We start from the raw sequence: 144,179 nt of genomic DNA, 5'->3' as shown, positions 1-144,179 counted from the left end.
AAAAGGCTGCCTTGTTTCTTTATTCGTTTGTTTGTGTGTATTTAAGGCCACCTTTTTACCCTTTCCTTAGCAAGCAGATTCCCAGGGAACACTACAGAGTCAAAATACTATGAATTTAATGCTTACTTAAGTAGTCAGGTAAGAGAGTATTATTGATACAATTGGTTTGTAATCCAAGGATAGTCTTGAAGAGTTTGCAGGTGGAATTTGTTTAACCATTTCAAGGGTTTGGGCCTTGGACAAAGAGCACTAAAAGCATGAACTGCTATCATTTTAATTTTAAATAATTCATTTCACTAGCTAGCAGCTGCAGCAGATTCTTAATCTCTCAGAGGACTTGGGATCTGACTAATCTGACACTGTTGGCACTTAGCACTTGAATGGCCTGCAAAAAAGCATGTCATATGAAGGTATAATTCAATTTGGATTGACCGGACTGACAGATAAACAGGAAATGTTTTCTGACATGTAGAACTCTGTGCTATGATTAGCTGAACAATGAAACACTGCATAGGCTGTGCAGAGAGACAGCTTCTTCCAAGACAATTCATCCTGTGCCAGTGGGGCCTTACTTCTCAAATTGTGACCTGTAAGAGGAAGGAGGTTTGGGTTCTTAAGCTAGGAACTTGCCAGAAGCAAGGAAAGCCCTTTTGTGTGTGTATATAACCACATGCAAGTGCAATTCATAGGAGGTCTCAGTAACCTTTGATGGATCACTGAGAATTGCTGTGGTTGAGAGAATGGCAATTGTGTCTCCTCCAAAGTCTGCTGCAAAACTTGCCTTCATTCTACTTAATCCACATAAGGATACTTGAAAAGGCTGGTTAGGGAAATGGAGTGGGAAGGGGGCCAGATCCAGAATGCCCGGAATATAAGTGTTTCAATGTGTTCAATATTTAGGACTAAATGGCTACATGCAGTGTGCTCACACAGGCACAGGAAGAGGGACCACCCCAGCCTCTTGAGTAGGACACTCTTTTGGGGTGTAGGAGGCCCAAGTTCAGTTCTGTGCTCTGGCTTGGTCAGAGACCTACACCTGCCTCCCTCAAGCTTGGTGAGAGACTGGGCTTCTTGGGAGCTGCACAAATGTTAGGCTGGAACAGACCACTGAAGTCATCCTGTCTAGTGCTCTGCTTTCAGTCAGACATAAGACAAAAGGCAGAGAAAACAGATCTGTTTGTACAATTGACACATTATTTACACAGGTCCAAAGAACATCTGCTCCAAATACCACACAGTGTATCCACAGGTGTTATGAAGGCACTTTTTTCATGTTGAAACTATCTCACTTTGCTCAACTTTCATTATGAGAGCTGTGAGTGAAGACAGTGAACATACATAGTGGTCACGGCTATCAGGGACATGAGAGATTCAGGTGTAACCCCTGCTCTGAATCAAAACAGAAGATGGACTTGAGTGTGGGTCTTCCAAATTCAGAGTGAAAACCTTTCTCCATCTGATTATACTAGGCTCTGGCTCCCATTCTTATTAATTTTTGTGGTTGCTAGACATTTTCCTAATAAATTGCTATTTCCCTGCCAGCTCCCATTCTCCTACCACTCTGCATCTGAAAATTTCCAAGCAGCTCTACTTAGCTGTAAGCTGGTAAAAGGGTCTGTAAGGCTGTTGCTCTCCAGCTCCCCAGAGGCTTGAGAGAAGTTTGTGCTAGATTTCTTTCATCAGCCACTGCTGATTTATGAGGAAGTTAAGAAGCTGAGCCAGAAACCCTCTGCTAGGTATACCCTGGCATACCAATTGTAAGCAACGAAGGGAACGAGACTGGAACAGGGAGTGAAGTAAACATGAAGAGGTACATGATTTTGCCAGGACTAGTGGTAGGGTGCGGGCAGTAAAAACAACCCACGGCCAGCAGGTTCTCCAGTTACCAGCCCAGCCCATGAAACTGCTGAAGTTGTTCATTTTCTCACGGGAAGCCTTGTTTACAGCCCTTTCTTCTCATGAGAGCAGAAAGATGTGAGACAAGGAATGCTCTAATGCCTTGTCTTTAGCAAAGAAAGATTTCGCAGTCCGTCCTCCTTGTGTCTCTCTGTTCAGCACAGCTAGCTTGGAGGTTGGAGCAGAGCTCGTCACAGCTCACAAATCTCATGTTCGCAGGGAACCCAAACACCATGAAACTTTGTATTTTGACAAAGAGTGAGCATTTCCATGCTTTCCAGCACAAAGAGCCACACGTCTTGGAATCACAGCACAGGGAGGCCGAATAACAGCAGACAAGGCAGGTTTCTATCGGAGGTGTTGCCTGTGGTGAATTTTCATCGAAATGAAGACATTTCAGCAAAACATTTCAGTTTCATCGAATCAGCACTTTCCGACAAAGGTTCTCACATAGGCTTATAAGGCATTCTAAGCAAGGAGTGAGGTTTGCATTCCACCCCTTTAGACAAAGTGTTTGATCATATTTTTCTTGGCCAGAAAACTGATCTTTGGCCCAGGTGGGAATGTGCAAGACCCCAGCGGAGTTGTTCTGCTTTTAGCATAGCAGAATTCTGCACACCTCACTTGAGACACTCATTCTGATTTTCACCCCAGTAGTGCCCACCACTACAACCCTGACTGTCACAGGAACCAAATACACCTTCAGAAGGGATTTTTCTGTTTCAGAGCTTACAACCAAAACAGGCATCCTGGAAGAGGCGCTTGCAGAAGCACTACACCTCCGAAAAAATGCTTGCCTGTTTTTCACTGCAAGTGCTTACCAACAGCTGTTTTTCAGTGCAAGTACTTACAGAAAAACAGGTGGATGTTTATTGCTTAGCCTGAGCAGATTTTCTCTATGTCCGGAGGAAAGACAAAGAACACCGAAAATCTCATCACTGGGGGACCACCTTCAAGTGCTGTTTACACTCTTCTGCAGAGCCCAGTGACCTCCCCCCACCTTTTGCTGCTGTGAGCTAGTCTGGATTCCTGATGTACAGTAGGACATAGCTTCATGCCTCGAGCTCCACTATTTCATTACAGCTTTGAACTATTTCTGTCCCTACCATGATATTTTGCTAATTGTCAACTGGACATTTTTGATGCAGCCAATGAAGAAAATAATTTCCTTCAACTTATTTCTTGGACTTTTGGCCCAGTCTTGCCTTGCAGGCTGGGTGTTGATAACCCAGCCTCATGCTGCTGATGTTGAGGTGGCTGACCAGTTGCAAAAAGCTTACTTGTGGAGCATTAAATGAAGACTGTGCCTAAGTGATTTGTTTACGCCAAGCTTAAACTGAATCTGCTTTCAGAAAGTGGCTCTGCTATGTCAAATCTGAACTGGTTGAGGGAGGTCTTTTGTTTTTCATTTATGGGAACTAATGAGCACCACATGAATTGGTTGGGCTGCAATGCCAGCAGGGCTGGGGCAGGGCAGGCTTACCCCACAGGCAAGTTAGACAGGCCCTGCTGGCATCCTGCTCCTCCAGGCTCGCGTTTTTTTCAAATCGAAGAGCATCAGTCATGCCAAAATGTGTTCTGATTTTGCAGTGAAGAGAAAGTAAGGCAAAACATCCCTTTTTTCATTTCTGTTCTGAATAGGATTTGAGTATATTCTTTGTAGGATCTGGACCAGTCTGAGCAAATGAGCTGAAGTTGCTTTTGCCTTCACAAAGGAAGTTCTTCTCATGTCTCTTTGGGTTTGTTAAAATGGTGAAACTCCGAAACATCTCATATGTGTTTCCAATAGCATATGTTTTCCCCTAAATAGGTTCACGATTGCTATTTCCAGAGCTGTGTTCAGTCATGCTGCATAGTAATAAATATCTGTGTCTTGGCCTTAGCCAGAAAATGTCAGTTACAAAAAATCTTTGTCTACAGTTTCAAAAATCAGTAAGGTCTAGAAAAGTAAAATCATTTAAATCAGAGCGCGCATGCTGCGGGCTTTCTCGGGATCATAGGTTGTATAAGCAACAGTGCACTGTTGAGCTTTTTTGTATGTTGTCATGCTTGACATATCTTATAATCACACGTGAGGGTTTTTTTGTATCATGACAAAATGTTGGCCATCCATACCTGTAATACACAGACTCCCTCATCATGGACCCCGGTGCAGGCAAAACTTCACTGAAGTTTCTTTCTTTCTTTCTTTCTTTCTTTCTTTCTTTCTTTCTTTCTTTCTTTCTTTCTTTCTTTCTTTCTTTCTTTCTTTCTTTCTTTCTTTCTTTCTTTCTTTCTTTCTTTCTTTCTTTCTTTCTTTCTTTCTTTCTTTCTTTCTTTCTTTCTTTCTTTCTTTCTTTCTTTCCCAAGAAAGTGAAATAAAGATGACAGAGTATGGAAACTAACTATTTTGATTTTTTTTTCCAGAAGTTTCCATGAATCATTATCAACTATTGGAAAAAAACATTCTGCTAAAAATATTTTCTGCTCTCCTTTCTTTCCCATGCCAATTGATTCCAGGGAGCTATTTGCCAGGCATGGAGTCTGGGATAAGTTGGGATTTCTATAGGCACAGTAAAGAAGCGTCCCACTGGATTCTGCCAGGAACTTGCTTTATCCACAAATGGAAAGATACACAGCTATGTTACACACCAAGCTATCCCATTTTTTTGCTGCTGCTGTTTCGTTGTTCAATTACCTTTTTACTCTGCTTCCCCAGGTACAAGAGTCTTTATCTGATACTTTGGTTCTAGGTGACCCAGCAGTGGGTGTAGCGTGCAGCTGGAGGGATCTGCCCCTTCTAACCGTGATAAACTTGGGGTTTGCTAAACTTTCCTCCTTTTGTGCGAATACTGCAGGAAGCCCAGTGCTGCACAAAGCACAGGTAATTCCTGCTGTAACCAAGCCCAGTTGGAGCACAGGGTTTCTTCTTGTCCATTTGTGATTTTTTTTTAAACCAGCATTTGTTGATGTCATCCTAATCACAGCTAACCACCTTGTACTTCTTCTGCATTCTGGTAACCTCGGTGGGTTCGAGGTTAACTTTTACACCCTGAGTCTGTTTTTAACACCAGCCAGAATGTGAGGCAAATACTGAAAAGATGAGGTCGTTTGTGGTCCACTGCAGTGGAAACCCACATACATTACTTTATTTCATAAAACACACAGGTAGCCAACGTGCTCTGCCTGCCTCTCTGGCAGACTGCAGCAACATAATTATTTAGTCAACAGAGAGGGGGTGATGGGGATGGGGAGGGACGAGCTGTGTAAACATTGGTGTTACTGCAAAAGGGGAATGAGCAATCTGATCGTTCACGTCTCTTCCCAGCTTTAGAGTTCCACCATTCAAACTCAACTTGCTGCACTCCCTGGCAGTCTAACAGAAGCAGAATGGGACAAATTTGTTTGTCTTCACTAGAACAAAGTATCTGAGGCCTATAATACATTTTGTGGCTCGAGGAAGTCCTGCAGGGTCTTGACCTGCCTTAGTGTTTTCCATGCAGTAAGGATCATTAATCTCAGGATCAAAATGAAAAGAAGAGGTAGACAAGAGACATGGAATAAAGCTGAGAGCCCTGAGAAGCAAGCTAATTTGTGTACTTCTCTTTAAGCAGTTGTACAGTCTCAGTGAAGCTGTTGGAGAAATTCAAGCTCTCAATGTAAAGCAAGTGTGCAGATGTCTAGAGAATCACGGCATAACCCCAGTGTCTGATAACCACACACTTTATTTTGTTGCAATTTAAAAGAGTTGCATAAAAGTTGTTCACACCTTATGGAAATGTTTTTAAAACTGTTAACCCATTGCTGCTACTTATCCCCTTCTGGAATTAAAGCCTTCTCTGACAACCCAGTGGCCGTCTGTGGAAATAATTATGACATTGCAAGCACAGAAGGATAAACATGGTAGAAGGACAAGGAAGGCAAAGACTATCATCTCTCAAAGACATACCATTGCTTCATGCAAATCACAATGCCTTCACTGAGGAAAAGCGTTGCAGAAAAATAACACAAGTTAGGAAAAATGTGATCAATTGTATCTCTTGCATTAGGAAAAGCAACTCTTTAAACTTCTATATGTGAAAGTTTTTGTACTGGAAGTCAGATTTTTGTTCTTACCTGTAAATTCTCCATCAAATACAAAGCGCTGATATTTGGAGAAGAAGCAAATAACAACAGTTCACAGACCAGTGACTTGAAAAATTGTCTGTCTCAAGATTATCCTTACAGAAACCATCATCCCTCGCCTTGCTTTGCATTTTGATGTATCCCTTGAAAAGACGTTAACTCTGAACATACTGCTTAAGTGAGAGACAACACCCAGACAAAACACCCTCAGCCACAACAACTGAAGATTCAGAAAGATTCACCAAGACTCCAGGCTCCTAAATCACAAATAGACATTTGTGTTGTTGCAGGTATTTCCAGAAAGAAGCTGGATATCTCGTTAGTACAATAAACTACTAAACAGTGCAAAACTCAGAAACCCAGCAATTCCCACGCTCCCACCTTTGAGCTCCGTAAGCCGCTCTGCTGTTGTTCCTTTTGTGTGTTAGCTCTGGGGGGATGCAGGTGGGCACCGAGCTGGGCCACAGAGCTGCACACAGCAGGCTGGCAGGTGGCCGAGAGGCTGCCCCAAGGGGGGCACTGGCACCAGCTCAGCCCAGATCCCCCCAGCAGAGGCTAAAAAGCCACGAAACACTTGTGTGAGCAAAATCTGTACAGGCTGGGGGAAGGTGAAATAACCCCCTGTAAATACACATGCAGTTTCCAAATGCATCTCAAGAGATGGCGGATCAAAAAGAAAGCTCTTGGGTCCTGGAGGGATACTTGTGCAAGAAGAAAAATCAGGCTCTTTTAGAGCAAGCTGATCCATATGCAGTCCTAGCAGCATGTTCTGTCTCCCCCTGTACATCCAAACAGACCAATTTCTGCAAAATTGACTCAGAGCCGTGCTAGACCTTCTCCCCCCTCCAATGGTGCAAAAGTTGAAAACTGGCGGAAAGGGTCGGCACCCTGCTTTTGTTACCTGTTACATCGGCAGCGGGGATGAAGCAGAGCACCACGAGGATCCCCAGGAGCATGGTGCTGATGGTGGGCCCGCGGCCTTGTCCCCACCCCCTGCAGGCACTCCAGGTCTCCCCGGGCCCCGCGCCACCAGCCGTCCCGTCCCCGTGGGGCCAGGCTGCACCCTCGCTTGCTCACACAGCTTCTCTCCTCCTCCCTCTGCGGCACATGATGCACAGCCAAGTGAAACCACTGCAATGGAAGTGTTCGAACAGGAAGTTCACTCGTTTGGTGGCTTTACCCTTAGGAAGTTTCCCCTGTGCCTCTGCAAGACCTAGTAGCGCCTGCCAGCAGCGCAGCCCACCCTGCGCAGTGCAGTCGCTGTGCTGCAGGATGTGTGCTACTGCCTGGGGCTTTGCAGGGTTGCCCCTACTGGGGGAGATGTGGATCCCCCAGAGGTGCAGTGCTCTTCCTTTACCAAGAGCATATACATACCACTCCATTCCCATTGCCACGGTAGAAGGGAACAGCAGTTTCCAAGTTCCTGGTGGCCAAACCTGGCCCCTCAGGAAGCTGTGTGCTCAGGAAGCCCAGCTCTCCTCGCTCCCAGGAGCAGAAACCTTCCTCCCTTGGCCTGCTGCCTTGCTCCTACCTGCCTTCCCAGCCACCGGGAATGCCAATATATTTTAAGAGCAGTGATCTAGGTTTGTCCATTTGCATTGTGCTACATCAGCTTACCATCTAAATGCAGTCCAAACAGTGCAAGGAGCTGATCTGTTATACCTTCCCTTCTGGAAAAACATCCTGAGTTATAAATGAGTATCACTGTAGTCCAAAAGACATCTAAATAGAGGCAGCATGCAGCAAAGCACACTTCTCAACCAATGCTTTTACTAAAGTCTTACTATTTAAAGCTTTTCTCTTGGCCTCACCTGATAAATGCTCACTCTTCTTTGCCCTGCAGACCTGATGTCACCTCTCCCTTTGAAACAGCCGGATCGTGAGAGTGCATTAATGGCTTTTGTAACTGGAGAGCTCTGGCTAATAACTATTTACTTCTGTCCACCAAAGTAGAAATATTCAACTATCAATGCCTGTAGCTATCTGTGATTTAGAGAGAAAATGGGAGGTGCTTAGCAGGAAGACTTTAAAGGAAACTGGGCTGTTGTAAAAAGGATGAACTGTTCTTCCTTTTCCCTTAGCCTCTGAGGTTTTTAAGCTGTGTTTTATTTAAAATTATCTATGTAATCTAAGAGCAGCCTTACCTGGCATACCCATTTACAGTCTAGGAATTTTAACAAGATTCTTAAGGTTTGTAATTGATGTAAATTTCTTGCAATATTGAAAGTTTTGAAATTCCCTTGTGCTTTGAGAGAGAGAGAGAGAGAGAGAGAGAGAGAGAAGTCAGATTCTCTCTTAGCCCACCTTTGTGGTTTCTCAATAAATATCCTGATGCTTTATTTGAATTCTGTGAGTGTGCCTGCAGTTATCAGTGGAAATGTCCCAGCTTAAACTGAAGGGAGAATCCCCCAACACAATTAGAAAATTCATTATCTTTTTGCTGAGTTGCCCCCTCTTGGAGATGAAAAATGCTGCTGTCATGTCTTCTGGCTCAGGTAACTGCACAATGTTTATAATGCCTGCTGCGTGCTCCTGCACCCTGGCTGTCAGATCCTTTCTGGATTTAGGACACAGACTCAAAATGCACGGAGTACACTGTCCGCTCGTTACAGGGTTAGCAGAATATATATATTGCATTGGGCAATAACAAAAGAGGAGAGCAGCTAGAGCCATTCATTGCACTGGCATATATTGGAAAAGGATAAGCAGAGGAATCCTGACTGTGGAAACATTTTAGTGTCTCTGCAGCTATGTATGAAGAGACTCTGCCCTAGGAATACCGCTAACAAAAACCAAGAGGGGTCAGTGTGGGCTCCCTTCAGCGTGGCCATGAACCTGTTCTACCCCTTATCCTTCCTCATGTGCCTCTCCCACAGTGAGGACAGACCAAAGCACCAATTGTAAACAGAGACTGGACTGGTGGAATAGAGGAGAGGGAAGCAGGACCACTGAGAAATTATCCACTGAAGGTAGCCCTAGAGACCAAGCCATGGTGTATCAGTTCTCCTTGTGCTGATGAACAGCTCTATCAATATTGCCCTCCCCAGAGCCTCCAGTCCTTCAGTCTTGCTTTTAGTTTTGCCTAATGGTTTCCTTTTGATCCTTGGAGTATAGAAGGGCTTTTTTTCTTCTTATTATTATTTTTTCTTCCTTTTTTTTTTCTTCTTTTCAAATAGCTCCCAACTCATCTGCATTTCTTAGTTTTCTAGGGTTTTAAAAGGGCACAAAGCATCATTGTGTTCTCAAGAGTATGGCTTCTTTCCTTATCCAAATTGCAGCTCTTGCTCTAATTTAAACAGTTCATTTCCAATCACTGAGATACTTGACTTTGTCTCTTTATATGTATGATCTTTTCCTATTCCTAAAGTTTTCATGAGGTTAGCTGAAGAAGATATTATAGCTTTCAGCAAGCAGTTGTGCACTTAGAAGAAACCACAGTAAAACTTATCTGGGAAAAGAAACTGAAAATGCCCCCCAGTATACCCTCATACGTATTTTTTCATTATTCTCCTAAGGACTCTGAGCATCTGTCCTTCTATACTGTGAGCGTTACCAGAGGGTGTTCTGCTGCGGTGTTCATTCAGGCACCATTCACTCCTATCCTTACCCCATTTTTCATTCAGACTTCAATCTGTTGAGTCTGTCAGTGCTCTGGCAGACAGGCTCTGCTTGCTGTCACAGCGATGGAAATCCAGGCTAACATGATAACTGAGGTGGAGCTAGAACTCTGAGAGCACTGAACAAGCTAAAAATGTAATTTGCCTGAGTTTGGGAAGCAGGTTTTCATCCCATCACCAAATGGCTGACATCACAGTCCAAAAGAAGTGAATGAGGGGTTTGTAAATGGGTTTCCAAGGTACACAGGAATCTGAACTATGGGCTTGTGGTTTACCCATCACAGGATGTACATATAATAGCAGTCCAGGTATTTGATTGTAGCTTTTCATGCCTACTGTTCGAAAACCAAGCTCTGACAAGAACTATGACCTGAGCATTAGAGAAAGCTGGTGACATCTAGTGTGGTTTCTCAGAGTATTATTTGGGTATATTTAAAGGAGTCTCAAGAAATCCTAAGCAGGCTGCCAGTACCACAGTTGCTCCCAGCAAGTAATCCTGTTCTTAGACAAATAGAAATGTACATGCATGCTAGAAAAGTAATTGCAGCAGCATACTGCCATTCGCTTATTCCTGAGGACTCCAGTCTCATGGGACATCAGTAGGTCACTAAAATTCCCATTTAAATAATGTAGACGATAAACTTTCCCATCACTGGGCTACAGTCCTACGGTTCTGTACAAAGGCTATATTTAACAGCTGCCTCTCTTCCCCACCATGAAGAATAATAGCACAGATATTTATTGAGCAGCCTAGGTAGGCTTATTCTGTGTGCTTGTATGTTGTCAACTGCTAGAGCAAATGCCTTCATTTGCACAACTACGAGTCTTAAAACATGTTTATTCTTCCACTGCTGCTGCAAGTGATGGTTTGTTATGAATATCATATGAGTAAAATGGAAGGTTGATACTTTCAAATATTTATTACAGGGAGAATGTGCTCTTACCTGGCTGCTGTAGAGGTGCAGAAGTGGGTTGACAGCATTTAAAAAACAGTCAATATTATTCCTAACTATAGAGACCATGTCTGATCTATGTTATTCATGCCCGGCGGTGTCCCAGGCTAAGTGTAGGGAGTAAGTAACTCTAGGGAACTGTGCAGCATTTGACATCTGAAGTACTTCATAGTTACCTGTTGTTTTCACTTTACAGATGAGCAATCACAGTAAGGCGAAGAGACTTGGCTGAAGACATACCTCAGGTTAGTGCCAGAGCTAAACATCTCACTGAGGAGCCCCATGCTCTTTAGCTACCAAGGCTGAATTGGCTTTCTAATGGCATCCATTCTGTATCATTCCCTTGTGCACTCATGAATTTTCACTGTGTTGTGAGTCTTTTCTTTTCTTTTCTTTTCTTTCTTTTCTTTTCTTTTCTTTTCTTTTCTTTTCTTTTCTTTTCTTTTCTTTTCTTTTCTTTTCTTTTCTTTTCTTTTCTTTTCTTTTCTTTTCTTTTCTTTTCTTTTCTTTTCTTTTCTTTTCTTTTCTTTTCTTTTTTCTTTTTGTGAATCCAGATGCCTTCATACCATGAGTATGAATCAATATACTCCTTCAAAAGGAATTTTAGGTTGGTTTTCTGTACCTTAAAATGTTTCAAGTAATGTCTGATACATAGCAGCCAGACTTTACTATCACATGTCAAGCAGGAAGGGAGATTTCTTTTTGGAAAGATGTGAAATGTTTGTTTCCAGCCCTAAAGAGAGTAGCCCATAAATGTGTCACTTATCTAGGACTAAGATCTACAATCAAACACATGTAATTTTGAGAGAGCTTGAGGGAAGCCTTCCCTATTTGGGGAAGGAAACATTTCTTTGACAGTGTGATTATTTTTTAATGCCAATAGCTGGAAGCTGTTCATTAGTGTTTGTTGGGGAAAAGATGGAGAGGGGCAGGAGTTCACACGTATACATTCCTGGCTCTTTTTAAGTTAAAAATCTCATCCAAGTTTCAAAGTTGTAACTGTTTCTTCTGGCTGTACCTATTCCTGGCTTGGACTGTTAGGATAAGTATCAAAGGCAGTGGATTTAATGGATAGAAAGGGAATAGCTCAAAGCTGCATGATTAACTGCATCTATCACCTGCCTGTAATACGACATACAGCTGCTGCTTCATTAGAGGTCGCATGTTCAGGTAGGAACACCTGAAACAAGGCATGTGGATGAGTACATACATGCTGAGTGTTCCAGGTAAAAATTTTTAAGATTAAGGTTTGAGGGAAGGTAATTTCTGTTCTGCCAAGTGACAAAGCATTTCTGGTAGCTGCACTGCCTGCTCCTTATTTCTGGGCTTTCTGGGATTGTGCTGAAAGTCTGTCACAGAGAGCAGGCCGAGCCTGGGGGTACACATCCAGTATGATCAGCACTGAGTAGGCTGGCCTGCCAACTGTGCCAGCATCTCCTTTCGGAGAGAAATAAACGACCGAAATCACGTCTGCCAAAAGCAGCACGTGAGCAGTATGGATAATCAGGAAACAAGAGTCCTGGGGTGAAATAAGAAGGAAATCAAGCTGGCTGTGTAGACACTTGAGTCACTTGGCAAATGTTATGCGTAGTAAGGGAATGCTGTAGCCAGGGTTTCAAGGGAATTGTCTGCGCTGCATTTATTTGCAGAGAACAATCTACATAGCCTATATTTATGGGTAAAGCCTCAGCAAGAGAAAACACTCCCACCTCCACTGGGTTCAGCAGAATCAGGACAGCCCAGGCTCAGCTCAGAATATTAGCTTTTAAGGCTCCCATAACCAGATACATTTTTAAAAGCTTTAACTCCTTCACTTCCTCCTGTTGTATTTCTTTTTTTTTTTCACCCAAATGCTACATTTTATAAAGATGCCATTAGTGCTATCAGCATATCACATGTATGGGGAAGCACCATCCAATTACAGTTTTCCCATTTACCCAAACTTGGAAGGAAGCATTACTCATGTTTATGAACAATTGAAACTGGAACAGAGCGCTTCATACAATGAGAGCCCCTTTACGGAAGTGTCGCAGGGGCTGCCCAGCGACCTTGCTCGTACAATGGAATATATTCTTTGGGATTACTTCATTCTGAGTAGCCCTCACAGGAAATAATTATTTTGGTAGACACTAACAAACTCTAACTTGTAGGATAAGCATTTCCAAATTGCTCCTTTCCCTGCAGACAGTGACTTCTTTTCGCCTAGGCAAACCTAGCTTATGTCCAAATTCAACAGCTTTCTGCCTCAAAAATGCCCTATTCTTAGACTGTGGTGTTGCCAACACCAGCCCACAGAGTTGTTTTCTGCCAAAATGCTATGAGAAACAGGCTTTTCATTGTGTTTCTGCCGTGTCAAAAAAAAGTACTGAGTCATAGCACATTGGAAATGTTTGTACTGGACTGCATATGAAAACACCCTAAATATGTTAGAAAGAGTATTAAATATTTCCACATAGGAACTAGGGACCAACATTCTTGATTCTTAAGCATGAAATGTACCTAAAGCAGGAGAAAGCCCTTTTCTAATCATAGCAGAAAGCATCTGTTTACTCATTTGGATACGCATGTGAATTTTGACAAATACTTAATAATTTTATAATGTATTTCTCTTAGAAAAGAAACCCTGGTTTTTTTGATGTTTTGGCATTCTTTTAAACAATTTCTTTGAACAGGGATTTGAAAATAACCATTGTGCTGTTTACAGAGATCTGTGTGGGCTCAGAGTGTAGGAATCCATACTGGTTTAAAGAGAAGGAGAAAGAAAAAATCATATGACAATTTTAAAATCACATCCACACAAGCAAAAGAACGAATTTCCATGCAGCTTTATGCCAGAGATGTCCACCCTGTCTGGTGGTGCAAGTGATAAAGTCCTTTAGGGAGCCACCTGGGTGCTGGCTGTTTAGGTGTCTTCCCTGGCATATGTGGGGACGTGGAGCTACAAGTACTGGTCCCCCAGACATGCTGATGACACGTAATGGCATGAGATTGAGTACATTGTTTTGACAGCCTAAGTTTGGCCCATAAACCAGAGATTTTCCCAAAATTAAATGATAACGAGACACCACGTGCTAGAACTGCCTAGGAAACAATCCTGTAAGCCAGTGGACAGCTCTTAAGATCAGAAAGCCAGCTATCCAGGCTTCCACTTCACGGTGCTGCTGTCTCATGTATGTTTGGATTCCTTTATAAAAAGACCACAATAATCCCATCTTTTTCTATAGACACAGTTGTGACCCTGAGGAGGTCTTGCTACATATTGCTTATTGCAGCTGGCTGAATAATCTTCCAGATGATATTAAAATCAAATCAAATTTTAATATTTCACTAAGCTTTGGATGTTATTAAAAGCAGTGGCAAAACTCTGGTTTTGCTGATTTCAGGACAGTCTGAGAGTTTATAAAAAGTGAAGTACCTTTTCATAGCAGATATCTGTGAAGGTTTTATGATAAAATTGGAATTCATGATTAAATTTCTCAGCTTTTATGCCTTGGATACATAAAGTTTTCTGGTGTTATTTTTCCTTGGCTTCAGCAGATTATTGTTGATGACTCCATTCACCCCATTCCTCCCTCTTAAGATAGTACTTTTTATAAGAAATATCTTTGCAGGTCTCCCAAGTGTCCATATGGCATATCAAAAAGACCATCGTTAATAATCTCCTCTAATAACTGGAAGTAATTTTGTAAATGTTTTTTTACAAAACAACTTATTCTGTATAGCATTTTGGCTATTTAGTCAAATTTTCATGATTAGTTGCGTGTGGGTTTTGTATAGTATGTAATGTCTGGTCACTGGAGGGTTTCACAGAGCAGCCCTGTGGGGTAAAAGACAAATCAGTAAGCAGCAGAGCTGGTGGAATTAGAAGGAAGTGATTTGTGGCCATTCTCATGATTAGATCTCACTCTTGGTTTCCAGGGGTCATGTTTATTTAAACTGTTACTTTAGCAGTTTATTTGTGAGTCCTAAACATTTTATAAACAACTTTAAACAGAGAATAGTATTAATCTGGAAGTTCATCATACAGAGGCATTGTTATCTGTTCAGTAACTGATATGCTTTCAGCATCATTCCCCTGTTTTGAAAGTTTCAGTTTCACTGTCAGAAATGATGACATGTGAATTAGGCAACCAGCCACATACCCTTGAGGAGAAAAAATAAATTGAGTATTTTCAAAGACATTTGTCTGCAAACAACTCATCAATTGCAATGTATTTGTATAATCTGTTTGGTGAATGTTTGCAATTAATTCTACAAACATCGAAGTCAGGCTGATGGTCCGGTTGAGTCACAAGTAGGAAAAATGGACTGAATTAAATGGATCACTTACTACCATAAACAATCCAGCTCTGGGTCTGGGAAAGTTGCATGGTACTAATAAAACGAGTAGAAATAGATTCCTCCTTTCCTGAATGCCTGAGGGGATTGACAGTGTGAGGGAAGCAAACCTGCAGAAAGAAACTAAATATCTTTGGTTATATCAGGAAAACTGTTTGAAAAAAGTCCTGCAGTGATGGGAAGGAGGAGTGTTTAGCTCTTCGTTTGACCTGTATCAGAGGAAAAACACAACCCTCCTTTTCAGTCTTTCCACTCGGCTGTTTTGTACAGAGGTTTAACTGACATCATCGCTTTGATATTTCAACGTCTGCTCTTCCTTTCATCCCTGGGGATAGGTTATGCTACTTCTCATTTGTTTCATTAACCTGAAAAAAAGTGTTGAACCTAAGCTAATACCAGTGCACTGGAGCCGGCAGCAGTTCTGGACAGGCGGAAGCCTGCAGAGATGTCGAGAGCAGGAGGCAGTGCAGGAACGCTCGAGTTCCTGCTGCAGCGTGGCTGTAAACAGCGGCAGGAAGTGAGCACCCGGCAGGCATGAGCAGGCAGTCTGAGGTGGGGTGTGTTATTCAGCTGCCACCAGCTGAAGAGGTCAGGTATTAGTTTAAGGCACTAGCATAGATTTCGAAGCAGAAGGAGCGACTCCACAGTCAAGACCCAAGCTGCAGCCGTGCTGGGAATGCGTTTGTTACCATCCCATCCACTGCAGGGAGCAGTCATGGTGGGCTAAGCAGCTGGGAGAGAGCAAACCACGTGAGGCCCCTGGTGCTATGGCTGGGTATGTGTGAGTCCCAGAAAAGCCAGCTCTCCCTCATGCCTTCCAGACAGAGCCAGCCTCTGCGAATCTGCACAAGGGAGCCTCTTCTCTCCCCGAGTAGTGCCGGAGCTCCTCGCAGCGTGCTGAGATTAGCGTAACTCTCCTGGCTCTTAGAGAATCATGGGCTCTCATACCAAAATCTGTAGCTCCACAGAGCACCCTACTTGGCTGCTTCTGCCTGCTAGTATCTAGCTGATCTTGCTTCTAGTCCTAGGCAGAAAGCAAGGCAATAGATGTATGTGTTTTTCGGTTAATGTAAAGCCGCAACCTTTAACTTCAGGTCTACGTTCCCTAACGCTTGCAGGTGCTCAGGTTTGTGTGAGACATGTAAGCTATAGGCTGTGGTGTGTTTATGTGGTTACATCACATTTTAGGAAGCGATGCTGGAAGGATGTAGATTAACTTGTTGATTTGTTATTTCATTTGTGGTTGCTCCATCAGCATCTCTATTGTTCAAGAAAGATAGAGGCTGCATTTTGATGACTTCAAGCCTTACCATCTCACACATCTTGAGCGTAGGGACCAGCTGCAAGGCGTGAGATCAGTCTCTAATCCAAACATTTTAGAAATGGAAAAATATGCTAGGTTTGGTTCTTAAAATCAGTAAGGCCTAAAGCCTTCCAAGGGTGCACTCCCACCACAGAAGCACACACAGAAGTCTCCTCCAGTTTGTCATCTACATATTCAAAGCCATCTTTGCTATTACGTGTCAGATATGTTCAAGTGGAGTATAATTTCAGAAAGATATGGTTGTGCTGCATAGTGGGCTGTTGGTGTTTGTAATTTATACTTGGGTAAATGCACTTTAATGTGTGTAGCTAAAAACCCATGGAGACAGTTGTATGTTTCCCAGAAAGTCCAAACATATAATCTTCTATGTGCACCCCAGTAGATGTTGATTATGGAGGGGGGGAGTCTACTCAGACTATAAAGTGTTTATTTCACTGATCAGGCTGTGAATCACTGTCAACAGAAGAGATTTTTCTACTCCATTGCAATCTTGCCTTCTTTTTTTTTTTTTTTTTTTTTTTTCCCCTTGGTAATCCTCTATATATGGCAGGTTGTAGGTTTATCATCATGGTTAGAAGTTAGGGGAGAAACGAGAATGTAGGTAGAAGTGGCCATGGAGGTGGACTTGACTGTTGTTAATAAGAAGAGAAGAAAGAACTGCAAAATAGAGAGCATGGATCTTAAGAAGACATTTCAAATCATTAGGAGAATTGGTTGGGAAGATCCAGCTCTGTGTGGATATAAAGAAAATGGCTGCTTATAAAGAGTTATCAATAAACTGGCAGATTACTGAGCATGAATATAAAACCATGGTATGGCATGTAAGATTGAGACACAACAGCAAGGGCACCAAATGAGGTAACATAAGCTAAGTCCCTAAAGGATAACACAGAACCCTTCTGCAGATATGCTCAGAGTGAAAAAAATGCCATGGAAATGTCTTACTACTAAAGAGAAAAGGAAAATGTTACTGAGAAAGCCATATGCCAGTTTTGTCTTGGGAAGGCTTCGGGAGTGAGCTGTAGGTGGGCAACCAACAGAAGTGACACCAGTGAAGCAGAATGGTCTGCACCTAGGAGAAGGAAGGGGAGAGGATGGGTTAGAAAAGGCATAAAAAGGTTACCTATATTAAAATGAATTATAGCCCAGAACACTTGGAGAGTTACCTGATAAAATTCCAGAACCGTCTGTGGTTCTGTCAAGGAGAAGGGTGAGATATCAGAGAAGGGAAGAGGGCAAATATAATGCTCTTCTTTTAAAAAGGGAGGGAGAAAGGAGAGTCAGAGCATTGTAGAGAGATCAGCTGAATTTCAGTTCCTGCAAAAATACTGGAAAAAGTACTCAAGCCATTATTCATACCTAGAAGAAAACAACATGGCTTTGTGAAGAACAGATATATCAAACCATCTCGTTTCATCATTTGATGAGGTAATCCTTACCATGCTGACAGGAAGAAGCACCAAATGCCGGATATCTTGATTTTCATGAGGCTTTTGGCAGAATTTTATGTAAGCAAGGCAGAGAAATATGGCCAGATGAAACTACTACAAAGTGGGTTTCAAACTGATTGGAAACTGTGCTCAGTAGTTACGGACAGTTTGCTGTCAAAATAGAAAGATCATCTGAGCTCCTTGGTTACCAAGCTCCCTGGGAGTCTGGTCTGGCCTGCCACTATTTATTACCTTCATTAGTAACACAGGTCATGAACAGAGCCTGCTTTTTACATCTCCACACAGCTCTGGGTGGGACGAACTGCAGGCACATTGGAGGAGAGGATTAGGACTGTAAAAATTCTGAACAAACTGGAGAACTGGTTTTACACAGAAAACCATGAAGTGTGAGGTTCAGTACCCACACAGGAACAGGCTGCAGCACAGGCGTGCAGCAAGGAACACCTTGTTAGGTGGCAGCTCTGCAGAATTAAAAAAAAAAAAAAAAAAAAAAAGATTGGTGAAGATCCAGTCATGGATCACAGGCTAAACATGAATCGCTAATATCATGAAAAAGGCAAACACCACACTGCACAAACTGGGAGAGTGGACTGCTAGAGTAGCAGTGGTTGGGGACCTCAAAAAAAGCCAAAAAGCTGGGCCCAGCTAGAAGGAGGTGAGACATGAGGAGTAAAATCAGTGAGAAGCCTGCAAAGGATGAGAGGTGTGTGCTCACTCAGAGGAGGAGACCAAGTGTAAAGCAGCAGTTGTTGAATACCGAGAAGGCAGGTGCAGAGGGGAAGGAATCACATGTTCCCCACGTCTGGGGCAGGCAAGGCAAGTACTGATGGGATTGCATGGCAGCAACTGAGACTTTGTCATTAGGGAAAGCTTTCTAAAGGCGAGAGTACCTGAACAGGGCAGCAGACTGACCACAGGCTCCTGTCTCCATCACTGGAGGCTTTTAGGAGCTGGTTAGTCATCCATCTAGAAAAGTTTAGGATCCCTTCATGCCACCTTTTTTATAACCATGGGAAAGTGTGTAACCTGTCATGATGAACAGATACTGTATTGTAAAGCCTTGTGAAGCTTTGGTACGTGAACTCTCTTAGCCTTACTGTAAGATGATAGATGTGGGGTGCGTATTTGCGCACAGCATCCTGCTGCCTGTGGAACAAATGACCTGGTTTTTCTTTGAAATGCCTCACGTAGAAGGAGGTTCCTTCACTGCCTGGTAAAATTGACAAGTTACACATCACATGCAGCTCTCAGCATCGTATCACTGCCTTATCAAACCTGTGAAAGCTTTTACTAAGGACTGCTCCCAGTTCTGGATTTTTGTATTCAAAGACGATCTACCCAGGGAAGGGAACACTGCTAGAATGCATGGAGTCAAGTTGATTACAGCCTCCAATGACATTATGTGCGCTTTTACCACCACATCATGCAGTAATGTTCTCAGGAGTTACTGTGGTATTCAGCGAGTTGTTGCATATTTATTATAAATGAAATGGGAAGGGGGAGACATCAAACAGACCAGCTTACTAGCCAAACATTACATGTTCACAGACACTCAGCCTAACGCATCTGGAAGTTTCTTTTATGAGAAAAAGCTTTATTTGAAGATTTCCAGTACTCCTGGGTTTCGGTTCCATAAAATCCAACAAAACAGCTGTTGTTGTGGTATTTGGGGCTATTCCTGCTTGAAGCCCCAGCTGAGACTGGGATGTTTGCACAACAGCACAAGAACAGGAACATGCAGATGCAAGGCATCTGGCAGCGGCTTGTGTCCTGCCGCATTCGGCCACGTACAGTGGCTTTACCCTGGTGCTGGGCAGCTGAGCTCCAGTAAGGAAGAGGGGAAGTAGAAAGTACACTGGAAAGAAAAAAAAAAAAAACAACAAACAACTCACAGGTTAAGATAAGGATGATTTAAATAAAGAGAAAAGGAAGAGGAAAAAAGAAAAAAAAAAGAAAAAAGAAAAGAGAAAGCAAAGGCCACGCAGAAGCACAGAGAGAAAGAAAAGAAATTAAGTGCTAATTTCCATCAACAAGCAATGTTCAGCCACATCCTGGGAAGCAGGGCCCCAATACACAGAGCGGTTGTTTGGGAGGACAGACATCTTCATAAGGAGAGCCCCCCCCTCCTTCCCCTTCCCCACCTCTTATTGCTGGGTGTGACACCATACGGTACGGAATATCCCTTTGGTTGCTTTAGGTCAGCTGCCCCAGTGAGGTTCCCTCCCCAGCTCTTGCCCACCCCCAACCTGCTGGCTTTGAGGTTTTGGAGGGAGTCCTGGTGCTGTGCCAGCACTGCTCAGCAATAGGCACAGCACCGGTGTGACACCAGGGCTGTTGTAGCTGTGAGTGCAGAGCACAGCACTCTGTGGGCTGCTGCAGGGAAAGGGAACTCCATCCTAACCACATCACCCAGGAGAGGTGGCTGGCGGTCGCCTCACAGTCACTGTGATCACCGGGTGTCCCTTCTGAACAGCACTGCCCCCTGGAAGCAATATATGTCCTCTTTATAGGCAGTGCTTAATCAGAAAAAAATGCCCATCCCAACCCAGGAGTCCTTCAAGAGGTTCCTGTGGGGATGCCCGTGATTAGATGACCACGCATGATACATAAGGCACTGCAGTTGTCACCTGCAGTCTAACGTGCATCCTTCTCTTCTCTGTAGGATTGAGAGTACATCTCTCCCTGATCTCCTCTATTCATCTCTTTGTCTTCTAATCACTTTGGCCTTTCTGCACTGTACAGGACTCCCCCATGGGATGCTTTTCTCAGCCACTCCCCCATCTCTCGCATTTTCTGGGTATAGATCTCACTTGTTTCACACCCTTTCCTCTAAAATCAGCAGAGGCCCTTAGAAGAGGGGTGCGTCTCTACCAATTTCTGTGGTTTCTTTTGCAAAGGACAGCCTGTCCCCAAGGCCAGCCAGATCCCTGCAGATGTTTACTGAAACTGCCAAACTTTCAGAGGTTTGCCCATTTAATTTCTAGCTAGTGTGCTGGAGTCGTTTGCAGAACGCCATGGCAACAGAGCAAAACACTGCTGTGTCATTTCGTGGTAAGGAAAAGGCTGACGAGATGGGCCTAAAGCCTCAGCGTCTCCGTGGTCTTCTCCAGTCCGTCTTCTTCCATTTCTCACGGCCCTTCAGGCAGGGATGTGCCAGCATCAGGAGCAAGCCAGCCCAAAGGAATGCGAGCTGTGCCAGCTCACCTGGGCATGACTGCAACACAAGTGGTAGGGCACAGCAAGATAATCGTAGGCAGCAGAAGTATTTTTGCTCTTCTGCAGCTTCTGGAAGCAGTATGTAAACGATACTGCCGAATGGCAATATCCAGGCAGATTTTTATGGATGACTAATGCAATGAAAATCATGGTTAGATCTGCAAGGCATAAATTTAATATTTTTCACTGCCTTTTACCCCAAAAAAAGTTAATTAATCAAATGTCTTTAAAAAGGATGTGATTGTGTTACTAAAGTGAAAAAAGTCCCACAGGAAAGGATCCCTGCGCTCCCTGTCTCTTTGGTGCAGCACCAAATAACAGCAGTACCTAACTGGAGAATTAATGCTCCTCAGGGCTCTGCTGCGTGCGTTCCATGGACTCACTCAGCCCTCCTCTGCTGAGAGCAGTGGGGATCTTCAAGGTACTATTTTTACCAGTTTTGAATCAGATACAGTGTGACCTTTTCTTGCTACTCAATGTACCTCTGAGTACACTGATGTGTCACACTCCAGTACCATTATTGTCTTGGTGCAAGAGCAGACCTGTGCAACAAGAGAGTCTCACTGGGTTTCCAGCACCTTAGTGATTTGAGTCACAGCCCCACAGCAGCAAAGAACATGTCCTTTAATGCTGTGAACACAGGCCATGCTTTGTGTGTCTTTAGTCTCCTTATTGTCAGTTCAGGTCTGTGAAATTCTAGTCCATTTTGGAACCACAAAACTTTAACTGTAAGACAGAGACGAATACAATCTGTTTAGAAAACCTGTCCTGGCGTGTATTTTCCCTAATTAAAAAGATAACATATGACAAAAAGCTCGTTTCAGGTTTGTAGTGAGTTCTGTACAAAGATTAAACCCCGTGTTTATTTTATCTGGGCAGATTACTTCGCTGTACAAATTACCACTATCAGTTTCCTGTAAGATCTCATTAGTAAACCCAGCAACTCATGTTGCTATCAGACTGCAAGGGATCCTAGCTTACAGGTTCACCTGCTTGCAGAACTATAATGAGCATCAAGCTTGAAGGTATGAATGACTTGGAGCAGCAAAAAAGCACCATTTGCTGTACTTATTCTGTCGCTCTCAGAACAAGCACAGCTCACATCTCATATGCACAGGGTGGTATCATGCTACAGCAGCTTTGGAAAAAGGCCAAAACTTCAGAAGTGATGCCTGAGTCTTAATTTTGTGCTACCTGAATGTTCTGACTGTGCATTTTTCCTTTAATAGAAATTAGACTCAACAGCTAGTCTGCTCGACATAGACAGTTTTGATTTGAAAATGGATCTAACCCAGCCCCCAGCAAATCCTCAGGCACCGTGTTTCTGACCAACTGGAAAATCCCAACGGAGCCATATAAACCCAGCAATACTAACAAGTAATGGCCATGGCTTAATGAAGGGTGGCAATTCTGCTCTGGGGATGTGACTAATGGATGTGGTCATTCTTGTAGCTTTCTCTCATGCTGATTATCTTCCCTTCACATTTTTTGGTCCATATCTTGTCACAAACACGTCTGTCAAAAGCAGGAGCTACTGCAGACTGGGGAAGGAGGCTGGCATCCAGATCATCTGCTCAGACTGGAGGCCCACTCCAGCCCGGACACAGCTCTCCTTTCCTTGGGAATGAGGCCAAAAAGCGGTCTGTCTTTACCCCTGCATGAGGGGCGGTTGTTCCAGGTCCAAGGATCTCTGCAGAAATTAGCTGCTTTCTGCAAGTCGCTGAGCTGGAGCACTGCTTTTAAAGTGTCTTGTTTAATTTGGTGTTTCAATTACTGAGCGCAATAGGCTGCTCACTAAGAGAGATGGGCAATTAAAAGGAATCTATTTTGTGTTTTATAAAGTACCACTGGAAAGCAATGAGAGTAGAAATCAGGACCTAAATACCAGAGCTGGAAAGCAGAAAGGGAAAGGAAGGCAAGGCAAGGCAAGGCAAGGCAAGGGGTCTCCACTTTTTCGTCTCGTTTTAATTTTCTTTTACTAGCCCTCACTAGAGACTGACCACTTAAGGGAGGCAAATGTTTTCTGTCTCTCCTTGGTTTTGAGCGTAATGCCATCTGACCACACTAACAGTACTGGAGATGCATCCATGTACTGATATTCAAAGATATCTCAGGAAAGAGCACATACCAGTCTCTGAAGGGCCTCATTTCAGACCAAAAGTAAACAGCCAGTGTCACACAAACCTGCACAGTGATCAAACACTGAAAAACATGACTGGATTTTTTAAAACCTAGTCAAGAAAGAAAATTAAACTTGTATAAATTGTCTTCTTTGTATGATTCTCTGAATTAGTGAGATGAACCCAGATGACAGATTTTAAGCATTGACCAGTGAAAAGACAACTTTTAATTTTAGAAATCGGTCTTGAGAGCAGCATTTCCTATTTAACACTGAAGAATTGCACTTCAAAAGTAGGTGATCGTTGCAGCCATGCCTCCATTCAAACACAGTAATAAACTTCAGTCTTTCTGGCCTTATTTGTTTTTTTCTTTCTGTTATAATTTAATGTTTTTTGAAACCCTGTAGAAGCTTTTGCTACAGATAAAAATAAATCACCCTTAGCTCCTGCATTCTCACTGTAGCCTCATCATTATCAGACAGCAAAGCAATCCTGCATATATATTTATTTTCTTGTAAATATTGATTGAAGTAAGAAAGGTCCAGGTCAAAAAACATGCACTAACAGCATCCTGAAACCTGCACTCCATGTCCAAAATCCTTTCCCAGCTGGGAACAAGAATGAATTTGCAGCCCTACTCCAGCAGCAGCAAGGAGAAAACAAATTTGCTGTTTATACTACAGTTACTATTACTATGTGTTGCCCCAGGTAATTATCTTTTCCTGTCTATGTATATGCTATTTTAGGTATATACTTACAAAATCTAAGGCAAGCATCGCTCAGATCTTTGACTTGTTGATGCTGCGTGGCTTTCAACTTCTTGAATGTTTAAGGGAAGAAGAATGAGTTTGTGGTTAAAGTACAAGTCTAGGAGTCAAGAGGTCTGGATTCTATTTCTGTGCTGTGCCACAGACTTCCTGTACGCCCTTGAACCACTCACGTGACCTCTTTGCGTTTTTATACACCATCTACTAAATGGGGAATAATAGTTGCTTCATACACGCTGCTGCTGTGAGGCTTAATTCATGCTTCTCTGAAAGTGTTTCAGGTTCCTCAGCAGAAAAGCACTTCAGAAATAAGGCCTCATCTCAGTTTTAATATTGTCTGAGCTGTCTAGCTTAAATGTAACCTCACCCAAAGGGAATGGTATTTGTAAATGTCATCCTTATAATGAAAAATCTGTTCTCCTTTTTCTGTCCCCCATGCCTTCTTCACTTCCTCCTCTTCCAACAAGCTGCCGCACTGTTAAATACCTCCTCATCCCCTGGGATACCCAGCTGGTCACTGACCTGGCTTTGGGGTTTGTTTTATGTGGAGATGTGCATGCACTTTATGTTGCAATGTTCTTTTCTCTGTCTATAAGCAGACAGAAGGATCTGCAGAAAGCCCAGAGCATATCTGTGTTTGATTTAAACAGGCATTCGGAACAAGCTGAGCATTTCAGGGAAAGGATCAGCCCTTACTTTTGTTTAAAACAAAGGGATTTCCAGACTCTGACATTTCTGAGGACTTGGGGCTTTTTAATAATCTCTTGAGGGTTTCTGGAGGTGCAGAGCTGAGATGCTATGCTGTTGTTTGACATGAGTGTTTCAGTTAATGAATGATTACTGAATGAACCACTACGGCATCAGCATTATACAAAACTTACACTGTTTTCATATGTGAATGAGACAAGAATGCTGTGTGGGAGCTGGATGTGTTGTCTGGGCTTGATAACTAACCGAAAGTTTTTATTATTCATATAACTGTTTAATTAGTGCTGTCTTTATGCTAAGGCCAGCTCAGGCAAAGTGTGACCTTGCCCGAAACCAGCAATATCGGCAGTATGAGGGAGGGGAAGGCCTTTGTACCAGGGCACAGGGCACCCCGATTACTCTGGACTACTTGTGCAGCCCAGAGGCCCCCTAACAGTGAAGGAAAAGCTGAAGTAGTCCCTATGTAATTGCGTGCTTGTTCCCCCTGAGCCCCAGTGTACATGGCTTCTGTTTCATCTGCACAGGTCCTGAGGTCAGTGCTTTAAGAAGCCAGCTTGAAACACTCAGAGCCATCAACTCCAAGGATCTGGCTGCAGAAGGGCGAGGACACAAGAAGCCAGGATTAAGGGAGGACACAAGCTTGCTAGGGGGGTGCCGAGGTGTTCCAGGCTCAGGGTCCCATTATCCCCTGTGTGACAAGCATCAGCTGCCACATTGGGGTGGGCCAGTTACCAAGTGGGGAACCTTTACTTGTTGCCCATCTCCTCCGTTTCCCTGTTACTTAACAACCAGAGGGGGTGAGGCACTTGGATGGTGCCTGCTGTGGATATTAGCTGGCAGGGCTGCTGCCCTCCAATCACTCAGTGTTGTCAGGGAGTGCAGGGCTCCTTTATCAGTAACTTCAGGAAGTTGCATTAAGCAATGGGGGGTTTATTGTAAGGCCAAATGGATAAATTCATGGTATTTGGCCTGCCATAAATTTTCTCACACCGAACCTTTTCAGTTCCTGGTTGGTGTTCTCCTTAGGGCTAAAGCATGGAGCTCTCAAAATGACAGAGTCAGGAAACCCTGGGAAAGCACTGATATTGCAAAAACTGTGTGTCCCTCCTACACCTTCAGTGCATTCTCCTCATTACCACAAACTGTCCCCAGGAACACTTGATCTGAATTAACTACTGCAGTATTTTAAAGATCTCTTCAGGCCATTTCCTGCCCTCCCCACGCTCCCTTACTTGGGCATATATCCCAGTGGAGGTTCTTGGGAGTTTTCCTTGAGATATCTGTTCTCATTTCCATTTCTACTTGCTTCTTTTCATCCAGTGTTTTGCTCCTCTCCACCGGCTATTCCTTATTCTTGCACTGCTGCTTAGTGCCAAGTGAGGAGAGGAAATGACTAGATGATACAAAAGGGAGGAGAAAGAAACTGGACAGAAAGGAATAATAGGGACCAGGAGTAATAGGAAAGACTGGAAACCTGATCAAAATTTGTTTCCTAATGCCTCTCAGCAACACTGGACACAGTGAGCTGGGTGACTGTGCTGTAACTAGAGTTCAGCTATCCAATTTTTGTTTCACAAAACACATACCTTTTGCTTGTATATGTAATTACCAGGCCAAAGCTAACTTAATTGAGTGCAATGGAAAAGACAATCTTTTGATTGCCTTTGGCAACTGCCCCTTTTATTACTCCAGATCTGAGAAGGGTATTTAAACAACACTAGTTAGGAATTAGATTTTTGTAGGTCTGAGCTACCTCTTTAATGTCCTCTCCGAAGTCATCTGTGCCTTGGCATGTCAGTACCAGCTGACTGCATCAACTCTGTAAGTTAAGCAGTCACTCAAAAAAAAAATGATAGGCAAAATGAAAATATAATTCTTTCTTCTTGATGGTTTGAACCACCTGGAGAAACCTGCTTTCCTCATCGTAAGGACACATTGTACCATTTCAGCTAGGAAGCAGGTGAAAGTCACAGATGTAGGTATGCTTATTTCTTTTTCTATGATGAATTTACGTGTCCTTGTGTAGACAAGAAAGTGGCTGTGCATATTTTTTTCTTATTTAAACATATCTAGCAGCCACTTGGTTTTATTTCATGAGATGGGCTTTGGTTTATTTTCTTTTTCAATTTCAACATGACAAATTCCAGCCTAGCTTCTCATCACAAATATCATACTAATGTTTGTCCTGCAAAGTAAGTGTTGCTTAAATATTTTTGGGATTTGGTCGCTTCTCTTATGAATTTCTGTCTCCATGACAACCCATCTGTGCTTTGTAATACCTTTGGTGAACACGGTAGAACTGCTATTTGTTTCAAACTATATGACACTTAGCACTAGATATGCAAAGGGAAATGGAATCAAAATCTTTTTTTTAAAAAAAAAAAAAAAAGCTAATTTGCACCATTTTCTTTAAAGATTCAAAATGACCACGTCCTTCACTGTATGGGAAACCTGTTCATCTTGAAAATGCATCATTTTTCTCAAAATCCTCCTCTGATGGACTTGTTCTGTGCCTCACCACCATATCTTGGTACAGGCAGGCTGCAGAGTTTGGCCTTCAGTGTCAAATCCATGACGATTACTGTTCTGTGAAAGAAAGGTAACTTCATGTTGAAAGTGCTTCCCCAAGCATTATGTAATTTTTTCCCTCAGGCATCAAAATCAGCTGCTCCCACACTGCAAAAAACAGAACTCTGTTCTTGCCCAGGATGATGGATGTTCATCTGCCGCATGATGGAAGGTGTGTCAGCACCACACAGTTTTTGTGAATCTTAAAAAAGATCCCATACTTCCATCATTTGGAAATTTCAGTTATGTAAATAATTCTTGTAAACGGAATTTCAGTTCTCTGATATATAGCTGTGTTTGCTTTCTAATCAGAAAATACCACTTAAAATAATTTGGCTAGGTGTTTTGTACTCCATTCTCAGACACACTCCTAGATTTGTGCCTCTCCTTTTCTTCCAAACGCTGTCCTGTGTCTGCCTCAATTTTCTAGTTTTCATGTTCCTCATGTATGGAAGGAGCTAAACTGCATGTCAGTCCGCTGCCATTGTGCTCTTCTAAATGTCAGACTTCTGACAGCTGTGCTTTGCGTGAGCTGTTTGTGTATAAAGCTCCTGGTGTACTTTTGAACAGTGGCTTGATTTCTGTGAGTCCAAGTAGATGCATCAAAACCAGGCCGTACTTTCACAGAGCGTTAACTGCCAGGGCCTTTTTAAATCAGACATACAAAGTGTTTAAAGTTGATCGTGCCAAATCACCAGTCCCTGCTGAGGGCTTCGCTATGTGATATCATAGTGCTTCCATACCTCTGAAGAGCAGCAGTAGCAGGCAGACTCTTTGCTCTGCTCCTGTGCCACACGGGAACTTTCCCAGAGAACCAAGGAACCAGGAACTGCATGTGGCCCTGGCATTTGATAAGATATCCATATAGCAGTGTTGTTTGGTGTTAACAGTATTGTGTATCCTGGAAACTTTTCCCTTTTTCCACCACTCTGTTTTGAAAATTAATGCACAGTTAGAGGCTAAAAATTTTTGCTGAATCTGTTATGCATAAACACAGTCCATGATGCCTTCCATTGTTTAAGCCATCCTTTTGTTCTTAATATAAAATGTTGTTGCATAAAACCCACTGAGATGCAGCCTCAGAAGTCTGCCGTACACTTTTAATTCCTTCTGTCTTGATTTCTAAAGCCTCTCAACTCTGCCTCCTCCCATTCATCAGGCACTGTAGTGCTCTGTCATGACTGAACTCCTATAATTTCTAGTGTTAATGACTCCAGGTGGTGTTACCTTGAATATAAAAGCAATCTAATTAGGCCACCTTCTGGCTGATTCTGATTTAGTCTTTGACTCGGAAGAAGCAGAGAAGATGAATGTAAGAGTGACTGTTGTAAAGAGCAGATGTTGCTGAACAGTTTTTCAAGTTCTGCTGCCTCATTTCTCCTTTGTTGTTTCCTTGTTGTGCTGGGAACTTCTACGGAAAACCTTGGTGTAAGATGATATAGCACTTAGTACAAGCAGGATGATTATAAATGGCTCTTGCCTCACTTCAGGATCCTACAGATGTTGCTACGTGAGATTTGGTTCTTCCTGATTCCATAATTTGATTTTAATGGCTGGATACCACTGGAGAATGCAAGTTCTGCAGACAATAGTGTCCTTTTACATTTAGAAACATCTGTTAGCTAAGGCGCCTGTACAGCTTGAGCTCTAAACGAGCAGATCTGTGAACACCAGCATTTTATACCAACCTGGCAGACACCATTCTCAGGAGAAGCAAATTCTAATGTCTTTTTTCATTTGGTAGAGCTCTTTTCTTTCCCCCGTCTTTCATGTTGCTCTTTATTTCATCTACTACTTTTATGGATATGAAGTTTGAGAGCCTTTTTTAAGGGCTTAATGCAGCCTGGGGACCATATGTGTAATTCAAATAATGGTGCTTTGCTGTTCCCCTGAAGCACAGGGTAGAATTGGCACCACTCAGAGTAATATTTTGGACTGTCACTATTTGATCAAAGAACTTGGACTGGATCTGCTGGTGTTAATGCTTTTAGGATGGATGACTCCTTTGCTTTAGAAGAGGTTTCCAATAACCGAGGGCAACACTTAACATCTCTGAAATTTCTGTATTTACAGAGAAGTGAACTCTCCATGGTAGTGCACTTCAGACACCCTCCAGGAAAAGAAACAGGTTACAAAGCTCATTGGCACATCCCTCATTTTTCTCTTCTAATTTATGCTTCTTCCAGTTTGGTCTTGTTTCCATAGGCCTCTGTAGCTTTCTAGAGCGCTCCGCTTTGGGAACAAGCCTGAACTCAAACCTAGCTAGCAAAGACAGTTTACCCATAGCCATAGGCTGTAAGGAATATGTTTTAAAGATGTCTGAGTTCCTTGGGGGTGGAACCGCAGTACTCTCGTGTCAGCTAAGTACATTGTATACCTTAAATGCTGTACAATAAGCAGTCTTTATGACACAGCATATCACATGTACTGCTAATACCTGCAGATTAAAACAGCTGCCAGGCAGCAAAATCTTTGCATGCAGAAAAATCAGGGAGAAGCTCAAATTTAGAGCATTAATTAATTAATTTGCTATTAGGGAGCTGCAAATCTTAATGCCACTTCAAACAAATAGTCTTATAGAAGTTTGAAAATTAAATTCAAAATGATTGTTCTCAGCCTGTATTTATGTTTGAGGATAACTGCTTATATCCCACACTTGAAAAGAAAGCTTGCCTGTTTTTCCAATTATATCGGTCTAATAAAAGTCATTACCACGCCTTAAAAACACTGCCTTGCATACAGTGCAGTTAGGTCATAACAAAGCCACTGCCATGTGTGCTTGGAGCACAGCCATTTAACACTTCATTCTTTGTATTCAGGGTAGCTGCCTGCAAAACAGAATCAGTGACAGCTTTCAGAGGAAGTTAGTGAGTACTGGGGAAGGATTGTTCTTTCCTGGTAAACTCAACAAGCTGCCCATTTAGTTTTCAAGTAAAACACCACCCTCACTTTCCAGATTTCAGGCTTGTTTAGAATAAACAGCATAATTGGACTTACTAACTTTATTATTTATCTTTTTAACTGTTAGTTATTGTAAACTGACTGAACTGAAACTGAGGTTCCAAACAGAACTGTATGTTCACTGGAGCTAATTCTGTAAGCCATATGTGAAAGATGGTACCAAGATTCAACAAATTTAACTTCCTTGCCAGCAGACTCAGAATCCTTTCTTAATATTGCCTGCTGTCTGTTCTGGGGAAAAAAAGAAAAAAAAGAAAAAAACAACAACAAAAAATCTTAGTGGGCAGTAGCTAGATAAACTCAGCAAGCAAAACACACTATGAGCTCTAGCAACGACAAATTGCAGGAAAAAAGAGATTGAGATTCTCCAGAAGACCTATCCTCTTTGCAACGCTTCATTTCCATTTATGTCACATAAGAACTTTTAAACAGAGCCTTCTGTGTGTTCCCTCTACACATCGTTATGCCTCTGAGTCTCACCGTCATTTACTCCATGGACAGTTCCCAAAGTATCAATATGCAGCGCTTCTTCCTTGCTTCTCAGCAGATGAAATCAATCTGCTCCCACCCGACTTCCTGAGACAAAAGTTATTTCATCCATGGCTGTCATACATTTCCCAGATAATGTTTAAATGTAGTCCCACCAGTCATGACTTTCATAAACTTGATTTATTGCCTGGTTTATTGACCTCACTTTGCAAGGCTTTGCCTCCTTTCATAACAGCTGTGAACACGTTGCCATAACAGGAATTTGCATTCTGTACACCAGCAATTTGCCCTTGCGTGTTCAGCAGTCTCCAGGGAGATCCCGGTGGTGTTAATTTTTAATTCCTGGGAGCCTACCCCATGTTCAAGACACTCTGGGCATCTTAATAAAAAAGTAACTAAGGAATTAATTTAGGGCAACTGAGCAATGTTCACTAAACCAGAAGGAGTACAAAGGATATTTTCCAAACACGTTGTTTATTGAGAGCAATATCCTTGGTCTCTAAATGAGTGGGAATTTAAAATCAACGTGAATTTATTTGGGTGCCTGCAGGGCACGCATGGTGTCACCTTGGGTTAGTTTGCCCGTACCCGTCTAAACCTTCATACTCTCCTGTGCCAAAAGGTGGCTATTCCATGTGGCCATTGGAACAGTGAGAGACTGGGATCTCTGCAGCTGACCAGCCACTCAAGAGCTGATCGGATCAATAAATCTATTTTGTAACCTCCCCCTGTGTATGTGGAAATGGCGATAGGAGCCTCCTGCATATGCACGGCTATAGAGAGCTGGCAGCTGGGCAATGAAGGGAAACAGGATTGCAGCGGGCCAGGGGAAATGACTAAGAAGTGTAGCAGAGGTGAGATCACACCAGTCCACAGGCAGACACACAGAGAGGCAAATACAAAGGTGTAGAGGATGTGGGAAGAGAGGAATTTCACGGGATGCACAGAAGCAGCAGGCAGATGCTTAAGGCTTAAACAGCTTTTTTATTGAAAAGCACTTCTGTTTATTGAAAGTTGCAGGCAAAGCTGAGGCAAAGATGTCAAAGTACATTGTCAAAGAAAAAAATAGACTGGAAGTAGTCAGTTGTGGTGCCAAGAGAGTGCAATTATATTGCTTCTGTGCAAAAAAGGAAGATTAGAACTGGCGGTCAGGGACAAAATCCTACCTCCAGTAGTGTCCCTAGGAAACATCTCCCTTTCGGAAGGAAGGCCTTGATTTCATTCTACCTGACCAAAATTAATCAAAAGAAGGAAGAAGACAGACTTTGGTATTCTATGGGAATCAACAGGAAGAGGCTTGCAAACAGAGAAGGGCTTAGAGCCAGGCACAGTGGAAGAGAGGTTAAATGGCACGGGGCAGAGCAAGGGGCAGACACAACCTAGACAGCAGCTTCACAAACTGCAGTTTCCTGCCTCTTGCTCGCTCCCTTCCCCAGTGCTCTGAAAAGCTTTTCAGCAGAAGTTCCCAAACTTCTTTTCTCTTGCTTCTTTATCAGCATGTGATAAGTTGGCTTGTTGGCACTCCTGAGCTGAGGAGTGTTGGGGTGAAGTGCCTCTTCCTATGTGCTAGAGGTTGTAGCCTTCCTCTACTGTGGGTTTAGCAGATGAGCTTTCACAGGTCAATTATAAGAAATATCTCGGAGCCACTTTTTCTTATCCAGGCTCTTAGCCTTGCCCTGCTGTCCTGTCTCATGTATAATGTAGTGGGACTGCTTGTGCAGAGTGGGACGTCCCCAGGTTTGGTTTGTGGCATAATACATCCCAGGATGATAAGTTTTGACTGGGTCATGGCATGGTCATTTTGTGGTTGAAAAAAAAAAAATCTTAAATTATTCATTCTCTGTCAGGGGGAGGAAAAAAAAAGCCATATAATGTTGGATTAAGCATTTTTTATTATCAGGTTGTATAAGTAAACTATTAAACTGCATACACTTCTTGCAAGTCCTGGTTTTATAGATCAGTTTTACAAAGCATTTTGTGTTCGTGCTGAACATAAACAGCCTCTCATATCTCCACCTACTGCACCAAGCATTCTCCTGATTAATTCATGAAGTCTATAATATTCAAGAGGAACCAGGGAGAAGAAATGCATTTTAAGCCCTCTACTAGCCGTGGCAGAGCAGGCTGTGTTCAAGGCAGGAAAGCAGATTCCTTGACGGTTTCCCTTCAACACAAATCCTGTTGTTCTTGCATTAGCATCACGCCTGTCTGTTGGTAGCCCACAGTAGTTCTGCAGTGACGTGGTGGATGTGGTGCTGGCTCTCAGAGGTTATCAGTGTCAGGGCTAGTACTCGAAATGGAGGAACCATCAGGACAAAATCAGCCTCACTTGAAGCTTCGTCCACAACTAGATGAAATCCCTGACCGTGGCTCTTCCCAGCTGGGGGGTGCTGGCACTGGATGGGATGCGAGATTCCCAAGAGCCAGCCGGGCACTGTGCAGAGGCAAATTCTGCAGAAGCAGAAACTTCCCCCAGGAGACAGGACAGCTGCTTCACAGTCACTTTGCGACCAAAGATAACACCGTCTCAGGCAGGTACTCTCTTAATTCAGGGATGCCTTCCAGGGCCTGGAGCAAGGGGTGCTGGATGTGTAGCACATTGTTTCAGTGGCGCAAAGCAGACTCTTGCAGGCATGCAACAGAGCCAGAACAGTAATCCCAGTACTTCTCACTGACCCACTGAAGGAAAGTACCGGCAGAAATGAGGGGAAAGCCCAGTCTCCCGAGGCTTTGCAGGCTCCAAATTGCTGGCTGGCTCACAAAAGGCTGAGTATTGTGCTCAGCCAAACACTCATTGAAATTTCTCTACTTATTAGATGACAGCTCTCAAAAAACTTCCATCTGAAGAAGAAGGAAAAACTGTCCCCCAAAGAGGTTTTTGTGTGCTCCTCGTTCTGTCTGTTTTTCTGTTAGGCTGTATATGGATTGCTGCAGCAGGACACAAGGGTGAGCAAGCTTGCTTTAGGAGGCATCTGGGGAACAAGGTTTCTGTGTATTTCTGTTATCTGTAGCCTGGCAGGAATGAGGGGGAGGCAAGGAAAGGTTGGTTCAAGGTGCTAGCTGTTGTCCCTGTGCCGACGTGTAGATTTCTGTCATGAATGAGGTCTCTATCCTCTTGTGTTGGTGATGAGATAGGCTTACTGAGCGATTTCAGAGCTCAGCTTAAAGCAGATGTCGTTCTGCTAAATCAAGGAGGCATTTAAAAGGAAATGGCAGGATGGTGTTATTATTGGTATTGTTCTTTCTGTGCAAGAGGCTCCAGGTACTCATAATTCTCCCCGGGGTTCTAAATGCTCAGTTCCTTCAGAAGAAATCTGACAAATAAAGGTTAGGTATGCTCAGCCCATCATTTTTGGCAATGTCTCTTTAACTCAGGTGTCAGCTGCAGGGGTTTTTGCCACTGTGTCTTCTGTTGTTTTCTTAAAATCCCACTAGATACCATAGCAACAGCTGGATCACATGCTCCTCTGGTGTGCTACCTATAAGCAGATGTGAACAATGCTGGCTAATAAAGTCACAGCAAGTGTTGGACAGGAAAAACTCTGACTTCAGCCTCTGTGTTTTTTTGGAATAACTCCCAGCTAAGGTTTTCCATCATTTCTTATGACATAGGTAAATCCAGATCTGCAGGCAAAACAGATTCAGCTTACTTCCTTGCTTAATAAAAAGGCTGTCTAGGTAGTTGACGTTTTACAGTCATTTTCTCCCCATCTCATGTCAGCATTTCTTGGAAGCCTGAGGCTGAAATACGTTTCCGTATTCAAATGTGTTTGCAGCACCTGAACGCATACCCTCTCTGCTTTATTGACGGGTTAGCCCTGCTGTCAAACTGATTACAGCCTTTGGTATTTTTTTTTAAACTTTATCCCAAAGAAGGAAGTCAAAAACACTCCTAGTTGAATTTCATGCACCATATTAAATTATGTTCTAATTGTTTTCCAAGCATGTGGCAAGCATTTAAAGTAAGGCATGTCAGTCTGGCCTAGTAATTACGCCATTGTTTTTTAAATTGGAGAACAAAATTTTTCACAGGCCAAGTGCACGTTTAATAGTGCCATCACCCAGTGGAAGTGTGCATAATCCTTTTCCTTGACTAATGCAGAAAATCTGTGTAGAGCCTTATTTATATTCATATTTAGGCAAGCAAAAAATAGTAATTCTCTCTTTTAATCTGATTTCTGCTTCCAAGTATATCCTGTGAGTTCCTACCATATAAGACTAAACCATATGCGGTCTCAGCTGTGTCATATGCCCTAGCTTCAAAGATGACTTGCAATGCATAGGATCTGCAGCTCTCGTAGACATTATGTAATCAATCTGTACATTAATTCCCACTTCTTAAAAGGGCAAATAAATTATAGCACCTTACAGCATGACGGAAGGACTGGAAAGCAAAAGAGAGAAACAGAATATGATTTTTTTCCTCCTGTGCAACTGGAGAGAGGTTTAGTAAGAAATCAGTGCTAATGCTTCTGATGAAAATCCAGAGCAGATTCTGTGATTTGTGAAATCTGAAGTGGCTCTGAAATTGCAGATACCTGTGGAGTTTTGAGACGAATACCTGTTTATAGCATCTGCATCAATTTAGATGCAATAACTTAAGAGATCTAATTATTTTCCTTGTGTTTACAAAGTCTCTTTTCATTATGCACCATCAAGTTAGAAGTCCAGGGAGGAAATTTTAAGTACTAATGTCTGCTGCTGATTTCAGGTCTCATTTCTTTCTGAAGACTAATGAATGCGTGTGTGTATTCCTCACAAAAGGTCTGCTTCTGCTGCCCTCTCAGTAATGCTACGAGGCATTTTTGGAAATGCTCACTGGTAGGGTCAGGGTAAGGGAACCAGTCTCCAGTCACATAAAAGCCAGCCCTACTCCAAAGCCTGAGATCATCGCCTAGCAAGCTGCCTGTCAGGCACTTCCACGCATGGCTTCCACAGGTCTGAAGCAGGCTCTGATCGGTGTAAAAGGCACTGGTGCTTGAACAGGGGGCATGGAGGGCAGAGGGAATATTAATTGCATCGGAACTGTTTGCTTGGTGGAGCAGACACAGGTGTGGATGGACTGTCTGGCAGCCGTAGGGGTCAGTGCACTCCCTGGCCGAGTGTCTCCTGCAGAAGTCCCTGGGAGAAGGGTTCGCAATCAGAAGGGAGCATCCTGGCAGGCAAGGAGATGCCAAGAGCACAGAGGATGCAGACACTCAGAACAGTTCAGGTGTGCTGCCCGTCTCCTCCTGGGCTGCCTGTCTGCGACCGGCAGCGTGTGATGCCTCAGGAGCAGAGGGGCCGGCTGCCCATGCTGGCGGGCCTCGGGGCTGGGTGGGCCAGGGGTGCTCCTCCTGCTGCTGCCCAGCTGCCAACAGCCTGTGGGGAGATACGGGTCTGCGGGTCACAGGCTGGCAGTTCAGCACTTCTTACAGGAAAAGGAGACGAGGCTGAAACCATGACAGCGGGCTGTGAAAAACTAGAGCCATTTGGGCTAGGGAGAAGAGCTGTTTCGTGCAGGCCGCAGTGGCTCTTTGCCCCTGCCCTGCCACCAGGGACACGTCTTCCACCACCAAACCGCCCAGCTGCAGGAAGGATGCAGGCCTGAAAATTGATATTGCACTTAAATGATTGCAGTCTCATCACCTTCAGCCTGATCGCAGCCGACTTGAGTAAAAGCAAGTCTAGAAATCTAGTGCTGCCTGTCTGAGGGTTGCTGAATGGCCGGGCTGGTGAAACCGGGCTAAATGAGAAATTAGCAGGGGTTGCTCTGGGGAGGGTTTTATAAGCCGTGAGTGAAGGAAATAGGCAAGTAATCAGCAGCAGCTCCTAGGAAGATGATATACATAGATAGACAGATTTAAAGCCATAAATAACAATTGTGCTTGAAAATGGAAACAAATCTCTTTATTGTTTTATTTGTAGTCCTTGTAAACAAGCATTTTTGCTTGTTCAGAGCTTCCAGGCAGACTATATATATTATGTTCATGGAAGGACGAAATTATTCTTAAAGCATAGCCATAATCACAAAGAGATTGTTTCGTCTCAGATTTGTTTACTGACCTCTTACCACCAGAAAATGCTTTTTTATTGGAGTCTGTGGCAAGAGAAGTTCCAGAGAACTGTAACATCTGCAATTAGCAGTGAGTCGGTGTCACAGCTAGTACAAAGCGGGGTTACTGCAACTCGGAAACGTACTTACTGGCATCAGCTGAGTGTCTGGCCCCAGGAATGTAAAATAAGATCTGCTCTGCAGAATGAGGCTACTGTTACCGAGGATCCCATGACTAGCCTTTGTATGGTGAGAAAACGCAGAGTTAATAGGATTTTGTTATTAGTGGATTCAGTCTGATACTGGACTTCATTCCAGAGCAGCCTGGCAGATGCTCAGCGTCCACAAAATCTAAACTGTAGGAGCATTTCTTTCTTATTTCTTGCTAGTGTTTTCCTGGGCGTGCTGCTGTGCCTGGGCACGGAGCTCTGAGCTGCTCCCCCCAGAGGGTGCCCTGGGGTTGAGCCGCCAGCATCTCCTGCACACCGCGCTGCACCCCTGGATTTCTTGACGAGAACTTAAAATAGAAATACTCTGACCTATTTTTTTAAAGCTACTCCTGTCTTGATATTCCCGTACAGAACAAAGCAGTGCCACTCTTCACAGCAGCCCCGTTCTCAAAGATTTAGGGCTGGATTCAGCCCAGCAGCCCTGCTCTAGGGAATACCCACCCAGCCACACTGCCAGCAGGAGTCATTTGAGAATGGCTTGGAGCAACCCTTTTCCAGCCTTGAGCAGCACAACGACTCAAATAATCGTCGCTGCCTGCTTTGCTCTTTTCATGCTCTTCCCCAGCTTGGCACCACCATAATAAAAAGCCTCTTTAGAAGATAATGCACACCCTGTGTCACTCACCCTTCCTGTAATTCACAGGAGCTGAGGACACTGCTAAGGTCCAAGAATAACAGGCATTTCTGCTGCATTCGAAGATACCTTGGCAAAGTCTGCTGATAGATTAGAAGAAAAAGTAAACAGTTTAATGCAATCCCCAGGCAGCATCGCCCACGCCTGGCTTTGAATGCAGATGAGGCCAATCTTGAAGTCGGCTTTCCCTGTGCAGCCGCTGCTGCCTCTGTGCCTTGGGGCAGCGGAGCTGAGTAGGGAAACCCTGCGGGAGGCTGCAGGGCTGAGCCCTGCCCGGGCTGCAGAGAGCTCACTGATCAGCTGGGCAGGAGCCCGTCCCCTCCAGGGAGAGCCCCTTGTGCTGGCTGTGGGGCCCCTGGCTCTCCTGGGGCACCCCACTGCAGGCTGGCTGCAGTGCCCAGCCAGGCAGAGCATCTCCTGCGTTTGACAGAGCCTCTGTTCTCACTGCCACCAGCTGCTGCAGCCCCTCACACACAGTGCTCTCCTTGTGCCTCTGAGGCAAGGACAAGCCTCTCCTGCTGCCTCCTCCTCCTCCTCTCACTAATGGTGGAAAATCCACCGGCCCACACTGCAACATGCGTCGTGACAAGATGGGAGCATTTCTGCTGACTGAACTTCTTTACCTCCATCTGGGGCGTTTTGAGATTCATGGGAGGAAAGCTGCCTTCTCCTGATACTTACTCTGATGATGTGACAACCTGGACTGTCATCACAGGGCAGATGGTTTCTGCAGCAGCTGGGGAAAAATAATTAGTGCAAGAGAGGTGTAAGCAATCCTGCACTGTCTGTTCCTCAGCAACAGAGAGAGGCCTTGGACTTTGGCTGCCTGAGCAGCAATGTGAAAGGGTGGTGTAGTCCCAGGGATCTATTGCATGAACCTGAATTTTCCCCTTCTGGAAGGGGAAGCAGGTTATCAATCTGCTGTGCAGACTGCAGTATCTGAACTCAGAGAGGCAGCTTGCCAGAGTGGATTTTGTTTTGTTGGATTTTGCTCCTCATAGGTTACAGCTGTTCCTGAGCAGACTTTTCCATCCTTTTCTTATTTGTGTAGCTGACTGCAAACCTTTTAGGCTACCTCAAATGGCAGTCTGGTGGAACACAAAATTGTTCCCACCGAGAGGTCTGTCACTTGGCAGATAAATAACATCATTGCTAAAGTATTAAAAGAAATAATAAATCTTCCACCCTCTGTGTCTTACGGCTATCCTGGGCCTGTGGAGCTCACAGCTGTTTTTCAGGAGGCAGACAGATTTATGCAGAGAACTAATGTGCATGTAAATCTTCTCCCCATAGATGTTGCCACCTCCTGTGTTGAATCTTGGCCTTGGTAAGAGCTGTCACAACATCCAAAACTTTTTAGTATTGATTGAAGAGACTATCCACTGTGAAGCCACTACTCTGGTGGGTCTCTGAATTGGGGAAGGAATTAAATCTAAATCAGCGATAGCATTACAGCTGGTAACACATTCACACAGATCAGATTCAGAAACATTCATGCTGAAAATCCGCAGACTGTTCCTCTCTCCATGAAATTCCTGTTAGATATACTGACAGAACACTTCTGTATGTGCGTCGGATCTTCCAAACAAGGGTCCTTATAATTATGCCAGACTCTCATCTCACTCATTTGAATATTGTCCCATCTTGAGAAGAAGCATAAATCTGATGTTGCTGATCTCCAGATGAAGATCATGGAAGTCTAGGACTGCTCACTGACTTTTTTCCTGGGTGCTCAGAAAGGATGATGATAAGTGAGAGAAGTGGTGCAATGTGGCTGTAATTTCTTTGACTGCAGCCATGCAGAAGCTGTCCATCCGTAGACGGGCACCATTCCTCTCTCGACATGCTGACTCAGGGGATGAAGTTTCTTTCAGTTCAGCAGGACCTGTTGCCTAACTATCTATTTTGCCAGAGGGGTTCATTCAGTGATGAAAGAAACCAAGTGTAGCGCTCCTTCAGACTAAGACCTGGAAGGCAAGCTTCATTTCAAGAAAGGGTCAAACACTTGATCTTGTGAGACATCACCATAAGCAGCCTACTTCCCAGTATCAGTACATTGCAAGGATGGCAAAAAAGTGCATCTGGCTCATCAGCCTGTAGCACTGCCAAATTAGAAACCATGCCCAGCCTTAAATCCACCGCAAATTAGTCTGGATCTGAGACCACACAGTATTTATACCCTTTCTCAAACACCAAAACAAGAGAGTGGTTCTGCGCTACTGAAACAATGCAATATGACCTGCATGCTGAAAAGCAGCCATCAGCATTTGTATGCTGATTTAAACATGGCAAGGCAAAGAAGATGGTAACTAAAGTAATAATAATAATAATAATAATAATAATAATAATAATAATAATAATAAAGATGCAAAGTGCGAAAGACACAGAAGAATCCTGTTCAGCTTCCCACTCATATTGCACCAAACAAAGTGAAGGAGGAGAGATGCCTTTTGTCTTTTTTTTTTTTTTTCCTAACATGGTATTACATAGAAGAAACTAATCCTTTTCATTTAGCAAATCCATTTTGTTTCTTGGAGGGTTAAATCCTGCTTGCCTCAAACAAATGAGTAATCCAATTGGCTTCAATGTGACAACTCCCAAAAGGCAAACTAGATTCAACTCCAGAATGTAGTACACAGATTTTGTGAATGAGCTATTTGAAACGCTGGATACTTTGTGTGCTAGCTTTGGTGCTGCCTTATAAACCCGTCATGAGTGTGTCAGCCAGTTTTTCTTGTGCTGAAGGTTTAGAGGGCTTCCTATGGCTCTAAATTTAACCTAGGGCCTCTCACGACTAATCAGAAATTTGGCCACGCTGTTTTTTTAAGATGGAGAAAAAAGGGAGGAGAGGAAAACACTTTCTGAAAATAGTAGTTAGGGCCAATTTACTTTTTACTGGATGCTTTTATTTCTTGAGAACCACGTAATCTCCTAGGGCACTTGCAAAACTGTAAGCTCAGTATCTCTAATGCAAGTGAGTGAGTGCAGTCGAGCCACATTGTATAAACTTTCCCAGTTTCCTGGCACCAAGGAATTTCTCATCTCCTGCTTGACTGAAGCTCTATGTTCTTACTGAGCCTTCTCACAAGAAATCAGACATTTGAGCTTGCAGTTTGTTTCACATTTTACTGACAGTGCAGGCTGTTTTCAGAGTAGCCTGAATTTCTTTTCTTTGACACCTCTGATTACTTCACAGGAGATGCTTAATTAGACACCTCCCAGCACCCACCTACAACACTTACACCACAACAGGAGGGAGCTCCCTTGACAAAAATGTTCACACTGGCAGGAAACCAGATCAAGAAGGTAGTCAAAAGTCCATATGGATGAAACCCATCCAAGGAAAATAGCTTCAGTGATCTAACTTTGAGAGCTGAAAGAATGTGGAAAATCACCCACTGGCTGTTTCAAAACACTCAGATGCGTGGAGTCCAAATGGCAAGAAAGAGAGAAGAGAAAATTGGAACAAAAAATGTGCCAAACACATTGTATGTTGATTTAACTGTGCCCAAAGTCAAACTTAGTGCCATCAGACAGAACCCAGATTTCTTCAGGTTCTCTATGCTTGCCATGATTGCTCAACCTGCAGTCTCCCACTGCCCCATATCCTTTAACAGGTAGCAAAGCATAAGCAACTTGCATTTTTAGGAGAGTATTTGCATCCTCTTTTTTTTTGCAAAAGTAAAGCCTACAGAAGGAGAGGGGGAGTGGAGAAAGTTGTTATGTAAGGAACAAGGATAGGCAGTTCTGATGAAAGCTCCAACCCTGGGCTGCAGAATAAATTATCAAAGAAAATGAAGATGCAGGCACTTACACCAAGACTGAATATGGCACAAGCTTTTGTTTCCTGGGCACTTCTTCCCTAATAATACAGATAATGCCATAGGACTCATCTGTGCTACAGTAATTAAGCTATTTAACACCACCACATGCAGTACATCTCACCGGGAGGGAGTACATTGGAAACTGGCCTAGTAATTTTTAATGTGTGCTGCTCATTACTAAATGCAAGCATCATGTTTTAAAGAAAAGACTTGGTGTTCAGAATGGGCCCCAAAGCAAAATGCTGGCTGTGAACACCTCCTGTATGCCACGCTGGGTTTTATTTAGGGTCACTTTAGAGCAAGGGACTCTACGGCATTGACTCTCCCATGCCGAAAGGGTGAGAGCAACTGCAGCCCTCAGGCAGGAGGGGGGGCTGTAGCTAATCTCGTGCCTACCCTGGGCAGCATAAAATGCTGGAAATTTAGGGCAAATTTAGAGGATAGGGCATTCTTTCCAGAGAAATTTCACAGGCAGGACCATATAATCCATGACTATTTAAAGAGGAAGACTGTGGCATACCTTCTTAAATGTCGTACAAGAACTTTGGTTTCAATAATACTGTAGCTTTTATTTTGATAAACATAAAACAGATTCCCAAGCCTTGAAGGAGCAAATATCACTGCAAAAGGAGACAGAAGTCACCCATGAGGTAATGTGCTTTTTTGCCCAGCTCAGATGAGATAGCTCCCTGGAGTCTATTTTGCTAGGATTTTTTTCTCCTGTCTAGTCAAATGGCCTAACTAATAGATCTCAGTAGGGAAAAAAAAATGCAAAATTAAAATAACCCTAAGTCCATGGTGTGATCTGAAGTGCTTTCCAGCTCCACTGTGTGAAGTGTGCCTCCCAGCAGAGCGTGGGATTGTGCCGGGGCTGCACCGAGCGGCTGCCTCCGGGTGTCTGCCAGTGCTGGGGGCTGGGTCTGCTGCCTGGCACCGCGGGCATTGCCAAGCCACCTTCTGGGAAAGTGCTGCCTCAAATCCTACTGGAAGGTCATTGGAACTGGGTCTTCCAAATCCCCTAGTTTAGCTCTACAAATCTTTTTCCTTAATCTTACAAAAACATTTAAAGTCTTCGTCTTAAAGGTCATAAAAAACAAAACGGTGCTCAGCCTCCCTGAACTGAAATCCTGTTGACGTAAATGGGAGTGAGGAACCATGCTGAAGGTGATTTAAAGGGGCAGGGAGCGAGGAGGGATTTTTACAGTTGTGGCCAAGGCTGTCCTAAGGTTAAAAGCTTCTGCTGTCAGAGCTTGCAGTGCCATGTAGGAGAAGTGGGGCAGGGAGGTAACCATGAACCCAGCTGGCCCGCCAACTGGGTGCACTGACAGAAGTTTCAGTGTTTTGACTAGACAGAAGTTTGACAGAAGTTTTGACTATTGATTTCTTTATTTCTCTATTGAAAAATAGAAGCAAATATTTCAGCAAAAACTTCCCTCTTTTCAACCAACACAAGGCTAGACGTGTGTATTTTTCTAATGTCAGCTGCCAGTAGATGCCATAAACACCTCCCAGAACAAACGCATCTAGAGGAACAAACCCCAGGCTTTTTGTTGGAAGATACCCTGAGTTCAGCTAAGATGTCTGAGCACATTTGGTGGCCAGTGCTGCTGCTGGAGTCATAATCCTTTCCAGATAACTCTTTGAAGAAAAAACGCTTAGCCTCGTTTGACCTGTGTTTACTCAGGGTGGCTCTTCCACTTCAGCAGCCTGAACCACACAGAGGACCTTGTGTTTGCAGAGGGTTTGATGGATTTTCTGGGAAACAAACGTGCCTGATTCTGAGGGAGGGTTGATGTATTTTGCTTCTCTGCAAGTTGACTTGCAGTTCGTTAAACCTAGCTGCAGTTGCTGAAGCCTGTTGTGCTGAAATAACGAAATGCAGCCCTGATTTCCTTTCTTCTGAGTCAAAGCTCAGAAGAGAGCGACGTTCTCAGCCCCGAGAGCAGCTGGGGTCACTGGCTCTCAGAGAATTAGGCTTTCCGTCTCCTGAGGAAAGTCTTTGGTCTGTTGTGACTGTTGCTTTGATTTTCTAGTGATGTGTATTTTTATACATGACTGTAAAAACAAACACGGTTTACCCGACTGCCACACAGATCCATTCCTATCCCTTGTCAACAGCGTAAAGCCAATGTTGCACTCAAGGCCAGGAGTGACTCATTTTTTACAACTGTGGTCTTCTGGGAGCGTAGCGATGGCTCCAGCAGAATGGGCTTGATTCAGAAGTATTTCCTGCATCACCACCAGTGGCTTATTTTTCCTGGGTCTTCATTTCCTTTCCTTCTCCAGTGGTTTGGGTGTTCTATATTTGGCCAGTGCACTGAAGCACGCATGGAAAACTGAAATAAGAACTCATACAAAAGCTTTTCCCCTGAATTTCTGCCTTCATAGTAGAACCCCCTGTAATTTGACTGCCTCGTTACTCCTCCTCATCCCTGATGAATACAGCTGTGTAAGACTTCAGCAGTGCATATTGCATTTTTAATTCCCCGTGTGCCTCTCCCTCAAACAAGAAGCAGATGACATCTGCTGCCGAGGTGACTCAGCATGCGAAGAGCTGCAATCGCAACCCAGCAGCCTCTGCTAACTAACCTGACCCATTTACTTCGAAAGTCAGTCAAATCTAAATGCCAGATACCAGATTAAGGTGTGGGTGGGGATTGGAATGAGCCTAGGAAAGGTGAGGGAAGGGGCCAGTGGTGTCCCCAAGCTAAACAGGCAAGCACCAGAACAGGGAGCAACGCGGTGGTGGGGCTCAAACCCCTGCCCTGCAGCCCTGGGCTGGGTGTGTGATGGTTTGCAGCCAGCCGAACAAAAATACCAGCCTCGGGTCTCACTGCAGGGGAGAGAGGGAAGTGCAGGGGCAGATGGGGGGGAGCCTGTATCAACATGCCTTCTGCTGCAGGAAGTACAGGAAGAGGTGAAACGACTGGTTTCACAGGTGGCTCAGGCAACGGATGCCCTGCAGGCAGGAGAAGCTGTCAGAAAGCAGTCGCTTGCTTTATCTTCAGCAGTATTTTGGGAAGGAGAACAGAGGACACTCTCCTGCACGGGTTTTGGCATATGAACAAAAGACGTTAGGTAGCCAGCAGTTAATCCACTGAAAAGGTGGATTCACGGCCTTCGTAACAGCAGATTTTCACTTCTCAGTGGAAGAGGCCTTTGAAGGGATGAGAGGTTAACAGCCTTGTACTTCTCAGTCTGCCTGATGAAGTGTAATTTTCCAGCAGTGCTCATCAGCGTCCAAACATGTTTTTCATAGGAACGTAAATTTTTCACAAGGTCGTGTTTGGTGGCTGAGCCTCAAAAAGGCCTTCTTGAATGTGTTAAGATGTCACTGATTTTGGTACCTTCACTGGGAGTTGCTGGTTATTTAAAATCCCATATGGGGAGCTGGGCTTAGCTTTCTTCGTGTGTCTGACAGCACTGTAATGTGCTCATCACATTTTCCATCAGAGTGGGAAGAGCTTTCCATGGATCTTTAAACTAATCCCCTCCCTGCAAAAAAAAAAAAAAAAAAAGTTTCCTTATTCAGAGATGAGGAAACAAAAACAAGAAATGATTCAGTGGTTTTCCCAAGTTCACACAATGATTTGGAACCAAGGTCATGTCTCTGATGGAAGATGGCAGGTTTTGTGGGTGAAGCTAGTGGCAGGAGTCCTTAGGTCTGAGTCTTCACCCTGCCTGTGACCTAGAAGGAGTTATGTTACAGTTACGTGCTTGCATGTGCCCATCTTTTTGTTTAAAGTGATGAGGATGAGTTCTAAATTTACAGTGATGGTGTTAGCAGGAATGAAATGTTGAGGGGAAATGCCTGGTTGTTCCTGTAGGGGCGAAAGTATAAAGAGTGCACAGGTTCTGTTCTTCAGTCAAAAGACTCCTTTCTCCTCTGGTAATGTGACTGCAGTTTCAGGGCTCACTTTTTTAAGGAGCAAAAGGTCCTAGATGACTTTTCCCTGAGATCATTTTCGGAGCTGTCTGCGAGTCCCGGTGGCTTTGGCTGTACAGCGTTGCAATGTGCAAGTGAGAAGACGTGAAGGCAGCTGGCATTCATTCCAGAAATACAGGGGCACCGGGCTTTGCCAGGGCCACGCCTGGGAATGTCTCAACTCTTCCTCTGCAGGGATGCAGAAACACAGACTGTTTCTTCCACAGAACAGGTTAGTTCAATCTGGCAGGCTCACCTAACTTTCTTCTTGGAAAACAGTTGTTTTGCACTTTAAAGGTCCTTACCCTCCAAAGGGAACTGAGCCTTTGTACAGGCCCAGTCTGAGAATGCTCTGGAAAAGGTGGGCTGTTGGTCACGATGTACGTGACAAAACATCAGCCCAAAGAGGGTTTTAATTTCAAAATGCCACATCACTCGCATTACGAAATGATATAAAAAACTGCAGCTGCTCTGCTAATAGTTCTCCACATGTCTTAAAATGAAACACTTTATGAACTTGCTATCTTTCTGAGACATCCTTATCATTATCTCGTAGCAGCCTCAAGCAAGTTACATTATCATAACAATAACCCAAGTGTCCATCTTGCTGTCTCATCCACACAGATACCCTTTATGAACACTAGCAGCCTCTCTGAAGTCAACTGAGCCACTTGCATGTGTAAGAATGTTTGTTTGCAGTGAAGTTTCAAGGGTCAGGCCCAGCCTTCATTCTCTGTATTTCATAGAGATATGCGTTCAACCATGTTCCAGTCCAAATCTAGAAAGCATCTGCCCCTCTCGTTACATGGGGAGGAGCGAAGAAAAGGGCAAATGACAACATGCAGGCACTGCAAAGACAAGAAACAATGCTATCTGCAGAGAAACACATACAGCCTGCTGCCCATAAGAAGCTGTATGCAAAGACTCAAGTAGCACAGGGGGAAAAAATAACACAGGGAAGGCCAGCTGTGTCTTGAGGCACAGTTTCAGTCGTCACGTCTGCTGTAGTGTGGAAGATACACCTTATTTTTGTTAGTCATGCTGAGGACAAAGTGAAGCTGAGCTGCCAGCTGGTGCCTTTGGATCCTGAGTGCACTTTCTCTCCTTGTGTAATGTGTAACAAACGCATTAAGCAGCTCTCCTCGAATGGTGCAGCCCTTCAAAGCGTGCAGGGTGAGTACCCTGTCATTTTACTGCCTTCTCCAATGTGGCTCTAATGTCTGAGGCTGTGTCACCAGGGACCGGATGGGATGTTAGCTACTGCCCAGCCTTTCCAAATGGTACATAAGGATGGCTGAGGAAAAGAAGTGTGTCGTAGCTCTAAGCTGCCCCTCAGTTCATTGAAACTTGAGACCTTTAAGGAAGAGTGGAGTGAAACTACAGACCGTGTTAGTTCAGTACTACACCACAAAAACACTTGGAGTGCAAGCTGGGTTGTAACTAATCAATACTTAATGTTACCGTGAGCGCTTCTGGGTTTCAGAATTACCGTCTTAAAGGTATAAAGCACTCAGAGGATTAAAAATAGTCTTCAGATGCCCTGCTAAGATAAACAGGGGATGTTTGAACTGGTTTGATCCTGTTCTGTTACTCTCAGGCTGTAGCACACCAGGCAGTGCCCTATTGTATTATGCTTCAAAGACCCTCTTCTCCCCCATCAGAACAGAAACAATTCTCATTGGAAATGAACAACCCCATCATAAATGTAAGGTGAAAAAAGTGAGTCGGGCCACGGATCCCTTTTTCTTCAAATAGCAGATTCCTGGGTTCACTACTGAAGTTATCACACGTCGTCGGTCTACTGGGGAATAAACTGTACAGCAGCACTAGAGCCCCAGTCATTAGGCACATATGAGCTGATCACATTAACGCGTAATTAGCACATAATTTTCTGGAGATCCCATATGGCTCCAATCATACCATTACTAACAGCAGCCCATCATACCATCCAACAAGAGCAGGTCAAGCCCTGACCTTTTTCTAGCATACATGCTCTGATAATGATAGATACTATTTTTGGCTAGAAATAGATCTGTGGTGTAATTTATGTCCTGGCTTTTTTTTTTTTTTTTTTTTCCCTGCAAGTGAATGTTCTCTTTGATGATCGTGGTGGTGGTGGTGTCTGCTATCTTGCTGCTGTGGCCGACAGTAACATAACAAAGCTGACTAGATCACCATCTCACTCTTAGAACTGAGTAAGAGTCTGGCATTTTACCAGCTCAAATAGTGGTGCACTGGCTGCAGGGCCCGAGAAAAATAATGCAAACATTTCAGCTGTGTAGACGGCTACACAAATAGCAGAGCAGACAAGGCAGCCTCATCTAGGGAGACAAAAGATATGTGTGATGACCTCCTTCCATCAAGTTAAACAAGTAAAACCTTACTCCAGCTCACTGGCCCAAGTTCCCCCTCCTCTGTGAATGTGCACAAAGGGCAAGGCATTATATCTGCAACTTGGCAGCATGACAGGAGCCTCGGAAGGATGTTCTGAGGTCAGGTCTCTCCGCATCCTGCCTGTATGCGTGCTGTGTGTGGTCAGGGTGCCAGGAGCTGGCTGAGCACACAAGGCAGCAAATGCCAACTTAGGCTGCCACGTTTTCTGCTATTCTGTCTCTGCTCCTCTGGCAGCATCTTTGGTGTTGCTGTTCCCTGTGTTGGCTCCATCCCCCTGTGGTCTCCTACTTTTCTTTCACTCCCATTTTTTCTTGAGGGAGAAAAGAAGAAGTTTGGCAGGAAAGACGGGAGCTGCCTCCTCTGTGCCATATGTCCAACATCTTGGTCATTCTCCTTTTAGACACGGTAGGCTTGGATGTTGAAGTGTGACAGAGGTTTCCTTGCCCTTTTCCATCTATCAAGTCTGGCACAACAAGCAGTCTCAACTGAGATATTTTTGGCTGACCGTGTCCCAACATGCCACGCATTGTGCAATTTACTTGGCTTTGTTTCTTACCACAGAAATTAACGAAATCCATACTATTGCTTCTTGCCTGTCAGGAAGCTATACTCCACATTAATCTCTCATTCAGGAGACAGGCTATGTGACAGAGATGATTAATCCTAGCCACAGATAACACTTCCTGTCTTTAAATAGTTTTGGTAGATAAATAACTTCTATAATGAAACACTATCCCACAGAGGGTTTTTGGCCTAAGACAGGAACTTTTGAGTTTTAATTTTGGCTTTCAGACAAAACCCTTTTGTGGCTAAGTAAGTAGAAGCCTGAGTTTTTTCCCAGAGAAGCTACAGCCTTACCTTTTTTTCGAAATCTTCAGGTGTTGCACACATTCAGCACCTGCAAACACAGCCCTGCTTCTCTGTCCACTTCTTTTGCTGTAAGCTAGTTACAGAGTCACAGCTGTGTTGAAAGCCTAAACAATGGCAGAAGGATCTCTGGAGGTGCTTGAGGCATGGCATGAGGCAGGCTGTAGTCAGGCACAGTGCTCAGAGCTGGCTCTGAGGAGCCTGCATTGTCCTCATGGTCCCCACCAGGACTCGGTCTGTATCTGGAGGACATATCCAGCAGTCCTCGTTCTGGAATCCGGGTCACACACCCATTCAGTACTGCTGACGGGTGAGATCTGGTCCAAAGCCCATTAAAGTCACCAAGAGTCTTTCCTAATTTAATTGAGTTGGGGTCAGAGCTTTGGAGGACGCATGAACCCCAGCGTTCCCCTCCTGTGGATAGCACAGTGGTGATCTAACCCACAGCTGCCTTCTGAGAACATGTTTACACAACTGGGGAAGTCTTAGCCTCGAGAAGATAAAGGACTTTCCACCATGGGCACTGTCCAAATGATGTTTAACAAATAACATTCAGGCTCTTGCAGTCTCTCTGCAGTACTTGCCCTTTAAATCCTTTTTCAAACCACACAGAAATAGAGCGTGCATTGTAGTGATTTTCTTCGATTCTCTTCCACCAGATAAACCAGGGAGGGGGGCTGTGACCACCGTGTCTTGTGGCTGGGGGAAATAAATGGAAATGGAAAATGCTGTTCGTAGGAATCCTACGTTTGCCAAGATATTTAGAAATAGGGAGTGGTGATGAGATAACAAATTCTTTGAAAGCACTTGAATTTATTTAAGGAGCTTTTTCTTTTCTGACATGCAAAATAAATGAGCTACATGTCGGAAGTTCGTACTGAAGATAGCTGTGCAGATACAGGAGCATCACTGAGAAACACTGCCACTGCTTTAAATGAGCTACTGGGGATAAACTGCACATGCTACAGCTGCACCGCCGCTGCTGCTGGGCTGAGCTGGCTACACAGCACTGCGGAGCCTTGCCCGTGTCTGTGCCACTACTCACAAAGCCTGAGCACAGGCCAAAGTATCAAGCAGAGAGTGGGACTCTGCATCCATGGTGGCTGGCAGCCCTGGGCAGAGCTGTGTATGATGCTCTAATTAATGTTTGAAGCAATAAACCATGCTACTTCAGCACTGCCTGTGAGAGGTGCTTTCCCCCAGATCCTCAGCCTTCCTGGTCTGGAAGTCCAGGCAACAGGGCAGCAGATCGCCAAAGCTCCAGGCATCCAGCTCTTCTCAGAGGGCAGTGGTACCTCTGCCCTGGACAAAATCTGCATAGCTAGTGCTTGTGCAATAATTTAAAATCGAATAGACCAAGCCACAAAATCCTTATTTTGATAAGCTGCATTCAAACATGATTTTTCTTAGGAAAATGCTGACTGCTGGGGCTCTCATATCCATGAAGAACGTTGCTCCCAGAAGGGTGGGACTCTCAGAACTATACAGGTAATGTTTTCATGGCAGGGTGGGGAGGTCAGCATAACAATTGCTTATATTACTTAACTGTAACCTCAACCACTAGATCAGACTTACTACTTCCAAATAGGCTTTGGATGCTCTAGCCTAATATTTTAACTCTAGGAGATGAACTTTAAGTTCCAAATGTCATATTTAAACTCCTAAATATAAGTGGCCTGATTTTCCAGGGTGTTAAACATATGCAATGCCTGTTGATTTCACTGAAATGTGAGTGCCTGCCAAACATTTTGGAAAAACAAGCCATTTTATTTAGTCATCAACACACAGGCTCACAAGTTTAAGCAGCCAGGTTTGAGACCTTTTCTTGCTTCATGCAGTTCTGCATTAGCAGAAAAACACTTCCATTAAGAAATACCCTTGGCCTGCTCCCTCCCAGCCCTATTCTGCATGTTGTGAGTATTCATTTAAGGCTGCTTTTGTAGCAGCAAACAACAAAACCACATCAATTTGAAATATTCCTTCTATTTTTTAAGCAAAATAAATCATTTCACAAACATTTAAAAAAATGTTCCTCTCAGACAATGACCTCATTTTTGCACAGCAATTACTACTTAGACAGAAGGGAATTTGTGCTGCAGAACTCAACTCCTCTCGTTAGTACAGATGACACATTTCAGTGGGAAAGGCAAAGTTAAATACACAGCAAGTTAAATACACACAGTGGGTTCCAGCCATATTTGGACTGTATCACAAACTAAAGAACCCTAGAAAATTAAAAATGAGCGCTGCCTCTCAACTCTAATCGAGCTTTATGGTGCTCATCCCACGTAATGCTTGCTAAGAGAGGAACAGTAATGCGAGTAGCAGGAAACAATGTGCCAGGTCAATGCTAGACTGAATGTGCCAACTGTTCAAACAGTCCTCCTACTGGAGGGGCAGCTAACAGAGAGAGAGGGAAAAAAAAGATGTAACCCATGTAGTTTATACTAGCTCAGCATTAGTTACAGTGACCAAAATACTTTCTACTTAGGACTCTCTCATGTATGTTAGAGTTATAAATGCTGCCAAATTTTCCTTTCTGTGATTGATGTATTTATATATATAGATACATATATAACAGCACAGGCTTTTAGAGGTCTTAGCTTTAATCCTAGACTTTCAGAGAGAATTAGCAGCATGTGTTGTCTGTATACATCTCCTTGCTATCCATGGAGTCTTTAGTTTCAAAGGAGGCAACAAATATATCAACACCTAGGGAGCGATTTGGATCTTGAAATCTTGAAGCAGGAAGCATTTATGGGAGGTTGCTGGTAGCCTGAACACACATGCAGGACTGGATATTGCAGACAACATAGGATCAACAGCAACAGAAAATTAATTAGAATTACCTTCCAGTTAGCAAAAGTAAGATGGTGAGGCAGCAGACAGGATTAGGGAAGATTTTGGAGGCCTACGGATGTAGCAAAGGGTGAATTTGTCTCTTTGAAACTTATGTATGTCTTTTGGAAAAAGAAGAAAATATCTTTCTGGGGAATGGGAGTAAGCTTCAGTGCATCTTACACCATCTTGCATCAACGTTCTGACCAGCAGTAATTCAGGCTCTGGTTACGTCCTCTTCTGGAGAAGTTACGTGTCTTCCCTCAGAGACCCTGGTGACGTGGCGAGAGGCGGATCTGTGCATAGGGTCAGATGAGCAGGATGTAGGTAACAGAAGTCTTGCTATCAGCTGCTTAACGTGAGGCACTGCTGAGTTACTCACTGAAAGGGAAATCTGGAACCATAGAGATGTGGTCTTGGCATGCTGGGGATCTGGTTGCAGCTTGACATTTAGTGGCAGGATTTCTGTTTAGCTAGTTAAATGTGTTTACAGTGATGTAAGAATAGCTCAGAACAAATCATACGCCCACTTTTCTGACTTTCCAGACACAACCATAATGTTTTAAACACGGGTGCTGGGCTCAGTCTATGTCTTTGACAGTGTATACGACAAACCCATGACACAGTCATAGCTGGATCCTAAATAAACCTGTGTAATAAACATATCCAAGCAAGCAAAAGACTAAGAGCATACGGGGTGCTGCTGGGGATGATTTCTGGTTGGTTGTAAAACAATAAAAATATGAGCACTGCTCATGTAAAGGCAACACAGCTGTAGGCATCACCGCTCCCCCGGCCCAGCCCAGCTGCGCAGTGCCCAGCACCATTTTTCAGCCATGACTTAGGAGAGCTGCAGGAAGTAATAAGAGCTTTGCCACATCCTCCTGCAGCCACCAAGGGCCTGGTGCTCCCCGTCCTGCTCCCCAGTCCTAGCAGAGGAGCAGGCAGTGCAGGACAGATGCCTGCCTGTAGCTGCACACACGCCGCCCAGCCTGGGGAGCCGTAACCCACAGCACCAGCACTGCCCTTTGGGGCAGTGGGTCTGTAGCACAGCTGGTGCAGCCCGGCTGGACACGAGGGCTTTTCTGCCTGCTGCGTGAGTCAGTACTGCCATCCCAGACAGTGGTATGGGTGTGGTGGCCCAGATCCTGCCTTTGCCGTCAGTGCTCTTTAATGCCAGATATTCACACATACGTAACAGGGGACCTACATCTTACTAAAGAGCTGACAGTCGGTTTTGACACAATAGAAAAAGGGGAACAATGTCCCATGGAGGAAGTGGGAAAGGAAGGACGAGAATAGCAAGGATAAAAACAGGCAGTTACATGCATTGATTTTGTGCACCGTAAGCATTGCCAGATTGCTATTTTGAGACATTTGTATTCCTACTGGTTCCAGTGGTGGTGGTTACAGATGTCAAAATGGAGTGAGTGCATATGGAAGAAGTTTCTTGGGGACCATGCTGTGGTTTCATATTTTTGTCCAGGGAGTTTATTTTAGAATATTGAGGAGGAGAGAGGTTGTATTTCTAGGGGAAGGCGACTGTTCAGTTGAAGAGGACTTAAGTGAAGAGGGTCTATTGGGCAATATGAACTGGCTACATGAGCAAATGCACAGGGGTACAGTTAGTGGGAAACTATGGGGACTGTCCTTTGAAGCTGTTTTCACTCTGTGATCTCTAGTTTGCTACTGGTCAGTATATACAATAAATGTTGCATGCTTTTTATAACTGTTTTAGGCCTAGGTGTCAGGTAAGTAATAAAGAAAATCATTAATTTTAAATCTAACATCACAAATAACTTATTGAAGTACATTTGTAGATCTTAGGGCTGAAAAAATGTCAGCTTAGTATATGCTTATGAGCTTTCCAGTACCTATTTAATGCAAGGGAAAACAGTTTTAAGATGCTAATAGGAGACAAAATACCTTTCACCTGGACAGCATCATTTTTCAGGATTTCCCTCATAACTTGAAACTTGCCTGTCGATCCTTTTTCAGAAAGCTTGGGCACACTGACTCAGAAGTAATCCTCTAATAAGCAATATAAGTGCGGCAAAGTAAGATGGAGGGGGATTTTACTTCCAGCTTTCTTAACACCATATGTTCACTTAATCCCACTCTTCATTTAGTTAGAGGTAATCCCTGACTGCTTCAGTATAAATTATAAGCATACTTGTGTGTGTGTACCCATATGTAGCATTACACATGTGTGCACTGTTAGACTTGTAAAGAAATCATACTGATACTTAAGGCAGTTGAGTTTTCCTGAAGCAGACACTCCCAAGCAGTCTACATCAGAAATATACGTTGCGATTGAAGAAGGATTTTAATGAAGATTGCTTGGATTTTTGCCCAGCAAATCTTGAGTAAAAATCTTGAAAGTTATTCTGAAGTGGCATTTAGTTCTTCCTATTTCAACACTGAAATTATTCCTACAATCATGATGGCCCTCTTACAAGTCTAGAAACAATGGATGGGACAAGTTAAATATGCTGAAATGTTTATTGTTCACTTCTCATTTCAAAACTTCAGTTGTTCACTACAAATGAACTGTAGAAGTTTCAAAATATGAGAAAACAACTGAAATTTACTGTTCAAAAATCTACTGTCCATTCATCTCCAGCTGTTCAAAAAGAATCAGAAATGTCCCATGACTATTTTCAGTCACTTGGTAGTTAAAAACAACTGCAGTAGTTTAAACTATTTCTTTAAATAATGTGACAAGTCCAGCCAATGTCACTTCAAGTGGTCAAGGCAGAAATTCCAGTAAATCCTAATATATGATTTACAAGGCATATGTCAAATAATTCACAAATGCACAAAAATGACATGGAAAAAAAAAACAGTACTGCTATATAAACATTTGATAAAGTTAAATAACACAGAACTTCTGTAGAAAGCCGTACTTTCTACCCAGTCTTACAAGTTGGTGCCAGCTGGCTCCAGAAAGGGAAAAGGTCCACTTGAGCACGGCACTGTTCAGAATGGGGTCTGGGTGCAAGGCATGGCTGAAGATCACTGGGAAAGAACATTTAATGGTAACTAGAAAAACAGAAATTGTGCCAGCACTGTAACAGAGTTGTGTAGTTATCTCTGCAGCTCCAGCAGCTGTACTACATCGTTGCAGTGCATACAAACAAAGCATCCCCTTGCGCTTATGGCCAGCGCACAACTGGGTGCACCCAGCGCAGCACTGTGAGCTGCTTGAGGGAAGGGATTGCCCTGCTCTGCTCTGCGCTCGTGCGCCTCACCTCAGGCACTGTGTGTGGCTCCGGGCACCACAGTGTAAAAAGGACATAAAATATCTAGAGAGTGTCCAAAGGAGGGCTACAAAGATAGTGAAGGGTCTAGAAGGGAAGACATATGAGGAGCGGCTGAGGTCCCTTGGTTTGTTCAGCCCCAAGCTGAGGGGAGGCCTGATGGCGGCCTGCAGCTCCCTCAGGAGGGGAGCGGAGGGGCAGGCGCTGAGCTCTGCTCTCTGGGGACAGCGACAGGACCCGAGGGAACGGCATGGAGCTGGGACAGGGGAGGGTCAGGCTGGGGGTTAGGGAAAGGTTCTGCACCCAGAGGGGGGTCGGGCACTGGGACGGGCTCCTCAGGGCAGCAGTCATAGCACCGAGCTGCTGAAGTTCGAGGAGCGTTTGGACAAGGCTCTCAGACCCATGGTCTGGTTTTTGGGTGGTCCTGTGTGGAGCCAGGAGTTGGACTTGACGACCTTTGTGGGTCCCTTCCAACTCAGGATATTCTATGCTTCTGTGATTTTATAAGATAGAAAGTCTCGAAGGAAAGACACTTTCAACACATTGAAATCATTGCTTTCTTTCTAGCCCACTGAACAATAGGCTTCCCTTTTGAGGTGAGATTAAATAGAACCTTTTCAGCATAAAATTCAAAACGTCATCATGCAGGAAACAAAAACAAATGGTTAAAAGTGACAAGGTAAACGACTACTTGTTGCTTCTTTTATGCCTTACTCTGCACTGGTAACATGGCCAATGTGAACTCTCCCTAGCCCTTCTGAGAAGTGCTTTCCAGCCCATCCCAGAGAAATGCCTAATGCAGACCTGCATTATCCTGGGGCTCTTCCAGTTTGAGCCCCTGTGCCTTAGGGGTCAGTGAGGCCATAGCTAAAAAGTCATTGCAGGAAGAGAAGAACTTTTCTTCAAAACTAAAAGACAAACTGAGCTGCAAAAGTAGAAATAGAAAGGAGAAACAAACCCAATTTCTTTTCCCATCCCACCCTGCCATTCACCTCATTAAGTATTTTTTAAACATATTGTGGACTTTTTTTTTTTTTTATGTAAAGTAATAGTTTTTGTGACTGCAGAACTTCTGGCATTTCCCTGTGGTGTAAATGGCCAAACCTTTGCCATTACACCACAGCAGATTGGAGGATTTAATGCTTATGAAGGTACATGTGATGTCTGCTCCTATCCTGAAAGCTCTGGTATTGTTAGAATGCATTTATGGAAAAGAATCACTGTATTTTAAATGGGCCAGATCCTCATAATTATTACGAATAAATAACATCATACTTTTCAGAGGCATTGCTCAAAGAAAGTAAAGATATTCCAAGGTGTATTTACTAGCAGAGTTAGGTGCTGCCATAGCTTTGGCATTTTTTTTTTTAGACTGACCACCCCTACATGTAGTGGCCTTTTTACTGACATTTTTTTTCCTCTTGGTTTTAAAGGTACTGACAGATAGAAAAGTATTGGCTCCTCCCACCTCCAAAAATACTATGAAAAGGCTTGTTTTATGAATAAGTAGCACAACTGCTGTGGTTGGGACCCATAGCCACGTTATTTCCCCTTGCAGTCATACTAAGTCAGATGAAGGAAAAAGAGAGGCAGCTAGAGTATTAATAGAGCTTGGGGGCATGGTAGATCTTAAGTCTTGTAGCTGTGCTGCAGAAAGCTACTCATTGATCTACCTCTCAGTAACAAACTCTAAATATAAAGGTATTTTACACTATTTTTTTCCTAAAGATATAAAAAATATACATTCTAATTGCACTTTAGAGAAGGAAAACTAATAAAGATGATTGTGCTGTTCCTCATTAGTGGAAATGCCCTCCAGTTAACCCGCCTCAAGCACTTTCAGTATCATGGAATCCCTTGGGTGGGATTTTCCAAAGTGCCAGCATTAGCTCAGCCCTGCTCCCATTAAAGTCATTCACTGATTTCAGCATGGGAGCAGACTCCGGAGAGTCCCTGTGGTGCTCTGTGTGTTGGAGGATCCTAACCTTTGTGTGTGCTGTTGCTTCCCTAGATTTACATGCATGGCTGCACAGGTGTTCAAATACATCTGTGAGGGCCAGGATTTTCCTCAGAGGACCTAAAAAGGAACCAGTAAGTCAGCTGTGTGGAATAAAGAGTAGCGGAGGGTAAAAAAAAATCATGGAGGAAAAGGGAACTTCATGTAAGATGAAACTTCATCAGGTGCCTGGTGCAGTCAGTTAATTGCAGCCTTTGTATCCCAAATGACAAAGCAAAACCTTCCAGAATACATTTTCAATATTATTTTGTGCAGTGTATTTTCTATCTATGGAATCCAATTGCCATAGGCAGTCATCAAGACAAAGAGTTAAGTAGAATTAAAAAAAGGATTTAGGAAGCTTTGTGAGCAAAAGCAACATTTGCAGCTGCATGCGCTAGATTAAAACAGTGCAGGGGGCAAACAAGCTTCCTGCTTCAGCAACATAAGCTGATTGCTTTGAGGGTCAAGAAGAAATGTTTTCTTGCCATGTGTTAGCCCTGCTGGTTCATTGAGATTGTGGTGGGATGGTTTGACTTTTCACCAAGGAGCGCTCGCACTGATGAATGCTATGTTGATGCTATGATGAACGCTAGTCTGTGTTACAGCAACCATGGTATTCCCATAAAAAGAATCTCGGCTGATGAGTCCATAATGAATTTGATTGCTGACCTTGGCTCTGAAAGAGGCTTCCTCTCTGGCTGTAGGTAGCTTACTTTCTCTGTGCTCTAAATCATCACCTGGGAAATGGGAAGAGCGTACTTCTCTAGTTATCAGGAACACAATGAGGGGGAAGTACGTAAGAGGTGGTCGTCTTTTCACTCACCCATTCTGTGCTTTGGATTCAGACCTGCCATCCCACTGTAAATCAGGAGTATTTTAGCTAGTATTAGTCAAGATTTTTCCTGATTTATTCTGATGAAATGAGTTCAGAAGATGGTGCTTTCACATTCACATGTGAATGTGAATGTCACATGTTTGTGGAGCTCCTGTTTGAACTTGCTCTCACACAAACAGCAGCAGCCTGTCCTACAAAGGAAAGTAGCCCTGAGAAAGTCTCGTGGCCGTAGTCTAGAACAGGAGCAGTTTCTACAGCAGATTATGTATCACGATGGCTGGCTTGAGGCCCCAGAAGCTCCTGCCCAAGTCTTCACTCCCGTTGTGGACTTCTGTTGCCATTGCACCTGTTGCTTTGGTGTCCAGTTCTCTTCAGGTGTTTAATCTGAACAACAGGTAACAGCTGAGAGAAGACATTTCTCAAGTACTGGCTGAACCACCTGAATTATTTATGTTCATGGCTACAGGAGCTACACCTGTTGCTAATACCACAATACTTCATCATAACTCCTGTTTGGAAACACCACTACAGCTAGCTGAGCAGCAAGAAATACAGCATAGGTCAAGCAAGTTATTGATGCACAAGAAAGGTTTTTAATGACTTTGAACCTTGAACACTTTAGCTGGCAAAAATCTAAGAACAGATGGAAAGAGTCAAACACTTTTTCTCCTCCTTAGAGCGGTCAGGGGTCACAGGCACAAGGCGTTGTGTGATGGGGCAGCAGTGTGTGTGTGTACCCGTGCACGCACACACATGCAGAGCTGTGATGGACAGGGTCAGAATCCCCCGTGCCACCCTGGAGACCTGCCCCAGCATTTCGGGCAGGTCCGTGCTGCTGCCTTCCCCAGCCCTGCCGCACTCAGGGGGCAGCGGCTCCGCTCCGCGCCCAGCCCCGTCCCGCTGCCAGCTGCGGCTCTGCCACAGCCGGGGCACGGCACGCGCTGCCCGCGCCAACCGCCCAACGGTCCCCCGCGCGCCAACCGCCCCCGCGCGCCAACCGCCTCAACGGTCACCCCCGCGCGCCCAACGGTCACTCCCGCGCCCGCCGCCTCAGGGAGGGCCTCGGTCGCCCCCCGGGCGCTGGCGTTGAGGCGGGGCGAGGCGAGGCGCGGCCTCCGCGCGCCGGAAGTCGGGCGGCGAAGGGGGGGAGCGCGGAGCGGCGGCGGGGAGCGGCCAGCCGGGAGCGGCGAGCGGGGCTGGGCAGGGCAGGGCAGGGAGGGAGCGGCGCTGCCCGAGCCCGGCGCGGACGTGCTGCGGCTGCCGGGCGGAGGCGGTGCGGCGGAAACAAGCAGCGGGGAAGGAAGGGAGCGGCGGCGGGAGCCGGGAGTCGCGGCCACCATTAGCGGCGGGAGGAGCAGCAGCAGCAGCAGCAGCAGCAGCAGCCGCGGGGGGCTGCGGGCGGAGCGCGGTGCCGCCGCCTCGCCCCTGCGCCTCACGGACACCGCCGCTGCCCGCCGGGGGCTCCCCGCAGCTGAGGCGAGGTGAGCGGGGAGACGCCTTAAGGGGGGTGTTGGGGGGGGGGGCTGCTTCCTGCCCGGCGGGTGGGGGGCGAAACAAGGCGGCGAAATGCCGGGGGGTGGGTGGGTGTACGTGGGCGCCCCCCCGCGCGGAGCGCCCCTCGGAACGGGCTGGGGAGCGAGCCGGGGCTGCGGCGTGTGGCACCCAGACAATGTCAGCGCGGGGAGTCCCCGCCCTGTGCAGCCGCAGGCAGGCGGCTCCCCGACACCGCCACCGGCACCGGCACCGCCGTGCTGGCAGCCGCCGGCTCGCACCGCGCTCAGCTCGCGTCTGGAGCCGCTCGGGCTGGGCGCTGCAGCCCTGTGGGCGCCGTGGGCGCCGTGGTTTAGGTTTTGTGGTGTTTTTGTTTTTTTTTTTTTTTTTTTTTGGGGGTGCGGGCTGTTGGTTTGCTTAAAACCCGAGCCTTTAAGGCCTTTTAGCTCTGCAGCTTGGTGAGGGCAGGCTGGGTTGTGGAGGGGTTGTGGGGTCTCCAAGGCAAGGCTGTGTCTGCGTGGGTTTTCACGATGAGCAGAGGGGTGTGTGTGTGTGTGTGTGTGTGTATACACGTATGTGCACACATCTAATTGTATCTGGAAAGTCAGTGATGTGGGAGGGGAAGGAGTGTCTGTGTACACGTGTGTCATGTGACCTGTGTAAAATTGCTACAGGTATGCTCGTTTTTCTCTTACATTAACGCTGTTTTAAGAAGTCAATGACTTACCTGTCTATTTTAGAAGATTTGCTTTCTTTGGGGTTTGTTTTCTCATGTGACAGAAAATAGTCCCCTGTGTGTTCAGGAGCTGTCTCTGCATTTTGCCATTTTTACCTGTATTTCGGTTGTTTTATGGTTTTCTATCTAGTCACAGGTGTTCAGAAGGGAAAAAGCAGCAGTATGTGTGGTGTCATTTCTACCGGAGGGTACAGGTGCACTCAATTTGGAACAAGTGCAGTGTCTCATACAGCTGTTACCTCTAGGTTGCCATCCACATGGTGGAGAAATGGGGAACTACTGTTTCCTGGGACTGAAGAATCATACCTATGTGTAGCTCCATTTTAAACATAAATGCCTCTTTTCATCTGTTCCCCCTCACTCCTTTATCCTCCAGACAGGGACATATTAGCTTGTAAAACAACACTGAGCAGAAAAATGAGTTTAGATGCTTACTGATGCACTTACTGCATCTAAAACAGCAAACCTCCATGTTTTACTGTCTGCTTAATCAGCTTTTCCCTGGTAAGAAGTTTCCTATAAAAAGAGGAATAGAAAAATCATTTTCTAAATCATCTTGAAGGAAAAAAAAATTACAAATTCCAGTTCTGGAAGTATTTTAAACAGTAAGAAATATGGATATGTCTACATCTTCGTATAACGTGCTTATATTCTTCTTGAGTGGGTGTGGTGGTTAGTGGAATACAGAGCTGTTTCTCTGTGCCTAAGTTGACGTGTGGTTTTTCATCGCAGTGGGTGAAACTCCAGTTACTTTACAGAGCTCTGCATTAGGGAGGATTTTTCTCTTTTGTAGAACAGAGAGGTAAGTGGCCTAAGGAATTCTTTTATTGCCATACTAGAAATGTTATTCTCAGATAATTCCATAATATGGCTTGAGTTTTAGACTCATATGACATGCAGTGAAGGATCCTACTGCCAATGTTTCTCTGACTCAGCATGGGATGACAGAGAGAAAGGTATTGCTAAGCGAGAAGCAGCAATTCAAGGAAGCAATGCAGTTTACCAGCTGTTAATCCCTCAAAAGGTTATTAAAAATAATGTGAAAAGAGACACTGGCTTTTTTTTATAATTTTGAATCAGCCCTCTTTGCGTGATATCATGAAACCATTGCTTTCAGATTTGAATTTATTTTTTTTTTTTTTCCAGGGGAATAATGCATTGATGTAAATTGTTTTGAACCTCCTGTGTATTATATCCTGCTCTATTCTTAATAAGGTAAACCATGGTACAGAGAAGTCCTGTTGATTTATAGGACTGTATGAGATAGCTTTGTTGACTTTTATAGGTAATGTTCAGTATGATTGATTTTAAGAGGCTTTATTTTTTAAGAGGGAGTCTAATAGTCTTTTGAGTATCAGCATATGCGAGCATCTCCTCATTCCTTCCTCTCCCCAAGCTGCTGATTTTTTTCAGCTGTGAAGCTATTGTGTTGTTTCTCTATTTGATTTTTCATATAATATTAATGTGTTCCTTTGTCTCTTCCTTCAACATCAGGATTTTTAATAAAAATCAGCTAGCTTTTTTTTTTTTCCAGGAAAAATGTAATTTGTGCTCTAAATTTACCATCCTTATGCTGTGTTAGTATTATCTTTACTGCTTGTACAACTTATGTTCCTTCTTAAAATGTCTTTCAGCAACTGGAGGGGAAAAAACAGAATCTATCAAACTGGGACAGAGTTAAATCTGAGTCACGCAGCCAGTTAGCCAAATAGTGTGAAGAATAGCACTGAAGATCCTAGTCCTTAAATAATCTTAATAGTAGGCTGTCTTAATAATAGAAAAATCCAAATCTCTTGTGGTAAAGGAAGCCAAAGGTTGCAAAATAATTGCACTGCCTTTTCTGGTATGTTCCGCAATAATTTTATTACTGAATTTTCAAGTAGAAGAGTTGAAATAATGTGCTTCACAGCTTCCCATTAACATCTGTTCACATTGAGAGATCTGCTGATAAAATCTAGAACTTGTTATGGGCACTTACGGGCAAAAAATGTCCAACATGTATTTCAGCCCACAATAAACCAAGCACTGGGTGCGTGCTTCATGATGTTTCACACCCTTTCTGTGCAGTGTCTAGAAGAGAACATGTTGGGTTTTGGCTGAATCAGGCAATATCAGATAAATGAGTTTTATTAAAAGGGGGGGCAAACAGAGGTATTTTATTGTTGACTAAGGTTTAAGATTACATAGACAAGTCAGCAAACTGGTGAGTAGTCAAATCTATGCTATTTTTATGTGGAGTGTAACTAACTCTCCTGTTAATTTTGTTTAAGAAAATGTAGCTGTTACAAAAAATAACATTGTATTATCGAGCAGTAACTTTAAGTCTTTAAGTATTCAAAATATTTTTCTATCACAACTGGCTATCACAGATGATGAGTATGTACTTTGAATGTTTTCCATCTCTAGGAATGTCTACAAGGTTAGGGAATGCTAGTGGAGAAACTTGCACTGTAATTACCTGTTATAATTGCTAATCTGAGTAACAAGGAATTAAATTTTCTCCTTTTTCCTCTGCAAGCATTATTGTTACTTAAAAACTGTGTTCATTGAAAATGGCATACTAGTCTCAAAAGCTGAGCGCTTGGAAGTAGTAATAAATACTTAGCTCAGCATACCTCCTCTGAGGAAGACGTAAAATTCTTTGACTCAAGTTGCAAGTAATCATTCTCATAGTTGAAAAATCTTATAACGAATAAGACATGTATCCTCAGCATACTTTTTATGCAACTGCACCAAGGTGTATTCACTGATAGTTTTTGAATTTTCAAAGAGGTAGTCACTTCTCAATTTTGTCCTAAGTAATAATTTTATTTATGTGGTAGGACAGTCTTTAGTTAAAATCTTTCCTATCAGGTGTTACATAAATAATATTTTTTCTTGAGTTTGGTTATTTTTTTCTTTAATTTGCTAATGAAGAGTGAGCACTTGAAATGTCTTGTTCTGTGCACTGTCACTCAATTTGTTAGGAACTAAATGGAAGAAGACTATGTGCGTGAGATTGGCCTGAGGTTAAATATCAGGGAAGTTATTTTTTGCCACTTTATTAAATAATGAATTGGCTGAATGCTAGAGGTGGGGAGAGAGAGAGAAAGGAGGGGCAGAGGGAAGGTTGGGAATTCTAGAGCTACTAAAAAGAAATACTTTTGAAAAAATTTTAACCATAGAAGAGATTTTTTTACCTGTTACCGTATTACTAGTCTTACCATGTGCATTTAAACTGCTGTAGTCAGAAAGATGATTGAATCTTTGATTCTGGTGTTTCTTTTTAGGAAAGCAGGCTGTAAAATGTAAGTTTTTATATGAAAATGTTTTTTAGAGTTTGATGGGAATATTACTGTATACAGTAACAAATTGTTATGATACCTATTTTTTTGAGTAAATATTTTAATTTGTTGAAGAGCTCAAGTTGCTGCTAAAAGTGCACTGATGTTGAATAGGGCAAATGGTTAATTGTATAAGGATCATTCTTGTCTTTTAAAAACTCTCTTAAGCATCATCTGTTGTTGAAATGTCAGTATTGTATTGTTCTAACTACCACATATGAACTCTACTGAAATCTTCCAGAGCTGTTACAAGGAGGCCAGTGCTCTGGGAGTGTAGGTGCTGGGAACAGCAAGTTGTGTTCATGTGTTAGATGAGAGCTGTTTTGCTTGAGCTGTGTTAATATAGATCCAAGTCACCTTATTGCTTCCTACAGTTTATTACAGTACAGAAGCTGATTTCTGTTGGATAAGGATTAGAAGGAAACAAAAGTGTGAAGGGTGACAATGCTCTCTAATTTTACAGCTCTGATCAGTTTATTGTGTCAGTACTGCGCTTTTATTTAAGAAGTCATTGAAAGCTTAAACAGAACCTTGTTGTTTCTCTCAAATGCACATACAAAGTGGGAAAATGCATGAAATAAAACAGGTACAGATTTATCTGCCCCCAGCCTCCTGTATCCTTACTACTGTCTGACAACTTCCCCTTTAGACAGCTTTGGGAGCGGTTGCATTGGGACTGACAGAAAGAGCTGTTCCCAGGCTAGCGAGAGCTGAAGGCAGCGGATGGCACAGGGTCCTCTCCCACTGCCAGTGCTTGGTTGTCTCATGTCGTCTCTCCCACTCCCCAAAGACTTAGCAACTTGCTATGCTTTATAGGATCTGTAGTATTCCTGGCATATCTTTCTGTCCTTAGTAGTTGGTTAAAAACCAACAAGTGTATCTGCTCTGTGCTCAGAGGTGAGGTGTGCAATACCTCTGTTTCTGGTGGTGTTTTTTAGTTGTTGCCTTAGTGACTTTGCCAGTGGGAAGGAACAGTGTAATAGTTTGCTCCTTAAGGAAAGGCTCCTAGTGGAGCTTGTTGTTTTCCAATGACACAAGTAGACTTAATCTTGATGCTTTAAGAACAGCTGTTTTTAGCATAGAAGTAGTAGTTAATTCAATGTCATCCCAGTCCTAACGTCTGAACGTGGTTACAGAGTGCTGGTAAGAGTGCTTTCCTTAAGCTGGAAACTGTTGTCAAGCCAAAAATTTGTGTTTCTACTATCCTGCCACTGTTTCTCAGTGATTTGTGAAAAACTTTAGGTTCCTCCAGGAAGTTCTGCAGAACCTTCAATAACTACTGCAGATTTTTTCTTCATTTTCTGAAGGAGTGTCTATTTTCATGATTTAAAAAAAATATATTTTTGGAAATGTCTCAAAGACTTAATTGCTATTCTTTTGAAACTGTAATTGGTAAATTTGCATCATCTGCTTGTGAGACTGAATTGTGAAGGTTGTGTTGCTAAATAGTGGTAGAAGTGCAAATAAAATATGTTAAGGGTTGATAATAAAATAATCCTGTCTCAAACAGTTGAATTCTTACTCTGTTATCATTGACACAGTTAAATCTCTTCAATATGTATTATGAAATTGCTTGCTGAGTGTAAGTGCAACATTAAAAGTTGAGTGAGTTACTCCATACTGTGAAATACGCTACCTTTACAAAAATAGAACTCACTTTTTTTTTTCCCCTTCTTTTTTCTGTTAGGGAATTTTGTTCTTTTGGAACATTCAGATGGTGGTAAGACAGTTTTGCCCCAATCATGTTGTTTTAATCAGCGCTGAAAATGTTCTTTAAGTTTTCTTTAATGTTTCTGTATTTCTTTTCAGTCTTTCCATTGACTGTTACGATAAAATACCCCACTGTTCAAAATGCCTGCTTGATTAGTTTAACTGTTGATAAAACATACTGAAACTGTTTGACAGATTTTCCTCAGAGCTTTTAGACTTGTAGTGTTATTATCCTTAGCTCTGTGAAGTAGCTGAATTGATCTTTGCAATATACCGTTAGTAAAAAGACAAACGTTCAGAAGGAGTGACTTGGGTGCATGCTTGTGGGCTTTCTGTCAGTCCCTCTTTTCATGATGAGATGTCACTGATAGGTTTCATTATAGGGGCTAAAGAAGATAGCGTTAGCAAAACAAATCTACATATTTTTTGGAGAGGAAGGAATGTTGCTTCGTTCAGTATTCAAAAATTTCCAAACGTTAATCTTTATACAGGTGAATTTGTTACACCAGGGATAGCCTCAGCAATGCACTTCTCCCTGTCTGCATCCCTGATGGTGCTGACCCAGTCGTGAGAATTTTATCTTCCGCTCATTGTTTCTTTAGCAGGTCCCATAATGAAATGGTATTAATAGAGCTGAAGAGAAGCAGTTAAAATTAGAGATAATTTTTTTCCTTCTGCTTTTCCTGGCTGAAATGTATTTAGATGTTACCTAGCTTTAGTGTCCGCTAAACTGTTGTGCATTCGAAGTATCCTTATAAAATGAGACTGGGGAGATTAATTCCACAGTTCTGTAACCCGCTTTACAAGGTGATACGCAACATGCCAGACTGGTACAATTGGAGGGGTGATCAGCTGTAGTAAAAGGTAGAAATTGACAGGGAACTGTTGAGAGAGGAAGAGAAGCTGCAACTCTGTATATATCTTTCTAGACAGTGTTTATATACTTCAGCAAACCCAGTGGTTCTCTTAAGCCTGGGATGTAAACACATTTTTAAAAATAGTGACAAACTCCTTTCCAGGCTGCTGTTTGCATCTTAAGAGCATTAAAAGGCATCTGTCTAGAGCTTCAGAATCATTTGTAGAAAATATTAATGCACTATGATTTCATAAATGAGTTCATGTGCACATCCAGGTGACGTGTTACCTACGCTTGTTTTGTGAAAGCTGATTTACAAAACTGAGGTGTATTCTAAATGAATATTGGAAACAATAAATGTTCAGGCTGTTTTCAAACATCTCATGAATTAAGCTAATATTTGCAGTTTAGCAATAACCTTTCAAAGGTGCAGTTGGCATGGGAAGCTTGTTAAGACATCCTACCGGTGGTTAAAGGACAAGATGCTGTATGTGACATAATTGGCGTATCGATTCTAGCTTCCTTCAGAAGCAAGGGCAAGGTTCACTGCTCAGGGCGGTTCCTCCCGGTTGTTCTCTGTAAGGCACATTGCTGATGGGCTGCGCCTCTAAAATAAAGCCTCAGTATTTGGTGTTACGCTGTTGGCTATTCCTAGGCAGTTTCCTGTTCATGTATGGTTGTTTTGGACTTCATACTGACTTGCTTAGCTCATGCCTATATAGCGATGAGGCATCTTGCATGGGATTTTTGATTCTGTGCCAGAAGCCAAGCATTCCAAGCTCTTTATATTTATCGTTTAGCCATTTTGTTTCTTTCTGTCTTGCTTACTAGCAGAAAGATCGCTGCGATCTTGTTGCACCCTCTAAAGTTGAGTTAACAGTTGTTGGAATCTTTTAGTATACTAACGCAGGTTTGGACTTCCCAAGTGCCTACAGTCGTTGTTCACAGGTGACTAAAGACTTATACAAATGTGTTTAATAGAACATTTAAATTTTTTTTTTCTAGTGGTTTGGATTGTAATAGTTGTTTCTGATGGCTTAAGAAAAGCGATTTTAGCCATTATTAAATAGTGGTGTTTTATTTAGGTAACAGCAAAAAAAGGCTAGTAGTTTTCACTCACTAGTAACTTTGCAAAGTACTAATACTGACTTAAACTTGCAGTTGCTTTGGCTGTCTCTGAGCATGTCATAGGTAAGGAAAACAGCTGTCTGTAGCTGGGGAACAGAAGGATCACTTTTTGTTTCACCTTTACTCAGGTTTGTCTATCAATAAGTAACTTAGTGATATCTTATAAGTTCTGTGAAACTGAAAGGCTATTTGCCAGATTCATGTGAGTACCAACGATAAATTCCTGTTTAGGTAGGGAGGAAAGAAATTGTTTTCCTAATGAAATGTGTTGTTGTGGGTTAGAGAGCTCACTAATTCTCTAGAAGGTGCGTAGCAGAAGTGAAGTCTCATTTTCAGCAGTGACAAGGAAGGAGAAAGAGGGCCACAGAGAAAGAAGTATGAATGTTGTCTTTCCTTCTAGCAGCTGGCAGAGCGGAAAATCAAAGCAATGGGGAAATGAATGAAATTCTTAGGAGGAACCACATATTCACATTGCAGTTCTTAAAGTGAAACATGCAGTGTCTTTGTGAAGACTGCTCTATATTACCTAAACTGCTATTGATAGTGCATTGTTTAGCTTAAGCTTTTGTGCTTGCTATCCTAGTTAGTGACAATCAGAGTTTATTGCTAAAATTGAAATAACCAATAAAAATCCATTCAAATGCTTCCGATTGGCTTAAATGAAATCTATTGTGATATTATCCATTTAGTCTTAATCTGTGCAGAAAGTCGGAAAGCTTCTCAAAAACAAACAAAACCCCCTTGGAATGATTTATTACTGCTTTGTAATAAGAGCTCCCTAAATTATCTTTTATCAGCTGAAATGGAATATTCCTGGAATGACTAGTGCTCATTGTAGGGTTGAAAGTCCAGGATAGAGCAAACAATTTTTTTTTTTCAGATGGTGCACTTTCAACTTCAGTGGTGTGTTTCATTTCTGAAATGTGATGACTTGGGCATCTCTTTTTGAAAAGGTGGGTCATTCAGTTTTCGTTCTCCTGAAGTACTGGGCAATATTTACCACTGCCATATAGGAAGTTAGCTTGGATAGACTGTCAGTCTCCGAAGACTGGGGAGTGATTTTATTTGTCTTCTTTTCTTCTGTGCCTAGATCTTTCAAATAAAGATTAGGTTGGTGTGTCCTATGTGTTTGTAGAACCATAGAAAGTGAGCTTTAAAGAGGTGTCTTACCAACAGTGCTTTTTTTTTGTTTTGTTTTTTTCTCTTCAGTTTCTTGATGAAGAGAATAAAATCCCTGCCTTCTAAGCTTGGTCTCCATCTGTTTGATTTTTTCCTTCTTGGAGGTGCACAATCTTGTGGTTTTTTTTTTGTTTGTTTGTTTGTTTTTAAATGTACTTTACTTGATACTAGAAGACCAGAACACACAGACACGCATGCACTTTCTGTATGTTTGCTCATTATTAACTTCTTAAGATCCATTTAGTCTGGAATTCTCTTGGATACAGCTGTTGACAGGCTGTGAGCATTTGACAACAGTATTTCTACATACCCGATCTGATTAAACGTGATACAACGTTAGGAGAACTTGGTATGTCTCGTGCAGACCATCATTCCAGTTGATGCTGCCTAAATCTTTATTTTTGCTGTTTTGAGTGAGTTGGAAGGCAAGATAAATGGCCAGTTGTGCTCTCATGAAAATGTTAAAAATTACAGCTGACCTTATGTTGTCTTCATTCTTTTTGCCTTCCAGTATGGATTTAAATACTTGATTTTACAACTGAACATTCTTTTGCTGTGCTGTGCTGTGCCACAGGAGTTGAGAAGGCATAGCCTGCTAGCAGATTTGGCAGCTGCTTCTTCATTCCTAAAATGACTTTTGCAGGGTTGCTTTCCTTAAAATGTTGGTATTTAAGCAAGGTTCAGGTGGTATGATTGACAGTAACATGGAATTAACACATATTCAAAAAACAAGGCTTCTTGTTTCCTTTTTTGCTTTGTTTTTAAAGTATGATTTTGCACATATAAAATTTGGAATATGTAGGTGGTTAACCAGTTAAAAAGTTAAATGATTAGTTCACTTTTTGGAAAGAAAATGAAAAATTTTGCTTGACGCTACTCATTATGGCTGTTAGTGCTGTGATGGAGTCATCTATTCAGCTAAAGAAGACAGCTCAAGGGGAAATTTAAGGTCCAGTAAAAAAAGCCCTTAGTTTACTTGGCATTTCTTTCATAACTTTAGAAGTTCTGCTTCCCTCTATAATGTTAGTAGCAACCTTTCCCTGGGGTGGGGAGCAGGGAGAGTAGCAGCAGTCTGGTCCTGTGTGCATTCAGAATTGTCTGCGTACGTGGAACTAGTTTGAACGTTTGGTTTGAGACTTGTGTATTAACAGTAGTAAATAATGATGATTCTCTTGTCACTAGCTGTGCATGCAGTAGCCTGATACTTAATGAATTGAGAATTCAATGGATACAGATAGAGAGCTGTATAGTCTTCATATTTTTCTTGCCACTATGCTTAATACGTTCTTATAGGTCATGTTCAGAGAATCTGTTTGCAGCTAACTCTGATCTTTTTCCTTCAAAAATGAGTAAGCTATGCAGTAAAATGATACCTATGACCGTGCATTCTGTAAATAATTGATTTGTGCCTTATATGTATTGCTGATCTTTTTTAGTGTCTTGAGGAACAGGGCATTATTTAAAAAGAGGAAGTTAGGTCTGCCACAGAGGAAGCATTATATTATGGATTAAATGCTGTCCTTGTCATCTTTGAACCACACTCTCTCTGCTGTCTCTCTTTACATCCATACTTTTTTCTTTACACAATTTTCCAGTTTTCTGAGTTGTAGACAGCGTGTGGTTTCCAGTGTTTTGTATGTAGCTTTGGTCTTCTTGGGCATCAGTCTTAGGATGTTTGCTTCTGTAATGCGTCTTGATTTGAAACTGGATAGGTGGAAAAATACTTTTCTTTCTGTTCACAGCTGCTTTTTGCATTTGGGCTGATGTTTGCATGCAACCAAAATGCACGTAAGGGGGGTTGAATAGTACTATTAGCTGTTAGTTCTGTGTTGTGCGTGTGTGTTCTCAGAAGAAATTCTTCAGATGATGCACAAGAATTGAAGAAGGTCTGAGAACTTGCTTCCTGTGACTTGCTTGCATGTTTTAAAATATAAGCTCAATATTAATGGAGCTGGATGGATATAATGTTGAAAGTAACCATACTGTTTAGCATGGAAAGCTGTGAATGATTCCACAAATGTATAGTTCTTTTTGTTGTTTTCCTCTGAGAGAAGGTTGTGACTTCAGATGAAGAGTACAAACCAGAAATAAACAAGCCCTTAGGATACATTCCTTTTTTTTTTTTTTAACAGGCATTTCTTTATGAAAGATGAAATCACAGGTACCTTGCTTGAGATGAGGCATATCAGGTTTTCTTTGAAGCATTCTACCTTTAAAACATTAAGGTTATGCATTACTATGTGGGTTGAAAACCTTCCCTCAATGGATATGATACATTGTCTGAAATAGGAGTACTTTTTGTGATGTGCATGCAGGTAATAATTGGCTGACAATCCTTTGCTGGTTTACCCACGTTTACTGTTAAGTAGCTGCTGTCATTGAGTTTGACAATAAGATAGGTAGTGTTGTTTAATAGTAACACCCCAAGTTTAGAACATGAAAACAGATTTTGAACTGCATCTGTAGTTTTCCTTTGTGGAAACTTTTGCCAGTGAAAGGGGTAAGTATCTTCTGTACTCAACTTTTGGATTATGTGATGAGCATTTCCTACCAGTAACATTAAGCTGTAAATGCTTTGAGAAATGTTCTGTCTAATCCTCTATTTTCGCTTGGTGATGCAGAAAGTATTCTAAAGAATATTGATTTGGGCAGAGTCTTCTTGAGCTAGAAACTTGCAGCCTTAGGCTGCAGAATGATGGACCTAGTTGTTGTTTTAGTATACATATGAAACATATCTTAATTTTAGACCTGTTTCTCAAATACTGGAGTCTGAAGTTCCCAGCTGCAGCTGCTAGGTCCTGTCTTTTTGCATTTCTTCTTAGTAGAACTGGTGCAACTTGTTGTGGGGTGCTCTCTGTCTTGTGATTGAGCTGTGTCATCTGCAGATATCCCGTAAATGGTTGTACTGAATGGGTAGCAGCAGTGATACAGAAATAGTGCTGCCAGGCATGGATTCCTGGTAGTTCTCAGCAGTGCTGCCATGGGACCATAGCCAGTCAGTTCCCTTAGTACCTGAGGTCTGCTGGCAGCTCATGAGTTGCATTGCGTGAGTTGCACCAGTGCTGCCAGCTTACTGCACCTAGGCATTGAGTCATTCTTTGCTGCTAGTTCTAGCTACCTCCGGTAAATCGTGAGTTTTGGCTAGCTTCTTGACTAAAGGGTTTTTGTATACTTGATGACCAGTCATTGAAGGAGTAGTTATACTGACTTGCGCTGATGACAGTTTTGTCAAGCTGCTGCACTGCTGTATACGCTACACTGCTGTATGCTAAGGCAATACCAGAATGTGAGTTTAAGATTTTATAATACTGATGAACAATGAGAAGAGAGCAAAGTAACATGATTTGTATCTTCACCTTTCTGTTAAGTTCAGTAAAACCTAATTGATTGTAAGACTTCTGATATGATGGGATAAATGCCTATGTAGTTTCTTCCTTATTTATTCTATTTGAGGTATCATCCTTTGGCTTGTGTAGCAGCATTTTGTCAAATGCATGAGAGCACTTTGAACAGAATGCCAAATCCCGCTGTATGAGAACAGAAATTGCTTAGGCCTCACCCAGCCAATTTAAAACCTACTTTGTGTACAAGTAATCTTTCTTCCTTTTTTAACTAATGTTCTGTGGAAACATTCTTAAGACTTTTGAGACTGAAATATTTGAGGACTATTAGAAATGGTTTATGTTGATACTACTACATACATATCTTTTGTCTGGTGCTTTTTATTGCCAGATACACCAAAAGTACACTAGTGTGAGTGCATTCCACTATGATCTGTAGTGAAGAAAATGTAATTCTCCTTTTATAAGGAGAATTATATTCTCTTGTTCTCCTTTCTGACCCTTCTAATACAGATGCTGCTAAAAAGTGATAGCAGTGAATACTAGGAATCCATCCTTGGTGCATGTAACCAGCTGTGTTTAGCACTGCAACAATACCAGTGTGTCGAAATCTTTCCAAACTTTATTCGAATGACTTCTGGTCTTGTTTTTCTTTTTCCTACAGAAGGTGACTTTTTCTCATTTGTTTTAATTTACTTGAAAGAACAGGGAGTCTCAAGTTATTTTTGTTTTCTCCTTTTCCTTAAAAATTTATTTTTTGAGGGTTTTCCTTCCAGTCTTTGATTTGTAAAATTAAATGTCATGCTGTCCTTTGAATGTGTGTAATGTCATCCAATCCAGAGTAAACTATTCTAATGTTTCTTAACTTTTTAATACTGTTTTTCTTCCTTCTGCTGTCACTTCCTCTTGGAAAATGAAGACCTAGCTTCACCTGAAGCAAAAGGTCTACATAGAGAGATGTAGATTTTCTGACAGTGCATATACAAATTTCTTGGATTGTCTGCTGCACCCTGCAAATAGTTTTGTCTTAACCTTTTTCTTATGATGGAAGCAGAAGTCTTCTGGCTCCTTTCAGTAGTTGACTATGAGAGGCACATGGTGGTGGTTTTACACTGCTGGGCAGCTGAACTACACCAAAACCATGCTCTCGCTCCCACTCCTCAGAAGAAGAGGGGGAAAAGGAAGTATGCTGGAATAGAAAGAGAAAAAAAAAAGGCTTGCAGATTGAGGTAAGGATAATTAAAGAGAAAAGAAAGTTGGGGAAGGGGGCAACAAGCAAAGGCTGTGCAGAAGTACAAAGAGAGCGGGGGGAAAAATTACTCTCTACTTCCCATTAAAAAGTGATCAGCCATGCCCTGGGAAGCAGGGCCTTGATATGCATAGCAACTGTTTGGGAGGACAGACGTCTTCATAACGAGAGTCCCCTGCTCTCTTTCCCCTTCCCAACCTTTTATTGCAGAATGTGACACCACACCGTACGGAATATCCCTCTGGTTGCTTTATGTCAGCTGCCCCAGTGAGGTTCCCTCCCCAGCTCTTGCCCACCCCCAGCCTGCTGGCTTTGGGGTTTTGGAGGGAGTCCTGGTGCTGTGCCAGCACTGCTCAGCAATAGGCACAGCACCGGTGTGACACCAGGGCTGTTGTAGCTGTGAGAGCAGAGCACAGCACTCTGTGGGCCACTGCAGGGAAAATTAACTCTATCCCAGCAAAACCCAGCACAGATATGGTGATGTGTTCATAATTAATGGGAGCCTTGCATGAGAAATCTCTCATGTCAAAATGAAGTGGTTGGGATTAGTCGCTTCTACAGTTTTGAATACTTTTTAGAACTTGAAATGGGAAAAATAGTTTAAGAAAAATAATTTCATTAGTAATAAAAGCATAATCTTTAAATGCATTATTCTTATCTTTCATCTAACTCTTATATTGCATGACCTAGAAACTGATGATCTCTGTTTTTAGGCATGACATTGTCAATTAGTCTTTTTAAAAAGAATTATGTACTGAGGTTAGTTTGTACGTGGCATCTGAAATGCACAGTGGTATCAACAGGCATAGGGTATTTTTCTAAACTTTTCATTTGTACTTTATTACGTTTCCATTGTCCTTGACCTGATTTAAGTCTGTTTAGTTTTGTCCCACCCCAGACTGCAAAATCTGTTTGGCATTATGTTCCATTTTTATACAAAAGTATATAGAGAGAAGATGAGTCAGAGCTGTTCAGAGGTTATTAAACCTACATATATAACTCAGGTGTTGGTGGGTATTTTCTTTTTTTCTGTAATTGTTAAACTTGACCTGTTTAAAAACTCTTGTTTTGAATTATGTAAAATCCTTTCAGCCACTGAGTGACAAATAATGTAACTCCATTTCTCATTCCTCTCTTGATACAGTTATGTACTATGAAAATTCATATGCTATGAATTGTATGTTGTCAAGAGGCCTGCTATTTATTTTAGAGCTTCAAAATAAATTAATAAAGGAAACTTCCCTCATTTATACTTCGAACCAATCAAGTTGTGTTTTATCAGGATGTCATGTGAAAAATCCGTTTTCCTCATGAAACATCTCCATCCAAAGTCCAGCTATATACCAGTGCTTGTGACATGCACTTTCTAAAGTCTTTCTAAAAAGCAACAATGAAATTGTTCTTGGTTGTTCGGCTTAAAATCAAAAAGTACTGATCGTGTTCTGGAAGTAATTTGAGTTAGAATACTCATTTTAATACTAGATCTCATTATGTTTACTGGTTTTACTGATGTGTCATATTATTTGAAAAGCTGAAGTTCTACCTTGTTCTAATTTTCCTTTTAAGAAGTTCTTTATTTTATGCCCAATTTTACTATTGGGAGGGGAAGTTAATCTCAAGGGTTCTCTTCTGAAAGAGCTGCATTTCTAGGTGCAGAGCTGTGCTCTCCAGCCACCTCTCTGCATCCTCTGGTGTTAGTCAAGAGAACTGCCCGCTGTGATGTAAGCGAACAAGGTAAGGTACCTTCAGCTGGATGAATGGTGGTTAATAGCAAGAGCTGTAGTAAGTACATCATTCTTTAGATGGAATGACATCTTTAATTCTGAAGTGTGAAGATAGATGAAGTATGCAGCCGTGTAGATTTGAGGACCTCCAAAGTGGGTTTGTTTCATTTCATTGTTCTCTTCCTGCTCATGGAAACAGACATATATGGCACAAGCAAATGCAGCATTCCTTTATGGTCTGAACGTGATCCATGGCAGAAGTTATTCACAAACAAGCGTACATAATGAATAGAATTATATGCTGCGTTTATTGTGGAGATGTGTTGGGATATAGGGAGAGTGTGCAGAAAGCTCCCAGTGAAATGGAATGAAATTTGTAACTGTACAAAAACTACTTGATTTGTCGCAAGCTGGCCCTTAAAGGTAAGCTAGGCAATAGCTCCTATCAGCAAAATTTTGTAAATCCTTTGGAAAGGTAACAGGAAGAAGTTGCCAGCAAGTGTTAGACCTGAATGTGTGTTCAGAAGTGCAAAGTACATAGCAAACCAGTAAAGGAAATTAAACTCTTGTGCTTTCTTTGTTTTGAAATAACTTAAGTCCTTTTGTGGTGCTGCTTTTCTGATTTAATTCAATTTAATTCTCAGACAGATCAGATTCAAGTGGAATAGCCTCTTCTACAAAAAATAAATCTTCCTCCCTGTTAGCAATCCAGGGTAGTAAGGCTGTGTATTAATGGAATGTTCCACAGACTTCTGTGTAAGCTTTTTCATTGAAGTTGGACACAGTGCACTAGACAAACAATTTGGAACTCTTGCCTTTTAAATATCAAGGTGTTAATGAATTAAAAGGCATATTATAATGTGGCTTTTACACTTGTCTATGCATCTACATTTTGAATAGTAACTGTTACTGTTTTGTGGCTTGCTCAGCTACAGCAAATCAATGCAGATAAGTTCTGTCCTGCCAACCCTTGTCCTTAACAAGATGTGAATGTGTTCCAAGTAATTACCATTTCTGGTGTCACAAATGACATTCCTTATGCAGTGTGGTCAACTCAATACAGCTGCTTTCAGCAGTAAAAATACTCATTGTAGTACACATTCCAGTTGTGTTTTATTCTGTAGTTGATTCATCTGGCTCAATTCTTAAGGAGCTCTTTATACCAAAGAAGATATTTTTGAAGGAACAAAAATAATTGTTCTTTTGGGATGTTGAGAAGAAAACTCTTTACTCTGAAGCTTGCCAAAATGTTGCACAGCTGTTAAGATGATATAATGGCGTTTTTGTTTGACTAAGGTTGTAAATATGAACTTCCTTCCTTCTGCATTTATAATTAATCTGGCTGCATGCAGAACTTGTGATAAATCTCTTCCAAATATCTGTTGAGGGAGAATATCTATAAAATACTTACAAATTACACATGCAGTTTATATTTGGTTATGAAATGGGTGACCTAATTTTCTGTGAACTAGATATAACCTCCTCCCTAAGTACCACTAAAAGAATGTGTGTCAAGAATAAGAGTTTGTCCTGGTCTTATATCACAGAAAAACATTCATCTGTGAGAAGTGTTGAACAGAATACCCTTAATCCTGGGAGGGTGTTTGCTGTGCTGTAGTTGCAATAGATCCCACTTAGACTTCAGAAATAGGCTCAAAGTGGACAGCAGGTTCTGTTTCGTTTGTATACGTCAGGTATTCCTGCATTTGTTGTGAGCTGTGTTTCCTGCTGCTCTCAGAATTGTGCTGGAGGAAATGACAGCACTGGTGATCAACCTTATGGACGCAGGCTTATGTATTTTGGAAAGGAACTGAGACTGGCTGCAGTGATACTGTAAACTGAGGTAGTACTTTGACTTAGGAAGGGCATGGTTCTTTGAGCATGATGCAGTTTCAGTATGCATTACCCTATAAGCCCACTTTTACCCCTGATTTTCTAACGCATTTTTAATGTTTAGAAGTCGCATGTAATTGTTTCCGTGTGAGGACATGGCTATTTATAATCTGTGGAGAAAAAAAGCTGAGGTAGTGCGTGATGCTAATACAGTAATACTTCTATAGAGGTTCTTTTAACAAGAGGGCAATAGCATCAAAACAGTACATCTCTAAAAGGTGGATTTTTTAGTTTGCTTGGTGGTGTTTTTTGTTCTTTTGTTGTTGTTTGTTTAAACTATTCCGGTAGCATAATTTCATTTGTAGGAAGGCAGGGAGATAGGAAGGAATTTACAGAAATATCTGAGTAGTTGAGAGGAGTAGTCTATAAATCAGTCTTGGAATATTTTCCATTTTTTGATTGAATTGAGGAGAGAATGAGCCTTTGATATTAAGCTGTGATTGCAAAAAGGGAGAAACATTTGTTTCTTGACAAACTGTTGCTTACTCAAAGTTTCTGAAAGTTTATGGGTTTGACTCTCAATTATTTGACAAAATCATGAAAAACATGGTGTATATCTTTTGTGAGATCATCTTTATAGCTAGGTATGGAAGGTGTTCCCTTACTAAAAACTGTGCTGAAAGGTTTCTACTGAGGGTAAACAACAGTGAAAAATCAGTATTTGAGTGAAGTAAGAATCAATATTCTTACCTTGCTGGAGTTACTCCAAAATTACTTTGGCACTGTTGATATCTATTCATTACATAGAATTTTGTGAGCCCTTAGCATCGTTTGCTTGGAATTGAGTGATATTATTTTGTCGTTTTTTGAGATACTCAGGTGTGCCCATGTGTTTGTCCAAGTGCCTTACTCTTCTGTGTGTACTTCTTTGTTTCTTTGTGTGTTTGTATTTTGTTTCTTTGTATATTGTTTCTCTGTTACTTTGTATTTTGTGTATTTTTACTGTTTTGAGGCAAGAGTGGACAAACTGAAGTGCTTCTGTGTGTAGCTTCTGGGCTGGTACTGAGACAACCAGTTCTACAGATTATATGCTAGGTTGTTGCTTGTGAATAAGTTTTTGGTTTCCAGAAGCATATGAGAAATGTGTAGGTATCAAATGAGAAAGTACAGTAGAGAAAAAAATACCTTTTCTGTATTTAGTCTCTAACTTGAAAGGTCTCTGGCATTGAGAGTATCTCATTTTCGTCTCTGCAAACTCATGTTTTTTGGTGTGGAAATGAGATTGCTGTACGGTGATTGAATTTCTGTCAATGTGATCCTTGCTAAGAAGTCCTGGTGTTTGAAAAGGCTCGTGCATCTTCTGGATTTAAAATACAAAAACAAACAAAAAAACCACCACCAAGAGGTTGCATGTTACTTTCAGATGGTGGCTTTAAAAGTAGCAATAAATCATATGTGTGGTGGAAAAAAAGTTAAAGGTCTCAGTTTACCTAAAAACTTTAAGCTTATTTTAGTAAACCGTTGGCATTCGTTTTGTCATTGGCATCTAAATCTGTCTGACCTTGGTTTATCACTTTACCACAGCACTAAACAGATGAGAGACAAGAATAACTGAATACGGGTGATAGAACTTAAAAGCATGCTTACAAGCAAACTGTAATGTAAAATATAATGTACAATATACATATGTCTTTGAGTATAAAGCTGTGATCAACAACCTGCTTTAGGGTTGTGTTCCTTCACTGAATAAAAAACTTGTTAGTTCTTAAAAAAAAAAAAAAAAAAAAAAAAAGTTGCAGGTAGAATTAGTCTTAGTCAAAAAACTTTTTAGAAAAATTCCTGAAACTTGTTGTGTTTATGAGTGGCAGTTTGAAGCCCATTGACTGACTCACTTGTTTTTTTTTTCCTCCACAGTTTCTGTACCAAAGCACACAATTAGCTTAGTTTTTATGTGCAAGAGAAGTTCCATTCACAGAACTACTATGTGTGGTGGCAGCAGGCTTTTAGGACAGTAGTTGTTTTTGTGACTCAGGTGTTGAGCTGTTTAGACAAGGTCTCTGCAGCTTAGGATCTGAACAGTGTTTTTTTGGAATGCTGGCCTAGTCCAATGAATTTAAATCTTTCTGTTTCAAGTCCTTCTTTAACAAGATCCAGCTGTCAGCCCTGTCCTCCATGGTTGCCCTATGGTATAGGAATTCCATGTTTGCTTCCTTGGTGGGTGACTTGTACTTTCCTTTTTCCTTTTCGCTATGGAAGCTGAAGTTCTCATGTTGTCAGGAATGTGTGCTTTAAAGCAGTGATTTGGTGTTAAATATTTACATTTGGTCTTAATCTCTATGATTAAATTCTAGATAAAGTGCTTTTGATATGCATCTGTGTGCTGCTTTACTGGCTTTTAGACTTCTCCAACCTTTGACATAACAAAACCTTTCTAATGTTGAGGTTGCTTTCTTGCTTTAAGTGCTTTTCTTTCCAGGGAGTTGAATCCACTACTAGTGCTCTTCCCCCTTCTCATCCTCAGCCTCTGCTGCCAAGGTTTATTTAGAAACTGAAGTAATGCAGCTTTTCAGTGTGAATGTATATCTTCAGAGCACATCTTAAGTACACAAAATGACTTTCTTAAAATATTTTAAATGAATTTGGAGTTTTATGAGGTTTATAAATTGGAAGTTAAGAGCAGTGCTCAGCAATGCTTAGGTGCCTGTAAGCTATGAAATTTGTCATAGACTGCTTTGTACTTCCAGTTGCTGATGCTGCTTTGATTTATCATGTGGATTTAGATTAAGATAATTAAACCATCCTTACAGAGGAAAGATATATAATTGATAGTAGGAGCAAAACCTCATGTGAAGAAAGGTGTGTGTGGGGGGGGGGGGGGGAGTTCTTTTTTTTTAATCATGCAGGGAGAAATATTTTATCAGCCTTTGGTTTGAGGAACTCTGGGGAGAATTCTTCAGTGATACTCTGCTCAAATGGGAAGTTAAAGAGTGAAGTTGTATTTTTAGCCTTTATCATATCCTTTCTTCTGTTAGCTCAGACTTTCTTCAGCAATTTGGACAGACTTAACTAGAGAATAGCAGTGGAATTGTTACAGGTTTTGGTGCCTTGCTTAACCAGATTTCTTGGAGAAATTGCTTTGGGGTTCAAAATCCTGGAATGGGTTTTTATTTTTGAGGAGAGAGAGCAAGTGCTGAGAGGAGGTTTTTACAGTGTAGGAATTCAAGAGGGATTTTTTTTTTTTGGCCTCGTGGGGTTGTCGATAAATAGCTTGGATTCTTCCATATTGACGAGGAAAAAGGTGAGTTCTAGATAATGGATGAGGAAGTTGGTCTTCTGTTTTGTATCACACGTGAGGTTTATTGTGATAATGAACTCTTGTCTAATCCTGTTTACTGCCAAGTGATCCCCTGCCCTTTCATATCCTGTAACACTGCCCCATTCCTATTAACATCCACCCTTTCTTTCCAGTATTGGCTCCTAGTGGCTAACTATGATTAATGGCTAAACTATGAAACTATCATAAAAATGTGCTTACTCATAAAAGCTAAGAATGAAACGCTGGTGAATGAAACAAATTCCTTTGTGGGTTTTCCGAAAAATATACAGGGCATTTTTTGGAGATGGCAGTTCCAGCTACTGCACTGAAATGCAGCTGTTCATAGGTAGTCTTAATTCTTACCAGAAAGACTAAATCAACTTGCAGCCTCTTGCAGCTGATCTGAGTGTAAAGAAAACACAACCTGATACACAACTCTGTATAAGCAACCTGTGAAGAATGTTGTTTCTTTATCATTGCTAAAACACTGGTCTTTAGTTTTTTGAAGCGTGGTTCCTATGCTGACACACAGCCCTAATTGAGGGGGTTTTGGCAACTTGTTCTGAGTCCCGCTAGATAGTACCCACATCACACAAGTTGTGAGTGCCTGGTGTGGTATCTTAAGTGAATGTTGGCACAACTACTGTTTTTAATCTTAGAGAGGGTCCCTTGAGCAAAAATGATTTTTTTAACTGTACTGAATCCAAGTATTGTGTTACTGTCCACATACAAGTAACATGGGTTAGCTGAGGGTCTTATGAGGAAATGTGCTCACCTGCATTGCAATTTGTAATTAAACGTAGTAAAACGTTTCCCCAACCAAACGTACGTCTGTTCTTGCAGTTTCATACATCACAGAAATGCTTTGCTAATGTTTCAGTTGAATTTTACTTTTGAAGGCCATTGTGTGGTATACCTACAGAATAAGACAGCCTTGCTTTTGTTGTTTTTTCGTGATTCTGATACAATTTTTTGTTCTTTTATAATTCACTCAACATCCTCAGCTACTGGGAAAAGAGAAGACATATTAGGCATATTACTTCTCTTTTATTTGCAACATGTGTTAGGTGGTTTGGATCATTGTTTGGATAGTTGCAAATAATATTTCTGAAAATGTTGTCTTCATTTTTGTCTTGCAAAACAGAATCCTTAAACTGGTTATGTAAAATTCTGTGCATGTCACATTTCATGTTCTGTTGTTACATACAGAATGTTGCTGAAGATGCGGTTATAGGTGTAGACAGTTATCCTTGTTTTGTCTTCCCAAACAGTGAGCACTTCACATTGTGTTCTTTGCAATGGCTCTTACCTGTAAAATGGAAGGTGAAATTTTTCCTTCTTTCAACTTGTCTGCTATAGACTTGCTGATAAATGTATAAAAAGATTTACAGGCCTGTGTTTTTATTTCAGTCTTTGGAGTTTTTAGTAAAAGTTGAGACTTCTAGAGAAGTTGAAACTTCTCTATTTCCTTTACTAAATGTTTTATATAAATTTTTAATGGAGCTTTGGGCTGACTGACCAGTGTATGCATGTCCACAGTGATGTTAGGATATGTATACTTCTGGGTTTTTGTTTATCTAGCTCTCTTGTGTACCCTGGGGACAAACAGATTGCCTGCATTGCCCTTAGTGTTCTGCTATCATTTACAGCTGTGTATTAGGATAGTAACTGTAACTGAACATTATGTTTCAAGTCTGGAATGTTCATCTTCTCGTTGTGCTACTGCACATCTTCCTCTTCCTTCTTCCTGCCTGCCTCACGCCAAAATACTTGGGAGCATTGTGTTTTCCTGACATACAAGGCTATAGCTAGAACTGGGATGGCAGAGCAAGGAGCTTAGTGCTTTGAGCTCGGATAGTAAGTCCTTGTCCTGAGGTGCCTGCATCTCATATGAATGAAGAATCACCTCTTAGAGGCATATGAAACCCATTTCTCAATTAATTTCTCATACTGTACAGTCTGCATTTTTCCTGTTAGAAAAAGTTTTGTGGTCAGTGTAGCTGGGGGAAGTTTAATGGCCTGCAACATATAGGAAGGTTAGTCTTGAGGATTTGTAGGAAGCTTATGAAGGAGGAACTCAGGGCTGAAAGAGTAGAACTTGTCATAAGTTACTTAAGTGTTTTTTTTATGGTAAGTAAGAGATGATTTTTAATGATTTCTTACTAAATCTTTTTTTTGCCATTTATATAGCAACCTCTAAGATAGGTTGACTTGTTTATTTGTATCTTCAAATACTGTTACAAGTGTGTTCAAACTACAATTGGTTGGAGTCAAGTACATAACTAACCTTCCCTTTACTCTACACCTTGAATTGCACATTCTCAAATTGTGTCATAAAGCTTAGCTTGACTATGGAACTTGTTTTGACGTCTGTCTTTTGTTAAGGTTGCAACTACTCTAAGATATTTTTGTTTCACTTACAATACAAAATACATTTTGTCTGCTACCTACTAATATTTTTAAAAGGTTATTTATACATCTTATTTACAGATTACAACCTCCTGAAATTCTTTTTTTTTTTAAAAAAAAAAAAAAAACTTGAAATTTTTGTGTTAATACTGCTTTTCTCTTTCTGCATCAACTTGTTAATATTTAGTGGGGTTTTCTTGAACGTCAGATTCCAAAGTTAGAACTCAATAGGAAGAGATGCTATATTAGTGTTTGTGTTACAATAAATATGTAATGAAGATTCTGGAAAGTAGGGGCTAATGTGTGTTTTTAAATACATCTCTCTGCCTCTTGAAGGCAGACTATACTTTAACATTGTCTCAAAGCTATGCACTTTCCTTGCTTACACAACCTCATTTTCTTTTCATGCTGAAAATTCTCAGAAATTGGCCAGACTAAGATTGTGGCTCCTCTAGCTGATGACTGACATTCTTTGAGAGAACATCTGTATTTCTTCTCTCTACTTAGAGCTATATTTTTAACTAAGGCATTTTAACTAACTTTATGATCCCTGACTAAGCAGTTGTTTGGGTTTTTTTTAGAGCTGTATTCATGTTGTCTTTAAAAAGAATCTGCTGTGAGACATGGTGCTACATGTGAGACACGGAGCTAGCATGCTCTTTATACAGGTCTTAATTTAGTACTATTTGGGTTCTCTGGCTGAAATCTTGGTTCAGGAAATTAGGCACGATAATGGATAAAGCCCAGTCTTTTCAAAGCAACATCTGTTTGGCTAGATGCAAGGTAGGCACTAGAATATATTGGGGGGAATAAAGGTTTTACCATGTGCTTTCTCAGCAGAGTATAAACTTCAAGTGCAATTAGATATTATAATTACATAGATCCTTCAATAGATGTTTCAGTAATTTTGGTATGTCTCCTTCCAGGAAGAAAGATCTCTTAAATGTGTTTTGATGTCACCTTATGAAGGCAAATGTAAAATTTCATTCTGTATAGTCAATTTATATACAAATAATAATAAAAAAGTACTGGGGTGTTAATAAGAAACTACCCATGTGGAATGTAAGGTAGACTTCTCCTTGATCTACTTTGTGTTTTACTTTTCTCTTTAAGCTTTCAAGCAAAGAAAGGGTGGGCGGGTATCTTGTGGATGTTCTTGCTGTGGCACATCAGAGGAATTTGTTGTTAATTTGAAATCAAGATCATGAAGTAAACATTCCAGTATCTTCAGGTTCTTTATTTCAGGAGATACGTGAGTGATTGAGTACACTAAAGTTAGAAGGGGAGTGTACCAGCCTTGATTAGATACCAAGGGAATCAGTAGTTGCAGTGGATGTGAATACAGGAAATTATGTTTTTCTATTTCTTGATGCTGCTAGTCAAAAATATTTTTTCTTTCATATTTGTTTTGTCTGTGAAGAGTGCAGTGTTTTCTTATCCTTGCTTAACTGACTGTCTGCCTCAAGACAAAGATTTGGTACCGATCTGAGAAAAACTAAGGAGCGACTGTGGTATGTTTGATTTTCCTGGTTAGAATCCCTGGGGTGGTAGTTATAATGGGAAAGGTGTAACAGCTCTTGGGTGAACACTACTGAGTTTTAGACAACCTTTGTTTACTGTATACAGCACTGATGTATTTGGGGGGGATTCCAAGAAAACTGAGACAGTTTGCTTTGATGTCTGATACCTGATTAAGGCTTTTTTCTTCTTCCAGTTGCTTATTCAGATAATTGTTTTATTAAGAGTTTCTAAAACTAATGTAAGTTGTGTTATGTTGCTACAAATATTTATATTCCAAACTGATAGTTTTGAAATAGTTCCATAATTGGGAAATATTCCCAACTGATAGTTTGGAAATAAAGAAAAATATTTGTAAAGACTTAGAGAAAACGTAGTTGTTTGATAGGGTTTAAACACAAACAGCTGGGGGCAAAGGCAAGTTCCTGTACAGGCATGTGCTTAATTTTAGGAGTAGTGTTAGAAATCATGCTGTATGCATTTGGCTGACTAATTGTACTTTCAGCAGCTTTTAATTGATCTTGTATTGAAACTCTGACCTGTCTGCAATTCAAAATGTATGTTTTTAGACATAAAGATTTCTTTTCCATGGTTTCAAAGAGACATTCTTGCATGTTTCATAGATAAGTGGTTGAAGTAGGGAAGATTGCAGGCGGTCTGTTTTTGCACATCACAGCTAAAGCTGAGAATAAGGCCTTAGAGTGAGGATGCCTGGTTTTCATCTTTGCTGGATTTCTGCAGAAGGATGAGCAGGAAACAGATAGCAGACTTGGGTCAAAGGTTGTCACATTGCTTAATAATCCAGTGACCAAGTATTGAGACGTTAGTAGCTACAAATGTTTTATAAATCTTACCATTGAGGTGTGATTTAATGCTACTGTTTCTTGGATCTTATATTGAGGCAGGTAAAGATTGCTGTCAAAGACCTCAATATGTCCCCCACAGTACTTCTGATTATGTGAGCCTCTTCTTGTATGCAAGGCATAGACTCTTACTTTTCCAATTTAAAGCTGCATTGCATAAATAATTTGCTTGTTTAACTGGGACAAAGGAGTGCACAGATGCATAATTTTTAAAATGTGGCAACAGATGCTATGTTTGTGTAATGCATAAATACAGAATTTTAACTATTGAAATTACTCCCTGGGCAATTTCAGAAGCATATAAAGTTTTTGGTTATAAATGGTCTTTTTGCTTTTACTGAAGTGGTTGAAGATCTTGCTTTTGTCAGACATTCTGTGCGTTTTCAGCATGTTGTATTGAGTACAAGCCTGGAAAATTTGCCGGAAGCACAGTTTAAAAAAAAAAAAAAAATAATAATAATAATAAAAAAGTTTACTCATAGTGTATTAGTTTATTAAAGGGGGCTTTCACTTAGTGCAAGACTTTTATTTGGGATGTTTTGAATTTGAGTTTTTGGCTGACAGATTTTGTCTCAGAGTTTGAATTCGAAAGGTGTTGGAATGTGTCCTATAGGAGCCTTGGGATGTACTCAGCCTGTACCTATGTTATTTGAAGCTGAAAGCAAACAATTGCTCATGTACAGATCTTCACCTAAATTACTCTTAATGTAAACTGGATTGTAGGACACTGATATGCAAAGAATTTCCTATTGCTTCTAATCCCCTTCCAGATCTTCTCTCCCTTTCCCTTCCAGAGTAATAGATTTCATTATATTTTGTATTTATTAAGAGGACACATGGAAATAGTGAAACAAATTATCTCCAGTGTATTGCTGGCTTGGTGTGGTGTTGTACTGAATTCAAAGGAGAAAGATATTGTCAGTTCTAGTATAAAATTTTTATATTATTTAATTTTTTTTATTGAAAGGCGTGGCAGATTTGTTTGATCTTTGTCATGTGGGCAGATTCATTATATGAATTAAATGATTTGTGCTCAAGGTAGCTTTCATTGTTTACCAGAACTTAAAGGAAATGGGTAGAAATATATATGTGTGCTTTGTTGTTTTGCAAATACATTTCAGTTTTGTTCTCCTCTATAAGTAACCCCTAAGCCCGAATTTTATTAACTGCACAGTTTTTATATTCTCTCAAGCAGTCAGATGAATGAATACTACAGGTAAAAACATGCATACAAACAGGAGTAAGATTCTAGCATGCCATGCTTATGCACTTGTTTGGTGCATTACAGTAGTGCGTTGTCATGTTCAACTTCTTGAACAGAAACGGCTGCTGGCACGATCACAAATGGAAGCAGAGCTCTGATTTCTAAAAACATCTTGAGTGTGCTACGTAGTTCCTTTAGGTTCATGAGGCTGGGTTTTTTAAATGCAGAAGTTCAGTTACTTGTTCAGATGGTGTTTTGAGCATTATTGTACTGTTCACTCTACCCTAGAGTAGAGTTCTAAAAAATTCCATAATTGTTTTGAAGAAGCAAATCCTTAGTTGAGTAACAGGCATGAGCTTGTACAAGGTTGTTTAAATAATAAGGTTGGGTGTGGGTGAAAACACCAGTTGCCTGAAAGAGATGGTTTGTTTTACTTCTAGGGTTTTATGCTGTCAGTTGTCTTTGAAAATACTTAAGCATCATTAGCTCAAAATGTGTATTCCAGTACTTCTGAAATTATAGTGAATAAGCACATTCTTGACCCTTTAAGCACATGGGTATCTCCACTCCGAGTCAGAATTCTGTTGTTTCTTTGAAAATCTTTCTATCGTTAACAAAGTGTGGAACAGACAAATCCCATAGTATGTGTTTTTTACAAAGTTTTATTTCAGTGCTGCATGTCCTTACTATAAGGAAATATCATTATAATGAAACTTCCTATTGCCTTGAACTGGATTGATTGAAGGTAGGAACTAGCATCTCAAAGCCCAAGTCAGCAGAATGGGATCTCAGTGAAAGACGCTAGAAACACTTTGAATTACAACTTCCTGCTGTCCCAAAGATCAGCTGTTGCTTTCTGATGACTAAGATTTGTTAGCTTCAGAATTCTACTGTGCTGTCCCTTTTTGAAAATGTCAGAAAGGTAGATTTGAAAAATCTTGGGCTTTTCATCTTTCCTTATATTTTCATGATAGTAAATCATCTCATGCTCATCCTAGCATACTAAAAGCTTCAACAGATTGCATAAGAACCAGCTTGAAAGAGTAAATGTTTCCTTTTTTTCCTAATGATGGATACAGTTTTTGTCTGTGTAAATAAAATAGTAGATTATGATTAAATATTCTAACGGTTGATTTCTAATGAAAGCCTCATTACTTTTTCATAAAATAATTCTAGAATACTAGGCTACATGCATTTAAAGGTGAACAAACCTAATGAACAGTTAGAAAACTAGCAGACATACAGCAGATTATGGGTCTGCCTATTAAAAAAACATTTTAAACAGTTAAAACCGTCTGATATAGACCACAGTGGGTAAGAGATGGTACATAGGCTTCCTGCACAGAAGTGTGGTCTTACTTGCATAGAGAAGACTACACCATATTGGACCTTTATTTGGGTGTCCCAGAATGACAGATGCTAAGAAGTAAAGTCCTTACATGGCGAGAAAAAAAGGAGAAAAAGGCCAAAATCAAATTATTTTCATAGGTTGTTTTTATATGTTATTGTTTATTTTCTGGAAAAATGAGAGGCAAAGTGCTGCTATGAAAAATGTTCATGTAGAGGGCACCTAAAACACGATCACAGAATCATTTAGGTTGGAAAAGCCCTCCAAGGTCATCTGGTCTGGCCAGTATTTACAGCTTAACATCCATCATCTTATTAGTGTATCAGTTATTCATGCCAGCCCTATTCTGTGTGTTTTGGGAGAAAAGCAAAAGAGGTGGCCAGAGCATTAACACTGAAAAGAAATAAAAAAATAAGAATCATATTTACTGTAACTTGTTGAGATGAATCTTGCTAAGATACAAATAGGAAAATGGTTAAGATGAGAATTAGCATAAACCTTTAGAAAAGGAATCTTTCTTTAATCATTGCTTGGCAGGCATTTACTGAGGAGCAATATTCAGATCTTTAAAGAGTCTTATTTGGTAAGTTGTCAATGCTATATCACTTTAAAAGTAGAATTGAGTTGGATTGTCATTGACATCAAGTGCCAGAGTTAAATTGATTGAGGTTTTTTAAAACTTCCAGTGTCTGTAGTTATGTAGGTGTTTGAATATAAGATTTAGTCACTGACAATGTTCAGGGGGGGAATGGCCAGCAGCTTTGAGCAACAAAACCTCAGTAGAGAGCCTTGTTATGCCATACATGGGATACAACTAGGATTGTGGTCACGCTCCTGGAAGACATTTAACTTGGTGTGTATTACATGGGAGGACAGGTCACAGCCTTGCTGTACATATGACAAATTGGCAGTGAGTCTTCATTGTTTTCTCTGACTTGCTTGCTTTGTCCTGCTGAGTCTGTTCAGCTTTTCTTACTGATGAGCTTGCCCTGGACTAGTCAAGAACAGATGAGCATCTTTAGCTGGGAATTTAAGTGGGCACATTTAAAAATATTATTCTCAATTGTAGAAGGCTCAATAAAATCTGAAAGCTGCTCATTTTCATTAAATACTGTTTTGAGATACACTTGAAATGAATGGATGTGAAGTGCTGAAAGATGGCTTGAATTTGTTACTTTGTCACTTCACCTGGTATGAACTAAACAAAAGCATGAGCTACTTTAATTCTGCTAACCTGCAAATGCTTTAGATATGTAAGTGGCTTACTTTTTTCATTTGTTAGATTGAGTTTCGTTCTAAATGATTCCTTTAAAAAACAAAGAAAAGCTTTTAAGCTTCTGTCATTTTACTTTCTTGTTATGAATAGAAGTGTTATAGCCTTAGAAAGGTGTGATAGCTGCCAGTTAGGTCCTAATTTGCTGAAGTATGGTGTATGCTGTGTTCAACTGCAGTGAGAAAACTTCTGTAAAAAGGAAAAAAAAAAAGTCACTTTTAAATGGTAACATGCACTCTTTTTGAGTTGTTACTATTTTGATTTCTGTTGATGCAAGTTCATAAACTGTTAGTTGAACATTTTGTTACTGTCTTAATTCATTGATTTTAGTCCAGTAGCAGGGCTTGTGCTAAGAGATTCATTTTACAGAGCTAGCAAGTTAATATTAGCTGTTTCTTAAGTGAGACACTATCCTCTGTGTGCCTTTTGCAAGCAAACATTGACAGGCTTATAGGAAATGCAGCTGACGTTAGAAAGCTTGGGTGGGGACTACAAGGAGCTGGCAAATAGTACTGGGTTTAGTGCCAGGCTTGCTGACACAGTACTTTACTTGTAAAAGTTTTCTTTAGGCTGCTAATTCTGTCTTCAGAGTAACTGGAACTGAAGCAGTGTCTCTGCTGCCAAGTTAAAAAAGCTAAAGCAACAATTTATGGGAAATTGAGAATGCTGGTTTCTTTCCACAGCTCAGATCTTCAGAAAAATTTAGTAATAAGAAGGAACTTCTCTCTTACTGAACAGATTAGTTATGAACAGTGCCGTAGAATGAATGCGCTGCAGAAATAGTCTAATCGAACTGTAAAGTAAGGGGTGAAAACAGCTGAAAGAGGGAAAGGTTAGCCATGTAGAATCTCTGTAAATAGAGCTCGCTCTGTTTTATATCACAGTTTCCGTTTGATTCACCCGTTTATAGTCATGTTTCCTAAGGCACACGTTTAATAGCTTCCCTTAGCCTTCAAATGAAAGCTCTAAACATCAGGCATATCTAGACGGTGAGAAATGCTATGTTCTCAAATGAGAACAGTTACTGTAGTTTGTTTGCCATGTCACCTTAGGTATAATGTGTTTTGGCTTGAATTTATGATGTTTCTGGTCCACATAAAAACCTAAGAACTAATAAGGCAAAGCTTTTGAAGGAGCATGAAAATGGAATCCAGCTTCTGTTTGATCTGTGGAAGGTTAGGTAGAACATGAGTTGCTGTTGCCCTGCTGTCTCTACTTTTTTGTTTTTGGGGTGACATCACGGAAAAGATGGGGAATTTTGGGGAATGGGGAGAAATAGTAGGTATGCCTGCCTTAAGAAACATAAAATCTGGTGTAGTCTTGGTGAAAAGCTGCTGCTCTATTACATGAGCATATTGTTGTTTTTTTTTTCTTTTTTTTTTTGGGGGGGGGGGGGTTCAATGTTGCTCGTAGATGTTTAGAGGAGCTTTCTTGTGTTCCCTGGAGTCTCAGAAGTACTTAAAGGTCTCAGAGCAGGTGTTGGACGAAATGAGATTTAGAAGGTGAATTTAATCTGTTTTGCATCTATGCTGCAGTATGCCATGTCAGCTTTAATATTATTGCCCCTTTAAGATAAGCATCTGCATTCTGTTCTCCCACAAAAGCAAAGCCTCAGTAGGAGGCAGAGGCTGCTTTGCCTAGAGCAACTGGATGGCAGTATCTTGCATCTGTGGGAGTTACTGGCTTCTGCTGACCTCAGAATGGTAGATCACTTCTGAAATCTCCTGTTGCCTGGTTATTTTATCAATGTAAAGTGAAATGTAAGCAATGTAAGAATAGAAATAAAGGCTGTTTTAGATCATAAAGGTCTTTTTTTGCACGATCTATTGTCATAAATAGCCTAAAACTGATTGAACAGTTTTTCTGAGACCACCTTTATCACTTTTAGTAATCTCTCTCATCAGATCAACTCTGCAGCACTGTGAAGTTTTTCAAACCAAGGTTCTTCCTGAAGAGTAACATTTACAAAGTTTGTTTTCAAATCTAAAAAATGTAAACGAATGCTTTTGAAAGCTGTGTAGTAAATTGCTATGTAATCCATGGGTTGACCAAATCAAGCTCTACTGCACACCATGATTTGTTTGTGTAGCTCTTGATGATGTTCTGTAGCATTAGCATTTACTCTTTTGTAGTGCCCAATCACTCCCAAATTGCTACCTACGTCATTTTCCCCAAGATATGTTTAAATCTATGTAAATTTTCCTTCTGAACAAATCCTGGGTTTTACAGCATGGGTATACCCAAGAAGGCACGTTGAGTCTTAGTGCTATAGTAGGGGCTTGGAGGACATGTTTGGGGAAGTGAGACTTGTTTAAAAAAAAAAAAAATTAACTTATTTTGAATTCATAACAGGTAACATTTGGAGAATGTTATGTCTTTATCTTGGTCACTCAGACTCTCAACGGAAGGAGGGTCACCTAGATGTAATGGTGTTCCTTTGTGTGCAGGGAGGGATTTCTTTGTCAGGTGAAAACTGTGCAGTATCACTGAAATGATCTGGAGAGCGTCCAGAATTTAAACTGCCTCATTGCTGGCATTCTCTGTGGCTTGTTTAAGCATTTCTGTTTACAGATGTGTGGAGTCAGCTATTTGTAATATAGTGAGACTGCACTTCCTGTGCGTTGAATGGTGTTGCTCAACTGTGGTCAGCTGAATTCCTTGTACAGAGATGGATTTTTTAACGTCAAGTCAGTTAACTTTGCCAACAATAGCTGGCAATGAGTGCATATTCAAGGCTAGCATGAAGTAACTTCTGATGGTGTATTAAGTACTGTGGACTTTGTTCTTCATCTTTTCCTGCATGATTCAGACAAAACTGGGCTGTAAGCCTGGCTTTGCAATTAGCCATTGCAGCTTTCATACTTAGTCTTTAGGTGTAAGCATTGTAATAAACTTACTGAATGTGTGATTTTTATGAAGCTTATGGAAAGAAAACTGGTGTAAACTACTAGACTCCTGAAAAATCAATGTTTTTGTTTTTTCCAGATGGAGCAATTATCAGATGAAGAGCTTGACCATGGTGCGGAAGAAGATAGTGATAAGGAAGATCAGGATCTGGACAAGATGTTTGGGGCCTGGCTGGGAGAACTAGACAAACTCACACAGGTTAGGAAGGTTTCAGTCATCTCACATAATAATTCTTTAGAAGTATTACATGTTTTTCATTGGATACTAATTACTTTAGCTTTGACAAAGATCCTATCGAACATTTCAGATGAATAGCAATTAAGGCTTTTTCAGCTATGGCATTTTGTTAGGGCTGAGCCTGCATCCCCAGTTTTATTGTGCAAGGGCAAAAGATGCCTTTCTTCCTCAGTTATTTGGCACTGCCACTTGAAGCAAGACACGCTGCAGCATGTGACCAACTTAGTACACTGTAAAGATTCCTAAGTTAGGTTATTTTCCCTATCTCAATGTTCTTAAATTAATTTTTCACAATCTGGTAGTTCAACATTTCCCAAAGGGTGTGATCCCTTCTGAAAGCTATGGAATCAGTTATTTGTCATGTACATATATGTAGAGAAACACTGCCTTTAGCTGACTAAAGCTGGGCTTTATCTCCAAATGTGTAGTTAGACGTTGTCCAGCCACAGCAGCATTGAATTTATTTGTTGTACCTGAACAGCAATAAGAAAAACTGTGAATGGTGTCACTGATAATACGCAAAGATAATGTGATACACCCAGAGTACTCTTCTGTCATCAGATAGGCAGCTGATGCGTCTTCTCTTTGCATTTTGTTCTTTCTAGGGCTGTTAGGAGAGGGGAAAAAAAAAAAACAACAAACACCTTGCATTTAGAATGAGATGCCATACTCCTGAGGTGATTATCTATTTCTGTGACCAACTGCTATGCTTTTTTTTCTTTTTTCAGTCACGTGAGCTGTCCTCCTGAATAGTGTATTTCATCATTTTCTTTGTCACTTAGACTTAAGCAAAGGTGTGATACCCTTAGTTTCAATAAGCAACAGAAGAAGGGGCTTTTTTGATCACTTGTTTGCTCTAAGTGTGGGGAAAAAGGAGGAATCGTGTTTTGCAGAGACTGAAGGAAAATCATACAGCAGTGCTTCACATTCATACTCATGTCTGCTATCATCTGTTTAAAGGCTCTGCCTGCAAGTTCTGTATGTAGGTAACACTTCTAAAACAGGGGAACGTATTTTATTTTTTTCTGAACCAGTGTGTACAGGTCAGTAAAGAATCTTCCCCTTCAGATGAATGGAAGATGGTGTGAAAGAAATCTGTATATCATATTTCTTTTTGTCTTTAATTCCCTGCAAAGGATTTTTAATGGTACATGAGAGCCGTTTTGAAGGCATGGGCTCTGTAAATTATCTCAAATGAGGAGCATCACAGATAAGCACAATGGGTAATTGGTTTTAGACTTTTAGTTCTTTGCTCCGTTTTAGCAGCTATGAGCAGCCTAGAAATATAAGTGTGCTTTACTTTGGACTTTCAGCTTTACTATTAACATAGATTTTCTAGGTTTGTGTGCTGATCCATTTAAAATGCTTAAAACATACTAACAGGTAATTTAGGGAAGGACACGCATTTGTTTCGCACATCGGTATCACCATGCAACACAGTATGCAACATAGCCCTACAGTTGCAATTCTGCCTTTTGCTACTACTTAGAAGTGACATTTCCCCCCAAACTTTTAATGACCTCATATGGTTTTGTATAAACAAATGAATACAGTCAGTTGTGTCTCAGTTAGTTTGTTTGGAAAGTGGTTGTATCTTGATGCAGCTGAAGTCCCAGTAAAGGGGCACGATTCCAGGTCATGAGCTCCAAAGTACATTCTGGTATAGTTTCATCATTTGTTGCTATTTATCAGCTGCACTCTGAGAGCAATGGGTGAAAAAGCTTTTTGTCCCCTAGTTCCTTGAACTTTAACTTCCTTTTTAGATTTCCTAAGTGTGTGTTAGGAGGGATTGAAAGTAAGACCCAGATTCCTTTCCAGATGGCAATGTTTTTCAAAAGATGGGTAATTGTTGAGATGTCTTAAGATCATTTCAATTCACTTTGCTTGTTTTAGCCCTTTGCTTAATAAAAGCACTATAAAACAGCCACAAAATTTGCAGCACATGTGAACAGTGTCTGTCACAGAGTGCGTTAGCAGTTGATATAAGATTATCCTGCTATATGGTGCAGGATAAATGAAGTCTTACCTTGCTTCTCATTTTTCAGAACTAATCTTTTAGTGCTGTTTCAGTTTTCAGCAGTGGTCTGAACTGGTATTTTAATATCATAATGCATAATGGAGAATGTGCTCTCATAATTAGTAAGGGCATATCCCAATTATTTCCAAGGACGTGCTCTAACATAATTATCTAAAATGTGTTTTACTGAATTTAAGAATGCTTTTAACCAGAATTTATTTGCTTTTCAGGAGGTGTTTTGAGTCAGTCTGTGGGTTTAGTTGGAAGGAATGAGCCCTAACTTGCTTCCTTTATCTCAAGTTTCATTGCTGCCTCTAGGGTTCTAATTGATACATTTCAACCATTCTGTGTGGGGCCATATGTAAGCTCCATCAGAGGTACTACAGGTGTTTTTTCCACATGATGGAAAACAGTGCTGCACTACTGGCTTCTGCTCATTAAGTGATGATTGACTTCCTGATAAAATTATTTTTTGAAGTTCAAGCCAACCTGAGGTGAGAAGGAAAGGGGTTCAGCAAAGATAAATGCTCAAACAAAAAGATTAGTGCATTTTATTTTAACAAAGGCGTGGGTAAAGATGTGGGAAATTGAAATAAAAAACACAGGTGAGAAACTTAATTCTTTTGGAGCTAGAAGATGCTTTTTTCTTTCGGACAAACATGTCTTCAGGAAAGCTTTATTAATATAAATTTTGCTTTAATTCACACACTCTGCTGCTCTGTCAAGCAACAGTAGGAGATAATTCCCCACATAACACTTCTCACTTCTGGGGCATTACGTACTTCTTTGGTCACCAGCTGGATCATGTTGCCCTATTGTTTGTTATATACAAAAATGCTGGTGTTTATTGTAAAGTTCTATGTTCGTATCAGCCTTGATAATATAACAATTAGATATATCAGGTGGAAAGAGGTCTTGTCTTTTTTTCCCAGTAGTAGTTTTTAAAAAAAAAAATGTCATACGTTTAGCTTGAAGTTGCCTTCACAGTTCATCATTTTTCACGGGAAAGACTTACTGATAGAAATGTCTGAATTTAATAATCAAAAAAAATTTTTTAATATTAAAAATATATTAAAGATATAATATATATCTTAATATAAAGATACTAAAATCCCTTTTAATAAAACAGAATTCTCCACAAATGATGCCAAGTTTCTTAGGGTGCCAAAGTTTGAACTTGTTTAGATCTCTGTTGAATTCTCTGCAGGGTTGTTGTTATAGGTGAGTCAGCTGTGTTTCAAAACGAGCTGGTATGTAAACACTGAAAAATGCATTTGGATTATGCTTTTGTGTAATTCTATAACAACAGAACTTGTTGAGTATCTTTTCATTGACTGACTAAACCTCTGTTATACAGTGACAGTTTCAATCTAAAGCCTGAAAAAAAAAAGTTTTTGATGTGTCAGAAGATTTTGAAAATGTGATCTTAAAGAAAATCAATTTAATTTTGAACATTTCATTGTCAAAGTTAACTCTGCTCTTTTTCTTGTCCTTTTCAGAGTTTGGATACAGACAAACCTGTGGCACCAGTGAAGAGATCACCTCTCCATCAGGAAACTAATCTTGCCAACTTCTCATATCGTTTCTCCATGTACAATCTAAATGGTTTGTTGAACTATTTAACTCTTTCAAATAATATTTTAGGGAAATAACTATTTCAGCCATAAATAAGGTCATCATAAAATAGTTTAATAGAGCATTCAAATACACTTGTAGCTGAAATGAAAACGTTTGCTTTAAAGGCCTTGCTTTCTTACGGCATAGAATTTGAAATATCCCCAAACTGTAACTTTTACAGCACCTAATATCTAAGAATTGTAGTCTAGCGTTTCTAAAGAAATACTTGTTCTGGGATCTGGTCTCATGAAAGAATTAACATGTATATGTTAAACAGAAAGAAAAAGCATCTTGCTTCATGGGACAGAATGCAGGAATATAGCTACAGAATGTTTACACATTAAACTAAAAGTGCACTTTTCCTTGTCTTAAAATAACTTCCTGTGGTTGTAACATGGGAAGCTTTAATTTAAAAGTTTGATTATTCATATAGGATTTTGCATTTTTTTTAAAGCAATGTCAGATGTGCTTAGAAAAGTATACTTATTTAAAAAAGCTAGAGCATGGTATATACAAGAACATTTTTAGATTCTGTTCGTGTGACAGCAGTTTGGGCCTTTCAGATGTAATCTAATAATTCACAGGTTTCGCTTATCAGTAAATGTATTTAACCTAAACGGTCATTTAATTGCTCTTAGACCACTCAAGAGTGTTAGTGCAAATAAATTTGTGTTTAGCAGTGAGGAGAGATTTTGCAGCATAGATGGGGAATGAAAATAATTTACTCTGCCCTCTTACTCCAAACAAACATGTAACAAACCTTTGCATACTAAAAACTCTTCTCAATTGCAGAAGCCCTGAATCAGGGGGAGACTGTGGATCTAGATGCCCTCATGGCTGATCTCTGTTCCATAGAGCAGGAGCTCAGCAGCATTGGGTCTCATTCAGCAAATAATACTGCAGTGAAACGCCTTGCCACAGAACCCAAAGCTCAGAAACCACCTGCTAGCCGACCCTCTACTAAGCACAGCAGTATGAAAGGATTATCCTCTTCATCTGGTAAGGTGACTAAACCATCACATGCCAACGTTTCTTTGGATGACATCACTGCACAGTTAGAGAAAGCCTCTTTGAGCATGGATGAGGCAGCCCAGCAGTCAGTTGAAGAAGACACCAAACCAGTAGTTACTGCTCAGCACAGGAGGACAGCATCTGCTGGCACAGTGAGTGATGCTGAGGTGCGCTCAATCAGTAACTCCTCCCGTTCCAGCGTTACTTCTGCAGCTTCCAGCATGGACTCCTTGGATATCGATAAGGTGACAAGGCCTCAGGAATTGGACTTGACATCACAAGGGCAACCAATCACTGAGGTAGTGTCATTAATTCAATCATTTTTTGTTTTCTTCAGTAGTTTTCCTTTTATTTCCTCTTATGGTGATACTCCATGTTAAACATGTTCAGTTACAATGGGGTTGATTAGAGATCAGGATTGCTTTTTGTATGGGCTACATGTAGTGTGGCTACTTCTTTGTTTTATCTGTCTGCAAGGAATCTTATTAAAGAATTTGGGGGGGAGAGTGGGGGTTAAGACTTCCAATCTCTCTTCCTCTTCCAAAGCTACTCAGGGATTTTAATGTTCAATATATGATGTTTTTCTTCTGAGCAAATCTTACATACTGTTTTTAATTTAAATATGAGGAGTTTACAGTTTGGAAAAAAGGAATGACAAGTTCAACAAGAAGTCTATGTGCCTGTTACAGTACACTTAAGTTACTGCATATGTTCCAGATAGGCGCTTCCAGTATCTGAAACTATACCAGCAGTGTGCCACTTCTTAATACTCTTATTTAATATATGGCTGAGAGAACACTTCAAAGCAATGCCCAATGCAGAAAAAATTGCTCTGTGATACAGGAATAGCAGGTGTTCTTTTGAGATTTTGGTGCCCCTGTATTGGTTAATAATGAGAGCAAATTTTTCAGTTAAAAAAAAAAAAAAAGTTTGAGGAACACTGAAAGTGCTGGTGAGTTGTGTGAGGAAATAAGAAAAATGTACCACAGAATTTAAGAACTTACACAAGAAGTAAACTAGAAGCTATCTAGGAGGAATACTCTGAAACAGAAACCTGACCTGTTATTCAGAAGTCAGCTGTACTAATGTGAATGTTCTCTTTCAGTTTTCTCTCCACCAAAGAGAAAACTGGAACAAGCTGAGTTTATTCTAGTCAATAATTAACACTAATTTGAGTGAGCTGTGCTGAAAGTGTGCCTCTACCCATCTGTAGCAAAAGTTCATCTGATCTAAAGAGTGAATGTCAGTTTAATGATCAACACATCAAGGTCATGTTTTTAAATTCAAATCTTTATTTGAAATAGTGAGAAATAAGTGATTTACACTTACAGCCGAGGTATTTTTTTCTTAAAAGCTGGTGATCAATTTTTTTTTTTAATTGGTGATTTGTATTGAGTGAAGCAAAACAACAGTACATAGAAATGTATCCTTTTCTCTTTAGAAAGTTAAAATGCAAACCTATGCGTTATTGCTGTAAGAGCTGGAGCCCAATCCATGACTGTTATTGGTTTTATATTGCTGTTTGTTTTTCAGTCGCTTTCTGTGATAAAACTTACTTTTCTTCTTGGTCCGTGACTATTAGTCATGTGGATGTCTTTTTTAATGCTTAATATTCTACAACAATGCATTTTTATCTCTCCTCAGGCAGCAATTATTTTTTACTTTAATTACTCTCTTCTGCAATTTGCATGGCATAAGGAAAATTTGAAACTTACTCACTTCTTAAAAACGCAAGATGTGGCAGTTGATTTTGCAGGTATCACTCCAGATCTCAGTCTCTTACTTCAGGAGTGATATACTGAGGCATCAGTTTAGATTACCCTTGTAGTCTCACATTTTTCAGTTCTTTGCACGGCATGGGGCATCAGTTTAGATTACCCTTGTAGTCTCACATTTTTCAGTTCTTTGCACGGCATGGGTAATCAACACACCACCAGCTTCACTTAAGTGTCTTGGTGTTGTTGAGCCAACAGGAAGAAGTCAAGAAGTTGCTTTGTCTTCACAAGAGGCTAATCCACATTGCTGCAAGTGTTACAGTTGCTTTCTGAGCAATTAACCATTGACTGTGAGGCTAAGAACTGCCCCCCAAAGCGTTTCTCACAGACATTTGAGAGCTGGCTTTGTAAACCCAGTGATTGATTCTCATAAGAATGTGGCTATTGTTTCCTTGCCCAGATAAATTGATAAGACTGACTCCTTTAAAGGAGGTAATCAAAAAGTGTCGGTAACTTGAGAGCCAAATTCTGCTCTTTTTTTCTTGAGAGCAGAAACCTTCGCAGTCATTAATAGTGCTACTGTGTTTTACTGTCTGGTCTTTTTAATTTTAGTAACCTGGGGAAAGTGTTCATCTCTGAGAAATTCTACCCAGGTTTACAGGAATGATATTTAACTACTCAATATTAAATCTGTTACTTGATGGGACGTCTTACTGTGAGTTGTTGTTTTTTTTTTTTTCTCAATACTGGTAAAAGGGCAAAATCAAATTGGTCTGGAGTTTTGACAGAGATGGTGGTGGCTCAATCAAATTCATCTTAAAAATGGGCAGAAATACAAGGATTCCTTGGTAGAATCGCTGGGCTCAAAAAAGGAGGCTTTTCCTATTTCATTTAGTGCATGAAAAGCTATTGTGAAGGGTTCTATTCACCTTCATGTCTGGGTTCTGAACCAAAACACCTTTCCCTGGTAGGGCTGAATTCTGCCCTCCCACCCAGGCAGTTGTCTCAGTGGTTCTGTTTCTAGTGGAGGACGTCACTATGCCTAAGAGAGTAGTATTTGGAGAAGACCTACTGCCAATGTAGTGGGGGGAAAAAAACAGCAAAGACGTCTTTTTAAATTTAGAAACTGGGAGAGGCTATTACTTCATGACCTCAACAGATGTGTTTTGAATTTGTTTTTCCCATGTAGTGTTTTAAGTTAGCCCTTTTCTTTTTGCCTGTCTTCCTGGTGGCTGTCTGTACTTGAGCTGACCTTTAATTTTTTTTCTTTTCTGCTATGGCTGTTATCAAAGAGGTCAGTGATTTGGCAGCTCTGCCCTTTTGAGTGATCCTCTGTCCTCTCCAGGCATTATAGGGACTTAAAGAAGTCATCTTTTCTTCTGCAACTTAGTTTTATTGGAAACACTAGAGGAAGAAAATAACATTAAGTAAGATGGAAGGCTGTTCCAATAGGAGGAAATGCTTGCCTGAAAAGGGAAATTAAGTTTAGCAGTTAATAACTTCAGTATTCTACCTTAGAAAGTAATTCTGCAGTGTGTTTGAGCCCCCTTACCTGGAAATGTAGGGAAATGCTGTAAAACAACAGCCATGCAGTTGGCACACTGAAGGTATGTGTAGCCTGGTATGCTCTGACTAACACTAGAGACAGATTTAATGGAAAGAGGCTGCAATTCATAGCCCCCCCCCCCCCCCCCCATGATGGAAGGGTATGCCTTCCCCTTCCTGTCTCCCTTCCCCACCCACAGTCCTACATGATTTCATCTCCTTTGCCCCACCTTTGGTGCTTACTGGTACTTAGACCAGAATTTCCTAGTTTTATTCTGGGGCTCATTCTGTGTTAGTTGGGTGAATTGTATGGGCTCAGGGGTTCTGATGTGCGCAGCCGGGAAATATGTAGCCAAGAGCTGGAGACTGAAAGGGACAGTAGGAATACACTCTCTAGTAGTAACGTATTATTCAAATCGTCTTGCGTGGGCAACTGGGCAGGCATTTCAGTGAGTTCCTCCTCTTCCTCCTTGCAAGTCTGCACTGTAGAAACTTACTGGTGGGTAAGATGCTTGAGTATCATGACAGATAGTTACTCTTAGTGGTGCTGTTTGCCAGGACAATCTTTCTTGAATTTGTCTCTGTGCTGTTTTCAGAAGAGTTGGCTGGAATTCTCTGACTTGCCTAAAATCATTATTTTATTTGTCTTAATGATTTGTTTAATTTTCTCCCTTTCTTAATGCATTCTGTGTTTTTAATTGTGTAACAAGAGGCATACACTTTAAATCTTAGTTTCTTCTTGTCAGATATTGCTTGAATGTACAGCTGAACGAGTGATCTAATAGTGTGAGTAAAGGAAGGGAAGTGATGACCATATGACTAACTCGTCCCCTTTACCCACCCAGACTGTTTCCTTGTTTCTGCCATCCAGAAATTGTTTGTGTTCAGCAAGTTGTGCTAGAGCAAAAGGAGGAGAAAGTAGCAGGGAGAGAATAGAGAACTGTGCTGATCATGCTTGTGTAGCTAGTTATGCCTGATGGTGAAAGGGCCTATTCATGGACAGTCATTGTTACTGTCCTGCATATGCTCAGTGAAGAGGTTGAAGATAAGTTTGAAGTCTGCCATCTGGTCTGGCACAGTACGCTGTCCCTCCACTCCCCTCCCAACACGATGGAGTTCTTTTTGTATGTAACCCAGTTTACGCAGCTGAGAGGTCTTGACTTGCAAAGATAATCCATAATTTAGTGGGTAGTAATCTTAAAAATACTTTTCTTGATTTTTTTTTTTTTACTTAAATTCATTGTAGCTTTATACATTATGTAGGAGAACTGAAAATTATGATGAGGGATTACTAGTTCATTAAAACTAAGGATTTTTTGCTTCACTTGGCAGAGAAGAAGGAACTGTAGAGTAAACTGTAATGTTTCTTTTGGGAAATGAAGGGAGCTTTGGGGGCCTGACAGTTAGTAATGGTTGTGATGCAAGCTGAGCATACATAGATCTGCATTGGCCAGAAACTCCTGTGGGACAAAGTGGAAAATTTAAAAATGGGTGCAAGGAAAAAAAAAATAGTTCTGCAACAATTTTGCCTTTATTCTTATATAGTTTATATTAGTTGCCACTAAGATAATGATTGTTGCATGAAGGAGTACAGAAACTTTTCCTAACCATAGCAGAGTATCGTAGGTCATCTTTTGTGTGTGATTACTAAATGTTACATTGCATGAAAATGTAATTATAACTGTTCTTGTATGCAGAGAAGGAAGTCCGCAACACAGTCTTTGGTAGGCGACAGTGTCTTAAAATAGAGTTGGATTGCTGAACCTCACGTATAATTTGTAGCTGATTTAAAGAACAGTTGTGGTCTGTTTTAGTTCTTGGAGTAATAGGGCATTATTGGCTCTTGTATTTGGGAGCCTGAAGTTTGAGTGGTCGTCCTTATGTTCCGTGTTTTGTGTGGTTAGCAGACACTAAAGATACTTGCCTCTCTGAGAATAGTCACTGATACACAACAAACAAGGAAGGGTAGATGTTTGTTTTGGCATTTTGTTTGGTTTTGTTGTTTTGTCTCTTTCTTTTTTTAAAGACAAAAAATCTGCCAGTTATGTTGTTAATTCTGTACACAAAAAGTGTATTCTGGAGTGTTTACAGTTATCTTTTTTCTGAGCTGAAAATAGTCAATGGAAAGACTTGATTTGAAACATGAATTAGACCATCTCTCTCTTCTTTTTTTTTTTTACATTTATAAAATCACCAATTGTTTTTTAATAAGTCAACAGTAAAGGAAAATTGTGTATCTATCATTGAAGCGTTACTTTGGCTTCCATTTTTTTTTTTTTGGCGTAAGAAGTGTGAGCAGTCCAGTTTTCAAATGTTGAAGTACATGTAAAGCATCTCTTCATCTGCCAGTTCTTTTGAGGCTTTCAAAATATCGTCTGAGATAAACTTATGAGTTTATGAAATGTAAGCAATATTTTGTGTTCTGGTAATTAAATACGCTTAGTTATTCATTGTGAAGTTTATGCATGCTAGTAAAACAGTTTTCTTCCTATGTTATGCTAGAACACAATGATTGTTAATATGCTTATCTCCACATCTGCAAAACTAGCACCTAATTTTTTCACATGCTTATGGAATCTGCAAAGAAAATGAGAATGCTTGCATTATGATTTCACCAAATTTTATCAAAAGTACTGGGGGGAGTTGTACACTTCAGTTGCAGTTCACAGTGAAGGTATCACTGTACAAGTTGCAATTAATTAGTGGAGCTTTTAAAACTGAATTTCCTTGTAGATATACCAGTCTACTTGAAACCCAGATAAATTCTTTCCCTTTTCTCTCATCTCATTATATGTTTCAAAAAGAGATAGGATGTCTTTAGAAAATTTGGAACAGATGACAAAAATTGAGAACAAAGCAGCCCATTAAGGGACATCAACATCTAAGAGGAGAAATGAATTTATGCAGTTTACTTCAATTGCATATACTGTTATAATATAAGATGAAAGCTAGGGTTTGACAGGTTTGTAAAGGAATTTGAATCCACAAAATAAGACTTCATGTTATGATCAAACAACTGAGAACTGGCCTTCTGGTTGTGTCAGTTTTGCGCATCCTGGTTAGCAGTTAGGCTGTAATAGCATAATAATAGTTGCCTGTCAATAGAAAGACAAATCTTCAGTTATAGTTAACAAAACTTACTCTTAACATTGGTTACATTTGCTTATTTTGGATATTTTGCTTAACCTCATGTTCTTAAAAGTTGTAGATTTTAGGCCAGCAGTATCAGTCTTTGTTTTTTTTGTTTGTTTTAAAGAATAAAGGTTGTCCATATGTCCTATCTACTCCTAACTGAAAAGGTGTATCTGTGACTTTAACTCCACAGTTGTGCATACCCATTCTCTTCTAGTGATGGAGTTCTTGATTTGATATCTACAGGCCTGTTGTTTTTTTTTGTTCTTTTTCCTTTTAGTCTTCCAACTTAACTAACGCATCTCTTTTTGGACAGGTCAGACAACTATTTTCCATGAAATAATAGTCAGCTTTACTTTTTTCCTGCTTTGCGTTTTCTTTTGGGAAAACTCCACTGCTTGAAACCTCATCCCTGCAGACAAATTTTATTTGTGATTTTTGTGTTTGGTTTTATGCTAATTTAAGTCTTTTCTGCTGATTTGAGCAGTCTTTCCCCACCTTGTGTTGGCTCTGGTGTTTGTGCAGCTGCCTAGTGATTCCAATAATTTTCTGGTCTTCCTGCAAAATAATCCTCCCTGTTGTCCATGCAAGAGAGATCTGTGAACACGTGACTTGGGATTGGGATTGACTTCCCTGTGGCAATTTTGCCTTAAATTTCTGTGTCCCAAGCAACTTGTGTTCAACGTAGAACTATCACAACCTGTCTACTCTTTCTCTTGACCTGGGAGGCATGCGGACTAACAAATAGTGCATCTCATGCACATGGTGCAGCAGTTCCTTAATTTGGAATGTCCACAGACCTGTTTCTTAAACTGCATCAAGTTTCAATAGGCTTGGACTGTAACAGCCAAAACTGGAATGAAGTTATAAGGGTCCATAGCAGTTAATGAATACTTGCTGTAAATAGGATTTTGTGAGTCCTGATCGTTGTGTGGTGTTTTTCTTAAGTTGCAGAACTGAATGCTTGGAGTTAGGAAATTCCAATTGCTTGCAGTGAAACAGAGTTGCACAAGTTCCAGGAGGGATGGTCTCTTGGGAGCACAGAGTAATAGCTCTGGATTCTCACTTCCAGTGTCTGGCTCCAATATGCTGTGCAGCAGCCAGGCATTGCAGTTGTAAGAAAGCTGCTGTGTTCTCCTCCCATGGGCCCAAGCATTCTTGAACTTGACCAGTCTTTTGTTCAAGGATAGTTGTTTGCAGCCCATTTGAAAGGCTGGGCAGTTCTGTGTGAGAAGATGCAGCCTTGAGGTTTTTAGTTGTGGTGGTCTGGACTTCAATGAGGCTTTGTGGACTACAGTTTTAATTCTTAAAGCTCCTGCTCGGGCAAATTTGGTTAACTTCCAATGGACCAGCAGAGAAGAGACAGTATGTGAGGCTGCTCCTGTCAATAAACTGTTAGGTGGTCAGGCATACAGAGGTATTAAAGCCTTAAAACTACCTTTATGTTGAATAAATGACTAGTAATAATTCTATAACAAATTTGTTATAAATTTCTTAGTGGTTATAGTTCGGAAACTTTTTTTTATAAGCAACTGAAAATACGTCTTGTATATGGAAGTATCAGGCAGCTGTTATCTAACGGTGCCACTTCAGTTTCTAAGTGGCATAGGTGTATTCCTTTTCTGAGGTCTTGATAAGAATAAACTATAACCCCTTTTGCATTTTTCATCTGTCAAAACCTGTGTAACTCAGTTACCAAAATTAATATGCCTGAAAATAAATACTTTAGTACCTTTGAGGAAAAGGAGCAAGGATTAGATGGCACACTGAATGGAAATCTTTAGGCACTGCTTTTTAGTAGTTCAATTTTTGGTACTGCAGAATGTTCAAAATGTTCAGTTTTTGATACTGCGCACTTAAAAGCATGTCTGTGTCATGACTGAATATTTTGTCCTGAGACATGCATTTGTTTTATTCTCCTTTCTTCTCTTATCAATGATTAGGGAAATAGAGAAATACTTTCACTGGATTTCATTTTAAAATAATTTGCAATATGACAGTGCTCAGTTCTAGTATAGTATGTCCAGCTGAAAGTAAGATTAATCTGCATCCGCTTTTTTCTTGTTATACTTAGTAATTGTCACCAAAGTGTATTTTTGTTACTTGTATGAAGGAACTTATGTGGAAATTATATGAACTTGTATGAAGTGACAGTTTCGTTGTTGTTTTTTTTTTTGGTAGTATTTAGAGAACTGAACTCTCAGTTGTTGACTTAGTGAACAATTGACTGTGCAAAGAGAATGCTACCTGAGTTTGTTTTTTGCTGAGTATGCCTACAGATGTTTTACTTCAGTACTTAAGTTAGTGACTGTTCTGCTCTCATTGTGGTTGAGAACATAATCACATTCTCTTTCCCTTCCAATAGGAGCAGAAAACCTGAATCTCTTATTGTCTTTAAGTCATCGATCATTTATACATACAAAATTGGGATAAGGGACACTGAAACTTTTTAATGTTGTTTTGTTTCTTTTGCTTCCATTAATTGTCATTATTATGCTTTTTTCTTCCTTCTGATTGAGAATAAACCATTTATTTCCTCTCTGTCCTCTTTCCTCTCCCTTTTTCATCCTTTCCTCTGTGTTTTCCTGCATATTTACTCTGTTTTTATGGGACATTTCATCAATCAGTCCAAGCATCCCATTAATTTTACAGAAGAGGAGGCTGAACTGATTCCTGTAAGTTACTATCACATGTATATATGGCTTCTGTTTGTCAGTAGTTGAATGTGTTTGCCTGAAAACTCACATCACTCATGTGATTTCAATTTGAATCCATTGGTATCCCAACAGCGCAGTAAGGTAAACATATAAATCATTAAAATTATGCTTCTCAGTCTTAAGTTGATAATTACCTGTTTTCTAGTTATTAATTGTGGAAGCCTACTTGAAATACACTTAATACATGTAACAATTTTTATTACTTTTGAAGCATAATTGCTTTTGACGGTCTGCTGCAAAGGAAGGCAGAAAATGTAATCTTTCAAATCAGATGCTCATCATTTTATTTTTTATGTTCTTATATGTTATACGTGAAAACATAATCTCAAGGGATGCGCAAAGGAAAATTTGGGTTCTTCTTTTCTCTCTTTGGCCCCTTTGTGACGAAGTTTAAAATATATATATATAAAAAAATAAAAACATAATTAATTCTTGTTCTCTTTTGAAAAAAGACATCAGCTTAAACAATTAGAATATACTAAAGAATTCAACATACTGTTGTAGTCAAAAGTTATAGTAATTAACTTTTCAAGAAACCTTTGAAAGCATATAGTTTTCTATCAGAGACTGCTTACTGCATTTCCCACAGTTTTATTGTGAACAGACATAGGCTTTTTAAAAAGGTTTTTCGAGATTCTCAGCTGTCATTAATTAACTCCAAAATAATGGCACAAGAGTGCCACCAGCTGGTTTAACTACATGTTATGATTTAATGTTAAATTGTTAGATTTGCAAGAAATGTGGCAAGATACTTAAAAAGACACTCAGAACTTGTGTCGATGTCTGCTTTCTATGTACTGCGGTAAGTTATTCTTTTGTATAGGCCTTGAGTGAATGATGTCCGAACCTACAGGTAATGTTTAACCAGGAAAGAGTTTTTCTATTTAACATACTTAAAGCATTAGAACAGTAAGATAAGATACCATGGAAGATTGGGTGGGAATTGCAAGAAAAAGATGACCTGACAGTTTTTGTTCACTTATTTTTAAAAGTGACAGTGTAAAAAACACACTTAGTACCTTTCATAGGGTATTTTACTGTCATCAATCCCTATGTACATGTATTCTGAGCTCCTACTGTAAAGTTAGAGGAATTAGATACAACTCTGGCTCGTAAATGAGGTGGACTTTTTGTAGATTTGTCTGAACTGAATGATGATCAGATGTGTAATAAAAAGATGGATCAGTGTTTGAGGCAAATGTGCTTGTCAACTTTTTGCAGAAATCTGCAAGAAGAATTGAAGAAATGAGTTAATGAGTAAATATATATAGCACATTACTTACAAAGTGATGGCCTGCTGCAGTTGCAAGATGGGCTGTATAGCTTGCATCCTTCAGAAGCTAACTGGACAGCTCAGTTTATCACAGTTTCTAAAAATGTCTTTATTTCTTAAAATCCACCCATTAGTTACTCCCTGCAGGAAATAATTCTAATACGCTAAATTTAGTGTTAAGGATTTTTTTGTTGTTGTTGTTGAAACTGTCTTTCATTATGAGACCTCAGAACCTCAAGAATTAAAATAACCAACTGAACTTTTCAAAAAAAGGGATCAAAAGGGTAACTGGGGAAAAAATCGTGAGCTTTGGCCATGTAGAACATTACTTATATGGCTCAAGTAATTACATTCTGAAAATCTGAAAAGTACATTCATTTCCTGGTGGTGCATCTGTTCTAGCAAACACCTTTTTGTAGTTCTTTCTGCTTTTTGCCACTAACAGGCTTAGTGGCAATAGTTTCACCGATGTGGAAAGTAAAACTACATGTATTTAGAAGGAACTTGGCTTTCAGGTAAGATGTGAGAGTGGAATAGGGAGAAACCTATGCTAAATTGATTAAAATAATGTGTTTTTTCCCTTGTTTAATGCAGAAATACTTACAAGCAGAGGCAAAAAGTTACATGTGAACACACTTAATTCATGCTTCTAGAGTCCCTGATGAGGATAAAAAGTACTTCAGCATTGGAAAACTTTCTGGTTTAAGCAACTGCTTATCTTTTAGGGGAAGTTTTGTGTGGAGTTTTTTCAAAAATGAAATGCAATATTCAACACCTGGTTCATAAACTTGTAGTATTTAGGCCTGAAGATAATGAATGCTAGATTTATGCCTTCAAACAAAGGCAATTTTAAAAATAATTTGTGTCCAGTTACTTCATGAACTGATTTTTTCTCTCTGGGTTTATGCATATTTGTAGTTAGGTGCACATAATTGTTTAGCTGAGCTATAATTCTTGAGAACTCGGGCTTTCTTGTTGCTTTACTACTTCTGCTCATTCTAACTTTTGGGTATCTGCAGTACTGCAGGATGTTTTGCACAGTAGTAAGGAGCCACAGTCAAGAGACATATGGCAAAGAACTGTTGCTTTCCTGCTTCTAGACATGGCTCTCCAACTCAAATTCATATAGGTATTTTGAGAAGTAATGCTGTGATGATATTTTACTGGCCAATACCTGTTCTCATGAAATGCTATTTTTCTTAATTTCCAAAGTAACTTTCTTCTGGTTATCAGTTTTCATGTGTTGCTGTAAGTCTGGCAAATAGTGTTAGCATAGAATAAAAGCTCCTTAGCAGAGAAATGTCCCACTGTACTGCAATGCAAGATGGCAGCATCTAAAATAAGCAATGATAGGAAGAGGGTTAAATAATTTCCCTTAAGCTTCTCTTTCAGAGAAATATTCTCTAGGGAATAGTATTTCCTTTAAAGAGAGATTCCTTAGGCTAACCCCTATTAAAGAGGCTATGAATGTACATTGTATTTATTTATTTATTTGCCCTCAGAACTCTATTCAACAAGAAAGTGATGTATCTTTATTGGAATCCACAATGTCTGACAAAGTGTATCCAGAAGCTCTTTAAAATAATTCCTTGAACTTGTCCTTGGTTTTTTTTTTAATCTATGTTTTTGAGGTTTAGATTGAGCCAACCAATTTATTCTGGAAGGTCTGTGGTAACATTCTGGAAGTTCTGTAATAGTGTGTTGTAATGAGACAATCCTAGAGTATGTATGAAGTTACAACTTCTGTGTAGGAAGGAATACTATTCAGAGTGAAAATACATGTAGCAGAAATCATTTTAAAGAGAAGGGGGGAAAAAAGAGGATAGGTCTGCCTTCAAGTTAAGCAAAACTGTATCTATCTATCATTAACATTAGTGTCTCCTCAGGCCGAGTAAATGAGTTGTTCTTTAAATACAGTGTTTCTTAAACACTGAAGTTGAAATGATATGATTGTGTGTTAGGAAGCCTATTTTGAGAGTTCTGAATTACTGTAATCAATGTGCAAGGTCTTTTAATCATTGCAGGTCCTACATCACAAAGCTCTGTGTGTGTGAGGTGTGAAAATTTTGTCACTAGGCAGCAGTGCTGTGCTTCTGAAACATTTGATGTAGAAACGCGTGGTAATTAATTTGCAGGCAGAAAAATCTTCGTTCAGTTTGCATCATATACTGAGTCTATGCTAGTGGCTAAGTACCGGCTGGAGCCTAGGTTTTACTTGAGATGCTGTGTAGAGTCTCTTCTGAGCTGTAACCTTTAAAGGGTGCTAGAGACACTTATCGCAGAACGTGGCACTCATACCAAGTAAAATCCCCTTGCAGGGACTTCATGCACCAAACTATTTGATGTTGCCTTGCATGAAGTTATAGACATAGTCTCTCCAACTTTTTCAGGAGACTATTGCCTGTTGTGGCTCTGAAGAAGACAGTGATGCTATGCAGCATTTGGCTTTTAATTACTGAAAAAAGAATATGGTAGTCTGCCTGTTCATTGTGCCTTGTTCTATATAGGGTAACACTAATCAACAGAAATAACAGCTGGGACAGATGCAGTCACAAGGGGTGAAATTTGCAGTATAGTGGTGGTACATGAGGCACATTCAGTGTTCTTGTTTAGTGCTATAGTGTTGCTCTAATTTCCGTAGCAGACTTGTGACTAGGCAGTTCTGCAGACTGCTGTGGGATGACAGTTCTGTTGTTCCTCTGTAGCAGATGCTCTAGATTTCTCCAACTCTGTTGTTAATCGATTTTTACTATTTGAGAATCATCCTTATGGGTTGCTGCTAGTTTTGCTCCTGCTTTTTGAACAGACTAAATATTTTCTGCTAATTTCTCTTCTGAGAGAAATTTGGGGATTTGCTCCCAACTTCTTGGAAGCTGCAAGGCGAGAGAAACATAAGTGTGTTTTGTTTTGTTTTATTTTTACAAAAACAAAGCTTAATTGTAAGCCAGGTTTAGATTACTATTATTATAGTAACATCTTTTTTTCGTTAATTATGGAAGCAGCAGCCAATACAGAAAACATGAAACCAGTTCCTTGCCTCCATGGTCATTTAGTGGATTCGTTTGTACAGAAGAAGCAGAATGTTCAGTTTTAGAACACTAGATGGGATTTTAAGTGTTAATAAGTGGATGTTTTCTGTAATAGTTGTAAATGTCTTTAAAAATAAGTTGTCTCTTGCAGAAAAGAAACCGGTAGCAGGTAAGCAACCTCTTAATTCTATTGTGTGACCTTTTGTACAGGGGAAGGTTAAACTTATGTCCTCTATTAGCACAATTGCTGTTATACTAGAGTGTTAGGCTTGCAGTATTTGGGAATATTCACATATTTTATGGGAGGGAAATAAACTGAGGATGCAAGGTGTTTTTTCTTTAAACTCTGCTTATCTTCTATAGTCAATACACTATAAAATTACTGACTTCTTTTGACTTATGTTCTTTCTCTTTCTTTCTGCACAAGCACTCCTATTTGGACAGGGAAACCTCCCTCCTTCTCCGAAACATTGCAGGAAAGCCTTCTCACTTGCTGACCAAGGTGATGCTTCTTCTTTCCACCTGCATGTGACTATTTCTATGTAGAAAAATGCTTGTGCTGTATGCTATGCTCCTGCCACCCCTGCCCTTTCCAGGAACTTTTGCGTTTACTTTTACATGATTTTCATGATTGTCAAACGTGCTTTTAAAGACTGTATTTTGTTGTTTGTTTTTGCAGATTTATCAGTGTTCAAGTTCTTGACAAGTACTTAATAGCTATGTCAGCAGGTAAAAATGTATTAACTAAAAAGGAAAAGTAGTGACCTAAAGGTTCTTTTGTTACTATTCCCACTCAGTGCTTTAAGAAAATAGAGCTACAACTGTGAAAAATATGTAGGAGCATTCAGTGCTGTTAAAAGGCAGTAGTATCCTTAAAATAAGTTTACTTGCTATAAGATGATAAACTGTAGCAAGTAATGGGACTTCCTTGAGTACTGTCTTGATGTAACATGGGCACAATATCGTAGTAAGACAGTGAGCCAGGTATGGATGAAGCATGATTATAGATACATTTTCCTTACAGGTCAATAACGGACTAAGAGGCCATAAATTGCCATTCACTTTCTCTGGTTCAGTTTAAAAATTGTAATTTCCATGCGTATTTCCCTTTCTTTATTGAGTAGGAGAGATGGAGCAAGCTATAAATCTCCCAGACAAAAAAGTGCTGGGATAAAGACTTATATAAGCAGCTTCAGACTGGTGAGAAAGCTGTTTAATATCTGAGGTGTCAGATAAGTCTGATGCTACTTGCATACTGCAAACCACTCCTTGGTTATTTTTCTGAAAGAGACATGATGGATGAAAAACCTCAGGCAAGACTGAACTTGCCAAGGTATGTTTTGTCACTTCAAAACGATATAATGTTTAAGCAGTCTGTATTTTTCTTAAATACATCAACATTTTTCTCAAAATGCTCGGCATCTTGACAGCAAACTTTTAGGCTCTCTTCTAGAGGAACATAAACCACAGTGAAAAACAAGTAATTTTTTTCTTTTGTGACTGTTTCTCCTGAATTTCAAGTCTGTCACTTTCCCCTCCCACCTGTCAGCACCCTTTACCCCAAGTAACAAAGCAAATAGCCACCAAACCAGCAAGCCTTGCTTGGTTGAAAATTGATTAACAGATTAACAGTGGCTGTGGCACAAACTATAATACTCTTTCATCTCCATGTATTTTCGTATCTTCCTTTCCTAGTTAGTTATACTGGACGAGTGGTGGTTACCACATGGTTATACCCATCTCACCAACAAAGATGTTAAATAATACTGGTTCCAATACAGACCCCTGAGGAAAACCACTCATCTGGTCTCCACATGGACGTTGAGCCATGGACCGCAATTCTTTGAATGCGAGTATCCAGCCAATTCTTTATCCATCGAGGGGTCCATCTGTCAAGTCTTCATCCCTAAGTCTTACAGGGAAGGATGTTGTGCAGGACAGTATCAAGTGTTTTGCACAAGTCCAGGCAACAATCAGTTGTTGCTCCCTAATCCACCAATGCTGTAGCCCCATCATAGAAGGCCATCAGATTTGTCAGGCATAATTTGCTCCTGGTGAAGCTGGGCTGGCTGTCACTAATCATCTGTTTTTCATGTGCTTTAGCGTAATTTCCAGGAGTGTCTGCTCCACAGTTTTACCAGGTATGCTGGTAAGACTGACTGGCCAGTAGTTCCCCAGGTCCTCCTTTTTCCCTTGATAAAAATGAGGGTTATATTTTCCCTCTTGTAGTCAGTGGGAACTTCATTGGACTGCCACAGCTTCTCAAACATGATGGATAGTGGTTTAGGAATTTCATCTGACAGTTCCCTTGGGACCCCCAGATGCATCTCAATTAAGTCCATATTGCTGCTGGCTTAGATCCCTTCAGCTTGTTGTAATGTTAAATAAGCCCCAGAATGAGAGAAGCAGTCCCAAGAAATTGGGCTTTTCCTTGCATTTGTAGTTAGGTGTTAGATGAGTTAAAACTAACTCATACTGCAGTCTATTGCTGGTGTCTCTCACTTGTCAAATAGTGTGTTTCTTACTGTTTTATTGTTTCTTGTATGCTTCCTCTTCCTTGATCTACCCCTTATATTCAGTGTAGAGAGAATTTGGGGGAATGATAAATACCAATTTTGTCCTCTGATGTAAATCCTTATAAAAAATTCTAGTCATGGGCTAGGTTTCTGTTGCATTAGAGCTATGCACAGACACAGATCCTGTTGCAGCACAGGGCAGATCACAGCACAAAAAATGACCTATTCAGTGTGGTGGTCTCTTCATTTTTAAATGTAGTTCTGTGCTTTATTGTTCACAGAATTCACCTGCCTGCCCATTTTGTTTTGGAAAAAGAAGTGAATATAAATCCATGAAGTAGCTTACTGGATATTGAAAATAAAGCACCATGTTAAAGCTTCAAGCTTGTTTTTGGAGTTAAGATGAATACTGAAAACTAAGCTTTTTGATTTCATCGCTTATGGCTGTGAGATACAGAGCACATGCAAATAATTTTGAGAGAGTACTCAGGGCTCAAATATATCTTAATTTAGGACGTGCAAGTAGGAAATAGAAATGTGATGTGGAATTTCAAAGTTACCAGTTCTTTTATCATTCTGATGCATGTGAAAGACTACATTCAGGAAGCCAGATGGTGATTTAATGATGTAATGCTTCAGCTATGAATGTCAGCATCTGGAGAAAAGATAAGGTTTCACATTATGCCTTTATTTCACATATATTTAGTACTTCATTTTTTTGCGGACCCCAAAGGCAAATATGCTTCTTACAAATGTTGGTTCCCCTGTTTTTTGTATATTTTGGTTACTACACAATGAAATCTCTCCAAACCTTAGAATAAATCAGCTGTGAAGTTGGCTTCGTGCATCTTGGGCCAGTCTGATTCAGATGTGCTCATTCTTTTTTTTTGTTTGTTTGTTTGTTTTCCTTCATTACTACTGGTTTTGCTGCATGTTGTTCAGGCAATCTGTCAGGGAGACAGTAGAACGTAGGTCCCTGTTGCATAAGACTCTACTCTGCCATGCCTTGAAGCATGCCTTACAAAGTCTAGTTGGAGGCCAGTAACCAGTGGTGTACCCCAAGGGTCAGTACTGGTCCAATTCTGATGAACATCTCTGTTAATGATACGGGTGATGGAGTGTACCATTGGCAAGTCTGCTGATGATGCAAAATTTGGAGAATGTCAACAGGCTGGAGAAATAGGCTGACAGGGACCCTGTGTAATTCAGCAAGGGGAAGTGCAAAGTTCTGCACCCGGGGAGGAACCAGCCCCAGGCACAAATACATACTGGGGACTGCCCAGCTAGAAAATAGATTGGCAGTAAAGGACCCAGAGTTCCTGCTGGACACCGTGTTGAATATGAGCCAGCAATGTGCCCTTGCTACAAGGAAAGCTAACAGTATCCTGGGCTACATTAGGAGTAGTGCCAGCAAGTCAAGGAACGTGATACTTCCCCCTTCAGTCAGCACTGTGAGGCCACATCTGGAGCATGGTGCCCATTTCTGGCTTCCCTAGTACATGAGAGTTACAGAGATACTGAATAGAGTCCGGCAGAAGACAACAAAGATGAAGTGACTGGAGCTCCTCTCCTATGAGGAAAAGCTGGGAGAGCTGGGACTAACTAGCTTAGAGAGGAGAAGGTTCGGGAGCGATCGCAGAAATACATACAAATATTTGAAGGCAGTGTGCAAATAGGGGATGGAGCCAGGCTTTTTCAGTGGTGCCCAGTGACAAGACAACAGTCAGGGTGCACACTGAAACACAGGAGCTTCTCTGGACATCAGGGAACACTTCTTTACTGGGAGGGTTACTGAGCACTGGAACAGGTTGCACATAAGTTGTAGCACCCCCCTCCTTGGAAATGCTCAACAGCCATCTGGACATTGTCCTGGGGAACATGCTGTAGGTGACCCTGCTTGAGCAGCATGTTGGTCAAGGTGACCTCAACCATTCTGTGAGAATGGAAAAGCAGATTTCCCAGGGATAGAGACAGCCATGTTTTTTGATGTGGGCAAAATTAACTGCTTCATGCCATATGATGTCCTGCTCAGCAATAAAAGCCGAGGGAAAAGGAGAAGGAAGAAGGAGGAGGATGACATTTTGAGTTGAAGCTTATCTTCACCATGCGTAATAGTTACTGGGGAAGCCCTGCTTTCCTGGAAATAGCTAAACATCTGCTCGTGGATGGGAAGTAATGAATGAACTCCTTATTTTGCTTTGCTTGCACCCAAAGCTTTTGCTTTTACTTATTAAACTCTTTATTACAGATCATGAGTTTTTATGCTTTTATCCTTCTGCATCTCACTTGGGGGAAGTGAGCAAGCACCTCTATGGGACTTAATTGTTTACCTGTGTTAACCCCCACAACACTGAAGTACTTGTTAATTTTGATCAAACACAACAGAGGCTCTGGAGGGATTTGTAGATGCCATTTTTCACTGAAGTTCATGAACAACTGCCCTCTATGTCTTTGCTTTCCTTCTTTGCCTTAACAGAGTGCAGATAGGGGGAGAGAGCCTTTCTGGGGAGCTCTTGACAAGGGCCAGTGTGGCTCTGAGATACACTTAAAATGTCACTGCTGCTTTCCACTTTCCTGTCAGAAGCCATCTCCCCTATTGGAGTTAGGCTTCTACTAGCAAAAATGGTGCACCGATATTGGGGGGGGAGAAATGAAGATGGCATTCATGGGAGCTATTAGGTGAGATTGAAAAAAGAGGGTTGGCTGCTTTTTGAATGGTTGATGGATGCATCAGTAGTCCTCCTCTGTTTCACTTCCTCTACCTTTTCAATTAAAGGAAAGTGAAAATTACAGTTCCCTGTCTGTGTCTCTTTGTTTGCTTGTATGTTGTATCATCATAATTTAAACATTCTATGTGAAAAAGTTGTCTCAGACAAACTCCAAAACCATACTACTGCTTCACATACATTTCTGAATGTATTAATATAATACATGAAGTCAAGACTACTGGAGGTACAGAAAATGCTGTATTGAGTTGGGAAGGGAGAAGGGGACAGCAGGGCACAAGCCAACCCTAGAGAGTGCAGCCTTCTCACAACAGAAGTAGATGCTGTACCCTTTCATGCTTAGTGAGCTTTAGAAGAGAGGAGTTTCTTGTTTTCCTGCTTACTTTCCTCACATATAGGTTGTTCCTGGTTATTTTGAGGTAGAAATGTAATAAAAAAAAAAAAAAAAATCTTTGGGAATGGTTAAAAACTAATTCTGCTTCAGTTCATAAATGGACAGTGCAACTCTTGCTACATGGTGTTTTACGTGTCCTAATGAATTTGTCGGGAAATACAGAACTGCTGTTAATATTCACCTAGAGTGGAGGAAAAGAACACTATCCTGATTACTTACGCACTCATTCAGCGTTTCCCTTCCAGTGCTAATCACATGTACATGTATTCTAGTATTCCTTTAGTAAAAAATAAACAGAAAACACTTCATTAACGCTCAGATTGATACAAACACCGGATACCTGCTTTTAATCCTTCAGAAGTCACTGCTGCTCCCGTGCATTTGATTATCTTTATTCAAAAAAGACTTTATAGAAAAATTTCCAGTAGTAGACATAAAACACATTTCTTCTTGTGTTCTCTGTGTCTTCCCCACTAACCTAAATGGGATGTGGACTTTGCTACTTACATCTTATAATTTATTTGCTGGCTTTCCTAAATACTATGAACTTCAATGATATTTTTCCACTTTTTTCTATTCTGCCTACGTTCTGTCTGGCAAGCAGAAGGAATCAGTTAATGACCCTTTAAAGTGTACAATGAAGCAAAAAATAAAACTCTGACCTAGAAATACGAAGTTGTTTAAGCAAGGTCAGCTCTGTCATAGCACATGTGTTGCATATTTAACACTGAAGCACAACCAGAATATCTTTAACTGCACATTTAACTGGGAACTGAGCAGAATGCTGATTATTATACTAAGGACATGTTAACTTCAGATTTTGGGGGTTATTCTTACCAATATTACACTATAGGGTAAAATTACTGGGAGCTGAGTTCTGGTATAAAAAGAAAAAAAGTCGTAAGTTTGAAGACCACTGTGTTGCAGAGTTATGCTCTTAATTTTAGTTCACAATATGTTAGGATGAACAAGTTCTCGTGATAAGTGTGTTGCCAAGCATTATTTAAAACAGGTGCAATGTTTCCCATAACTGAATGTAATCTCAGCAAGGTCAAAAGCCTGTGAAGGCTCAAATCCTCATAATGCAAGTATAACTGCACTCCCAGAGCTATCCCTTCAAAGAAAGAATTTATGTAGCACTTTTAGTGATGTGTACTGCTACTAAAAGAGAATATTCATTTCCTATCAGAGGTGGAGATAACACTTCTGTGGGTTTATGTCCTCTGTGACTCCTTCATGCTTTTATATAGCATGTATGTGACTGTAAAGGCAACCTTATCAAGGAGGAGTTTCTGCTGAAAAGCAGTCTTCCTGCTGTGCTAATTTTCAACCAGGTCAGCTCCCCACCCATGGCATCTGTGTCTGATACAACTGAAAAGGAGTGCTGTGCAAGGGAGGCAGTTGTATCAGCCATACCAGGGATTTACGCTGCTATATACTGCTTGTGGAACCATGACCTCGGTGGCAGTCCTGCCATTTATGTGCGTGTTGATGACCGCTTGGCAGCCTCACTCATGTTGCCAGTACTAGAAGATTTACTAACAAAGGGACGGGCTTGGAGGTGGCTCTCATGGGGGAGGTGTGGATGGGTGGTTTTGCTTGGGCAATTATGAAAGGAATAGAATAAATCATTGAATATTGAAGAATTCGGTAGTTATTTGGTTATTTAAGTATCAAAATAGATATTTCTTCCTCCTGCTCCACTGAAAAAAAAAACATTTGTCAAATCAGCAAACTGCAACAATGGCCTTAAAACTAATTATATTTATATAAAGTAAAAAACAACAAACAAACAAAAAAAAAATCAACACTTAAAATCCTAGACTACTCTGTGCTTTCAGAAATTCACATTCTTGCTTCCTTTTCCTCTGTTTCTAGTAAGTAGATTCAGACCTCTTTTTATCATCTGTATCTGGTTAAAAACAATTATTATTTTTAGCATTGTAAATCTGGTTTTTGTTTAAATTTAAACTGACTTTGTTAAAATTTAATAATGGTATAAGAAATTCTGAAATCTGGAACCTCATTAAAGTTGAGTGGGAAGTGAAAGATAATTGATAAGTGGTAGAATAGTAAATCCTTGAAATCTTTTTTGGTCTATACTTTTTAACAAACGTTTTAGGGAATGATAAGGGATTATGAATTTTGAGATAAACTATGATATTTTAGTTGTGTTGGCACAAGTGTATGAGAGGTCCCCATCTGATTCCTTGTTGCTTGCTCTCTGTTGTTGCTGCATGTACCTGTGTGCTGTGGCTATAAAGTGCTCCTGCTGGGATTTGCTATAGATAGCTGCATTGCATGGGTGCACAGTGAAATGGGCTGGAAAATTGTGCTGCTTGACTTTAGTGAAGAGCAAAACCAAACATGCTGTCAACCTTTGTACAGGAATAAAGGTATATGGTTGAGTTAATGAGCAACTTTTTAAAACTGCAAACAAAGTTTCTCCAAAAGTGTCTTAAAATTTAAGAAGGCTTGCTGATCTCATAATGCGTGGGTTTGTAGTGTCACTGTTAGAAACTTGTAGGTATTTAAATCCTTGGGTTTTCTGGTACTAATTTTTTTCTGTGGATGAAAACAGTTAAGAAAGAGGAAGGAAATTGTAGAACTCTGGGGATGTTTTATATTTAAATGACTGTAGGTATCACGGTGCTTTTTTCTTTTAGCTTTTAATAGAATACTAATCTGATTTAACCTATCAGGGTTCTGTGACACCATTTTTATGATGAATAAAAAATTTTAGTTTCCTAGACTAATAAAAAGAAAAATGCTACTTGGTAATAGAATTCCTAGATAATGTTTCAAGCTGAAATTTTCTACATGTGCCAATTTACTGTTTCTTTTTTTTTTTTTTTTGACAAGGGTTATGTGTCTCCCAAGACCCTGTCTTGTCTAGCTGATGTTCTTTTCATGTTTTTTCCCAGTGATAGTACGGCCACAGGTGTGAGGGAGCAAAAGCTGTTAAGTAAGAGTGCAACCAGAAAAACCTTTAAGCAGTTGATGGGAATATTAGCAATTCACTGAGAAGCAAAAAGATTAAACTCTGTGGTTTTGAGGATAGCTGAATCTTGACATTTACAAGGAAAGCGGTCATCTAAATGTAATAAACAAACCACAAGTTACATTAATACAAGAAAGCAATGCAGAAAAAAATCTATATGGCGTGCTGTTCTTGAGATAGGTTGTACTACTTGAGAAAAATCTTAATTTTTCATTTATAAGAAGATTTAATAATTTTAAAGCAGATTTTTTTCCCTATTAATGTATTTGTTTATTTTATTTGTTTTTATTGGGGGGGGATTATAAATTATTATGGTGCTTTTAAGTATTAGACACAATGAAAATTAACGTTTTAAGGCTTTTAAAAATCTGAAACCCGTATATAATCATGTTGAAAATAGTGGTTACTTGTTTAGCTGCTCATTTCCAGTCCATTTTAAATACAAATGACAAAAAAAAAATAATCCAGAAATTAAAACCTGATAGTATTGATAATGTCCTAATGGGTAGGTTTCTTTAGTACCAGCAGATAGAATAGATTTATGTCAATGGATTTTTAATGCATTTCTTCTGGTTGTAACAAAACCAGATTAATGATTTTAGAAGAGCACTGAAGAAAAGAATGCCTGTTTGCTTTATGTGTCTTAAAATACATCAAGTGAGGAGAAATACAGAATTTAGTAAGGATAAAGGGAGCGTTCAGGCTACTTACATGATGCAGACTAAGTCTTCCAAATCAGTGGACATAGTGTGAAATCCTGTTTAGAGGATTTGTTTCACATAGTTTCTTTATGTTGTTAAATGGCACATTGAGAAATATCAGAATGTAAGTCTTATGCCGATCAACCGTAAATCTGTTCAGTGCACTTAATTGTCCACTATCTTGTCCACTATCTGTCCAATATCTTGTCCAAGACTATGACTTTAAATGCATATGTTAAAATTCTTGTGCAAGGCTATTTACAACGTGAAAGAATAGAGATAAACCAAGTGTATTTATAGAAAATATATACCTCCGGTGTGTTATTTTGGAGATAAAGGTAGTTGTATTTCTAAGAGTCAGACGTGTATAGTAACATTTCTTGTTTTGAAAATAATAATCATCATCACTAACAAGTAGTTACGGAATTATCAGTGGGTAAATTTGCATTTCAGTTCATGTTTTCAAGTGTGATAGCCGCAAATTAAATCTTCTAAAACACAAATGAAGTTTGTATAACTGGAATTCGGTGTATCTTGTCTCCCCCCAGGAGGAACAGGCTGCTAAACTGAAAGCTGAGAAGATCAGAGTTGCGTTAGAGAAGATTAAAGAGGCACAAGTGAAAAAGGTAAATTATTTACACTTTTTTATGATTTTTTTTTTTAATATATATTTTGTTCACCACAAAATGCGTGCAGAATTCTTCTCATTTGTGTCTTATTACACTTAAGAACCCCTAAAGAAAATAAGAACACTGTAATGTTCTGATCTGGAGTGATAATGTATTGTCATCTAGACTTTAACAAAAAAACTTAGCATATGGAATAACATTATGCTTTCCTTAAGGAATAGCTTATTCTGCTGCTAGTGCACTATTAGAAGACTGCCTACTTCCACCCAGAGTCAAAAAAGATCCAGCCTCCTGAGGTTGTCTTTGTGTATTAAGCAGCCTTTTCTTTAAAATTTGGGTCTGTTTTCTTTATATACCCATTTCCCGTTTCACATAGTAGGATTTTCTAGTGATAAATGGAATGTAGGTATTCCAGATTATGGACAGAGGTTATCAAATGGAGAAGTCTAGTGATATTACCTGATGTATTAACAAAGAATACAGCTGGAGGTGTTCCCTCCAGATTTAGCCTTCATGTTAAAATTTAGAAGTTCTTCCATAACTGTTGATGTCTTTTACATTTAGCATTTATAACAAAAGCTGAAAAACTGTCCTGGCTGAAAGAAGAGAATTAACAAACCAACCAGTGCATTATAGATAATATGCTTTAACTTTTCCAGCTGAGTAAGGTGTAAAAAGGAAGCAAACAGCGTAATAATTGGCAAGACAAATCTATTGTTTTCAGTTTTCTGATGAATGAAAAAACAGCTGCATGTTTCATTCTAGGCAGCAACCTCTTTAAAGTGGCAATGAAAAGCTACTGTTTTAAAAGCAGATTTGCTCTACACTAATGTTTCATACTCCCTAGGAAAGGAAGATTTAGTATAGGTACACAGTTTATATGATCAGCATTTTTAGAAAATACATGGGAAACAGGCAGAAATTTTGAGGTACAAGTCTGAAAAATTGTCATTCTTTGGAAGTTTGTGCAGAACTCTTGATCTATGCTTGTGCTACCTACAGCTATGAAAAAAATTGTCACGTTTATCAGATCAGGGAACTTTGTCAGGATGGAATTTTTTCCTCCTTAACACACACCTAAAGTACATTTCTGTTATATTGGGAAAACCTTTATTTACCCCCATATACTAAAGGAAAATGGTATTCTGCTAAGTTTACACAAGAAAAATATCTAATCATCATGTATGGCTTTTCACATTTGAGGGATAATTTTGATTGATCTTAATATTTTATGTTATTTAACAAAATCTTAGAAAAAGAAACTAGATCTTAATAAATAGGTTTTTATTTTAAATGAAGGAAATGTGGGAAGTTAATCCTCTTCTTGTTTTCCTAATTTTCTGCTTAATAGTTGGTGATCAGAGTCCACATGTCTGATGACAGCTCAAAAACAATGATGGTAGATGAGAGGCAGACAGTGAGACAAGTATTAGACAATCTGATGGACAAATCACATTGTGGTTACAGTTTAGACTGGTCATTGGTGGAAACCATCTCTGAACTGCAAATGGGTAAGTAATCATTATAAATTTATAATTCTTATCTTTTGATGTAATACTTAACCATATCTATGTCCTCAGAGTGGCTTAAATTTTTAATCTTTATAATGTTTATCGTGCCACACTAGGATGTTAATGTTACTTATTGTTAGACAAAAAAAGCTATTACTGGGTGAGAAGTTATCCTCTTCTACTTTTCATATGAAAAATACCATATTAGCAGGCTCAAAACATAGAAGTTTGAATAAAATAAGTCTTAAAATTGTCCTGTATTGAAAACAGAAATAATATGCACAAATTCTATGAAAACCCAAATCGCATGTATTTTTAAAAAATACAATCCAAAACGCAGACAGTTTACCTCATACACTTTATATCGGAACTTAAAAAAAAGATGAAAAATGGTTAAGGCAAAGCTCTTACCTTAAGCTCTTACCTCTTACCTTTTTATATTGTATTGTGTTATTTTGCAACCAGTTCATCTTTCCAAACATTTCTGGAAATATGTATGTAATAGGAAGGAACACCTTTTTTATGATTTTTCCCTTAGCTAGGCATGGAAGACCTATCTACCTTCACATTGTGTTTCTCATGTTATCGTTGTTAGTTGATTGTTCATTGTGTGCACAGTGCAGTGAAATCCAGTAAAAGTGTTGAGCTAACAAACAGTGAAGAAAGACGTGTGGCCTGTAGTGTTCCTGTTCGTCTTTGCTTTTTATGTGGTCTGCTTCAAATGTGTGTGGTTAACTAATTTTTGAGGAGTCTGGTTTAGGTACATGCACATAAGCACAAGGCCACTCTGCAATGGTTTAACCAGTAGCTTTATATGTTCTTTGCCCAAAAACGTAGTGATATTTACTTCCGTTTCACAGATGTAGAAATGGACACAGAATGAAATGCTTTTCCCAGTTGCACTCTGCAGGTTTTAAACAAAAATGACTCTGGAAGGTTTCTTTTGGTTTGTACAAAGATTGTTTTCATTTTGTTTTCATTTTCATTTATTGTTAGAGCAGGTATATGAAATAACCAAGAGTTATAATTTTTTAATTCTATGTAATAAGTTCAATAATGGGAACATTGCATTACTTGCTGTTTTGCAAACTAGGGGTACATACGTAGTCGGTGAATATTTTGTTTCATGTTTGAGTTCAGTTATTGTTAATAGCAATTGATACATTTGGAAAGCTATCCAGTTTCCCTAATTAGGCTCTGGTGAGATTTAAGCTTGTGTATCTCAGTCTTCATGATTTTTCTGTTCTGTTCTTCTGTTATTTAACATTTCTTTACGTTCTTGGAAGACAGCATTGTTGTGTTGCTGATAGAGTTTGTTGTTGAGTTATAATTTGAAAGCACCTTAGAAAGATGTCACTGAGACTTCAGTAATGTCCTGTGTTATGCCTATGTCATCTTAAACCTTCGTTCATTCCCTACAGATGACATTCCGTTGCATTCACCCTGTTTCGTATTCTTAATCACTAAGGATATTGAGGTGCCACCTGTCATCTCAGTCTTTCTTAGTGATAGACCGTAGGTCTGAATGTGATCGGTGCCATATGCCCTCTGTAAAAATGTGGTGTAATTGATTTTGGGGTTGAGAAGCATATTCCACATGCTAATGAAAGGTCAAGCAAGTCCCCAAGGATTCTGAAAGAACTAATTTGCTTAAGTGCTTCTGTATGGCCTATATGAAGACGGAACAAAATGCAGAAAGCAAGATTCTGCTTGAGTGTCTTTTAAAGGAGGAGAAAGTTGGTCCAGTGGTTTCTCAAAGATATATTTTTTGTTATTTATTTTAGAATAAGGATTTTAAGACATTTCTTGGCCATTTCAGTAATTTTTTCTCTTTTTTCTTCCTCTCTTCCTTTTTGCCTATATTCCTTACCTTTTACTGGTGATGACCATTTCAACAGAGAGTGTTCTCAGAAGCCACTGTTCATTTATCCACCCAGACAGATTAGTTGTAAGAAATACTGTGTCAGTTTTCAGAATTCTTCTACCATACCCGCACTAACTATGGGTATTCTGCATTTCAGAAACATTTCATTTTCTCTCTGATCATTGTCTATTACTTTTTTGGATACTTTATGAGAGCGAGATAGTGACTAGGTATATGGAATCAAATCTTGTGCTGAAAAAGCCACCTCATAAATTCCTTCGGGGGCTCTGCATACCAGAGTACATATAAATGTGATAGCTTTTTTATTTGTACTCATAACATTTCAGATATTGTTATTTGAGTCCATTGTGCTCAAGTAGGATGGTAAGCATTGTGACATAGCAAAAAATGTGTTGTTAAGGCTTAATATACAGATCATAAGCCTGAAGAGAGGGAAGTGAGAGTACTAAGTGTGTGTATGTGTAAATTTAAGCCAGGCATTTCTGAAAGTTGACTAAGCTCTTTTAGTTTCTTATTGTGTTTTAAACTTTTTCCTCATTTTGGTAGACCTTGAACTGTATTTTCTTTCTATATATGCCTTGTCTCCAAGATGCAACTATGGAGTAGCTTCTTTAGCAAAATGTGACAGACTAAAATGTATTTGCTCTTTTGTTATTGCTGCAGAAAGGATCTTTGAAGATCATGAAAATTTAGTTGAAAATCTTCTGAACTGGACAAGAGACAGTCAAAACAAACTAATGTTTGTGGAACGCATAGAGAAATATGCACTTTTCAAGAATCCCCAGGTAATCCTGAGGCTCTTGGTGAATGTATGCATTTATGTGCACATGCACGCCTGATTTCAGTTTCTTACTACTTTTTATAGTATTCATTTCAATACTTTTAGTTTGATACTTTTATGTGTATAAAAATGCTATGCACCTTCACATCTCAGTGCCGTGTAAATTCACATTGTGATTGGTACAAAATCAGGTCCCTAACAGAAAAACATGAGCTGAAGCAATCTGTTTTATAATGTGTTTGTGGGTAATTTTAATGGAGTTAAAGGCAGGCAGTTTTATGGTATTTGCACCAATACTTCATGCTCTTCACATATGTAAATATGTGATAATACAACGGCATTGACAGATACAGCTCAGAATAATGCCCCTCCTCTGTGCGTTCTTATTTTGTTGGCAAGAAGGTGGACAGAGAATCAGAGAGGATAGCCACTCCTCAAGTGAATGACAAGAGAAGAGAACATGCCCTTTATCCTGCTCCCTGGTTAGGAAACCTAGGGGTCCTCTTGTTTTCTTGTGCACTGATTGTCAACGGGCAATAATGGAGATTTCCAGATGATAGCTACAGATTTGATATCCAGTAGCAGTTCAGTACCATTAGGGGGTGGAGGAAAGTGTTAAAGGGAACAGAAAAGCAGAAGGTGACTCTTTGAAGATTTGGAATTAAGAAGAACTGCATATAATATCACTTGCTCTCTTATAACTCCTAGCTAAACTATTGCCTTCTGGTGTCATGTATTATGTTTATATCAGTATGACATGTATGTGGTAATTGCTTGGATCCAAAATACCTATTTATCTACCAAGCTAAGTGTCAGTTTTGCATGACCATCCTTTCAGACAGTGTACTTCTGAGCAAAAATTGAAAACCAAGTCTTTTTCAAGTGGTTTGTGAGAAAGCTGAAAAACTGCAAAAAAAATTATTTTTAAAAACATATAGTTGATAAATGGTTACTGCTAGTACATATGGTAGGTACTGTCTGTAAGAATAAGGTATCAGGACAAAACCAATATTTTAATGTATGCATTTCTCCTTCATTTAAAGTCTTGATCTAGCTAAACTTCATGAATACTTTTTGATTGTTGTTGTTTGTTTGTTTGTTCCCCCCCCCTTCCTCTCCCCAGTAAGAGCTAGAGGCTAGGAAGAGGAAGACTTTGGTAGTCCCAGTCCTTTCCAAGCTGAAAAAGAGTTCAAGGGATGTTACTAAATAAGATATAGTACCCATGCATAATTAGGTTGTTTTTAAGAAGACAAAGAGTATTTAGTAATTCTTCATGAAAAATATTCAGAGAACTGTAAGCACAACATGGAAAGAAGTACATTTCTTCTGTACGTACTTCTGTCAACACATAAATAAAATCAGGATGTAACAAGTTTTAAGATACCTGTGTATTATTTTTTGTGAGGTTTTCAAGTTCCCAGTATTTTTATTTCTGGATACATTGTACCAGTCAGCTGTTAATTGTGTAGAAAGCAAGGATAATGTTGTTATGAGGCTGTTAGGCCAGGAGTAGAGACTGATTCATGCTACTGGAAAAGGTAGTAGTAATTAAGGTCCATGTAATATTTAGCAGTCTGACAGTCTCAATTGGACTATAAAGTTTTGTTTAAATAACATAATGTTCTTAGATAACAGCTGTTTCTTCTTACTGCTGCAGAAAGGGACATGAGAAATATTATTTGGCTGCATTTCATGATGCCTATAGAAATACTGAGTTTTTCTTTTTACAGAACTATCTTCTGGGGAAAAAAGAAACCTCTGAGATGGCAGACAGAAATAAAGAGGTGCTGCTAGAGGTGAGAATTCCAAAATAAGAAGGACATACTAGTCATTTCAGAGTTCGAAGCTAAACTCTAAAAGGTTGTGGTTATTGAAATACATGAATGGAGCTGATTGTAGTTCTGGGAAAATGGAATGGAATGTGTTGCATTTGAGATAAATGGCTAATTTAATCTCACCGTTTCATATAAAATCGGTTAATAAAAATATGTTCTTATTTTGTTTGGTAACCAATGTGAGGTTACTTCTAACTGTGGCTAAACGCAGTCAAAACTTGTATTTATCTGAGGTAGTAGGAATATTTTTTTTTTAAACTAGTTCTCTCCACATTGTTATTCTCTACAAAATTCTATAGCACTGTTTCACTGAAGAGTCTATATTAATATTTAAATTTTGTTAGTAAGCAAGGCAGTTAAAAATAGTTTCATTTACATTCCAAAATAAACCACGAAAAAATAAATTTAAAAAATGAGTGACAGAAAAGGAAGTTATTTAATATTGAACACATAAATAGTTTACAGAACTGAGGACAACAGAAAAAGTAAGTGTGTAGCAAATAAAGCAAGCAGTACAAATAGTATCTATAAGCTCAAACCAGAATGGTTTTGTGACATTTTTCTAGAGAGGTACCCATGCTGAAGTGTGATAGCTTCCACTTTATTTCCAGAATAATGACTATGATTTCAATCATTACACAAAAGTAAATATTTGAATATTTAATTTTTGATTATACTTAATAATACAATTACTCTTAGGAGTAGCATATTGCAGACTTTTAGTCTATCATTACCACAGATTCTAATAAGTGGTTATGTGAATATTGTGTATCAAAAAGTTGTTTGGAGCCACAACATGCAGAAGGTTGTAATGCTGTCTAATTCTTCCTGTCTTCTAGGATTCCTCATAAATCTCTGTTGTGCATATTAGTCTGGAGTATATTTAATGCATTTTTCTTTCCGCTGTTAGCTTTTTATAAATAGAACTTTAACAGGAAATGCAGTATTGGCATTAGTAGCAACAGGGTACTCAAGTAATGGATGCATATGTAGTTAAGTCTACGTATACACAAAACCTACGAGGCTTTATCTATAAGGTGACCTCATGCATTTAAGACCAGTAAAGCTGTTGGGAGGATATTTCTGATAAGCAGTGGTGAGAAAATCTTTACAGTAGCTACTAATATTTCTGTTGAGAAAATGCTAAGATCCTGTATGGTATTTCTCTGATTTACATTAGGCCTTCTGCATGTAATCTCTGGGTCATGTTATTGCATGGAGAAAGTATGTGTTGTGTATGCATTCCTTAGATAAAGAATTTCAGAATTTCAGTCATTGAAAAAAACCCTGCATGCACTATGTTCTCTTTCTATCTCTTCCCAAACCACTGTGTGTTCATCTGCAGGAATGTTTCTGTGGAAGTTCTGTAACTGTGCCAGAAATTGAGGGAGTTTTGTGGCTGAAAGAGGATGGTAAGAAGTCTTGGAAGAAACGTTACTTTCTCCTTCGAGCTTCTGGAATCTATTATGTCCCTAAAGGGAAGGCAAAGGTATGCTACTGTAAAGCAATTTCTCCAAGTTGTTTATTTCTGGTAAGTCATTTGTGTGCAAGTGTCAGCCTCAGAGTTTGGCTTAGCTATGCCCTGACCAGAGCCACATCCCTTAATTAACAGTGCAGCTTTATCATGGAAGAAAATTATAAATTTACTTCAAATTACTGTGGTGGTATTTGATGTAAATTGTCTAACCCCAAATTGCATGACAACAAGGGTCTGCTCTTTGAGTAAATTCAGGCTTAGGTGGTCAGAAACACCAAAGAAAAAGGATTGGTGGAGTTAAGAGACTGTCTTTTCTCAAGTGGAATTCAGATGAAGGACCAAGTTGCACTGCAAATTCTGGTCATAAAATCTCAAGACCCAACTTCACAATCAATATGCATAACTTTATTGGGTTTAATTACTTCATATAAATGGGATTCTTTTTTGGACCAATTTGTGGTACATTTTTTGAAATTGGTAAATATCGTTCTGTTTCTTCAGTCTCATTTACTACTGTGTTCTGTATGTTTCGATAATGAAAAGGAAATAGAAAGCTGCTACAAATGCATTATAGCTTCAAGGCTGAACTCTTGCAAGTTCAAGTCATCCATGAATCTGTGGGTCTTGACAGCATGAACTGATCTGCAGCAGTTTGCAGTCTGCAGTTTGCTTCCCACACAGCTGTCAATGAAGAGAAAATCGTCCCTGTGCTCTCCCAGTGCATCAGCTCCCTTTTAGACTTGAATACATCTCAAACGTTCTCTCTATAGCCTTTTACTTGATTAAAGCAATCTATATGCAGGATACCCTGTTGAAATTCTGTGCCCTACAATCACTGCCAAACATCATAAAAAGTATACTTATGGTCAGATTGGAATTTGGAGACCTTGCTTATTACCAAGATGAAATATAACAAGCAGCTGTTAAAAAGTTTCTGATCAAATCAGTCTTATTTACTCTTTCCTGATACCAACTCTGAATAAACATTAGCAGTCTGCTGTACAATGTGGTCAGAAGGCAAAATACAAATAACACACACACATGTAAAAATGTACTGAATTTGAAAAAGAATAACCTTGTTAAAAGAATAAATGCCTGATGCAAGAGTTTATACATGGCTGTATCACCTCTTTGTATTGTTAGTATTTAAATCAGATTGAAACTAACATTAGACTGTAACTAAACTTTATATTAGCATTGAATCTTAACACTAGACTGATTTTTCAGTGTGCGTGGTTTTCTTAAAAGGATATTTTGTAAATGAATATTTTTGTATTTAATAGGTCTCGCGGGATCTTGTATGCTTTCTACAGCTAGATCATGTCAACGTTTACTATGGACAAGACTATCGGAACAAATACAAAGCACCCACAGACTATTGTTTAGTGCTGAAGGTAACTTGTTAATTGTTTTAAAACTCCTAACACTAAAAATAGCAATTCAAGAGCTTCAGACATTTCCACACTAGTCTTAGTTCCTAACAACAAAAGAATGGTGTTACTGGGTTCATATAGCATTCTTGGCTTCTCTGACAGTGGCGTTTCTTTATAGACTGCTTAGGGAAAAATTAGAAATACACAATAGTCTTGCAGAGATATTTCACAGAATACTTTTTCAGCCTTTAGAAGTTTCGGGAGTCATAGAATGTATCTCAGCTGTTCTGCTTTGGAACCCCAAGAAACTTTTAGCATAAACCTTGTATGTTCTTTTACTTCTGATCCATCAGTTGCTTTCCATTTTATTTTCCCTAGTTCTTGTATTGGTAAGTGAACAGTAAGTGAACAGTTGCTTGTTCTCCATGCTCTTCATGACTTCATAAACATTTTCATATTGCCCTGAATTGCCTTACTTCCAGACTGAGTCCTGGTCTATTTAATTTTGTTGTTGTTGTTTTTGTTTGTGTGGTGATTGTTTGCTTGTTTGTTTGCTTTTTACTATAAAATATGACACTAAAATCTTTCTTTGGAAACTATGCTTTACAGCAGTTAGATTCAGTGGAAGTGCTCCTTGAAGCACTAATGTCAGGAAGTTCCTGTCTTCTCAGAGCATAGGTCCAGAGTTGTGCAGAAATCAATATTGTGAGTGTCAAGGCTACCTATATTGCCCTATCTGAGGGAAAGGGGATGCTATAAAGAAAGAAACTTCAGTGTATAAAGGACAAATAGAAAGAACAAGTAGAAAAAATGGTACAAAAGTAATGACCTGATCTTAAATGGTGGGACTTGAGTGCTTTCAGTTATTTTAAATTGCATCAACTCATCTCCCGGTCTCTCTTGACTCTCACAGGTTTTTCAAAATGGTGTTAGTTCTTGCAAGATAGCTAGCTACAAAGCTTTTTAAAAACAGATTTTCACAGTTTGTTCATAGCAAGTAAAGCATTTTCATGGATTTGAAAACGGCGTAAGTAATGAAATAGTTGTGCTTAAAATTTTCCTTTGAATTTTTATCTTCCCTAATTCCCATCTCTTGCGGTGTTATGCATAGCAGTACGTTAGAATGTTTTATGTGCCTGGAGCGTGTGACTGCCTATGTGTGGTGTGAAAGAAGGATTTCATTTTTCAACAGACAGGGCAACATGTGTTTGGGCCCACTGAGAGCTAGAATCATAGAATCATTTATGTTGGAAAAGATCTCTAAGATCAGCAAGTCTAACCATTAACCTAGCACTGCCAAGTCTATCACTGTTTGATGTTCCTAAGCATCAAATCTACACATCTTTTAAATACATATACATCTAAGGATGGTGACACAACCAATTCCCTGGACAGCCTATTCAAATGCTTTACCACACTTTCAGTGAAGAAATTTTTCCTAATATCCAACCTAAACCTCCTGTAGCAACTTGAGGTTTCCCCTGAACCTCCTTTTCTTTAGGTTTAATAACCCCAAGTAGATTGAATATCTAATATGGGACATGAGATTAAGGGAGAAAGCATAAAACTGAAATTGGAAGTATATTCTCTGGTCTTACAAGTCCTTGGCACAGTTAACTGAACACAATTAAAGGCAAAAATACCCATGTTTGTAGGTATTATGTTACTTGAACTAAATTGATTTCTTATGATTGCATGTCACTTTCGACCTATGTCATTTTGACAGGTTAAAACGGATATTTTTTTCAAGCTTGTTGATCACCCAGAGTAAATCAGACTATGTGTCAGTAGATTTAAAATATATATACATTGCCAGTGTAAGGGAGCTCGTGGAAATGTTGAAGTCAAAATTTAACATCTAAGTTTTCCTTTATTATTTAAGTAGATTCATTTTGTAAAGTTAGTTGGCTAACTTATACAAAATGAGGCTATATTTTCAGTATGGAACTGACGAATCACCAATTAAATTGAGTTCTGCTTTCCTCCATTCTCAACGTGTTAAATCAGTGTTTAATATTAGTATCAACAGCATAGAAGCCATATAATTTTTATTTTTTTTTTTGTATACACAATTGATTTTATGGACTCACTAAGCTGGGAAAGAGCTCCAAAATATGAATGGGGGTGGAAGAGATGAATGGGAAAAGCATGCTAAAAGGTTGATCCATAATAAAGTGCGGAATGGACTAGTCTTTACATATTGTCTCCTTTGTTTATCGTGAACCTTACTGTGCAAGATGGTTGCTGTTGAGAAACACGACAGTTGCATGCTATTACCTCCTTGGTCCTGAATGTTAGATTTCTGAGAGTTCCTTTTATTTATGTATAGCCAAATTTTAGAACAAGTCTGGAAAAAATGGGCTTATTAGGGAAGTAATTGTTTATGCTTTCATAGACTCCTCTTTGTTACACAATGTGTACGTGTGAAAGAGATCGGTTATGAAAAACAAAAACAGAGACCTAAAATCATAGGTCTGGTTATGAAGATAAATGTGTTCATGTTCATTTTGAAACAATTGTGTTTGGAAGATGTAGCAAGAGAAAACAGTCTGAAAAGACATTAAAAGTTCTTTGATAGATATTTAAGACAGTCTCCAGTAAAACTGAAATGCCTATGATCATCTAGCAAAACTCTATTCTCGTCTATAAGCTAATACAGGATAATAATAAGTTGAGTATTCACAGTTGCCATGACAGCTCTGTGACATGTAACTTCTGCAGCACAGACAGCAAACTGAGTAATCCATCCAGAGTGATTTCCATTGTTTGATTTAAATATATATATATATTGTATTTCTTAACTTCTGTATTTATAAATACAATATTTTTTCCTTTCCTACATGCAATTGGGAACAGCAAGTATTTTAAATGACAGCCCTGTATCAGTAGGACAGGGACCTTGAAGGCTCTACAAGCTGAGAACAGAATTGTGCTCAACAGGGTGTCATTTGTGGAGTGTCTCACTCAAGCCATGCAAAAGCAGAGAAGAGTATGTTTGCTTTCCGCCAGTGTGTTTTGGTGAGAGGTAGCTAAAACAGTTGTCTCCCTCAGGTGGTGATTTAGTCCATAGACTGCTAAAGGAGACAACTCTTCACACTTTGACTGTCCCTTGCTTGCAGTTTTTACAAGCTGACACTGTTCTGACTGCTTGGTTTGAGAGTATAAATATTTCTAAAGGGCCTTGGGGATGCAGAGAGCTCTGTAGGTACATAGAAGGTACAGCACTAAAATACTAGAGAGTCACCCTTTCCTAGTGTTTCAAATCTGAAGTCAGTGTTTGCTGGACATGCTGTCAATTTGTGTGTAAAGCAGTCTCCCCACCTCCTGAAATACTCTCAAACATTTATAAGTGGGCCCAAAGTATGCACTGCCATCCAAGAGCTTCTAGCAATAAATTCGTCTGTATAAAACTCAGCAGATTAATGGCTTTTCTTGCATTCCTAGCTATTAAAATATCGGTGGGGATTAACATTTTTTTTTCTGCAGCATCCTCAGATCCAGAAGAAATCCCAGTATATCAAGTATCTTTGCTGTGATGATGTAAGAACTCTACACCAATGGATCAATGGCATCCGCATTGCTAAGGTAACCTCCTCTAGCCAGTCTTGCAGTGTTGTCACGAGTTGTTGTCATTATCTGTTTGAAACCATTTATAGTTATTTGGCAAAATACACACTAAATCCAAATTCCTTTTATTTAACTATTTTGAATGTGAACTATACAATGTTTCTTCTTACATCTCTAGAAATCCTTCATTCCCTAGAAAAACTGGACCCTTTCCTTTCATTTCTGCTGTACTTTTTTTGTCATGTGACATAATTCTGACTGACATGTGTGCTAGATTTCAGCCAACTCTCTTACAGACATTAAAAGGAAGGCTTGTGGGAAGAGATGAGACTTTGGGTTTGACAGATTTGTTTTCTAAGATGCCCACGTTGTCTTAGTTTATTTGTTGGCCCATTTCTTGCATTTATCTGGGTGGTTTGATGCAATATCTTCTAGCATAAAGAAACTGTTCTTATTTCTTTTAGCAATTCACTAATAAAAAGGCAAAAGATTGGGAGCAGGAAATTGCCACTGCTGCTAAATGAAAGAAAATGAAATTTGCACTGATTTAATTTTGTGCAAGCTCCTTTACATAGAGCCTGCTTTTTATCTCTGGGGAAAAAGAAGGTGGAATAGAGAAGCTGGCGGTGGAGATTAGCAGTCTGAAAAAGGTACAGAGCCTGTATAGTCGTTACATTTGTTTGTCATTTTGCTTAGTATGGGAAGCAACTGTACATGAATTATCAGGAAGCATTGAAGAGAACAGAATCGGCGTATGACTGGACTTCCTTGTCTAGCTCCAGTATCAAGTCAGGCTCCAGCTCATCTAGTTTGCCAGGTAATAATGTGATCTGTCTCATAATGGAAAGACTTAATTACCTTTTTTATTCTCAGTTATTTGGAGACTGCAGGAGGGGCTATTCCAGGAAATGGACTATGTTAATCCAAAAACCTTTATTACTTCTAGTGGTGTGTGTTTTTAGAAGAGGAACTTCATTTCAAATTCCTGATGCCGCTATCTTCGTCTATTTGAGAAAAAAACAAATCAAGGTCCCTGTTTTAACGATGTAAACTGCTTTCGTTAACTGAAATATGTGAAACTGGCAATTAGGAAATAGTCCCTGCCCATAGGCAAAGATCGAGACAATCTCTTGAGAGACAAACTTTGAAAATAGTGGTTCTGCTCCTTTGTCAAATTTGGTGTGCCTGCATGAGTATGGTCTTGTTGCTCTGTTGTATTGTCTACACAGCAGTCTTCAGTGGGCTGGCTGTGAGCTGGAGCTTGTGCAGTCGTTAGTGGGAACACTGTTATTTGGTGGGATAACACATTTAACAAGCATGACCAATAAAGGTCACACAGACTTGCATTATGAGCACAGTGGCTTTACTCTTACATTCAGAAATGTAAACAGTTTTTTTGCTTTCTTTTAAACAGAATCTCAGTCAAATCATTCTAATCAGTCTGACAGTGGAGTTTCTGACACCCAGCCAACTGGACATGTCCGTTCCCAAAGTATCGTCAGCTCCATGTTCTCTGAGGCCTGGAAGCGAGGCACTCAACTGGAGGAATCCAGCAAGGTAACAAGAAGACTTTAGTTTGAGAACCAACACCCAACAAAATGCACAAGACAGAGTGTTACCTCTTCCACCTCTGTCTGGAATGGGATGGATTTTTTTCTCTTTATTACTATATATTATTTGCATACACTACATTATACATTTTTTTTTCAGGAATCACTTTTTCAGGGCGTTCAATCATGAAACATTCTGCTCTTGTTTTTATTAGTGTACACAGAACCCCCCTCTTCTTTGAAGGCATGAGACAGTCCTTCCCATGAATCCTATTAATTAGTGTTGAGTAAAGACCAGATAAAAAGATCAGCTGTTAACAAGCTGATGAATTAAATTAATTTACTAAGATGTTTCTTCAGTTAACTAGTCACATCTTTCCGTTGTAAAGATGTAAATGACTGAGATCTGGAGGTAGGTACACCTATTTAAGACACGCTCTAATATTTTTATTCCAATGGTTGCTATTATATTCTGTGGAAATGGAAGCAGTAAACATAGACATGGTTAAAGCAGAAGTACTAAAATTGAAAGTAATTGTGGATTGAGACAGATTTGATATCTGCTGTTGCTGGTAGAGAGTTACAAAAGATAGTAGCCCATTGACTCCGAGAGTCTTTGGTGGTTTGGTTAGTTCTATGTCTGGTAGTTGGCTGGTGTAGTTCCTGGAGAATACCTGCACACGCAGCGGAACCGCCACTTCAGCTGGTTGGTTGTCAGGCTTTACAGAATGTCCAGGTTCCTGAACAGCCATGATACAGGTATTAACAGTGGCACTTACGTGTGGAGGTGTATTGGCAGAATGCTGTGGGGGAAGCCATCTTCTCTCCTGTCAGTCTCAAATCTTTCCCAAACTGCAGGTTCAAGGTCAATAAAGAAGGAGGCTTTTTAAAAACAAAACCATGGGTCACTACACCTCATATTGGTGCATTAGATAAATAACTAGAAATAAGACACACCATCAGATTTTCAAATGAAAAAGCACAGGTGGCACAATGTGAAATCTGACTTGGCTCTGTTCTGTGGGATTTGTAACTTTTCTGCAGTGCCTGCTGGCTTGGAAATCATATGATTGTAATAGTGATGGCCCAGGAATGTAGCTTACTAAACTGTGATTCAAATTTTTCTACTGCATGTGTGCAACACCTGCTGCATGTTCATCAGCAGATGGCTTGTGTATGTGTACAGGGTGCATCATTTCTACAGGGACTGGGTTGATGGAAAAGACAGGGCACTCAAGTCTGTCTAGCATGTATCCAACAGAGGTGGAAGAGTACTGCTATGAGAACTGTCATGTTACTGTTTTCTGAAGTTTTGTTTTTAATGTGAACTCTTTGCTACTACACTCTGTGAACTTCTGGAGAAAATTTTGAGATTAGCACTATGGACCACATCAAGTCCATGGTGCTGCTGGCAATTACTCATTTAAATAAACCCCCATAATTTTTATGTTATCTGATTAAAGCATTTTTACAAATAAAATATTCAGACTTCTCCCTATTAAGGGCCATCCATGTTTCAAGATTTCATCAATTTGAATTCCCTTCTATACACAAATCCATTAAAAGGTACATGAACTCTCACGTTAACACAGGTGAATGGAAACTTGCAAAGACTCCAGATGAAATGAACCATGTAAAATTATGATTAGAAACTATGCTAAAAAGAATTCTGAGTAAATTGTTCACCAATTTAACTTAAGCCAAACTACTGTACATGATTTTTTATACTGTACAGGTCTGGCCGAAGAAACTTAAATGGTCAATAAATTAGGCTGGTAGGGGCAAATGTTAAACTCTGTGGCAAGAAAAGAAACAACATTATTGATATAATTGGTATATTATTATATATATTGGTGTTATTGATATAATTTCCCAAAATGCTGCCATTTGCCCAAAGAATATTTTATTCACTTGTTCACGTTCATCACAGCTGGACAGTGAAAATATCATGTCTTGTTTTCTTGTTAGATTTTAAAAATGTTCTTTTAAATAGGATAATACGACAGGCGTCAGAATGTGTGCTCACTGTGTGTGCTTTATGTGACAAGGAATAAGGGACAGTTCCCTGCTCAAGACTCTCTAAGGTCTTGCCATTCAGGGATAGCTGTTCTTTTATGCGTCAGTCTTTCTCTCTCGCTGTTTATGCCGCTTTATTTTTTCCTGTTGCCTTTTGCTGTCTCAGGTGTCAAAAGTGAAGGTCAGCACACCCGTGGTGCCTTATACAGGGCAGAACTAAGGTCAGGGGATGTTACTTGTAAATTCATTAACTTGGGTGACTGGGAGAATGGTAATTGCAGACTAACATATGCGAGAGATCAAGATCTCTCCCTGTTTTGGTATGTGAACATGTTGATGAAGCTCCAGAACTTTGTTACACTCTTGCCTCACAGACCTAACGTGACAGGTAGAGGCACATCCCATGTTTGTTGTAAATTGCCCTTTGTTGTTTCTTACTCTAATCTTTTTGGTGTTGTTCCTGTGCATATAGAAATTCTGTGCACCTGTGTTTAAAACAAAGCAATATGCAAACATACTTATACAGTGAAAAAGAGCATAATTGGGCTAACTTGTGGCAAAATATCTACTAATGAAGTGTAGGAACTGAGTGCAATTAGTTGCGTGTTGGTATTGCATTTCTAATGCATGTTTCTAAGCTGTGAAGTTCACACTGTGAAGTTCACAACTTTGCTTGTAGCAAAACCACTTTGTATTAGGAAGTTGTTGATAAACTTGAGTAATGTAATCATATTTTTAAATTTTAACATGAATATGGGTATACAATTTTAGAGAAGCAATTTAACCTGAGCAAAACCCAATGAGTAGATGAAAGCATTGCCTGCTGCTTTCCCATTGCTCCTTCCCTTAGACATTTTTTCCCTGTCTTTCTTTTTCTGAATAACGTAACAGCTGCATGCCTAGCTTTTCTTTTCCAAGCTAACTTGTGTTGAAGGTCTCCAAACATTTCCTTGTGGGGAAACTTTCCTAGGAAACTTTAGTTGTCCCTCTTTTTTGTATTTGGTGTCAGAGCATGTGGAGAAGGACCTCAGAAATACTCCTTTGCAGAGCTTGCTCTTCTGTTTTAGAGCAGGTCAGGATTTCTGCACTGTGCAACACTAAGCTGTGTTAAGGCCTGCACTGACAACATAAAGGCTTGTCAGACACTCTGGGAGGTCGTGTATGGTTTAACTTCAGTCTTTAAGAGCTGAAGCGATGCCTGCAGTCTCCTGCTCTGCCCAGCGTCCTTTGTTGTGGCCATTGGCACTCTGGGGAGTGTCCTGTTTGGTTCCTGATGCTTGCCCGCAGCAGGACCAATGTGTCTCCCTGGGTACAGCTGCCTCCCATAATTTCGGCATAGCTTGCAATAGACCTGGCCCCAGTGATTCTTGGCAGCTTCCCTGCCAGCTTGTGTGGCCAGACTGCACGGTTCAGGCTTGATGTGTGAACAACTGTCTCTTGCTGCATTGTTTTCCTAATACTTCCTGCATGCTGTGATCTGCCACTTAATTTTTAATGACAGGCACATTTAGACCTTGACTTTATAATCTCTTTGTCTCCTTCCCTCCCTCCCTCCCTATCTCTCTCTTTTTCTCCCTTTCCACTTTCACTAAAATTCCCTTCCCCATAGGCCCGAATGGAGCCTGCAGGTCGGCCCTTCATGTCTGTTGCACCTCCTGTGTCCCCGCAGACAAAAGTGGCGACCCCCTATGCAGCCTCACAGCCATCCCCCCCGCTGCCCCCACCGCCGCCCCCCCCTCCTCCACCCCCACCTCCCCCTCCTCCTCCTCCACCCCCCCTCCCCAGCCAGGCCGCCCCGGCTGCTGCCTCCCCCGCCACCATGTTCGTCAAGTACAGCACCATCACCCGCCTGCAGAACGCAGCCCAGCACGGCGGCCCTTTTGCCAAGGCCCCCGCCGCACCGCAGCCCCCCCCGCCCCCTCCAGCCTCGGGCAAGCCTCAGATCCTGGTGCCCCCCAACGGGGTCATGCCGCCTCCCCCCCCTCCGCCGCCGCCTCCCACTCCGGGCTCAGCCATGGCACAGCTGAAGCCGGCACCTTGCGCCCCGTCTGTGCCGCAGTTCACGCCTCCGCCACCCCCCCCCAAAATCCATCAGGTGCAACCAAATATAAGCCAGGCTGCTGCCGCTGCAGCCGCTGCCACCCCCCCGTTGCCACCCCCTCCTCCCCCCGTGCCTGCGCCCCCACCGCCCCAAGCGCCCCCAAAGCCTCTCATGACAGCTCTCCCTCCGCAGCCTAGCGGGAAGGCAGCGTCACCAGGGGTCACGCATGTCACCCCCCCTGTGCCAGTTCCCTTGCCCCTTGCAATTAAGAAACAGCCGAGTGTCACCTCTTCCCAGGTGCCTCCGCTGCCCCCAGCCCCTCCAGGCCCCACTCCTCCCCCAACGTTCCCAAAGCAGCAGAGTTTCTCTGTGAAGCCGCCTCCGTCCCCTCAGTCCCCAGTGCCGTCAGTGGTGAAGCAGATAGCCAGCCACTTCCCACCTCCTCCCACCCCACCTGCCGCTGAGCCCCAGCCTCTGAAACCCCTGCCGCTGAGCGTGGCTCCCCAGTCACCTCCAGCGGTGAAGGCGAAGCCCAAGTGGCAGCCTGCCTCTGTTCCCTCTCCGGATTTCCCCCCTCCTCCACCAGAGAGCAGCTTAGTGTTTCCTCCTCCACCTCCTTCCCCAGCTACCTCTGCAGGTTCTCCCCCCCCTGACAAATCAGGGTCTCCAGTCAAAAAGACCAGCAAGACATCAAGCCCTGGAGGGAAGAAACCACCTCCAACACCTCAGCGGAACTCCAGCATCAAATCCACCAGCTCCACTGAGTACCACGAGTCCAAGAGACCTTCAGTGGACCGCCTTGTCAGCAAATTTGCACACCCACCAGAGCCGTCAGGGTCTCCTTCGAAGGAGTCGTTGCCTCCTGCAGCCCCTCCAAAGCCTGGAAAGCTCAACCTTTCTGGTGTGAGCTTGCCCATCGTCGTTCCGCATGGAGGGATCCCGGCCAAGGCTCCTGTGCCAGGTGTGTCTGGGAAGGAACCTGTGGTTGAATTCCCTTCACCGCCGTCAGATTCAGACTTTCCACCACCGCCACCCGAAATAGATCTTCCCATCCCACCGGTTGAGATCCCATCGGTGTTTTCAGGCAGTACCTCCCCGAAAGTCGCTGTTGTCAATCCCCAGCCTCAGGCGTGGTCAAAATCATCCATTAAAAAAGCCCCACCGCCCACGCGTCCGAAGCGGAACGACAGCACTCGGCTGACACAGGCAGACGTCGCAGAGCCACCGGTGACTCCTGGCCCCCAAGTGCCCACCTCACCCAAGTCCAGCCTTAGCGTTCAGCCGGGATTCTTGGCAGACCTCAACCGGACGCTGCAGCGGAAATCCATCACCCGGCACGGCTCCCTCTCCTCTGCACGGATGTCCAGAGCAGAGCCCACAGCCACCATGGACGACATGGCCCTGCCGCCACCCCCACCGGAGCTTCTGGCTGACCAGCAGAAGACGAGCAGCTTCAAGGGCAGTCATATATCTGGCTATGCAACATTACGGAGGGGGCCACCGCCTGCACCTCCCAAAAGGGATCAGAACACCAAGCTGTCGCAGGACTGGTAGTCCCCAGGGGCCGGTGCTCTCTGACTCGAGGGCTGCGCTGTGGTCAGGCAGCCTGTGATGTTGTGCGCTTGGAGAGAATGTGGGGACGTGGACAATAGCCCCGTCAAAAGAGGTGATCTCAAACTGTAGCTAAGAGTAAAGATAAAGACATTCCCCTTTCATGGCTAGGCCAAAAAAGTGGGGGGCTTGGGGTTGTCAATATTTTATTGGGGGAGGTGGGTAGAAGAGGCATCAACTTAATCCTTTCGATTTCTTTTACCCTTCGTATGGATTGGACCAAAATCCCTTTTTCTTACTTTTTCTGCATTGAGGGGAAGATAATTTTTGTAGTGTCTGTCCATGTGAGACATGTTTGTGCATGTATTATAAGTGTAGGTATATAATATATTGTGATATATTTCGTCGCAATTATAGAAGATAACCAGAATGTTTTTGTAGAGCCGTATTTATTGTTTCAGTCACTATATTATTGGGAATCAGACTCTGTAACCAGTCAAATCTTACCGTATAAGATGAAGATGTAGAGGGCACTTTAAAGAAAGGAAGAAGGAAAAAGTAGGGAAAAAAAAGCACCACAAACCTTTTGGCAGTTTGTGATGGGTAAATAATGGTGTAAAGTGGAGGTGTTCTGCTAGTAGTTGTACATTGGTCCTTGATTGAAAAATACAGACTCAACATACCAAAACATTCTGGTCATAATACTACTGAAAATGAGTATGTTCTGACAAAGAAAATAGATTTTATATGTAGTGGGCTGGAGTGAAATATATTTATACTATAAAGAACCTCCCCCTTCCTTCCAAATAGTTTAAAAATATACACTGCTACAAAATAATTCAAAATTACTTGCCCATGAAGTAACTAGGATAAATGTGTATTATTCCAATCCATTATGCATTTTAAGTTTATAATAGGCTCGATCATTTGTTTTTATGGCACAAGATGACCATTTGTGTTAACCCCTTCTGAAAGCTGCCAGGACTCCTGCAATCAGTGCCGACTCACAAGCCTGACCTGTGTGGATCCATCACTTGTGCGTGTCATTCTTTCCCTGAATGAACAGGTAGGTTTCTGTAGAGAGCGCTCTGTTCTCACAGACACAGCGTACAGTCTCACATTGTCTGTGCCTGATAAGATGTATTATCTTTACAAAAAACAAGTGTCTGGAAACAGTGTTGTTTGTAATTCATTAGAAACTGTCAGGAAACTTGTCTTTCTAGAAAGAGAGAAGGGAATGGTAATTTCAGGCTAAGCACAGCTGGAATTCTCTTTTCTTTGACCTGCCAGGGGCTCTGACCAATGCATAAATCTGTTAATTATGAAGTTGCACTTATAGCAGTCAAGGGAGAGGACTGGAAAAAAAATCTTTGAGAGGCAATAACATTTGCTATTAGTTTAATTTAAGGAGCCGTATGAGTAGGAAATAGATTATCATGTTTGCTTTTTTTTTTTATTGCTACCGAGTCACAATCACCGTATCAAGTACTAGCGTCCTTCATCTTGTATTTCAGGAGTTTGATTATACAGTCTTACCTACATATTGGACACAATAAGGTATTGTAATTAGGATAAGTGGTCTTGGGTGTTATGCATGTTCATTACAGGGTAGTGGTACACAATCTTTTTAAATTAACTAAAATACTTGGACTGTACCTATGCCATCTGCAGTCGTTAACTTCCCTGGTCATTACAGGGATACTGTCAAGGCTCAGATGGCAAAGGATTCTACTGTTTACCTTTATTCCAAAAGCAAATACTATATGCTTTTCTCCCCCAAAAAGTGAATCAAAGGAAGTAGCTTAACCTCACAGTATCTTCAAGTGTGTAAAAACAAGATGGAAACTAATCTCTCATTAGAGTAACTCAGATTGATAAGAAATATTGTGAGTGTCCCCTATTCCTTTTTTTATTTATTTTTTTTAAATCCAAATAATAAAATTAATGTATTTGTGAATAATTTATGAATAGGAAAAAGGTTTTGCCAATTAGAGGGGAAAAATGATACATCTATAACTATATAGTTTTAAATAAGTGCATCATGAAAAGAGAAAAATTAATGGTGCTCTATTGACCTGTTTCATATAATTTTATAAAATCTATTTCAGCACCTCTGGAAATTGTTTTAATATTTCTGACTAGTTTTTTTGAGCAATAACAATATACCATTGTGTGCATTTTTAAAGCACTGCTATATGGAAAGGCACTTTTTTTGTATCTTTCAAATTGTTCACAAAGTTTTGTTTCTACTATTTTTGTGCTTATCAAGTGTCCTTAACAGCATTTGCATTGTTGATTTTAAGCATGCTCAGTATAGCTGGCAAGTAACTTCGCAGGAAGATTAAGCTATACTGCAATTCATGGGTGCTGTAATTTTCTACGTTGGTCCTGCTGCTGCTTTGTACTGTATGCAGTTCCTGGGGCTCACACCCACCAGTGCAGAAGGTGTGCAAATACAGTTGTAACTCCCAGCCGTTACTGATGATAGGTAAGTGGACAAATCCTCTACTCCCTGATGGGGTGCATCTGGGCTGACACAGCACATGCTCCCAGATGAGAATCAGTCAGGGAATTCTTGCTCCGTTTTCCTTTCCCTACAAGATAGCTAGCTCCACTGGTGGGTGATGGTTGCAGCCCTTTTTCTCCTGTTCACTCAGTGCGGGTACCTCTAGGATTTGCACTTGGCAGAGCAATGTTTTAAGTGCAGTTTTTTCAGAGGCGTTTGAACTTTGTTCTTGTGCCCAGTTTCATTTACCCAGTATCTCCCCCTAAGGCAATGAATCCATGCTTAACGTTGCAGGCTGCTTAACAGCTTGCTGGGAGACAGAAGTTTAACTCAAGGTTCGCAGCAAAAAGAGTGAGTGTTGGCAAAGGTTGCAAGATTGCATCCTTAGTAGAACGTACTTCATCAGTCACTAGTGATACAGAAAATGTGAGTGGCTGCAGCTTTGTCTCAGATGTGTGCTGAAATTTGGATACAGAGTGATTCAGACAACCTGGTTGTCTTTTCAGCTTTTTGGATCCTGTCAATGTAACTTGCTTTTCCAGTTTATTTACTGTTTTATGACAGCCAATATGCCTTATTTGCAAGTAAGTTATTTTTTCCCCTTGTGCTCTGGTCTCAGAATTGTACCATTTTAACTTGTAAAATCAGAAAATAAAGGGGCCAAAGCTCACACAAAGCAAGATGCTTCTTGCTACAAACAGGGGCAGTAATCCTTTTCGCACTACTAAAATGAGTGTGTGAGAGCTGAGCTCTCATACGCTGGACCCACAGATAGCAGATGCTTTTATCCTAAAATACTGAGAGAGTAGAGCTGTAGTTATGTGGCATGATGAAGTGTGTATACCCTTTGGCACTTAATGTGTATGTGAGGGAAAGCCCTGCTCCTGCAGGAGGAGCTGAGAGCTGACAGCTGCATTCTTTGTTCTTCGTTTCCTCTCTGCCAAGCAGCTGTAGCATCCACCTTTGCAGGTAGCAGGGATCTGTTCAGCCAGCAAAGAGGGGAGGTTCTCTGCACATGCAGCACAGCTGTAGAAAGCAGGAACCTGGGCTTCTCAGGCACTCCAGTTTAATTCAGCTCTTGTGGAATTGCTTTGGAAAGAAAAACTAGGCCCTCATAACAGCACTAATCATAGAGGGAAAATGTTAGTAACAAGAAAAGCTTTTGAGCACGTCATTCTGAAGAAATCATTGGTAACGTGGTTGAGGTAGACATGCTGGTGGTTCTGTTTTGTCTTTCAAAATCTGTGTTTGGGGGAGGAGGTTAGGCACATGTCTCACAGTAAAGAAATAAATTAAAAAAAAAAAACAAAAAACAGTTATTGTACATGGAAGAGGAAAGCTCCTGCTTCCCCTGTGCAGTGGCTTCCTCCTGCAGCAAAGCACTGCTTGCTCTAACTTAGTGCATGACCTCAAAGCCAAAGAGCTCCTCTCCTGAACTTACTGTGCGATTTCCTGTAGGGCAGCATGGAGTGATTGACAGACACATCAGGGAAACAGTCAAGGTACCTGAATCACTTTGGTTTCAGGGCTGATGGGAGAGGGAGCAATATTTTAACAAGTGCATTTTACAATTCACTGTTGTGGAGTTGCACATTTAGAGTTTTTTTTGTTGTTGCTGTTTTTTTCTAATTCCTTTGCTCTGTGCTCTTAAGCAACCAGGTAGCACAAATCAGCTCAGAGAAAGCGTGTGGCCAGTTTTGCTCTGGGTTAAAATTTTTTTCCACAGTTAAAGGAACCAAAAGTGCCGTTTCAACAACAGAAGGGCAAAAGAGAGAAATTTTCTGCTTATTACAGAAAACCACATAGAACTAAATTGTTATACTTCAATGGTGCCGTTACAGGTAAAATAATTTCTTATTCAAAGTAAGATAGTAAGTAAGTGGGTCTCATTACAAGTATTATGTCTAATACAGAGTCATGTTACAAGCAGTTGCATCTCCTTGATTAACTGGGGCATTGTATGGCTCACTGGCTTTAACTATTGCTGGGCAACACTTACTGTGTTAGAGAATTAGATTTACCATTTGAAAATCTTGTTAACGTAGAGCCAAATTCTTCTTAGAGCTGTATTGGCATTTCCGTTTGATTTGTCACACAGAATTTCCAAGACTTGATGCTCTTCCTGGTTTTTATCATTTATTTTAATGTAGCAGCAGAAGTTTATAAAGGGATTTTCTGTTTGGTATATGCGTACGTGACTTCCACCTTGTCAGCATAGATGCTTTTCTGGAGTTTTGCCTCAGACCAAACACAAAAGCAATATAAACTCCTGACAGAAGGTAGTGATGGTGCAGCCAGAACGTGTGAGGGCTGTTTGCTTGTTTGTTTGTTGAGGGTTTTTTGGTTGTTTTGTGGGTGGTGGGTTTTTTTTTGGCCTTTCTTTTATTAAGGTTTAGATTTTGTACTTGTTCAAACAGTGCTCCTAATTTGGGGGGTGAGGGGACTCTTACCTGTGTTGGAGAGGAGCTTCCCCAAGCCCCATTTTCTGGCTTCTGGTGTTTAGCTTTGCAGACCCTTGGTTACTTGGGACAGGCTCCAAACCAGAGAGTATTTAATACTACAGGTTTTCCATAGATGTTTCTGTAATATGCTGGTTAATTTAAAAGTTTGTTTGGAAATATACATTGCTCTGAAATTGAATAATTTTCCTTTCTGAATTATTTATCTCCTTCAATTTTTTTTTTATATATATATATATATATATATATATATATATATATATATATATATATATATATAAAAAATACATATATGAGTGACAAAAACAGCATTATATTGCAGGGGTTACCACTCACTAATACTGTGATACTGTGAGTCACAGGCTTTGTCTAGTTTTGAAAAGTTTAAGACACTAAATTGCAAATGAGGTGACAACACATGCCTAGTTGTCATAAGTAAAGTTAATTGCCACTAACATAGGAAAAGTAGTTATTTGGGCTGGTGGCTATTTGGTGCTCCAAGGCACTGAGTAGGGAAAGGATTCAGTGAGCTCTCTTTTCAGGAGAATTGTACATCCTTGGTGAGGTGAACTAGAGAAGAATTTGGAGGAACAGGAACTGGTGCTAT

General features: G+C 40.5%; 2 protein-coding genes and 1 long non-coding RNA gene across 13 annotated transcripts in view; 2 read left to right on the top strand and 1 right to left on the bottom strand.

The window, feature by feature from the left end:
* Positions 1 to 7,035, bottom strand: part of CD28 (CD28 molecule) — a 13,146-nt gene extending 6,111 nt beyond the window's left edge. The window contains exon 1 of the mRNA XM_013096942.5: positions 6,902 to 7,035. Coding sequence (XP_012952396.1) covers positions 6,902 to 6,956 — 55 coding nt within the window. The 5' untranslated portion in view covers positions 6,957 to 7,035. The remainder of the gene's footprint in view (positions 1 to 6,901) is intronic.
* The window catches only part of LOC140002949 (uncharacterized), an 11,207-nt gene extending 3,195 nt beyond the window's left edge, over positions 1 to 8,012 (top strand). Inside the window, exon 2 of the long non-coding RNA XR_011810702.1 lies at positions 5,204 to 8,012. This is a non-coding gene — a long non-coding RNA (uncharacterized lncRNA). The remainder of the gene's footprint in view (positions 1 to 5,203) is intronic.
* Positions 8,013 to 57,953: 49,941 nt separating this feature from the next.
* RAPH1 (Ras association (RalGDS/AF-6) and pleckstrin homology domains 1) lies at positions 57,954 to 143,836 on the top strand. 11 transcript variants are annotated; one of them, XM_038182495.2, is made up of 18 exons: positions 58,416 to 58,833; positions 67,477 to 67,549; positions 90,839 to 90,958; positions 94,514 to 94,619; positions 95,424 to 95,941; positions 104,662 to 104,709; positions 109,481 to 109,555; positions 118,940 to 119,017; positions 120,372 to 120,531; positions 123,080 to 123,201; positions 124,928 to 124,993; positions 126,378 to 126,521; positions 127,793 to 127,903; positions 131,369 to 131,467; positions 132,146 to 132,266; positions 132,864 to 133,006; positions 135,182 to 135,236; positions 136,625 to 136,763. In XM_038182495.2, the coding sequence occupies exons 2-17, from the start codon at positions 67,523 to 67,525 to the stop codon at positions 135,233 to 135,235; spliced, it is 1,992 nt and encodes a 663-aa protein (XP_038038423.1). In that variant the 5' UTR covers positions 58,416 to 58,833; positions 67,477 to 67,522; the 3' UTR covers position 135,236; positions 136,625 to 136,763. The 11 variants fall into 11 exon arrangements, with proteins under 11 accessions (XP_038038418.2, XP_038038421.2, XP_038038419.2 ...); XM_038182490.2 differs by lacking the exon at positions 135,182 to 135,236 and having other exon boundaries at positions 57,954 to 58,833; positions 136,625 to 143,836; XM_072041044.1 differs by lacking the exons at positions 58,416 to 58,833; positions 135,182 to 135,236 and adding an exon at positions 66,370 to 66,416 and having other exon boundaries at positions 136,625 to 143,836.
* The last annotated feature ends 343 nt before the right edge of the window (positions 143,837 to 144,179 follow it).

Source organism: Anas platyrhynchos, chromosome 7 (assembly GCF_047663525.1).
Source record: "Anas platyrhynchos isolate ZD024472 breed Pekin duck chromosome 7, IASCAAS_PekinDuck_T2T, whole genome shotgun sequence".
Classification (NCBI taxonomy): Eukaryota; Metazoa; Chordata; class Aves; order Anseriformes; family Anatidae; genus Anas; species Anas platyrhynchos.
Note: the sequence above shows the minus strand (reverse complement) of the source record. Positions and strands in the feature narration are given on the sequence as shown.

What these genes read in the sequence shown, in the direction of transcription:
- RAPH1 (XM_038182490.2), top strand. Translation starts at nt 67,523, where the DNA reads ATGACTTGGGCATCTCTTTTTGAAAAG. An exon ending in ATAAAGAGGTGCTGCTAGAG is followed by an intron (nt 124,994 to 126,377) that starts GTGAGAATTCCA and finishes GTTCATCTGCAG; the next exon opens with GAATGTTTCTGTGGAAGTTC. An exon ending in ATGGCATCCGCATTGCTAAG is followed by an intron (nt 131,468 to 132,145) that starts GTAACCTCCTCT and finishes CATTTTGCTTAG; the next exon opens with TATGGGAAGCAACTGTACAT.